This window comes from Ranitomeya variabilis, chromosome 1 (assembly GCF_051348905.1).
Source record: "Ranitomeya variabilis isolate aRanVar5 chromosome 1, aRanVar5.hap1, whole genome shotgun sequence".
In the NCBI taxonomy this organism is placed as follows: Eukaryota; Metazoa; Chordata; class Amphibia; order Anura; family Dendrobatidae; genus Ranitomeya; species Ranitomeya variabilis.
Window position 1 is genome coordinate 494,310,472 of NC_135232.1, and position 144,179 is coordinate 494,454,650.

Here is a 144,179-nt window from a genome sequence, read left to right on the forward strand (position 1 = left end):
TACACAGGAGCTCTGTATATAGTGTTAGTGTGCAGGTAATAATGTGATCACCAGTGACATTATACACAGGACCTCTGAATACAGTGTCAGTGTACAGATAATATATTGATCACTGGTGACATTATACACAGGAGCGCTGTACAGAGTATAAAGTGTATAATGTCAGTGTACAGGTAACACACTTACTCACCAGTGACGTCTCTAGTTGAAGTTCTTCATCTTTACTTTTCTTTTTCATGCAGCGCAGACCATCATCACTTTTTCCAGCCACGATTCGTCTCTACATAAAATAACACATAGTTACCTAGAGCACTGCCTCCAGAGCACATTAACCACTTTTTCCCTTTCTTCTACAATACACATCTGAATACAGACGTGCACTCATCATTAATACATAATTTGTTATTATGCAACCCACCATTCCAAATATAAATTATAATCCACCACTGTGCCCCTTCTAGCTATACATAGCCACTTTCCCCTCCTAATAAATATATAAATTAATTAGCCCCATGTACTCTTTCCCACAATTCATTACCAGTCACTGCATACAACGCCCCCCACTATGTACAGTACCTCCCGCTCCCCAACTCATTACATTTACATGCCCTATCCGCCCCATTTCATTGTCATGTCTTCTCTCTCCCACCCTCTATTCATTATCAACAGCTCTCCCCCCCCTTTCAATACATAATTTCCTCCCCCTCCCTCAAAATTCATTATTATTTGCTCTCTTCCTAGATCATCATTTGCTCTCTCCACCCCCACCTTCTATTCAATTGCTGTCCCCATCCCTCACAATTCATCATTTACAGTCTCCCGTTCCCTCCCCAATTCATCATGTGCAGTCCACTTCCCCCCACTTCATGATGTGCAGCCCCCTTCCCCCACTTCATGTGCAGTCCCCTTCCCTACTATATCATGTTCAATCCCCATTTGCCCCCACTTCATTTGCAGTCCCCCCTCACCTCCCCACTTCATCATTTGCAGTCCCCCTACCCCCACACTTCATCATGTACAACCCCTTTAACCCCCAACTTCATCATGTGCAGTCCCCTTTAACGCCCCACTTCATCATGTGCAGTCCTCTTTTACCCACTTCATCATGTGCAGTCCCGTTTAACCCCCCACTTCATCATGTGCAGTCTCCTTTAACCCCCCACTTCATGATGTGCAGTCCCCTTTAACCCCCCACTTCATCATGTGCAGTCCCCCTTACTCCTTCCCCATGTCATCATTTGCAGTTCCTCCTCCTTCCTCACCCATTTAATTACTTTTGTACCAAAAACAAAAGCGTTTGTATACTTACCTCAGTCGCTCCCCTGCAGCACGGCTCTGCCTCCAGCGTCCGGTACATGTCGGGCGGTGCGTACATAATGGCATCATTGCGTACTCGCCATTACCTGACAGGAACTAGACAGAAGATGGAGGGAGCAGGAGCTGCGTAGCCGTCAGGGTAAGATGGCCTTGCACAATTCCCAGAAAGCTCCCGGACACCAGCACCAACGTGATGGGGCCCGATGGACAGAAGCACATAAGTGGGGCCCAAGACCTGAGGGCCCCTCTGTGAACTGCTGTTCACTAGGCCCCATACAGAAGTGAGGGCAGTAATGCCCTGATGAGTGTGTGTATATACTGCCTGTATGCCATATGTATATATAATGTATGTCTCTATGCAGTGTTTATATGTACTGTATGTCTGTATTCCGTATATGTATATACTGTCTATGTATGCATGCAGTGCTTGAGGGTGGGTGTGAGCCCCTCCACCCATCCAAGGGGCTGATCACTATAGGGTGGAACAATAAGCCCATTGACATACTATCATTCTTCTGGGACCTGTGTGGTGTAAGGAGCTAGGATCTGCTGCTGCGGCCAGATCCTGGTGCCTGTCTATGAACTAGTGTTTTGTTTTCCCTGGAGTCAGATTATCGGGTGTCACCCTGTATTTGTTATTTTGTTGCGGCCTTATTGTAAGTTGAAGAACCTGATCACTGTTTGCCGGAATATTCTCTCAGTTGCAAATAAAGGTCTCTTGGATTATTCATCGGTCTGCTGTCCCTCCTTGCTCTGTCGCACACCCCGTCACAGTGCCTATGGGCATGGAAACAGCCGGACAGTTACAGACCCCAGCGGATCCGTACTTCCGGGCTATGACGCATGAACTGTGCATGCATAGGGACACAGCTTAAATGACACGCACTCTGGGGGGTCTGTCATTACGGATCCTACAGATCCATGAAACATACGCAAATGGATGCTGCTTGCAGCATCTAGTTTGTTTAGTGCGTGGGAATCCGTGGGCATACAGGGTTTTCCTGTATGCCCACGGATTAAAAAATATGCAAGTGTGAAACCAGTCTTAGTTGTTTGAGCTAAAATGTTGGTAAGTATGGGTTGGAAAAGTTACTATAAAAGTACAAATGTGCATAACTACACAGCCTGCTCCACAGAACCAGCACTTGCAATATCTGTTTATAAAGATGGTTTGCTGGAAACTTCTCGGCTTTCTTCTCTGATCCATTCAGAGCACAAAATTGGATAAAATGACCAGTGGGATTCTACTGTAGGGACATTTGGTAATCACACACAAATCAATGGTATACACTGTATACTGCACACACCGCACTGTACGCTACATAGAGCCGTAAGTATGTGAGCTGAAAAGTTACCTGAAGTTGCACTGAGGGCAGGAGCTGGTATTATGCTTGGTCACCATGTTCTGTGAGCAGTCTGTCCCTTCACAAAGCTGCCAGTGCATGGTGTGTGAAGTAACACAACCATGGGGACTCATCACTACAGAGGAGAATAGAAGAGGGAGCATTTATCTTCTGAAGGTCAGGTATGTGATGAACAACAGAGACACAGTCACTTGCTTCAGAGTGGTAGATAGCCGATCACACTTTCGGGGCTGGAGGGGGTGGAGTGGAGGAGGCAGAGCCAACTGAAGTTTACATTAAAAGTAAAAGTAGTCAGGCAGCCTCCTCCCCGTCCTCCCTCCGAAGTCCAGCAGCTCTTCTCTGTTATCTTCTTCTTCTCACACAGTGACTCACACTGACAAACAGGATTGCCAGATCCACATTATCTGACTGCAGGGCGGCTGCCTCCCTCTTTCTCCCTGACGCTTGAGGCCAAATGGTCAACTGGCCTCATTATAGGTGCGCCCTTGAGCTCAACCCTCACTTATTGTATCCTCACCCATCCCTTGTAGACTGTGAGCCCTCGCCGGCAGGGTCCTCTCTCCTCCTGTACCAGTCGTAACTTGTATTGTTTAAGATTATTGTACTTGTTTTTATTATGTATACCCCTCCTCACATGTAAAGCGCCATGAAATAAATGGCGCTATAATAATAAATAATAATAATAATAAAAGTAGGGATGAGTGAGCACTAAATTGCTCTGTTGCTTTTTTGCTCGAACCGAGCAATTACTAATACTCGCATGTGCATTTCATGTAACAAGTTAAATGGGAGTCAATGGGAAAGCCGAGATTTTTTTTCCGACAGATGCTGTAAAGAGGTCGGGGGGAGGGGGGATTTAAAAAATATATAATTTAAGTAAACCAAAACTAATTTATTTTTAAATTAAAAAATAGGAAATTTCAGTTTAGTTTATGATGGAAGAAAGAACTGCCAAAAATTAGGGACTCAGTTACACCCTGTATTAGACATAAAGAACGGCCTCTTACACATTCTGTTCACATTGTCATGTATTGGTCTCCTAGAGTCATAAAGGCTAAGCACTTTTGAGGGTTATGTACCAAGGAAATGTACTCCAGACCATGAAATAGTCTATGGGTGAGCAATATAATTTTGATAAGAGTATCAGTTGAGTAGAATTTCTGCACCATTTCTGCATCTTTTGGTAGGAAAAAAGCAACAGCAAAAACGCACATTTTTGGAGCATTTTTGTCCTGCGTTTTTGAGTGAAGTAAATTGTAAAAAAACACAGTGCAAAAACCCATAGAGATTTAACATCCTGCCGATTATTTTCTGCACCAAATTTTCAAGTCAAAAATACTCAACGCGCACATGACACGTCAGGTATCTCTTTAACTTTGCTGGCATCAGGTTTTGCTTAAGGTTTCGTCACAAATCTGCGCAACAAAAACGCAACAATTCTGCAATGAGTGCACACAGCCAAAATTTTGTAACAATTCTTTTAAGGGTTATATGCAAACAAAATGTACCCACGAATATGTATTACTCTATGGATGAGCAATATAATACCGATACATTTTAAAACAAGTTTTTTGAGTCTTTTATAGCAACAAAACATACTCAAGAAGATGTAATACCCTATGGGTGAGCAATATGATTGCAATAAATTTAGAACAAGTTTTTGAGGGTTATATACCAACTAAATGTACTCCACAACATGGTATGGTCTATAGGTCAGCATTATAATACCGATAAATTTTAAACAATTTTTTGAGGCTTTTGTTGCAACAAAATGTAACAAAGAAATTGTAATACCGTATGGGTGAGCAATAACGAAATGTACTCCAGAGCACGGAACGGTCTATAGGTGAGTGCTATAATAACCGTACATTTTTTAACACTTTTTGAGGCTTTTATAGCAACAAAATGTACCCAACAAGATGTAATAACCTATGGATGAGCAATATAATACCAATACATTTTGAAGACTTTTTGAGGGTTATATGCCAAGGAAATGTACTCTAGACCATGGAATAGTCTATGGGTGATCAATATAGTAACGATAACATTTTGAAGAAGTTTTTTAGGTTTATATACCAACGAAATGTACCCAAGAACACGTAATACTGTATGGCTGAGAAATGTAAATAGGCAACATTTTTAAATGTTTTTTTTAAGAGCTATATATCACTAAAATGTACCCCTGAACATGGAATAGTGCACGGGTAAGAAATGTGAACAAACAAGCAATTTTAAAACGCTTTTTTCTACTGTTATATGCCACCAAAATGTGACATAAAGCACATAATACTGTATGTATGAGTAATCTAATCCTGAACTATTTTTCTATGCTTTTTGTAAGTTTTACATACCATCATAATGCAGAAATAAACTTGTTAAACTGTATTCATGAGTCGTTGAATCCATAAAAAATTTTTGAACGAAAATAATTTGTAAGTGTAGTTGATGTATTTGTAAAGATATAAAGGCTTTGAAGAAAGTGCAAAGGCAGACAGAAATTATGAGGAGGGTCTCCATAGTCCCCTGAAAGGCAATAACTGGCGGGCCTCATTAAAATATTGAATATTATAAACACTTTATGTGCTGCTGTCATCTGGTTGTGTGGAAAAGCGTGGGCTAATTCAGGCTTTGTTGATTTTTAGGAGAGTGAGCCTGTCTGCATTTTCAGTTGACAGACAATATGTGTCAAGTCCCATACAACATCCACCTCCTCATTGTTACCCAATCCCCGTTGAGCAGATGATATGAGGCTGGGATGGCTACAATCTTGCTGTGTTATGTCTTCCTCCATCCCCAGATGATCCATATGCAAAGATTCATGTTTAATTGTGAGAAGCGACTGTTTAAGTAGGCAAAGAAGTGTGATAGTTGCGTTGACTATGATGTCATCAACGCTGCCTTTTCCATGAGATTCATCTTGGCCAAAAAAAGTACTAGATGTCCACCCTGCTAGACCCACGCTACAAGGAGAACTTTGCATTTCTTCTTCCTGAGGTAGATAGGTCTTCTAAAATTCTGCTATACCAGAAGGTCATTGTGGAAAATATGTTAAAAAAATTCCCAACAGACAACACTAGTGGAAGTGGGCAATCTTCTTTGCCCAATCAAGTAGGAGATGCTAGGAAGACACACAGCAGAGGCAGGGGTACATTGATGACCGGGTACTTTTGGCGAGAAGTTTTTAAAGATGGTCAAGCAATATCAGGCTGACCAAACCAGCGTACTCTCTAGTTCCGTTGTGACTTTCAACTACAGGGTCTCAAAGCTGGACACCTGGCATGAGCTGTCCCTCTATGCCTTGGAGATGTTGTACTGTGATGCCGCTATCATCTTGTCTAAGCACGTTTTTAGAGCCACCGGGGGGGGGGGGGTGTCATAACAGACAGGAGCTTTCACCTGTCAGAGAATGCAGTCAGGGTCACTCTCATAAAAATGAATAAAGCATGGATTAGCCCACACTTTTCCACCCACACCACCAGATGACCAGATGACAGCAGCACATAAAGTTTTTGTAATATTCAATATTTTAATGAGGCCTGAAAGTTGTTGCCTTTGAGGGGGTCTAAGGGTGACCCTAATCATATTTTCTGTCTGGCTTTGCACTTTCTGAAAAACCTTTATGACTGTATAATTACATCAACTAAACTTTCAAAACATTTTTGTTAAAAATGATCTTATGGATTCAATGAGTCATCCATACAGTTTAACAAGTTTATTGTTGCATTATGGTGGTATGTAAAACGTACAAAAAGCGTAGAAAAATAGTTCAGGATTAAATTACTCATTCATACAGTATTGCATGCTTTGTGGTTTATAACAGTAGAAAAAGCGGTTGAAAATTTTTGTTGTTTTTTCTTCACGTTTCTTACCCATACACTAATCCATATTCTGTGGCACATTTTTGTGATATATATAAGACTAAAAAAAAAGTTTAAAAATTTACCTAGACTAAATTTCTCAGCAATACGTGTTCTTGAGTATATGTCATTGGTATATAACCCTTCAAAAACGTTTTCAAAATATTATTGTTATTATACTGCTCACCCATAGTCTATTCCTTGGACTAGAGTACATTTTGTTGCTTATAAGCTTCAAAAAACTTGTTCAAAAATTTATCAGTATTATATTGCTCATCCACAGGGTATTACATATTCTTGAGTAAATTTGATTGCTATAAAGGCCTCAAAAAATGTGAGCAAACACTTATCAGTATTACATTGCTCATCCATAGAGTATTAACTCTTCTTGGGTAGATTTCGTTGCCATGAAAGCTTCAAAAAATTGTCCAAAATTTATTGGTGTTATAATGCTCATCTATAGACTATTCTGCGGTCTGGAGTACATTTACTGGCAATATAACCCTCCAAAAACTTGTTCCAAATTTATCGGTATCATATTGCTTACCCGTAGACTATTCTGTGGTCTGGAGTCCATTTCGTTGGTATATAACCCTCAAAAACTTGTTCAAAATGTATTGGTATTATATTACTCATCTATAGACTGTTCCGTGGTCCGTAGTACATTTCGTTGCTATATAAGCCTCCAAAAACTTGTTCAAAATTTTAGACTGTGTGCATACGTTGCGGATTTGGTGTATTTTTGTCATGCTTATTCTGTGTGGATTTGTGATAAAACCAGAAGCCAGCAAAGTGAATGAGAAACCGGAAGTGTTATGCACACGTTAAGTATTTTTGACTGATAGATTTGGTGAAGAAAATAATCTGCTGCATGTCAATTCTCTGTGCGTTTTTGTCCTGCGTTTTTTCACCATTGATTTCACTTAAATAAACCAAAGAGATAAAGAAATATGTCCGGAGCACAACAATTGTATAAATATTAACACTAGGGTGCTACACAATGCATGGAGAATGCAATATTGAACGAGAAAAGAGACACTACATAAATGTGTGCACACCTATATATCAAGTAAATCAAAACTTTATTGTAAGACAAAAACGTACAAAATATAAAAACATTAAAAACATATCCCATAAGGATCAAACAACAAACACACCATTCTATTAGGTATATGACAAATGACAGCCTGAGATGATGGAAAGATATATAAATACAATCCTGTGCATGAATATATGGATATAAACAATATAAATATATTAAGGCCGAGCACTTATAGCTAGTATAATTTTAGCACCACACATACCAATAACCAATGGGCGTACCCACACATTGTCACCCCATAAACAAAGTCCCTAGCATGTGAGGTAATCACTATATCAATAAAATCCTGTGACTAAGGCTACGTTCACATTTGCGGTCCTCGCCGCAGCGTCGGGCGCCGCAGCGGCGCCGCATGCGTCATGCGCCCCTATATTTAACATGGGGGCGCATGGACATGCGGCGCACTTGCGTTTTGCGCCGCATGCGTCGCTGCGGCGCCCGCGTCGGTGCGCAGAGGACGCAGCAAGTTGCATTTTTGCTGCGTCCAAATTCAATGAAAAAAAACGACGCATGCGGCGCAAAACGCAGCGTTGTGCATGCGTTTTGCTGCATTTTTATTTGCGTTGTGCGTTGCGGCGCCGACGCTGCGGCGCACAACGCAAATGTGAACGTAGCATAAGATGTACTATATGTCACTAGGAGAAATGAGGGAACACAAGGTGTGTAGGCTATGCCAGCAATGGGGCACCTGAAGGCAAGTAAATATGGATGTGAACAAAGGTCACAGTTGCGAAGACAAGGTGCTGCAAATGTGGCTGACCAATATCACAGCCAGAGGCACAGCCAACAGCAATTGGCCGGCTCACCACAAAGAAGAAGGAGCCGAAATAGTTACATGTCAAACGGCTGCCATGAAGAGGACCCCAGTGCTGGTGGATCAGTGGGCAATCAAGAGAAGGTGTGGGAGAATCCCACGCGTATCGCTGCACTAAGCAGCTTCGTCAGGGAGAGTGATTCTCCTGCTGAATGTGACCGCTAAATATAGCGGCAATAATGATCCCATACAGTACCGGTGTGTGACGATCCAGGTGGAAGACCGGAAGTGAGGGGAGGTAAGGGCGCAAGCGCAGTAGCCCGTGGAGACCGGGATACAATGCGCATGATCAGGTATAGGAAGAAAACAGCGGCCGAATGGAAAGTGGCCGCCTGACCAAGTAAAGGAAGATAAGAGCGCAAGCGCAGTAGCCCGGTGAAACTGGGATACAATGCGCATGATCAGGTGTATGAGGAAACAAGCGGCAGAATAGAAGATAGCCGCCTGGCCCAGATATGCCAGTAAGTATGTCTATCCAAGTAAGGATGGCTGCGCAGATGTAAAATAAAGAAGCACAGAAAATACATTGTGCAGCCGCACAAAAGGATAAAGAAAGAGTACATAAATGAGGTACCGGCAGAAACCCAGGCAAAAGATAAAGATCAAAGAATTAAAAGAATTTTTTTAGAACATACGAGAGTAAGGGACCAGGGGCCAATATAGTAAGAAATAGAAAGAGCTGAACACCTGAAAGGGGAAAAGTACTATTAGCATGTAACACAATTCTATCTTATACTCATATAGACACGCTATATTTAATTTACATGAAAACATACAGGCAGTAACATCTTTGAACTATAAATCTACACCAAATAAAGAGAATAATCCCAATTATGACAGAATACAAAAAGATAGCAGCTATAGATATGAAAAAACAAAATGTACACAAATACATATAAGGAAATATACGCATATGTATATGTATATAAAGACCATCCAACAAAAAATATATGTATATATTGGAAGTACAAAGCTCAATCATGATGCCCCCAGCATATGGCAACACATCAGCCACTATGCTCCAACCAAAGCGCCTCCGATGGGGACACACACAGGTATCCAGTCGAAGAAAGGTTCCATCAGCCACTATGCTCCATCCAAAGCGCCTCCGATAGGGAAGCACACAGGTACCCAGTCAAATGAAAAGTTCCATAAGAATAATGATCATTCACCATGTCTGATCTATGTGCAGCGCCTCCACTGCCGCAGGGCCGAGGGGTACCCGGTACCGGGCCTCTGGGTCTCTGCTTCTGGGGTTGTCACGGCGGCTAGGCCCCGGCCCGTGACCCTGCCGTGGGGCGCACAGTGAATGATAGGTGTGGATGTTGGTGGTGCAGTTGTGGGGTGCAGGTCGCGGTAAATAACGAGGACACCAGGTTGCAGTCTCTTTACCTCTTTACTGGAGATCTCTGAGTCCTCAGTCCAGAATACGGTTCACCAGGCTGCGCAAGTCCGGCCGGTCCAATGGCACCTCCAGAGTTCACTTCACAGGTGGAAATCGGTGCCTTCCTTCTTAGCGCTATGTGTTGTAGTCCTTCCCTGCTATGCTTACGGAAAGTACCCCACAACCGTTGTGTCTGTTTCTCGTGTTCCCTCACAACTCGATTAACTGATCTTCTGCTAATCTTCTGTCCCTTCCTGATGTTACAGTTAGAACGGCACCCGTTTGTCGGGTAGGCCTGGAGTTCTTCCGGGACCCTAGAGACGCCCCTCTCCCGCAATTGCCTCCCAAGACTTCATAGGTGATTTAGGTGAGACAGCCCGCCTGAGACTGACTGTCCTGCCGCTGTTTAGAGTATTGCTTGAAGCTGTCTAATGAAATACTCCCTCGGCGTTCCGGCCGCCGGTAGTGCGCCTCAGTAGGATGTTGCTCCGGTCTTACAGCACGACCCCTACTGGTATTCTCCTATTGCTTGATCTCGTTTCTCACTCAGCACAATCTATCTCGCTTCTAGTCCTTTCTTGGGTCCCGCCGCTTCCCGGAGCTGGCGCGGACCCGTTACGTTCTTTTCAATGCCAAGCCTCTGTCAGGATCCCACCCCTGACAGAGACCCTACTGTCTCTTCCTCCACAACACCCTCTGCCACTAGGTGTTGCTTCGTCCAATCCAGTCAGCTTTCTCTCCTAACTTCCTGCCTGACCCCCAGTTTACCCACTATGGTGGGGAGTGGCCTAATGAATAGAACCCTTAGCTCCCCCCGGAGGCCCAGCTGTGAAATCTATTGGTGTCTGTGATACCTGATCAGATGAACTCCTTCAGTGCCATCGGACGCACCGTAGCTCCCCATAGTGGCGGAGCCACAGTACTGCAACGACCAGGACTCTGGGGCGCTGCATATGTCCATGGCTCAAGGCTTTTCCCAAATAAAGAAGGACCAAATAAAAGGGGTGTAGGTACCATCAAAGTAATTGGATATCCAAAGAAACAGCAATGAGAACCATCCGAGGAATCAACAGTGCTGACTTAAAAAAAGCCGGGGCCACATGTTGAATGCCAAAATTATAGTTTAACCAGACCCAGTTATCCTAAAAAGCCAGTGTAGAGGAGTTCTTCATTCAGACCGAAGGGCGAGATAGACCTCAAATGAAAAATCCAGCGGGCCTCATGTTGCAGTAACCATCTGTGCCGGTCACCACCTCTCTCATTAAACAGAATCCTCTGCAGACCAAAAAATTGAGTGTTAATAGATTTACCACCATGCACTTTAAGGTAATGGGCTGCAATCGGGGTTAGAACCTTACCCTTCATTAGGTCAGAATGAGCCAAATGAATTGTAGATAGATGTTTTTGAGCTCGTTTTCTTAATTCCTGCGACATCTGACCAATGTATACCTTGTGACATGGGCAAATAATAGCGTAAATCACAAAACTGGTCTTACAATTAATATATTGCCAAAGTCTATGATCAGAGTTGTCTGAGGGATTATGAAAGAGGTCCCTAGTGGGTGGCATGTAGGGGCAGAAGGTACAGTCTCCACAAGGGAAGGAGCCTCTCAGTCGAATACCCCGATTTAGACCAATCACCGGTCGTGAGTAGTGACTTTTGGTAAGTATGCCACATTTTTGTGGTTTTTATTGTTTGGTGTGTCCTATATCCTTGTGGTATGGATTGGGAGAGCAGGGAGGCCGCTTGGCGGACTCAGTCATCTAATTTGTTTTCCAATGCTGATCCCATTTCTAATGACTCTGATTTCACCAAACTTTCATTAGATATTACTTCCGCCCACAAGTCGGCTGTAAAACTGTGGTGGAATATCAGAACTTTGGAAGAATATCTTAGGGTAGGCATTGTTCCACGAGGTCTGCGGGTGCAAATTTTTCCCGCATGGGAACCATCATTGTCATTTCAACAGACATGGGAAAAGGGACTTTTACAATGCTCCAAGATTATTATAAACATGTTGTTAGAACATGATAGACAACTTTTTAATTCTACTAAATCTAACATTAAGGAACTGGAAAGCAGGCTGGTGGCCTTTGATGAGGTATCACTGGTATTACCCTTCAAATCCAAGTTAAAAGAGACACTTGATAAATTTGAAAAGGAAGTTACAGATCGCAAACAAAAAAAGTTTATAAGGGATCCTTCCGACTTCGATAACCAAAGGGCTTTCGCTGCAGACACTCGGGCAATTCACGCCCAAATCTACGATTTTCTAATTGTCAGGCTCCTACCTCCTCAGAGACTACACTTGATGCTACCAGCTCAAGTGATTTTTTATCATCGGGAGGCAGCGACCTCGACGTCAGACTAGACGTGGACGCAAACGTAAGAAGACTCAGAAGACGTCCAACCAATCGGCAGGGCCCTGTGTCGCCATATCGACGCAACTACAGGAACAGACGTCGATGACTTCGGCCTCCCAACCTTATTTGGATATGGGATCCACACAGGTACCTTCTTCCATTTTACAAATAATTAACCTATCTGACTATGTTCTTTCACCAGCAGAGCACTCGGTATTGCAGAGGGGATTGTCTTTTTCTCCTACTCGAACTACGGACAAATTTGATCTTATCAAGAATCTCTACTTGTTTTGTAGAAAATTGGTGCTGCAGGTGATTCATCAATGACCAGAAATTGTCCAAACTCCATCAATCAGGGATCAACAGGTGCTTCAAGATCTCCTGGATCTATTGGAAGATAACACGACGCCAGCAGGTAGGAAACCTTTTCCATTCAGGAATAAGTCCTCTACCGCTCCATCTTTCTCTCTGGTCCCTGCGGTCAAATTCTTTTTTGAATCTACCAAAAGAGATATCCTACAATTACCTGTGTCCATTGGCAATACCCATAATCTTTCCCAAGAGGAAAGAAAGGCACTGGGCTCCTTGAAAAATAATCACTCCTTTATCATCAGGGAGGCGGATAAAGGTGGGAATGTGGTACTCTGGCCCACGCACCTCTATCTTGAAGAGGCCAAAAGGCAGCTTAATAATTCCAACTTCTATGTTAGATTGCCTTCGGATCCGACAGAAATTTTTGCGCAGAGACTCCATAAAGTAATCAATCAGGCTGCAGCCATGGGTACCATCTCCACGAATGAAAAAAAGTTCATGTGGGTTGAGAATCCCATCATTCCCACGTTCTACCTTTTGCCAAAGGTACACAAAAATGCCTGCAAGCCACCTGGCAGGCCTATTGTGTCAAGTATTGGCAGTATTTGCGAACGGGTTTGTACCTATATTGATTTTTTTATACAACCTATAGCGTCTTCTTTGCCATCTTTTATTAAGGACACGGCTGATTTTATTCGTGTTGTCGTGATATTACCCTCACAGGACAGGAATTATTGGTAACATGCGATGTTGAATCGCTTTATTCGAATATTAGCCATGTCCATGGTATAAAAGCTTTGTCCTATTTTCTAGATCGACTCAATGGTACAAATCGCCTTAATGACTCTTTCATTGTGGATTTACTGAGTTTTGTCCTGCACCATAATTATTTTTTATTTGACAGGACATATTACAAACAGGTATCAGGCGTGGCCATGGGCGCACGGTGTGCGCCGGCCTTCGCCAATATTTTTCTTGGCTGGTGGGAGGAAACGATTGTTTTTTGTTCCCAGATGTTTCATGATCATGTCAAACATTGGCATCGTTTTATAGACGATGTCTTTTTCATATGGACTGGTACTGAAAATTCTTGTCTACAATTTATCGGGGAACTCAATGATAACACATTGAACATCTTTCTTACTCATTCTTGTTCCCCTGATTCAGCAGTGTTTCTTGATCTTCGGATTTCTACGGAGGGCAATAGACTGGTGACAGATTTATTTCGCAAGCCTACTGCCACTAACAGCCTACTTCAATATCAGAGCTTCCATCCCCAGCATACCCGGATGGGCATTCCAACAGGACAGTTCCTTCGTGTTCGCCGTAACTGCACTACTGATGAAAGTTTCAGACAACAATCCAGGGATCTGACTTTGAGGTTTCAACAGCGAGGATACCCTCGGAGGGTGATTTCTAAAGCTTTCCAGCGAGCCCGATCATCGGACCAGGCCTCCCTGTTGTTATCACGTCCCCGATTGCAAGACTCCTCAGTCAGGTTCATCACGGAGTACAGTACAAACTGGAATCAGGCGAGGCACATTTTGACAAAAAATTGGGATATTCTGACTTCAGATCCCCAAACTGTTGCCTGTGTTAGCTCCAGACCCTTGATGACTGCTAAGAGAGCACCCAATCTAAGTGACATACTTACCAAAAGTCACTACTCACGACCGGTGATTGGTCTAAATCGGGGTATTCGACTGAGAGGCTCCTTCCCTTGTGGAGACTGTACCTTCTGCCCCTACATGCCACCCACTAGGGACCTCTTTCATAATCCCGCAGACAACTCTGATCATAGACTTTGGCAATATATTAATTGTAAGACCAGTTTTGTGATTTACGCTATTATTTGCCCATGTCACAAGGTATATATTGGTCAGACGTCGCAGGAATTAAGAAAACGAGCTCAAAAACATCTATCTACAATTCATTTGGCTCATTCTGACCTAAAGAAGGGTAAGGTTCTAACCCCGATTGCAGCCCATTACCTTAAAGTGCATGGTGGTAAATCTATTAACACTCAATTTTTTGGTCTGCAGAGGATTCTGTTTAATGGGAGAGGTGGTGACCGGCACAGATGGTTACTGCAACATGAGGCCCGCTGGATTTTTCATTTGAGGTCTATCTCGCCCTTCGGTCTGAATGAAGAACTCCTCTACACTGGCTTTTTAGGATAACTGGGTCTGGTTAAACTATAATTTTGGAATTCAACATGTGGCACCGGCCTTTTTTAAGCCAGCACTGTTGATTCCTCGGATGGTTCTCATTGCTGTTTCTTTGGATATCCAATTACTTTGATGGTACCTACACCCCTTTTATTTGGTCCTTCTTTATTTGGGAAAAGTCTTGAGCCATGGACATAGATCAGACATGGTGAATGATCATTATTCTTATGGAACTTTTCATTGACTGGGTACCTGTGTGCTTCCCTATCGGAGGCGCTTTGGATGGAGCATAGTGGCTGATGGAACCTTTCTTCGACTGGATACCTGTGTGCATCCCCATCGGAGGCGCTTTGGTTGGAGCATAGTGGCTGATGTGTTGCCATATGCTGGGAGCATCATGATTGAGCTTTGTACTTCTAATATATACATATATTTTTTGTTGGATGGTCTTTATATACATATACATATGCGTATATTTCCTTATATGTATTTGTGTACATTTTGTTTTTTCATATCTATAGCTGCTATCTTTTTGTATTCTGTCATAATTGGGATTATTCTCTTTATTTGGTGTAGATTTATAGTTCAAAGATGTTACTGCCTGTATGTTTTCTTGTAAATTAAATATAGCGTGTCTATATGAGTATAAGATAGAATTGTGTTACATGCTAATAGTACTTTTCCCCTTTCAGGTGTTCAGCTCTTTCTATTTCTTACTATATTGGCCCCTGGTCCCTTACTCTCGTATGTTCTAAAAAAATTCTTTTAATTCTTTGATCTTTATCTTTTGCCTGGGTTTCTGCCGGTACCTCATTTATGTACTCTTTCTTTATCCTTTTGTGCGGCTGCACAATGTATTTTCTGTGCTTCTTTATTTTACATCTGCGCAGCCATCCTTACTTGGATAGACATACTTACTGGCATATCTGGGCCAGGCGGCTATCTTCTATTCTGCCGCTTGTTTCCTCATACACCTGATCATGCGCATTGTATCCCAGTTTCACCGGGCTACTGCGCTTGCGCTCTTATCTTCCTTCACTTGGTCAGGCGGCCACTTTCCATTCGGCCGCTGTTTTCTTCCTATACCTGATCATGCGCATTGTATCCCGGTCTCCACGGGCTACTGCGCTTGCGCCCTTACCTCCCCTCACTTCCGGTCTTCCACCTGGATCGTCACACACCGGTACTGTATGGGATCATTATTGCCGCTATATTTAGCGGTCACATTCAGCAGGAGAATCACTCTCCCTGACGAAGCTGCTTAGTGCAGCGATACGCGTGGGATTCTCCCACACCTTCTCTTGATTGCCCACTGATCCACCAGCACTGGGGTCCTCTTCATGGCAGCCGTTTGACATGTAACTATTTCGGCTCCTTCTTCTTTGTGGTGAGCCGGCCAATTGCTGTTGGCTGTGCCTCTGGCTGTGATATTGGTCAGCCACATTTGCAGCACCTTGTCTTCGCAACTGTGACCTTTGTTCACATCCATATTTACTTGCCTTCAGGTGCCCCATTGCTGGCATAGCCTACACACCTTGTGTTCCCTCATTTCTCCTAGTGACATATAGTACATCTTAGTCACAGGATTTTATTGATATAGTGATTACCTCACATGCTAGGGACTTTGTTTATGGGGTGACAATGTGTGGGTACGCCCATTGGTTATTGGTATGTGTGGTGCTAAAATTATACTAGCTATAAGTGCTCGGCCTTAATATATTTATATTGTTTATATCCATATATTCATGCACAGGATTGTATTTATATATCTTTCCATCATCTCAGGCTGTCATTTGTCATATACCTAATAGAATGGTGTGTTTGTTGTTTGATCCTTATGGGATATGTTTTTAATGTTTTTAGATTTTGTACGTTTTTGTCTTACAATAAAGTTGTGATTTACTTGATATATAGGTGTGCACACATTTATGTAGTGTCTCTTCTTTTCTCGTTAAATAAACCAAAAACACAGGGCAAAAAAAGCACCAAAAACGCACAAAAAACCCGCGATTTGCAGCTGCGTTTTTCCTACCAGGAGATGCCAAATGGTGCAGAAATGTTACTCAACATGTGCACATATCCTCATCGGTATTATATTGCTCACCCATAGACTATTCCATGGTCTGGAGTACATTTCCTTGGCACATAACCCTCAAAAGTGCTTAGCCTTTATGAGTCTAGGAGAACCAATGCATGACAATTTGAACAGAATGTGTATGAGGACCTCCAGTATGTCTAATACAGGGTGTATCTCAGTCCCTCTGAGTCTCTGATTTTTGGCAGTTATTGCTTCCTTCATAAATTACACTGAAATGTCCTATTTTTTAATTAAAAAAATCAATTTTGGTTTACTTAAAATATATTTGTTTAAATCCTTTTTAAATTATACAGGAAAAATGTTACTTAACATTGTTATCACTGTAAAATGCAATTTCTCGTTGGTTTGGAATCATTTAGTGTCGGTCCTTAACCCCTTCACGACCAGAGGTGTTTTTGTTTTTGCGTTTTTGTTTTTTGCTCCCCTTCTTCTCAGAGCCATAACTTTTTTTATTTTTCGGTCAATATGACTGTGTGAGAGATTGTTTTTTGCAGGACAAGTTGTACTGGAAAACGGGAAAAAAATTCCAAGTGCAGTGAAATTGCAAAAAAAAGTGCAATTCCACGGTTATTTTTTTTTTACCAAGTTCCCTAAAAAATAAAACTGACCTTCAAATATGATTCTCCAGGTTATTACGAGTTCATAGACACCAAACATGTCAAGGTTCTTTTATCTAAGTGGTGAAAAAAAATCCAAAATAGCGTCGCCATTTTCCGTGATCTGGGGCTGGGTGAGGGCTTATTTTTTGCGCAACAAGCTGACATTTTGATCACCTGTTAGTGCATTTTATTGCAATGTGGAGACCAAAAAAATGCAAATCTGACGTTTTGAATTTTTTTCTTGTAACGCCGTTTAGTGATCGGGTAAATTTTTTTTACATATTTATAGATCAGGCAATTCTGAACGCGGCGATACCAAATATGTGTATACTTTCTTTCATACTGTATTTTGTCGGCAGAGATCGTCAAAACACCAAGAATTAAAACAATATGAGAATCTTGCCAAATCTGATACTTCTGGGAGTCAAATGATGGCATGGCCAGTGGAGGAGCGAAATGGGACCCATGGGTCAGATACAGACAGGTAAAACGACAGAGAGAGACCAAAAGAAGGTGAAGAGGGAAAGAGAAAGAGAAAGAAAGAAAGAAAGAAAGAAAGAAAGAAAGAAAGAAAGAAAGAAAGAAAGAAAGAAAGAAAGAAAGAAAGAAGAAAGGAAAAAGAACGAAAGAAACAAAGAAAGGAAGAAGAATGAAAGAAACAACGAAAGAAGAAAAAGAGAAAGAAAGAAGAAAAAAACGAAAGAAAGAAGAAAAAGAAAGAAACAAGGAAAGAAAGAAAAGAAAGAGAAAGAAGAAAAAGAAAGAAAGAAAGAAAGAAAGGAGAAAAAGAAACAACGAAAGAAGAAAAAGAAACAAAGAGAAAGAAAGAAAGAAAGAAAGAAAGAAAGAAAGAAAGAAAGAAAGAGGAAAAAGAAAGAGAAAGAAAGAAAGAAGAAAAAGAAATAAACAAAGAAAGAAGAAAACGTAAGAAAAAGAAAGATGAAAAAGAAACAAAGAAAGAAACAGAAATAAGAAAAAAAGACAGAAGAAAAAGAAAGAAAGAAAGAAAGAAAGAAAGAAAGAAGAAAGGAAAAAGAACGAAAGAAACAAAGAAAGGAAGAAAAATGAAAGAAACAACGAAAGAAGAAAAAGAGAAAGAAAGAAGAAAAAAACGAAAGAAAGAAGAAAAAGAAAGAAACAAGGAAAGAAAGAAAAGAAATAGAAAGAAGAAAAAGAAAGAAAGAAAGAAAGGAGAAAAAGAAACAACGAAAGAAGAAAAAGAAACAAAGAGAAAGAAAGAAAGAAAGAGGAAAAAGAAAGAGAAAGAAAGAAAGAAAAAAAAGAAATAAACAAAGAAAGAAGAAAACGTAAGAAAAAGAAAGATGAAAAAGAAACAAAGAAAGAAACAGAAATAAGAAAAAAAGACAGAAGAAAAAGAAAGAAAGAAAGAAAGAAAGAAAGAAAGAAAGAAAGAAAGAAAGAAAGAAAGAAAGAGAAAGAAAGAAGAAAAAGAATGAAAGAGGAAGAGAAAGAAAGAACCCCGCACAAGCTGCCGTCCGCCCTGATGCAGAGCAGGGTGTGAGCATTCCACACTGTGGGAAGCCTGCTGCTGCTGCTGCTGCTGCCTAGTTTCCGTGTCTGTGCTGTGGGCAGGACTGAGCCGGTGTCATCAGCAGGCTCCGGTCACAGCCATTACACAGTGATTTCACGGTGTCTGTGTGGATTTCCCACTTCCTAGTCAGCGCCGGGGTGCGGAGGGCGGACAGAGCAGTGAGGGGACCGTCTCCGGTGTGCCCGGCATCACTGAGGGCGAACTTGGTGACTGTTACACTGGGCACATGTGTTACTACGTGGGCGATAGAACCCTAGGAGAGGCATGGCTGAGGCTGACATCCACCATGAGCCGGTGCACAATGCCCATGACGATGCCGGCCAGTTGCCAGTGGCTGAAGAAGATGCCAGCTACGAGCGGTGCCAGGCACTGGGGAAGCTCAGCCAGGTCAGGCTGTACAACAAGAGGTGGTTCGTCCTGGCTGTAGTGTGTTTGCTCAACTCCTCTAACGCCATGGTAAGTGCTTGTGAGGACGTACTCCATGTACACTTGTGGTCACAGCGTTTCATTGATTCCTTATGCCACCTTCTCAAGAGGTTCTGCAGCAGCAAGTCTATCTATATATGAAATTGTGTCCATTAACAAAACTATGTATCTCAGTATAACCATGGCTGCTTTACTACTGCTTTACTTATATGCTATATTTATAAATAAAATAATATAAATGCACCACACAATACACTGATACTTTATATACTATAACAATACACCAACACTGTATATGTTGTAACTATGTATACCACACAATACACCGGCACTGTATGTAGTATAACTATGTATACCACACAATACACCGGTACTGTATATAGTATAACTATGTATACCACACAATACACCGGTACTGTATATAGTATAACTATGTATACCACACAATACACCGGTACTGTATATAGTATAACTATGTATACCACACAATACACCGGTACTGTATATAGTATAACTATGTATACCACACAATACACCGGCACTGTATATATTGTAACTATGTATACCACACAATACACCGGTACTGTATATAGTATAACTATGTATACCACACAATACACCGGTACTGTATATAGTATAACTATGTATACCACACAATACACCGGCACTGTATATAGTATAACTATGTATACCACACAATACACCGGCACTGTATATAGTATAACTATGTATACCACACAATACACCGGTACTGTATATAGTATAACTATGTATACCACACAATACACCGACACTGTATATGTTGTAACTATGTATACCACACAATACACCGGCACTGTATGTAGTATAATTATGTATACCACACAATACACGGGTACTGTATATAGTATAACTATGTATACCACACAATACACCGGTACTGTATATAGTATAACTATGTATACCACACAATACACCGGCACTGTATATATTGTAACTATGTATACCACACAATACACCGGTACTGTATATAGTATAACTATGTATACCACACAATACACCGGTACTGTATATAGTATAACTATGTATACCACACAATACACCGGTATACCACACAATACACCGCCACTGTATATAGTGTAACTATGTATACCACACAATACACCGGTACTGTATATAGTATAACTATGTATACCACACAATACACCGGTACTGTATATAGTATAACTATGTATACCACACAATACACCGGTACTGTATATAGTATAACTATGTATACCACACAATACACCGCCACTGTATATAGTGTAACTATGTATACCACACAATACACCGGCACTGTATATAGTATAACTATGTATACCACACAATACACCGGCACTGTATATAGTATAACTATGTATACCACACAATACACCGGTACTGTATATAGTATAACTATGTATACCACACAATACACCGGTACTGTATATAGTATAACTATGTATACCACACAATACACCGCCACTGTATATAGTGTAACTATGTATACCACACAATACACCGGCACTGTATATAGTATAACTATGTATACCACACAATACACCGGCACTGTATATAGTGTAACTATGTATACCACACAATACACCGCCACTGTATATAGTGTAACTATGTATACCACACAATACACCGGCACTGTATATAGTATAACTATGTATACCACACAATACACCGGCACTGTATATATTGTAACTATGTATACCACACAATACACCGGTACTGTATATAGTATAACTATGTATACCACACAATACACCGGCACTGTATGTAGTGTAACTATGTATACCACACAATACACCGGTACTGTATATAGTATAACTATGTATACCACACAATACACCGGTACTGTATATAGTATAACTATGTATACCACACAATACACCGGTACTGTATATAGTATAACTATGTATACCACACAATACACCGGTACTGTATATAGTATAACTATGTATACCACACAATACACCGGCACTGTATGTAGTGTAACTATGTATACCACACAATACACCGGTACTGTATATAGTATAACTATGTATACCACACAATACACCGGTACTGTATATAGTATAACTATGTATACCACACAATACACCGGCACTGTATATAGTATAACTATGTATACCACACATACACCGGTACTGTATATAGTATAACTATGTATACCACACAATACACCGGTACTGTATATAGTATAACTATGTATACCACACAATACACCGGTACTGTATATAGTATAACTATGTATACCACACAATACACCGGTACTGTATATAGTATAACTATGTATACCACACAATACACCGGTACTGTATATAGTATAACTATGTATACCACACAATACACCGGTACTGTATATAGTATAACTATGTATACCACACAATACACCGGTAATGTATATAGTATAACTATGTATACCACACAATACAGCGGTACTGTATATAGTATAACTATGTATACCACACAATACACCGGTACTGTATATAGTATAACTATGTATACCACACAATACACCGGCACTGTATGTAGTGTAACTATGTATACCACACAATACACCGGTACTGTATATAGTATAACTATGTATACCACACAATACACCGGCACTGTATATAGTATAACTATGTATACCACACAATACACCGGTACTGTATATAGTATAACTATGTATACCACACAATACACCGGTACTGTATATAGTATAACTATGTATACCACACAATACACCGGTAATGTATATAGTATAACTATGTATACCACACAATACAGCGGCACTGTATATAGTATAACTATGTATACCACACAATACACCGGTACTGTATATAGTATAACTATGTATACCACACAATACACCGGCACTGTATATAGTATAACTATGTATACCACACAATACACCGGTAATGTATATAGTATAACTATGTATACCACACAATACAGCGGCACTGTATATAGTATAACTATGTATACCACACAATACACCGGTACTGTGTATAGTGTAACTATATATACCGCACAATACACCGGTCCTGTATATAGCATAACCATGTATACCACACTATACACTGGTACTGTGTATAGTATAATTATGTATACCACACAGTATACTGGTACTGTATATAGTATAACTATGTATACCACACAATGCACCTGTACTGTATACAGTATAACTATATATACCACATAATACACCGGTACTGTATATAGTATATACCGTATTAGTATCTTATTATTAGTAATCCGTATTAGTATTAGTGATTACCCTCTAATAGCGGACCTTTTTATCGTACATGCATTTACAGTATATACTCGTGCATAAGCCGACCCGAGTATGAGCCAAGGCACCTTATTTTGCCATGAAAAACTGGGAAAGCTTATTGATTCGAGTATAAGCCGGGTATGCATTGTCCACTCATCCCTATCCTGGTATGCATAGTTCCTCATCCCCATCCTTGCATGCATGGCTCTTCAGCTCCATCCTTGTCTGCATGGCTTCCCATCCCTGTCTTTGTCTGAATGGCTCCCCATCCTTGTCCTTGTCTGCATGGCATCTTGTTCCCCGTCCTTGTCTGCATGGCTCCCCATCCCTGTCCTTGTCTGCATGGCTCCCCATCCCCGTATTTTTATGCATGGCTCCCCACTTCCGTCCTTGTCTGCATAGCTCCCCATCCCCGTCCTTGTCTGCATGGCTCCCCATCCCCGTCCTTGTCTGCATTGCTCCCCATCCCCGTCCTTGTTTACATAGCTCCCCATCCTTGTCTGCATGGTTCCCCATGCCTTTCCTTGTTTGCATGGCAATCAGTCCCTGTCCTTATATGCATGACTCCCCCAACCTTGTATGCATGGCTCCCCATCCTCGTCCTTGTCTGCATAGCTCACCATCCCAATCCTTGTCTGCATGTCTCCCCACCCCTGTCCTTGTCCACATGGCTCCCCATCCCCGTCCTTGTCTGCATTGCTCCCCATCCCCGTCCTTGTCTACATACTGTAGCTCCCCATCCTTGTCTGCATGGTTCCCCATGCCTTTCCTTGTTTGCATGGCAATCAGTCCCTGTCCTTATATGCATGACTCCCCCAACCTTGTATGCATGGCTCCCCATCCCTGTCCTTATATGCATGGCTCCCCGTCCTTGTATGCATTGCTCCCTGTCCCTATCCTTGTATGCATGGTTCCTTATCCCCGTCCTTGTATGCATGGCTCCCCGTCCCTGTCCTTGTATGTATGACTCCTTATCCCCTATCCTTGTATGAATGGCTCTTCATCCCTATAAAAAAATATCCTACTTACCTTCCCTGCGCGCCCCCACTTCATCTCGTTCCGATGCCAGCAGATCTACCGGCTGAGCGATCACATGTCCCCACAATTAAGGTAATGAATATTCACCTCGCCCACGCGAAAATGGGTCTTCCAAATGGACAAAATAGTAACAAAGTGGCTTAAGGATAACAAAGTCAATGTTTTGGACTGGCCATCACAAAGCCCTGATCTCAATCCTATTGAAACTTTATGGGCAAAGCTGAAAAGGCAGGTGCGAGCAAGGCGACCTACAAACCTGGATCAGTTACATCAATTTTGTCAGAAAGAATGGGCCCAAATTCCATCCAACTATTGTGAGAAGCCTGTTGAAGGAAATCCTAAACGTTTGACCCAAGTCATTCAGTTTAAGAGCAATGGTGCCAAATACTAATGAAATGTTTGTAAACTTTTGACTGCAGTAAGTGATAAAAATGCCTTAAAACATTCTCTCTCTCATTATTCTGGCATTTGGCATAGTGAGTCTGAAAATGACACTACAAGCGTGTTCAGATGAGCATACAATCAGTCTTTGTGCTTTATAAGAAAATAAGAATCTGTCAGAAAAATATTGGCTCAAAGTAGACAAAAGAGGAATCAGTGTAAAATTGCTGTTTCTCCTAAATGCATATCAGTGGGGTTTTCCATAGTTACATTTTTGTATTCTTTGGCTTGGGGCGGTAAAAATGAATGAAAGTAGACATTTTTACATATCACTGTTCTGTCCATGTCTCTTCACTGCTGTTTTCGTTGACAGGCTGCAGCGGTGACCGCATACATGACAGCTACAGACAATCACTTGTGATCTACACATTGACACGACTTCTGAGCCCAGTGGTATCTATTAGATTTCTTATGTGGTCTATGAAGCATGTGTCGTGTACTATGTCCTCTACTTCTTCCTCTTTTTTTTTTTGCCTGGTTAGCATGTTTTCTCATTTGTTGGTTAACTTTTCTGCAAAACTTGATAAAGGAATCCGACTTCTCTTCTACGTAAATGCTTGGTCTCATCTTATTGCAGATCACTGACTTTTTTATGTTCACATTTGCGTTGTGCGCCGCAGCGTCGGCGCCGCAACGCACAACGCAAACAAAAACGCAGCAAAACGCATGTCCAACGCTGCGTTTTGCGCCGCATGCGTCCTTTTTTTTCATTGATTTTGGACGCAGCAAAAATGCAACTTGCTGCGTCCTCTGCGCCCGGACGCGGGCGCCGCAGGGACGCATGCGGCGCAAAACGCAAGTGCGACGCATGTCCATGCGCCCCCATGTTAAATATAGGGGCGCATGACGCATGCGGCGACGCTGCAGCGCCCGACGCTGCGGCGCCGACCGCAAATGTGAACGTAGCCTTACAACTGTATAATTCGGCAGTCTCAATGAGCCCTGGTCTGCGTTGTCCACTTTTCCTGTGTCTTTTCAGTAAGCTATAAGGGATTTATCTCGTCTTCAAAGCTTTTCTTTTGCTATTTTGTTTGTTATTTCAGGAAGAGTTATAAAGTGTAACATTTCTTCTTTGTTTCAGTTGTGGATCAGCTTCGCTCCCGTTGCCGATTTGGCTGCCATTAATTTAAAGTGCTCTCTGGATACAATCAACTACTTGTCCCTTGTGTACCTAATTATATCGATACCAATGGGATTTATTGCATCCTGGCTGCTGGACACATTGGGCCTGAACTATGCTGTAAGTTCTTTTTAAATGTTCTTTTTATATCTGTAAATCACTTTGAGGCCTCATTGCATTTTTTTTTTGCGTCCAACAAAAAATAGAGCTTTTTTCATGAGAGATCCGATTTTCATCCATTATTTTTCTGTGTTCATTTTTATTATCAGTGTGACGATCGTTTTTCTCATATGCAAATAAAAAATGTCCAATCTTCGATCCATCAGGCCTCATTCAGACATCTATTTTTAACAAACGAGTACTATCCATGATTTCAACGAATGACACTCATACGTGTGATAGTGAATGTGCCCGCTCACATGTGCGTGATTTTTCAAATCGCGGCGACATGTCTGATTTTGGCAATACAAGTGAATGGGTCAATTAAGAAGAACAGACAGCGCTCGGATGCCATCAAAGTACTGTGCGTTTTTCACTGGCTGATGTATAAGAAAAGATAGAGAATCCTTTTTTCTACTGTTTAGTTGCTCACTTGATTAAACTTGTACCAAAGTGTGGTGGGAAAAAAACTGACACACTGACCAAACTGGTAAAAACTGATAAAACTCGGAAGTTTTTTATTTGTACAAGAAAAATCACTGACGCTTGAAGGAGCCCTTAAACAGTTAAAAAAAAGCACAGCAAAAATGATGGCATTCGTGTGCTATCCGTTTTTGGTTTGAATGGGTGATTTTGATTCTCAAATTTTATCAAAATCAGACGTTTATAAAATAAAGAAATATTGTTGTTTTTATACTGCTTTGTTCATATAGCAGCAACATATTCCACAGTGCTTTACAGACATTATTGTCACTGTCCCCATTGGGGCTCACAAACTACGTTCCTTATCAGTATGTCTTCTGAGTGTGGGAAACCAGAGAACCTGGAGGAAACCCACGCAAACACGAGGGGAGCATGCAAACTGCTTGCAGATGTTGTCCTTGGTGGGATAGGAAACCAGGACCCCAGGGCTGCGATGCAACAGTGCTGACCACTGAGCCACCATGCCATGTTAATGGGCCCACAGACTATTTTGTATGTCACACAGACATATCACATACTAAAGGGGCATGAATTATGTCCTTTAGTGGGAGATTCAGCTGAATAGTATGCTGCTATTAAAGAAGTGACTGAATACTCACTGTTGGGGAATAAGTACAAACTGCTAACATTTTTGCAATGAAAAGTAAATATAAAAACATTTTGAAAATATATATAGTAAACCAAGCGAGCACTCCAGCTCTATCTACCCATACTGCCTTTTCTTTTCTCCATGGCACAGATCATACGCCTATGCAATAAAGTGAGGCTACGTTCACAGTTGTACATCTGCAGATGTATAACTTATGTGTTAGATGTATGCGTTAAAATAGAAATGTGTGCTATGCATTGACCTACATTTACCTACATGTAGACATATAAATCCATCCACATCTGTACGCATTTTTTACTATGAAAACGTATTTGTTTATTTTTTCCAACTAGTTTTTATTGGATCAAATAGGCCCACACTCAATGATTTTCAGCATCAACCTTGTGGGGAAGAGCAACGGATGTGTTTAGAGGAATAAACCTTCTTTCCTCACCAAATTCATTAAAAACATTTATGACGAACACATATTCAAATGTACTACTATACATTTCAATCCATCTCTTATTGAGGATAATGGAGAAAAAAAGGTACAGTGGGGGAAATAAGTATTTGATCCTTTGCTGATTTGATAAGTTTGCCCACTGACAAAGACATGAACAGTCTATAATTTGAAGGGTAGGTTAATTTTAACATTGAGAGATAGAATATCAAAAATAAAATCCAGAAAATCACATTGTATAAATTATATAAATGCATTTGCATTTTGCAGTGAGAAATAAGTATTTGATTGATCCCTCTGGCAAACAAGACTTAATACTTGTTGGCAAAACCCTACAGCAGTCAGACGTTGTTTGTATTTGATGATGAGTTTTGTGCACATGTCAGGAGGAATTTTGGTCCACTCCTCTTTGCAGATCATCTCTAAATCATTAAGATTTTGAGGCTGTCGCTTGGCAACTCAGAGTTTCAACTCCCTCCATAAGTTTTCTATGGGATTAAGGTCTGGAGACTGGCTAGGCCACTCCATGACCTTAATGTTCTTCTTTTTGAGCCACTCCTTTGTTGCCTTGGCTGTATGTTTTGGGTCATTGTCTTGCTGGAAGACCCAGTCAGGACCCATTTTTAATGTCCTGGTGGAGGGAAGGAGGTTGTCACTCAGGATTTTACAGAACATGGCTCCATCCATTCTCCCATTGATGCGGTGAAGTACTACTGTGCCCTTAGCAGAGAAACACCCTCAAAACATAATGTTTCTGTCATGTCGGACGCTGTTCAGACCAGGTCGTTTGACAGACAGCGGTAATTCCGCTTTTGGCCACTATTTGCTCATTGGCGTCGGCTAGGTTTTGTCCAGCTGTTCCAGGGTTAATTTACCTGATCCTCGGATTGGAAGCTGGGCCATGCCCATGGCCTTTAAATAGTTCTCCGGATCATTGGGCGTCGCCAATTATAGCTTCTGTCTTGCGTTGCTATCTCGGTCTGGAGTGGAGAGCTGGTTGTTGGAGAATCGTTGCTGGTGGTGTATTTTTCCTTTGTCTTATTTACTCCTTCCTATATTTGTGTTTATTTTGCCCTGCACATTTATAGTGTATTCCTGAGTGACTGCGGCGTGGTGTATATTTTCCTTTATCCTTGTCTGTGCTAACTTTGGGTATTGGTGTATTACATTCACTGGGTGGAGGCCGGAGGTTTTCAGCTTAGGGTTGTAACAGGAGGCAGGGTGAGGTTCGAGGCCTGGACATGCACACCATCAGTGTAAACTTCAGATAGAGGGTCAGTCAGCATTCCCTATCCTGAGGTAAATTGCAGGGGCCCGGGTTATTAGCTCTCACCCACCTAGTCTCCCCGTGACATTATAATCGGCCCAACAAAAAAAAAAAAAAAAAAAAGTTTTTTTTTTTTTTTTTTGTGTTTTGTCATGGATCCCATGACTTCCATAACCCGCCAGTTGGCGGCGCTGTCCCTACAGGTCACGGAGTTGAGGGGGGCAGTACAGCAACAGGGAGTAGCAGTATCTAATGTGGAAGCTAGAGCGACAGAAAGAGTTGCTGAGCCTAAATTTCCTTTGCCTGAAAAATTTGCTGGGGAACGCAGTAAATTTGTTTCTTTTCGTGAAGCTTGCAAACTATATTTCCGTATGCGCCTGATCTCCTCGGGTAATGAGGCTCAGCGTGTGGGCCTGGTGTTGTCATTGTTAAGCGGGGATCCCCAAGCATGGGCGTTTTCTTTGCCATCTGATTCTGCTGCATTTGACTCTGTGGAGAGTTTTTTTTCTTCTCTTTGGAAAATCTATGATGAACCTGACAGAATGGCTCTGGCAGAATCTAAGATACGCTCCATTCGCCAGGGGGAGCGAGTAGCAGAGGATTACTGTTCTGAATTCCACCGCTGGGCGATCGATACCCAATAGAATGATCCAGAATTGCGGAGTCAGTTTATTCATGGGGTTTCTGGAAGGGTTTAAAAAGCCCTTCTGATGTACGAGACTCCTGCTTCTCTAGATTCCGCTATGAGTCTGGTTGTCCGCATTGATCGCCGTCTGCGTCAGGGGGAGCATGAGACACCGCCTGTGGGTGAAGGTTTAGGTTCACGTGAGGTTGCTGCAGGTGAGCCCACGGAGCCTATGCAAATCGCAGGGGTGTCACATGTAAAGCGTCAAGCCCCAGAGATCAGGAAGCAGGGAGCCTGTTTTTACTGTGGTAAAATTGGTCATTTTATTAACATCTGTCCTCTGCTGTCTAAGAAAAACGCAACGGCGGAAAACTTCTAAGCTCAGATGGTGTGGAGGAGACCAATCTGAGCTTATGTATATCCTCCATGGTGGTTTCTCAATGCATGCTCCCTGCTAAGGTTTTTATCGCTCGCAGTGAGCTGCCAATTACTGTTTCTGTGGATAGTGGTTCAGCCACAAATCTCATTGATGAGGAGTTTGCCCGCACAGCAGGTTTTAGGATTGAAAAACTGTCTCATCCTATCCGTGTGGTCACCATCAATGCTGCTCCTCTCTCTCAGGGGGAGATTACTGAATTTGTGGCTGAGGTGAAGCTCCACATTGGGGTTCTACATTCCGAGCGGGTTACATGTAAGGTGCTCAGGAATCTTCCTGCTCAGGTGGTTTTGGGTTTTCCTTGGTTGTCCATGCACAACCCGGTAATTGACTGGAAAACTCAGGACATAATTCAGTGGAGCGAGTTCTGCCAGGAGAATTGCCTGGCTACATGTGTGGCTGCGGTGACTTCAAGCGTTCCGGAGTCACTTCTGGATTTTGTGGATGTGTTCTCTGAAAAGGGTTGCTCAGAGTTGCCGCCACATCGTCCCTATGACTGTTCTATCAGGTTTAAACCAGGGCCCAAGTTGCCTAAAGCAAGGATGTTTAACATCTCTGGTCCGGAGAGACAAGCGTTAAAGGATTAGATTATATTGCTGAAAGCTTGAGCAAAGGGCACATCAGGCCGTCATCCTCGCCGGTGGCAGCAAGGTTCTTCTTCGTGAAGAAGAAAGATGGCGGATTACGCCCGTGTTTGGATTTCAGGGAGTTGAACCAGATTACGGTTCGTGATCCATACCCGATGCCACTGATACCAGATTTGTTCAACCAGGTGGCAGGTGCTAAGTGGTTTACCAAGCTTGACCTCAGGGGGGCGTACAACCTCATAAGAGTCCGTCAAGGTGATGAGTGGAAGACGGCTTTTAATACCCCTGAGGGTCATTTTGAAACTTTGGTGATGCCTTTTGGGTTGACTAACGCACCTGCAGTGTTCCAACATTTCATCAATGATGTGTTCTCGCATGTTTTGGGGAAATTCGTTATCGTGTACCTAGATGACATCCTCATATATTCTTGCAACCGTGATGCTCATTTAGATCATGTCAGGCAGGTGTTACAGCTTCTCAGAGAGAATAAGCTGTATGCTAAACTTGAGAAATGTGTATTTTCTGTTCAAGAGTTGCCTTTCTTGGGTTATATTCTGTCTGCTTCTGGTTTTAAAATGGACGCCGCTAAGGTGCAAGCGGTGCTGCATTGGGAACGTCCTGATAACCTGAAAGCACTTCAGCGGTTCCTTGGGTTTTCTAACTACTATAGGAAATTTATCAAGGATTTTTCCATCATTGCTAAACCGCTAACTGACATGACTAAAAAGGGTACCAATTTCTCCGTTTGGCCTGAGGCTGCTGTGCGCGCATTTGAATTTCTTAAGAACAGTTTTGTTTCAGCCCCCATTCTTGTGCAGCCAGACGTATCAAAACCCTTTGTTGTTGAAGTCGATGCGTCTGAGGTTGGTGTGGGTGTGGGGGCGGTACTATCTCAAGGCTCATCTTTGAGTGGTTTGCGTCCGTGCGCCTATTTCTCCAAGAAACTGTCGTCCACCGAACGTAACTACGATATCGGCAACAGGGAGTTGTTGGCAATCAAGTTGGCCTTTGAGGAATGGCGACACTTCTTGGAGGGGTCGGTACATCAGGTTACTGTTATTACCGATCATAAGAATCTGCTGTATTTGGAGTCAGCCAAGCGTCTGTCCCCCAGGCAGGCTCGCTGGGCATTGTTTTTCACGCGGTTCAATTTTGTTGTCACTTACAGACCGGGGTCTAAAAACACTAAGGCGGATGCTCTGTCCAGGTGTTTTCCGGGGGGTGAACCTCGGGAGGATCCAGTACCCATCCTCCAAAAGGGTGTTGTGGTTTCGGCTCTCACTACCGAGGTTGAGGCTGAGATTGCCGAGGCTCGGGAGGAGGTACCATCTGAGCTTCCCATCAACAAATCTTTTGTACCGCTTCATCTCCACCTAAAGGTTTTGGCGGAGCATCATGATGCTGTCCTGGCTGGCCACCCAGGGGTTAGAGGTACCTTGGAGTTGGTGTCACGTCGGTTTTGGTGGCCCAAGATCCGACAGGATGTGGTCTCATACGTGTCAGCTTGTACCACGTGCGCTAGGGCTAAGACGCCCTGCTCCCGTCCTGTTGGCACACTACTTCCTCTTGAAGTACCTAGTAAGCCATGGACGGAAATCTCCATGGATTTCATCACTGATTTGCCCTCATCAGCTGGGAACACGGTCATCTTGGTGATTGTTGATCGGTTTTCAAAAATGTCGCACTTTGTGCCTTTGCCTTCGTTGCCTAACGCTAAGATTTTGGCTCAGGTATTTGTGCAGGAGCTGGTCAGACTTCATGGGGTTCCGTCTGACATCGTGTCTGATAGGGGGTCTCAGTTTGTGGCAAAATTTTGGAGAGCATTTTGCTGGGGATCAAGTTGTCTCATTCTTCGGCATTCCATCCTCAGTCAAATGGTCAGACTGAGTGTATGAACCAAAATTTGGAACAGTACTTACGCTGCTTTGTCTCTGATAACCAGGAGGAGTGGTCTACCTTTCTTCCTTTGGCTGAGTTTGCCATCAATAATCACCGCCAGGAGTCGTCTGGGGAGTCTCCGTTTTTTTGTGTTTATGGGCTACATCCTCAATTTTGTACCTTGAGTCAGAGGGGCTCTTCCGGCGTTCCAGAGGAGGATCATTTAGGAGCACAATTATCATCAGTCTGGAGGAGAGTTAAACAGCGCCTGTTGAGTGTGGGTGCTAGGTACAAACGTGTGGCTGACAGTAGGCGTGTGCCAGGTCCGGACCTGAGTGTGGATGACTGGGTGTGGTTATCCACAAAAAACATAAGACTCAAAATACCATCCCTTAAATTGGGTCCACGGTTTATTGGTCCATTTAGGGTCACCGCCGTCATTAACCCAGTAGCGTACCGATTGGAGCTCCCTACAGTGTATAAGATACACATTGTGTTCCACAGGTCTCTTCTAAAGAAGGTGGTGTGTTCTGTGGACGCGGCGCCTATGCCACCTCCAGTCTTGGTGGATGGTAATTTGGAGATTGAAGTCTCCAAGGTGGTTGAGTCTCGTGTAGTGCGTCGTACTTTACAGTACTTGGTACACTGGCGTGGTTATGGGCCTGAGGAGAGGTCCTGGGTACCAGCCTCGGATATTCATGCGGATCGGCTGGTCAGGTTTTTTCATCGTCGCCATCCAGACAAGCCGGGTCCTATAAGCCGTGAGGGCCCTGGGGTCCCTCGTAGAAGGCGGGGTACTGTCATGTCGGACGCTGTTCAGACCAGGTCGTTCGACAGACAGCGGTAATTCCGCTTTTGGCCACTATTTGCTCATGGGCGTCGGCTAGGTTTTGTCCAGCTGTTCCAGGGTTAATTTACCTGATCCTCGGATTGGAAGCTGGGCCATGCCCATGGCCTTTAAATAGTTCTCCGGATCATTGGGCGTCGCCGATTATAGCTTCTGTCTTGCGTTGCTATCTCGGTCTGGAGTGGAGAGCTGGTTGTTGGAGAATCGTTGCTGGTGGTGTATTTTTCCTTTGTCTTATTTACTCCTTTCTATATTTGTGTTTATTTTGCCCTGCACATTTATAGTGTATTCCTGAGTGACTGCGGCGTGGTGTATATTTTCCTTTATCCTTGTCTGTGCTAACTGTGGGTATTGGTGTATTACATTCACTGGGTGGAGGGCGAAGATTTTCAGCTTAGGGTTGTAACAGGAGGCAGGGTGAGGTTTGAGGCCTGGACATGCACACCATCAGTGTAAACTTCAGGTAGAGGGTCAGTCAGCATTTCCCTAGTCTGAGGGAAATTGCAGGGGCCCGGGTTATTAGCTCTCACCCACCTAGTCTCCCCGTGACAGTTTCCACCTCCATGCTTGACAGTGGGGAGGGGCTTAACTGCAATCAGATCCCTGCTAGCACAGTGAGCGCTCACAGAAGTCACCGCAGCTCAGCCCGGTTGGGAACGGAGCTCAGTGACCCGGAGGTTACCTCTATCACATCACCCCCGGTCACTGAAACTCCGCTCCCAAGCAGCTCATTCACCAGTGGTTTTCAGCCGGGACGGTCGCATCTTAGCACAGTCCAGGTTGAAATCTATATATCCCCAGATATGTATTACGGCGTGGGATAGAACGATGGACAGCTATGGGTATGTTGTTGTTTTTTTATTTTACTTTTATTACAGGAGATTGAGGGCTTCACTTGGATTAGGCATTGCAGTAAGTATGGTTTAATTAAGAATAATAAAAGGAATCTGTTTAATTTTTTTCAAATAAAGACTTTATTCTGGCTGTGTCTTTATTTAACATTGCAACTATAGGATTAGTAATGGATAAGTGTCTTATAGACACTTCTCCATTACTAAGCCGTGGGCTTGATGTCACCAGTGACATCAACCCCACAACTATTACCCCACATGCCACCCCTACAGGGCAAGTGGAAAGTGTCGGGCAAAGCGCCAGAATTGGCGCATCTAATAGATTTGCCTTTTCTGGGTAGCTTGTGGGCTGCTATTTTTAGGCTGGGGGAGTCAATATACATGGCCCCTTACCAGCCTGAGAATACCAGCCCCCAACTGTGAGCTTTAGCAAGGCTGGTTGTCAAAAATGGGGTGCACCACACGCCATTTTTTATTATTTAAATAATTAAAAAATATGGTTTGGGGACCCCGCTATTCTTGATATTCAACCTTGCTGAAGCTGACAGCTGAGGGTTGCAGCCCCCAGCTGTGAGTTTTGTCTGCCTAGTTATCAAGAATAGGGGGGAACCCACAACATTTTTTTTTTTAAATTACCGTATTTATTTACAGCGCAGGAGCAGCAGATGAATACTCCTATCCGCCGCTCCTGCTGTCACTGTTATTAGTAGCAGCGGGGTAGGCTGATGGGAGTAAAAGTCCAATCAGCAGCTGCCTGTTGTCTCTTTTATTACTTAAATGTAACTCTCATCATTCTCCCCTGCTCGCGTCAATCGCCGTCAGAGCAGGGAAGAATGAGGAGAGCCGTGTTTAGCATGGGGAACAGCGCTTACTGTAACGCTTCTTCCTCGGCGCCGATGCGTGTCACATGGATGACATCCATGTGTGTTATCTGTATGCACATGTGCGGGACGTTTTATGGCCTGTGCTGACATTAAAAAATGGATATGTCAGCGTGTTTTGCCCACGGACACACGGTCCGTGGAAACACACTGATGTGCACAGACCCATTCACGTGAATAGGCAAATAATGCTCCGTTCCTCCCGAGTCTCTCCGCATGGCTAAGTAGCAGCCACATATGGGGTATTGCCACATTCAGTAGAAATTGTAGAACAAATTTTCTTGCCATTTTTACCTACTCCGTGTGTTAAAATGTAAAATCTTTGGCTAAAACTAAATTTTGGTGTTAAAAATGTAGTTATTTTGTCCTCACTGCCCAATGGTATAAAATTCTGTGACACACCCATGGTGTCAATATGATCACTGCACCCCTAAATGAATTCATTGAGATGTGTAGTTTGTAAAATAGGGTCACTTATGGGGGGTTCTGCTGTTTTGGCACTTTATGAGCTCTCTCAGTGTGTCACGGCACCTGCAAACCATAACAGTAAAATCTGGCGCTCCTTCCCTTCCAAGCTCTGCCATGCGCCCAAACAGTGGTTTACCCCCATATATGGGGTATCAGCATACTCAGGACAAATTGCGCAATAACTTTTGAGGTCCAATTTTTCCTGCTACCCTTGGTAAAATAAAAAAATGGGGACAAAAATTACACAGAAGATTGGGGGGTTTATCCTTACCCAATTTTATATTATACTATAAGTCGGCCCAACTGGCCCAGCTAATTAATGTCTGTACTGACAGGGATAATCAGCCCAGATGGATTGATCTGGAATCCTCCTTCATGGCTCCCTTCTCCCTACCAGGTCTACACTGGACTATGCAGAAGCTCCCAAAGGGTCTTCATGTAACGGCGCCGTTTTCCTTTCACTCTCTGATCATTTGGCGGAAAGAGAGGTTTAAGCATGACCTACAATCAAGAGCATCCCTATTGACCAGCCTCTTCCATAATCCTGATTTTATACCGGGACTAGATCCCCGTCCCTTCTCCTGGTGGATCTCTAACGGCATAACCACTCTGAGACACCTTAGCACGCCCTTCCACACCCTACTTACCCGGCAAGAGTTCATCCAAAAACTCACACCCCCACCCGAGGAGACACTGCGTACATGTCAAATCTTCCATTTTGCCAGACAGACCTTACAATACAAAGTCCCCCCACGCCCCACAAATTTCGAACATAAATGTTTAAATGACCCCCTGGGCAGAGGATCCATCTCCCTTATTTACGCCTCTCTAAATAACACCCAGGGTGACAAAAAGCTTAAATTTCTGGACCAATGGGAGACAGATTTGAATATATCAATGTCCCTGGAGGAATGGAGGAAAAATTGTAATACACTCTCTAAGGGTAGCTATCAGTCTTCGTTGGTTGAGACATCCATCAAACTCTTGCATAGGACCTACCAAGTCCCGAGCAAATTACATACAATTTACCCGAATGTATCAGACCGTTGCTTCAGAGGATGCGGGGCCCAGGGAAATCTTAAACATATTTGGTGGGAATGCCCGGTGGTTTCAGCTCTGTGGCGAAAGGTACAGTCTGCTGTGATAAAAATGTATGGTAAAGTGGTACCTTTGAACCCGGCCGTATTCTTCTTGGGAGCTAGGGTATCTGGCTTTTCTACTAAACTTCACAACCTAGTCAGCCAACTTTGCATGGCTGCAAAGCTACACATTGCATCGAGGTGGAGGACTGCTTCTCTTTCAATGTCGCTGGTCGTGGACAGGATGAACACCATCTTACTCTACGAAAGAATCCAAGCCACAAGAAACGACACATGGGACATCTTTTATCAGACTTGGCGACCCTGGATGGAACTGGATACTAATGTAAACCTAGGGCAGACTTTAATATTATCCTTGTGATGGCTATGTAACTTGTTCGTGTTCACTCATGTTATTCAGTATGAAATACTTAATTGACCCCCCCTCATGTACTTCTCTCCCCTGTCCTTGTCTTGTCGTTTATGAGTGTTTATTTTGTGTAATCCAGTCGTTGATCGGCTTATGATTACTTCCCGAGACTTAAATTGTATATTACTCCCTTGCACGGGAAACTTGTTGTTAATCTCTTGTTCAGAAAATAAAACTTATTGAAACTAAAATTGGGGGCAAAAATATCACTTTTGTGAAAAAATTATGATTTTTTCTTTTTACGGCTCTACGTTATAAACGTCTGGGGTCTAATTTCTTCTGTTACCCTTGGGAAAATAAAAAATTGGGGGTGAAAAATCATTTTTGTGAAAAAAATATGATTTTTTTATTTTTTTGGCTCTACGTTATAAACCTCTGTGAAGTACTTGGGGGTTCAAAGTGCTCACCACACATCTAGATAAGTTCCTTGGTGGGTCTAGTTTCCAAAATGGTGTCACTTGTGTGGGGTTTCCACTGTTTAGGCACATCAGGGGCTCTCCAAACGCGACATGGCGTCCGATCTCAATTCCAGCCAATTTTGCATTGAAAAGTCAAATGGCGCTCCTTCCCTTCCGAGCTCTGCCATGTGCATAAACAGTGGTTTACCCCTACATATGGGGTATTGGCATACTCAGGACAAATTGCGCAATAACTTTTGAGGTCCAATTTCTTCTGCTACCCTTGGTAAAATAAAAAATTGGGGGCAAAAGTATCACTTTTGTGAAAAAAACTAAGATTTTTTCCTTTTACGGCTCTACGTTATAAACGTCTGTGGTCTAATTTCTCCTGTTACCCTTGGGAAAATGAAAAATTTGGGATGGAAAAATCACAGCAACTTTTGGGGTCCAATTTTCCTGTTACTCTTGGTAAAATAAAAACATTTCTCTAGTCACCTTCCACGACAGCGGTACAGGAGAATGTCTCCCCGCCATAATGGGGGACAGGAAACACAAAGAGGTTAAATACCCTCCCCTTCCTGCAACTAGTGTTTTTCCTGTCCCCTGTGGGGCATGAAGAGGTCCTGCTGTGGTGCTGCCGTGGCTGGCGATCGGAGCACGCAGTTTAACTTACTATTAGCCGGGCAGCTGGGGTCGGGTGCGATGCTCTCCTCTCTGTGCAGCTGCTCCCATCTCCATGTTGCCTCCTGGACTCGGGACCCTTACTCCCGCCCCTCCTGTGCCCCCTCCGGGAACAAAGCGGGGTGGTGACGTGGGGGTCCCCTCGCGGCTCCCTTGCTTCCTCCTCTCCGCGCTGGATTCTGAAGTACACACGTACCGGAAGTGACACGCCCGAACTTCCGGTTCGAGTCCTGTGAGTTCCACGGTGGAACGCACGCGCGCCCATTACCACTGTGGATACACCAGAATCGGCTGCCACGTGGGTCATTCCCGCCCGGGTTCCCCCCCCTGCACCTGCGGACCTGGAAGAGGAGGAGCACGCTATTTCGGACGCTGTAACCTCGGTTATTTAACCCTCGTCAGGGTTCACCACCAGGTAAGGCCCACTGTCTGTGTGTGCTGTGACGGATAGACGGACCATGGACGGTGACAGAACCCCCCTCTCTGCATCTGCTGAGCCCGGCGTCCTCCCTCCTACCGTGAGTAGCGGACTAAGGTCCTTTACTTCTGGGTGGCAATTAGACTTAGTCCCCTTCTCTCTCTTTTTAGGGAGACAAGGCTCCTGCCCCCAAGAAGGACAAAACATCCAGAAAAGCGGAAGACCGCAAGTGTGGTGTGTGTGCATCAAAGCTTCCTTCATAATACAAAAAGAAGCTTTGCCAGTCCTGCACATACGAGGTGCTATGCACTGAACAACCATCTCTCCTCGAAAGCATTAAATCCCTTATTAAACAAGAAGTGCAGTCTTCAGTATCGGCCCTTTCCCAAACCCTATTACCGCAGCCCCCTCCTCCAAAGAAGAGGAAAATATCTGTGGTAGAGTCTGACTCTGACTCCGGTGAATTACGTTCTTCTGATTCGGAAGACATGTGGGAGAATGAGGGCTCCACTTCAAACCCCAAAGAGGATAATAAAAAATATTATTTATCTGAGGACATACAAGAGTTAGTTAGTATGGTCAGGGGGACAATGGGTGTTGAGGAAGAGGAGGTAAAGCAGTCAGTGCAGGACGAAATGTTTTGGGGCTTAAAACCTAGAAAACGAAAGGGATTTCCGGTATATGAAAATGTGCAGAGCCTCATTTTGCATGAATGGGAGTCCCCTGAGAAAGGACTTAGCGTCCCATCCGAGTTAAAAAAACGCTTCCCTTTAGATGGAGACACCACTCTGTGGAATACCCCGAAGGTAGACGTCCAGGTGTCCAGAGTAACAAAAAAGACAGCCCTTCCATTCGAGGACTCATCTCAGCTCAGGGACCCCATGGATCGGAAAATGGAAAGTCTGCTAAGGAGATCTTGGGATACCTCCACGAACCTCCTTAAATCAAACATAGCATCTACCTGTGTGTCTAGATCTCTGTTTCGTTGGCTCCGCACTCTAGAGCATCACCTTACCCAGGGAACATCTAGAGATGTGTTTCTCGATTCTCTTCCCCTTCTCCAGAAGGCTACGGGGTTTGTTGCTGATGCTTCAGCAGAATCTGTTAGAGTAGCAGCCAAATCCGCAGTCCTCTCCAACTCTGCCAGGAGGGCTCTGTGGCTGAAGTCCTGGAGTGGCGACATCACATCCAAAGCGAAACTTTGTGCCATTCCGTTTCAGGGTCGCTATTTGTTCAGTCAGGCCCTTGATGGTATATTAGACAAGGCCACAGAAAAAAAGAAGGCACTTCCCGAACAGAGGAGTCTGAAAAAGATCAGACCTCTCAAAGAGATTTCAAAGGCAAGGGCAAATCAGGCCGCTGGAGCTATCCTAAAGGGGGGAAGGGAAGAAATATCCTTGTTCCCCAAACCCAGCAGACCTCTGATAAACAGTGACTACTCCCAGGGAGTCGGGGTCGGCTCTCGAGCTTTATCGGCCAATGGCGGTCCATCTCCTCAAACCTGTGGGTACTCAATACCATTCAGTACGGGTTAAAGCTGGAGTTCGAGAGCCCCTCCCCCTTGTCTCCTAAGGGTTACTCCTTTACAAAATCTCCATCCCCAGGACGCATTTTTCTCTGGCCTTCAGGAATTACTCAGGACAGGAGTAATTTCCCCAGTACCTCAACAGGAGATAGGCGGGGGTCACTATTCTCGCCTGTTTCTAATCAGTAAGCCTTCAGGGAATCACAGGATAATTATCAATTTGAAACCCCTAAATCGGGTAATTACATACAAATGATTCAAGATGGAATCTATAAGATCTGCAATTCCCAATAGGTCAGGACTGGGTGACGGCTACAGTGGATTTGAGGGACGCATATTATCACGTCCCGATCCATCAAAAATTCAGAAAATTCCTAAGGTTTGCAATTTCCCAGGACCAGCTGATCACACATTATCAGTGCAATGCCCTCCTGTTCTGAATCTCGTCTGCACCTTGCGTGTTCACAAAGATCATGACGGAGGCAGTGATTTTCATATGACTTCAGGGGATTTACATTATACCATATCTAGACGACCTGCTCATTGTCGTTCCATCTACCTACCGTCTAAACACTGATGTGGCAAGGACCCTAAAAATCCTGGAATCCTTGAGGTGGATCCCGAACCGTGAAAAATCAGACCTGCTTCCTTCCACAAAGAAGAAATTCCTAGGGGTCCTTCTGAATTCAGAGTTAAGAAAATCCTTTCTGCCCAGCGAGCAACAGCTAGATCTGGTGCAGAAGATGACAAAATACAGAACCCTGAAGTCTCCCACTCTGAGACATTCCATTTCCATTCTGGGGTCCCTAACATCCTGTATCCAGATGGTATCTTGGGCCCAGGCCCACACAAGAGTCCTTTAGACACATGTATTGTCATCTTGGGACAGACAGCAGAGCTCCCTATCCAAAAAAGTCCTCCTCCCCAACCATGTCAGGATATCTCTGGCATGGTGGCTGTGTCTCCGGAACCTTCAACAGGGGGTCAGCTGGGACCAGATCCCACTGAAGATGCTTACATCAGATGCCAGTCGGAGGGGATGGGGAGCCATAGTAGAGAAATCTCATTTCCAGGGCATATGGTCTCCAGACACCAGAGCCTGCTCATTAAACTTCAGAGAACTGAAGGTGGTGGAAGAGGCCTTAAAAGCCGCATCAACTCTTGTCACGCTACCACGGTAGCGTACCTCCGTCATCAGGGCGGCACGAAGTTCGAAAAATTAAAATCTCTGGCTGCAAGAATTTTTTCCTTGGCAGAAAGAAACCTCTTATCCATCATGGCAGTCCATCTAAAGGGGTCTGCCAATACCCAGGCAGACTTTCTCAGCAGAAGGGGTATACATCCGTGAGAATTTTGCCTGGATCAGGAATTATTCCTCTCCCTAGTTTCTCGATGGGGGATCCCGGATGTAGACTTATTCGCCAACAGCCAGATTACCAAACTGCAAACATTTTTTTCCCTAAACATGACAGACAGAGCGCTGGGCATGGATGCTTTCTCACACCCCTGGGAGTTCAGCCTCACTTATGCTTTCCCTCCAATCCCGGTTTTGTCAAAGACGCTGCAGAAGATCTGATCCGAGCGGGTCAGTACAATTCTGATTGCCCCCATGTGGCCGGGAAGGAGTTGGTACAGCGCACTGTTGGACATGGCCCAGGAGGGTCCAATACGATTACCTCAGAATAGCAACCTTCTTAATCAGGGTCCTTTATTTCATCCGAACCTACACAGGTTGAACCTGGCGGTATGGCTACTGAAGCCGAAATTCTAAGAGCAAGAGGTCTTTCCTATGAAGTAATTCAGACTCTTCAGAGAAGTAGGAAACCTGTAACTAACGCTATCTACGGCAAAATTTGGAAGAAATTCTCTTCTTGGTGTTCTCCGAGTACTCCTGACCCATTCCATCCGGATGTTGCCCAGATCTTAAACTTTCTCCAGAGATGTCTGGAATTAGGGCTTGGACCTAGTACCTTAAAGGTTCAGGTTTCAGCACTTAGTTCAATTTTTGACCAGAACTTAGCCAACCACCGTTGGATAAAACGCTTCATGACTTCAGCCAGTAGAATCCGTCCCAGAGTCCGTAATTGTGTTCCTCCTTGGGACCTAAATCTGGTACTAAATAGTCTAACACAAGGTCCATTCGAGCCTTTATCAGAAACTTGCTTAAGGGTTCTCACACTCAAAACTGTCCTAGTGGCTATTACTTCCGCTAGACGGGTAGGAGAAGTACAAGCACTATCCATGCTAGAGCCTTATTTAAGGGTAACAACGGACAGTATAATCCTTCGTCTAGACACTACATTCTTACCTAAGGTAACATCAGATTTTCATAGAGGTCAGGACATAGTGCTGCCCTCATTCTGCCCAAATCCTTCCAACAGAAAGGAAGAGTCCTTCCACACCCTGGACGTCCGAAGGGCGGTCCTTTATTACCTTCAACAGATGGAGAGTTGGAGAATTGATCGAAGTTTGTTTATCCAGCACTCAGGAAGGAACAAGGGCAAAAAGGCAGCAAAGAACACAATTGCCAATTGGATCAAGCAAGCCATAGCTCTCGCATACTAGTCTCAGAACTTATCTCCTCCTTCATCACTAAAAGCCCACTCTACACGGTCAGTGTCGACATCATGGGCAGAGAGAGCAGATATGCAGAGCCGCAACCTGGTCTTCGGTTCACATGTTCACCAGGCACTACAGACTAGACTTTAACAGGGATTTAACATTTGGCAGAAGAGTTCTGCAGGCTGTTATCTCCCCCCTAAGAAATTATTTGTTGGTACTACTCCTGTTCCGCTGTCGTGGAAGGTGACTAGAGAAAATAGAATTAGTCTTACCGGTAATTCGGTTTCTAGGAATCTTCCACGACAGCACTAATTTCCCTCCCTATCTGATATTCTTATTGGATAATTCTTGCACTTGAGTGGTAACTATACATGCTACTGTGTCCAGAAAAAAATACTGGTGGTTGCAGGAAGGGGAGGGCATTTAACCTCTTTGTGTTTCCTGTCCCCCATTAGGGCGAGGAGACATCCTCTTGTACCGCTGTCGTGGAAGGTTCCTAGAAACCGAATTACCGTTAAGACTAATTCTATTTTTGGTCTGAATGAAATTTTTTGTGAAAAAAAGTTACCGTAAATGTTTATTCGTTTTTTAAACACTCCAAAAATTCCTGTGAAGCACCTGGAGGGTTAATAAACTTCTTGAATGTGGTTTTGAGCACCTTGAGGGATGCAGTTTTTAGAATGGTGTCACTTTGGGGTATTTTCTATCATATAGACCCTTCAAAGTGACTTCAAATGTGAGGTGGTCCCTAAAAAAAATGGTGTTGTAAAAATGAGAAATTGCTGTTTAACTTTTAACCCTTATAACTTCTTAACAAAAAAAAATGTTGGTTCCAAAATTGTGCTGATGTAAAGTAGACACATGGGAAACGTTACTTATTAAGTATTTTGTGTGACATATCTCTGTGATTTAAGGGCATAAAAATTAAAATATGAAAAATTACAAAATTTGCTAAATATTCACAATATTTCTGTTTTTTCACAATTTAACGCAAGTAATATCAAAGAAATCACCGGGATCCATTGAAGCGTTCCAGAGTTACCTCATAATGGTCAGAGTGGTCAGAATTGTAAAAATTGGCCTGGTCATTAACGTTCAAACCACCATCGGGGGTAAAGAGGTTAATGCAGGTAACTAGTTAATTAGGAGCGTCTAAGGCTGTGTGCACACGATGTGGATTTAGTGCGGATCCGCAGCGGATTTTCCCGCGCAGAAACGCTGCAGTTCCGCAAAGTGATTTACAGTACAATGTAAATCAATAGAGAAAAAAAAGGCTGTGCTAATGTTGCGGAAAAATCCTCATGAAATCCACTGCGGGTCAAAAGAAGTAGCATGCTACTTCTTTAGTGCGGAACTGCAGCGTTTCTGACCCCTTCCATTATAGAAATCCGCAGGAGTAAAAAACGCAGAAAATCACCAGAAAATCCGCATCAAAAACGCACAAAATCTGCGGCAAATCCACATCTGCATTTTCTGCCAGGAAATGCAGATTTTGTGGTGCAGAAAATTCGACACCCCAATCCGCAACGTGTGCACATAGCCTAACTGTTGTATAGGAGCCAGAACTCTTAATGGTTGATAGAGGATGAAATACTTATTTCTCACTGCAAAATGCAAATACATTTATATAATTTATACATTGTGATTTTCTGGATGTTATTTTTGATATTCTATCTCTCATTGTTAAAATTAACCTACCCTTAACATTATAGACTGTTCATGTCTTTGTCAGTGGGCAAACTTACAAAATCAGCAAGGGATCAAATACTTATTTTCCCCACTGTATATGTGGTCAACTAGATTTTTTGGTGGAAGTAAATAAACAATCTGATGTAAAGTGGATAAAACGTAATAAGTTCAAGATGAAATAATCTCTAAAAAGCCTAAAGTTATAGATGACACATTTCCTTTGTATTTTAACCCCTTTCTGACATTTGTCGTAATATGTCCCTGTGCCCTGGGCCTCTCTGACAAGGGATGTATTAGTACTGCATGGCGATCGCCCTCGCCCATAGGCTGCGTGCGAGCGATCGCTGCCAGGTGTCAGCTGATTCTGACAGACACCACTCCTGGCACTTTAGCCCCCTAAATGCAGGGATCGAAAGCTGCTGCATCCCCATGCTGTACAAGCAATCAGCCTGCTAAAAATGATAGTCGGGTATTGGGATGAAGTAAAAAAATTTAAAAAAAATTCATTTTTTAAAAATAATTATACACATATCAAAAAATATAAAAAATAATAATAAAAAATCAAAAGATATTGTATCTATAAATAAATATTTGTATGAAAAATATAAACAATACAAGTACATATATTTGGTATCGCTGCTTCCGCAACGACCCAACCTATAAAACTGTCCCACTAGTTCACCCCTTTAGTGAGCACCATAAAAAATAAAATTAAAACAAGGCAAAAAACAATGCTTTATCATTATACCGCTGAACAAAAAGTGGAATAAATCGCGATCAGAAAGACAGATGTAAATAAACCGCTCCAAATGTCATCTTGTCCCACAAAAAGCAAGTTACCATACAGCTCAATCATTGGAAAAATAAAAAAGTTACAGCTCTCAGAATTAGGCAATGGCAAAAATAATCATTTTTTCTATAAACAGTTTTTATTGTTTAAAAGCGCCAAAACATTAAAAAAATATAAATGGGGGTATTGCTGTAATTGTACTGACCCGAAGAATAAACCTGCCTGATCAATTTTCCCACACACGAAGCGGCATAACCCCCTCAATTAAAAGAAATTCCTGAATTGCTGTTTTTTGTTCATTATGCCTTGCAAAAATCAGTACAGAAAGCGATCCAAAAATGTCATGTGCCCGAAAGTAGTACCAGTAAAAACATCAACTCATCCCTCAAAAAACAAGCCTTTACATGATTGTGTGGGCCAAAATATAGAAATATTATGGCTCTCAAAATGTGGTGATGCAAAAACTTTTTTGCAATAAAGTGTCTTTTTGTGTGGTACAGCAGACAAACATAAAAACCCGATATAAATCTGGTATCACTGTAATCGCACCGACCTGAAGAATAAAGTCACCCAATCACTTATATTATGCCTCATGAGGAACAGCGTAAAAAATAAATAAAGCCAATTCTTCAACTGCTGTTGATTTTTTTTTTCCATTTTGCATCCTAAAGATCGCAGTAAGGCTCAACACATTTATCCTGTGCTCTACGCTGAGCGCTTACACCAGAGATTCCATGTAAATCTCTGAAATACGTGATTCAGACGGAACCTCTTTTAGAAGGTTCCCTATAATGAGGCAGATGGAGGCACTGTGGACGCCGTCTGACCTGTGATCTGGCAGTGTCCATGTTTTTAGGATTGCATAAAAGTGCCGTAGGCCAAAATTCTGTGCACTGAACAGAGGCCAGACAGAGTCCAGAATAACTGTGCTGCCTAAATATAGTGAATGAATCTCTCGGAGGTTTCATCTGAATCACGTCACTCAGAGAATTAGATGGAAGCCCCAAAGTAAGTGGTCAGCATAGAGCGCCGGATAAATGTGATCCCAGACATGTAAAATATTCCTAATAAAAGCTGTAACTCAATCCACAAAAAAGCAAGCCTTCACTTAGGACTGTCATCTGTTAATTGAAATATAGGAGGCTTCCTTATTACTGGTAGTTCAAAACAATGGAAAATGGCTCCTCACCTGCCAAAAGAAATTCAGCTAATTTTCCTCTCTCAAATCCAAATGCCACCCCCTTCTGAGCCCCACAGTGTACCTAAACCACACATAGCATCCACATGTTTGACATTTCTGAAAGCCATGAGAGCCCACCTAACTTAGGAGTGCATGCCTTCAGAAGCACGGCCTGGGCATAACATACTGGTCACTACAGCATACTGGTCACTATAGCATACTGGTCACTACAACAGCAGTTTGCAATTTTCACTCGGCAACATTCATTGCTGCTTGTTTCTGGAAAATACCCATAGAGTCAAAATCGTCACTACTCCTGTAGATAGATTCCCCAAGAGTATAGTTTCTAAAATGGGGTTGCTTCTCTAGCAATTAGGGGCTCTGTAGGGTAGTCCTCGACTTACGACGTTGATCCGCTCTTACACGGCGTCGTAAACCGAATTTCGATGTAAGTCGGACCATACGTTCATACAGTACTGTACGATAATAACAGTACAGTACTGCAAACACAGCCTATCCAAATACCTACAGTACCCTACATAATTAGGGTGTTATGGCGTGCAGGAGACTCGTTTTCCTCTTGTAACTGTGTACAGTACTGGACTCTATTCTTCCGCCGCTGCACGTAGTTGCAGTAGTTCGACTTAAGACGCAAAACCGCGTAAGTCGAAATGAGGCGTCGTATAAAGCGTTGTAACCACGAAGCGATGTAACTCGAGACCGTTGTAACCCGAGGACTAACTGTATATGGAGTCCGCAAACTATTCTAGGAACATCTGCGTTCCAGGAGGCAAATAGTGCTCCGTTCCTCCCGAGTGTCTTCTTGTGGCTAAGTAATACTGTAACTGTACAGCCACATATGGGGTATTGCCACGTTCAGTAGAAATTGTGGGACAAATTTTGGTGCCATTTTTACCCACTGAAAATGTAAAATCTGGGGCTAAAACTAAATTCTGTTGGTAAAAATGTAGTTATTTTTTCTTCCCAATGATATAAAATTTTGTGACACACCCGTAATGTCAATATGATCACTACACCCCTAGATGAATTCATTCAGAGGTGTAGTTTGTAAAATGGGGTCACTTATGGGGGGTTCTGCTGTTCTGGCACCTCATAGACTCTTCCAGTGGGTCATGGCACCCACAAACCATAGCAGTAAAATCTGGCACTCCTTGCCTTCTGAGCTTTGCACTGTGTCTGAAAAATGTTTCCCTATTATATGTAGGATATTGGACCTCAGTTTGTTGTGAAAAAAAATTTCCTATTAGAAAAACTTGGGCTAAAACAACATTTCGATGGTAAAAATGTAATTTATTCTTTCTTCACTGCTCAGTTGTATAAAATTCTGTGAGGCACATGTGGTGTTAATATGATCACTGCACCACTAGATGAATTCACTGGTGAGTAGTTTGTAAAATGAGTTCACATATAGGGGATTTCTTCTGTTCTGGCACCTCAGGGGCTCTGTTAATGTGACATGGCACCCCCAAACCATTCTAGCAAAATCTGAACTCCAATATGGTGCCTCTTCCCTTCTGAGCTTTGCACTGTGCCTCAAAAGTTGTATTCCCCCACATACAGGGTATCGGCGTACAAATTGTATGGTGCAATTTTTCCTATTACCCTTATAAAAATGCAAAATTTGGGGCCAAAATAAAATTTTTGTAGGGAAAATTTGCCTTTTTTTTCATGACTCAATGTTATAAACTTTTGTGAAGCACCTGGGGGTTCAAGGTGCTCACCACACATCTAGATCAGTTCCCTGAGGGGGTCTAGTTTACAAAATATTTAGGCATTTCACACGTTGCTTCGTCAGGGAGTGAAGCAACATGTGAAATGCGCGTTGGAGTGCGGGGTGGCGGTGCCAGCATACGCAGCATGAACTCCGGTCAGTATCACCTATCTTTACAATTTATCTAGTGTATCTTTTTGCTACTGACAATGCTCCTTATGATGATAATGATTGCTGACAATACTTTTGGTGTGGGTCTCAGGGATAGCAGTGAAGCAGTAATATAATAAAAATTAAGCAATAATACATGTGCACTGCACTTTATATTTATTCAGAGTATCGTGGATTGGCTTCCCTGCTTTCTTAGTGTCTCACACCATAGGATTAAAATGCTTTGCATTTGCATTTGACAATTACTGGTGGTGTTATGTATGCTGACCTGCCCCCCTTGGTTTTTTATTATATGTTTTTCTTTTCCTTTTTTTACCATGTCTAGTCAAATTGTTTTTAAAACATAAAACATCTGTCCTTGATTGGTGTCTATATCTAATAAAATAAAATGTAATATATGAAATGATCTCTTGCTATTATTACTTTTTTTTCAAGTAGTTCTTACCTGCAGAAATATAGCCTTCACGGAAGAGTCATCAGAAGAAAACCTCTCCTATGTCCTTACCATAAAATTCAGCTAAGACTCTGAAGAACACGACCCCGATCACGTATTCAATGAATAATAGCGATCACGTAAAAAGAAACTCTGCCGTCTATTAAAATTTATCTCTCTTCTGACATGTTATACATGTCAGAAGAGAGAGAAATGATGTCCGCAAGCCCCCCCCCCCCACCGTACCTCCATCATATTCGGGTCTCTCCTGCTCCATCCCCCAGCCCTCTGCCCTCTGCCTCTTCTTCTGGTCGGCGCCCGACAACAGCAGGAACATTGGTTCCTTTTGAAAAGAAAACAAAACCAATAAATAGTATGTCTTCCACCCCCGTGTCATCCCCTTAGTCAGATTATTTTTTTTACTTTACCATTTTCATTTCTTTCATTCTTTGCCATTAGGATTAGGGTTGGACTTAGGGTTAGAGTTGGACTAAGGATTAGGGTTCGGTTTTTCTAAAGTTAAGAAAGGAAATGATGACAATATGATGACTATTGTTGCACACAAGTGCATGCTACTCAAGTTTGCATCGGGGTGCTCGGGTATGCACAGAGTATTGCGGGTGCTCGAGTGACATGCTCGAATCTCCACTCCACATGTTTCCTGGCTTTTAGACAGCCAAAAAAAATGCAGCGATTGCCTGCCATACACGAGCATGTTTATTTGGGTGTCTTAACAGCTGCGAAACATGCAGGGCGGAGACTCTAGCAAGTTGCTAGCTGTTAAAAATGTAATTATTCTTTCTTCACAGCCCAATAGGATAAATTTCTGTGAAGCACATGTGGTGTCAACATACTCACTGCCCCCCTAGATGAATTAATTGAGAGGTGTTGTCACGGGGCAAACATGATAGAGAGGAGCCAGAAGGTCACAGCATCTGATTGCTCTTACACCTGCGCTGAGAAGAAGCACTTCACCTTCTTTTTAAACGGTGTAAATTTATTTTGGTAGTACAGTTAATCTGCCATTTTGAGAGCTCTGTGAGCTAGGGCTCTAAGCTAAGCATGGTTAGTCATTCCTATCCCCTATGCCTTGACTGACACACATCGTCAGAGCTAGCTTATGCTGCATGGCTGGGAGGATAGTAGTTGGTGGTTTTTGGAGGAGGCGTTTAGTGGATTTATCTGGGACTGTTGCTTGGTTTAGTGAGTGTGATAATTCCCTTTCTTCTCCTACTTTGGTTTTACCCCATCCTCCACTCCAGATGCATTCCTCTGTTATATGTGAGTGTATGCCTGGTATTTTCTGTTCCACTGTTCGTGTTACCTTGTTCCTCTGATTGGTGTACTATGGTGCACAACTACTCCCCTTCCCTGGATGGGGGAAGGGTACAGAAGGAAGGCGAATTCAGGAGATAAAGCAAGGTTCGTGGCCCCGGCATCTTCACCTTCAGAAGTAACCTGGGCAACAGGACTAGCTAGGGCGCTCCTAGCGTTAGGGACAGGGAAGGAGACCCTGGTCCTGGGTCACCCAACAGCAGAGTTGGGACAGGTGTAGTTTGTAAAATGATGTCACTTATGGGGGATTTCTGCTGTGACACCTCAGGGTCTCTGCCAATGTAACATGGCACCCTCAAACTATTCCAACAAAATCTGAACTCCACTATGACCCTTCTTCCCTTCTGAGCTCTGCACTGTGCCTCAAAAGTAGTTTTCGACAACATGTGGGGTATCAGTATACTCATGAGAAATTGCATAAAAATTGTATGGTCCATCATGCTCCATTACCCTTGTGAAAATGACAAATTTGGGGCAAAACCAACAAAAAACAAAATCACACAAGCGCTACCCGACCATGCAGCAGAAAAACACCCTTATAGAAAAATAGACAAGTGTTAAATAAACTGTCCGCATTCCAGGAGAGAATAGCACAGAGCAAACTAAGTGGGTCCAATGAGCAAAGAATATATAGAGACTGGTAGCCATCCAATAAAACAAATACTAGCCCCAGATGGCACTCCAAGAGAGAATAGCAAAAGAACAAGCTAAATAGATTCAACCAAATGTATTTTTTCATTTTCACCGTTCAACGTTAAAACTTCTGTGAATCACCTGTGAGTATCTTCATTCCTTGAGGGGTCTAGGTTCCAAAATAGGGTCATTTGTGGAGGTTGTCACTGTTTAGGCATATCAGGCGCTCTCCAAACATAACATGGCATCCGCTAATGGTTTCAGCAAAGTTTGTGTTCAAAAAGTCAAATGGCACTCCTTCCCTTCCGAGCCCTGCCATGCACCTAAACAGTAGTTTTCTCCTACATATTGGTTATCATCGTACTCAGGAGAAATTGCACAACAAACTTCAGGGGTTAATTTTCTCTTGTTACCCTTATGAAACTAAAAAAATTGGGTCTAAAGTACAGTTTTTGTGAAAAAAAATAAAATGTTTTTTTTTTCCTTCCACACTCCATTAATTCCGGTGAAGCACTTTAAGGGTTAATAAATATATTGAATGTGGTTTTGAGGACTTTGAGGGATGCAGTTTTTAGAATGCTGTCACTTTTGGACATTTTCAGATTTTCTGTCATATTGGCTCGCATCCAAAGTCACTCCAAATTTGATGTGGTCCCCCATAAAAGATGTGATGTGGAGAAATGGGGAAGTCAGCGGGCGCCCAGGTCCGCTAGCTGAAACCGCATGGACCATAGATTGTCCTGCCGAAAGCCCGCTCTCCCTTTAATGGGGGAATAACGCTACTCAGACAACACAGGGTGATGGTAATACAGTGTGGCAATGCTTTATTGAACCATAAAACAGGCAGGTAACACATAGAACAGTCCCAGCAAAATACCCCAAGATGGTGCATATTACAGAGACTCACTCTTCCGCTGACTTGTCGGGATAGTTTCAGCTGTTACTTTAGAGCACCCAGGGTCAACTACCCCACCTGTGGCAAGCACACAAAGTGTAGGTAACAACAAGAGTAGGAATATGACAGTCCATTCAGGTACAAGGCCAGTTGACCAATGGGTCACAACCTGGCTTCATTTTCCAGGGTCGACTACCCCTCCTCTGGCACACACACAGAGAAGAGGTAACTTCAAGCTTAGGAAGATGACAGTCCATTGAGGTACAAGGCCAGTTGACCCAAGTGTCACAACTGGCGTCTCCGAATATCTCCATGGAGCCAGGTGACCGGCAGTTCCCAATCCTGGCTTTCTCCATACCTATCCATGATTCAGCGATGGTCAAGGGAGTAGATCTGTATTCTTCCACCCGGGGTCGAGGTCCCCTAGGATGTTTCCTGCACAATGATAGATCCGTGTCCCTCATGATGGAGCCATGATATATTGGCAGCAGTCCTGTAGCGTCCCCTGGATGTTTGGATGTCTTGGCAGAATCTCTGGCTGTCTCTCTATACAGAGGCATGTAACCTCTTATTATACTTAACAAGTGTCCTTCATTCAGTATTGACATAAAGGGTAAGATGAGAGATGAGCTCAAGTAGCATTACTTTATTATTTAATCTATTTGCATAGTTTTTCCTCCTCTGTTTTCAATGTCACCAAACTATCTAGCTTACACAATGCATAATTAGCATATCAGTAACATCACTAGTCATCAAGGATAAGAGGATATTTATGCTGAATACTAGGTTTCCATCTGGTCTTAATGTCAGACAGGACCTGATTTTACAATATTCATAACAAGTCCCTAATAATAGGTTTCTTTAATTTACAATATGTGATCTTTTTTTTCTCATTCACTGGGAAATGCCCAGGTTTCCTAGAAAGAGGAGCATATGATCCGCATGCAGGGATATCTTAATTTCTAGAGATCCACATTGAAAGCCAATAATGTCAGAGGATGCATGTACCAGACAGGCCAATGGTTCTATCGCTATCGCAAAGAGAAAAGATGACAGGGGGCAGCCCTGCCTTGTTCCCCTTTCCAACACAAATGATTTGGAAATGTGACCATTTACCCTGAGTTTTCCTGTGGGAGATTCATATAACTTAACCATTTTTCACCAAATCCCGTTCCTGCCAATACAGCCCAGATACATTTCCGCTAGACGCTATCCAATGGTTTAGCTGTGTCAAGTGAAAGAATAGCCCTAGTCTGAGTGGCGCCCGAACTTAGCTGTAACCTCATACAGTATATAGCCATCTCAAATTAACTGATGAAACCAGTTTGAATGTCATGTATTATTTTAGTGATTTTTTTTTAGATAGCCTATTAGCTAGAATCTTGACGAATAGTTTAAAGGGGTATTCCAATCTCCAAGATCCTATCCCAATATGTCATAGGTGTAATAATAATGTTAGCAAATACCTCTAATTAGAAATGAGGTATAGTTTTTCTAATTCGCTATACAGTTGTGCTCAAAAGTTTACATACCCTGGCAGAATTTTTGCTTTCTTGGCCTTTTTTCAGAGAATATGACTGATAACACCAAAACTTTTTCTCTACTCATGGTTAGTGGTTGGGTGAAGCCATTTATTGTCAAACTACTGTGTTTTCTTTTTTTAACTCATAATGACAATCCAAAACATCCAAATCACCCTGATCAAAAGTTCACATATCCTGGTGATTTTGGACTGATAACATGCACAGAAGTTGACATAAATGTGTTTGAATGGCTACTAATGGTAACATTCTCACCTATGACCCGTTTGCTTGTAATCACTGTGTGTGCATAAAAGCTGAGTCAGTTTCTGGGATCCAGACAGACTCTTGCATCTATCATCCAGCCACTGACATTTCTGGATTGTGAGTCATGGGGAAAGCAAAAGAATTGTCAACGGATTTACCGGAAAAGGTAGTTGAACTGTATAAAACAGGAAAGGGATACAAAAAGATATCCAAGGAATTGATAATGCCAGTCAGCAGAGTTCCAAATCAGGGGCTCTGTAAAAACAAAACCACGGTCAGGTAGACCAACAAAAATGTCATCCACAACTGCCAGGAAAATTGTTCGCTATGCAAAGAAAAACCCACAAATAACATTAGCTGAAATACAGGACTATTTGAAAACTAGTGATGTGGCTGTTTCAAGATGCACAATAAGGAGGCACTTAAAGAAAAATGGGCTGCAAGGTCGAGTCGCCAGAAGAAAGCTATTACTGCGCAAATGCCACACATTATCTCACCTACAATACGCAAAACAGCACAGAGACAAACCTCAAAACTTCTGGAACAAAGTAATTTGGAGTGATGAGACCAAAATTGAACTTTTTAGCCACCACCATAAACATTACATTTGGAGAGAGGTCAACAAGGCCTATGATGAAAGGAACACCATTCCTACTGTAAAGGATGGAGATTGATCGGGGTTGTGTGAGCTACAAAGGCACAGGAAACTTGGTCAAAGTTGAAGGAAAGATGAATGCAGCACGTTATCAGCAAATACTGGAGGCAAATTTGCACTCATCAGCCCGGAAGCTGCCCATGGGACATACTTGAACGTTCCAACATGACAACAATCCAAAACACAAGGCCAAGTCAACCTGTCATTGGCTACAGCAGAGCAAAGTGAAGGTTCTGGAGTGGCCATCTCAGGCTCCTGACCTCAATATCATTGAGCTGTTCTGGGGAGATCTCAAGCGTTCAGTTCATGCTAGACAGCCCAGGAATTTACAGGAACTGGAGGCTTTTTGCCAAGAAGAGTGGGCAGCTTTATCATCTGGGAAAATAAAGAACCTCATCCACAACTATAATGAAAGACTTCAAGCTGTCATTGATGTTAGAGGGAGCAATACACGGTATTAAGACATGGGGTATGTGAACTTTTGATCTTAGCTTGCCGACTAAGCAGGAACCCAATAAAATTCTCTCATCTCTAATTATGACACTTATAGCTTACCTATACATCGCATTAATCAACGTTATTACACATTGAATTGGGAAAATAAAATTGATCATGACCTTTAATTATAATTTATAAATTATAATCATATAAATGCAACATTTATATTCAACTATTCTAGACTTTTCTAGACTTTCCATATCCAACAGCTTACCACCAATAACTGCAAAAGCTAAAGCCCGTTAACCAAAAAACTTTCTATCCATTCAGATACCGGAATGACTAAGCCTACCTGGCTTAACCAGGCAAGCATGGCCCTACCTCACCAAGAGCTATTTCTACCATTGCTTGCAAGTCTAGGTTTAAAATATCGTTACCAATCTCCGATAAATGTACCAAGTCATATCTATAAAGGTCTAGTAACTTACCTTCCAAGTCAACATGAGTAAATGAAAAACCTCCAATTAATGGCAAAAACTTATAAATTGACCTATTCAAATATTTCCGTATCTTTTCACAGTATCTAAGATCCAATGACTTAACCAAGATTAACCTAGGAATAATTTCAGAAAATACTATTTTAACCCTTGGAAACCAACTTCTGATTTCTGACAACCCTCTTTTTATTTGAAATAACTCTACTATCCCCATTTTTCCAATGTCGTTTCCTCCAAGGTATACAATAATATCAGGGGTTGGAAATCTGTCACTCATCATCATTACCTGGTCAATCAGGCCATCCGATCTTTGCCCTCTGATCCCTAGCCAACATACTTTCACTCGATCAGGAGACAACGACAGGTTGGGCCTGTAGCACTGATGTTGCACTTTTTTCTCCTCCCAATGGATGAACGAGTGCCCCAGAATCCAGACTATATAACCTGTATAAACTATATTTAAACAAAATTAGCACAAAATTACTTTCTAATGTACAGCTGATAACAGACTCCCACCTCCCCAATCTTTTTATTACCTTTTTACTCAGTGCTATCCTAGTGACCTCCGATGCTTCCCCAATAAGAAACAAGTGGGTTGAGAAATATTTATCCCTTAATCCCAAATTTGACAGACATTTCCTTAGCATACTTCTAAATTGATACTGCGTTAAAGGCATTCCAGACTGGTGCAGCTGGCTGCACACCTAAGTATTCTCTTGTTAAACAAACTGGACACATAACTTCAGGGAAACTCATTAGTCTTAGACTACTGCACTTCCCGAAAGGATCAGTTTTAGCTCTAGCTATGTGAATCAATAACTAACCTGTTTTAGCCTATACATATTTTAAAATCAACCCGTTCATCCTCGCTTGTTTGTAGGCAACAGCTCCCCAATTCACAGCATGCCAAAAAATAGCAGCGAGGCAGCGCCTGAAAAAAGTAATGATTCATGTGTGCCAAAAGTACCAATACCTGGTTTAAAAACAACAGTATCACTGTGCTTGATTGGCTGGCAAACTCGCCTGACCTTAACACCATAGAGAATCTATGGGGTATTATCAAGAGGAAGGTGAGAGATCTGTTCTGTCTTCATACACGTTGATACGGTGTGTGATCCGACATACGGCATAAACCACTTCTGTCTCCCAAATAAGCGGACTGTTCTCTGTAGTCTAACTTTGTTTATTGGTAAACATGAGCGTGGTAAAACTAGAAGAATACAAATGATATGTATAAGTATTGGGCTAAACGATAACACAACTGCAACTAACAGGGAAACATACAGTATGGTGCAACCTCTACATAACTACATACAGCAGATTTCTGGTAACCACATTTCCTGTGTACTGGCTGCTATACAGTAATCACATTCTATAGAACAATATATTACCAGAACAAGGATCGCAATCTTACCGGATAAACTAACCAGGGTGGCAGGTAAATGAAGTAGTTCCAACACAGCTGAATAACACGAGTGAACAGGAAATACAAGAGAAAAGGCTGGGGAATTCCCCAATCCCATGATGCTTTGCTGAAACCCACAATGCAACACTCTATTATTCATGGAAAACATAGGTTATAAATTTATCCACCACTGGGTGGTGCTATAACACAACAAAACCAGAACTATAATAATAGTTAACCTTTTAATGCTTGAAACGAACCCCTGTCCTTCATTAGGAAGGGCAGAACACTCCCCGCTTGGCATCAACCGATGCCACCTACAGGTTCTTTTGGCGAAAACAGTAAGACGAGTTCCGCCACTGGTCTGAGGAATAGTTTGCTTTCCCCGGACTTGCCTACTTTGACCTCGACCTTACGGATCTTCCCATCTTTGCTTGGGAATACTTTAGTGATGAGGCCTAGTGGCCACTCATTACGGTGTGACTGGCTGTCTTTCATGAGAATGACATCACCGGTTTTGATGTTTGGTTTGTCGGTCTGCCACTTCTTCCTTGGTTGTAAGGTGGAGAGGTACTGCTTCCTCCATCTGTCCCAGAAGGTATTGGAGAGACTTTAGACTTGTCTCCACTGTCGTCTGTAGAGGTCCTTGTTGCTAAATTCTCCAGGTGGAGCGCTGAGAACGCTGGCTTTCTGAGTAAGTAACATGGCAGGAGTAAGAATGGTCGGATCCTCAGAGTCACTAGAAAGTGAAGTCAATGGTCTGGCATTAATGATGGCTGAAACTTCTGCTAGGAATGTGGTCAAACTTTCATGTGTGAGTCTTGCACTACCTGCTTGCAAGAAAATGGAGTCGAGGATTCTGCGTGCTATTCCTATCATCCTCTCCCAGGCACCTCCCATGTGAGAAGAGTGTGGTAGATTGAAAGTCCAGGTACATCCCTGCTCACTCAGGTATCTTTCCACACCGGTGGTGTCTAGGTTGGAAGGGATTTGAAGTTCTTTCACTGCTCCTACAAAGTTGGTACCTCTATCGGAGCGTATGTGCTTCACGGGACCTCTGATGGCGATGAAACGTCGGAGTGCATTTATAAACCCTGAAGTGTCCATGGACTCAATTACTTCAATGTGGACTGCTCTAATGGACATACAGGTGAACATAACAGCCCAGCGTTTGGCATTGGCCTGGACTCTTCTAGTGTTCCGTGCAACCACAGACCATGGCCCGAATACGTCCAGTCCGACGTTGGTAAATGGAGGTTCTGTACTAAGTCTGTCTGGTGGGAGATTGGCCATCTTCGGCTTTTGAGTCCCGCCACGGAGTTTGCGACAAATCACACAATTGTAAATGACTTTACTCACGCATCGCTTTTGCTCCGACTATCCATAGTCCAGCAGTTCGTAGATTTCCTTCAGTAAACAGTCGTCCCTGATGTTTCACCAAGACGTGGTGGTGTTGCACAAGCAGGGTCGTGACATGATGTCCAGGAATTATTATAGGGTGTTTCTCCCCAAATTCCACTTCAGCTTCTAGAAGACGACCTCCAATTCTTAACAGCCCATCCTGGTCAATGATTGGATCAAGCTTCTTCAAGACACTATCTCTAGAAACAGGTTGGCCTTTATCGAGGTTATCTATTTCTTTGGCGTAGCATTCACGTTGTATGGTACGGATTATAAAGTTCTTGGCATTTTCCATGCTTGGAACGGTAAAAGCAAGCTTGCAGTGGTGCCAACCTTTGCAAGGTTTCTGGATGGCGGGTGACGTTGACTTGTAGGATCGAGCCACATGAATTAAACAAACGAGGGCACGAACAAGTGAGTCCCAAGTTGAGAACCTGTTGAAGCGGTGGGATTTGAGGTGATTGTCTTTAGTCACAGTACGTAGAACGGATACCTGAGGGCGGATTTCCTCATCTGCCTCTGGATCCACCAATTCAAAGATGTTTGACTCGTCCACATATGGCGTCGAACGGTATAAGAATGTAGGGCCGGTGAACCAGGTTGTGTCCTTAAGTTGTCTTGCTTCAACGGATCTGGTTGCGTGGTCCGCCGGATTGTGGTGCGTGGACACATAGTGCCACTGTTTAGGTTCGGTGGATCTCCTGATCCTTAGCACCCGATTGCTGACATAGACATAGAAGCGACGAGTTTCATTGCAAATGTACCCCAGCACTACCTTGCTGTCAGTGTAGAACTCGACTTCCTTGATTTCCAGGTCCATTTCTGTCGAGATAAGCTCAGCTAACTCTACTGCCAGCACAGCTGCACAGAGTTCCAGTCTGGGTACTGTGTGTTCACGGAGTGGGGCCAATTTTGTCCGGCTCATAACAAGCCTTACGTGGCATTGTTCATTGATGTCAGTTGTTTTCGAATATGCCACTGCTGCAATTGCCTTGGTTGAAGCATCGCAGAAGATACAAAGCCTTTGCACCTTGATTTCTGATGAAGGCACAGAAGCATATGGTCGTGCCACGTAGAGACTTGACAGGGTTTCTAAAGAATTTTTCCATCTTTCCCACAAGTCTTTTTTATCGCTGGGAAGCGGATCATCCCAATCGGATGTCTCTTGGGTGAAGTCTCTCAACATCATTTTACCTTGGATAGTTACAGGGGTTACAAATCCCAGAGGATCGTACAAGCTGTTCACAACGGACAGGACGCCTCTACGCGTGAAGGGTTTCTCTTCTTCGCTGATCTGGAAGGTGAATGCATCCTTTTTCAAATCCCAGAGTAGACCCAGGCTCCGCTGCATGGGAAGGGAGTCTGTGCTTAAATCCAAGTCTTTTAAATCGGTTGAGTAATCTTGAGAGGGAAAGGCTGCCATTAGTTTCTGGCTGTTGGAAGCAATTTTGTGCAACCTCAAATTGGATGAAGCGAGCATTTCTTGTGCCCTTTTCAGGAGACTGACTGCCGACTCCTCTGAGGGTGTGGATTTCAGGCAGTTATCTACGTAGAAATCCTTTTCCACAAAAGATCTTACATCCGATCCATACTTTGCTTCACCCTCTCTGGCCGAATGTCTAAGGCCATAGATAGCGACAGCAGGGGAAGGGCTGTTCCCGAAGATGTGAACCTTCATACGATATTCCACGATGTCCTTGTATGGGTCATTATTGCGGTACCAGAAGAACCTCAAGTAGTTTCTGTGTTCTTCTTTAACAAGGAAGCAGTGAAACATCTGTTGTATGTCGGCCATAAATGCTACTGCGTCTTTGCGGAAACGAAGAAGTACTCCCAGAAGTCTGTTGTTGAGGTCTGGACAAGACAGGAAGACGTCGTTTAAAGAAACACCTTCGTATCTGGCACTTGAGTCAAATACCACTCTTATCTGACCTGGTTTCTTCGGATGATACACCCCGAAAATAGGTAAGTACCAACATTCCTCGGAATCTTGAAGTACAGGTGCAATTTCCGCGTGGCCACTCTGGAATATTCTCTCCATGAAGGTAAAGAAGTGTTGTTTTGTTTCTGGTGCCTTCTGCAGTTTGCGTGTAAGGGAGACAAATCGACTGTAGACAAGTTCTCTGTTGTTGGGTAAGCGTTGCCTCTGTGGTTTGAATGGTAAAGGTGCGACCCAACTCTTTGATTCATCTCTTACTATCTCTCGCTCCATGATGTCCAAGAACAGTCTGTCCTCTATGGACATTGCTACCTGGTTGTCTTCTCTTTTCCTGTGGAAAACTGTGCACCCTATATGATCTTGCTCACCGTCGCATGCATGGTCTTCACAGGAAGGATCAGCTAACGGACAAGGTGGAGGGGTGTGGTGTGGCAATTCTTTAACCAGGAAACTGCTCTCGCATGGCTGGAAGAGAGACGGGCGTCCATTCTCGAGGGTATTGGTGAGCATGCTGTTGACTGATGTCGGCCTGTGTGCTCCACCCAAACAGACATCTCCCACAATGACCCATCCTAGGTCAAGTCTCTGAGCATATGGGGCGTTTTGTGGGCTGTTGATCTGTCCTCTAGCCTTGTGGACCCGTAGTATGTCTCTTCTGAGAAGTAAGACAATAGGAGCTCCTTGGTCAAGCTCTGGTATCAGGTGAGCTATACATCTCAAGTGGGTGTGATGAGCTGCTACCTCTGGTGTAGGTATCTCAGACCTGTTGTCTGGAATCTGGTTGCACTCCAGTATTGATGGCAAGGATAAGCAGGTTTGACCGTCTATAGACTCTACTTTGAATCCAGTTGCTCTCCTCCCCGCCGTCTCGACAGTACCTGCACATGTCTTCAAGGAGTACGGAGAGCCGGGACCAGCAATGTTGAAGGTGTCGAAGAGAAAGGATTTAGCTAGAGACCTGTTGCTCTGATCATCCAAGATTGCATATACCTTGATCGCCTTATCCCGTTGGCTCGCTGGGAATACTCTGACAAGACAGATCTTTGAGCAGGATCTTCCTGCTACGAGTTCCTTGCAGATTTCTGTGCACCGAGAAGTGACCACTGGGGTGTCCACGTCGGGGTCCGTCTGTTTTTCGGCAGACTCTTCTACTCGTGACGATACCCCTGAGGGTGGTCCAGGATGTAAGGCCGTGTTGTGCTCCACACTACTACATTCTGTGCATTTCACACTGGTTTCACAGTTCTTGGCGAAGTGTGAGGTTGTCGCGCAGCATCTGAAGCATATCTTGTTTTCCTTTAGGAAACTCTTACGGTCTTCTAGAGACTTCTCCCTGAAGGCTCTACATGTTAGGAGAGGATGAGGTTTCTTGTGTAGGGGGCAGTGTTTGCTGAGATCCTGCGGTTTGTCCTCTTCTGGAGAAGACTTACTTGCCCTGTAAGGAAAACCTGTGGAGGTAACATTAGTTTTGTGGACTGCCACTGGTGTTTTACTGGGTTTTACACCAGAGGCAGCGGTACATGACATAGTGAAATCGAAACTAGGGTCATTTCTAACTTTAGCCTGCTGAGCAACAAAGTCTACAAACACCCTGAAAGGAGGAAATGGTACCTTATGAGCCTGTTTGTAACGGGACCCGTGACTGACCCACTTTTCTTGTAAGTTGTAAGGGAGCTTTTGGACAATCGGGTTGACACCTCTGGCAGTGTCCAGAAATGCCAACCCTGGTAGATCACCTTCTGCCTGAGCAGCATGTACCTCCATTAACAAGTCGCTCAGTTCCCTGAGCTTTTGATAACCCTTATTTGCTATCTTGGGGAAATCATCAATTCTTTTATACAAAGCATTTTCTATAGCTTCTATTGACCCATAACATTCTTCGAGTCTCTCCCACACCATACGAAGTCCTGTGTGTGGGTACTTTATGTTAATGTTCCTGATTCTTTTGGCGTGTTCAGCTGACTCGCTCCCAAGCCACTTAACCAGAAGATCTAACTCTTCACTACTGGAAAGATGCAAGTCTCTGATGGCATTCTGAAAAGAGGCTCGCCATGCTCTGTAGCTTTCAGCTCGATCAGTGAACTTTACAAGTCCCTTGGTCACCAGCTCCCGGCGGGTAAAGAACCTTGCAAAGTTCATAGTGGCTGAGTCTGTGCCGACGTGAGCTGGTGTGCTGTTGTTATGCGGTGTTTGTGGTGCATCCTCATACCTGGTAGGAGCTTCTGGCATAGGAAAGTGTGTATAAACCCGTTCAGTGGCGAAGGGTGTCCCTGTCAGTCTGGGTGGAGGCCGTACCTTCTGTTCCGTAGGACGGTAGTGGTGATCAATGTCGTTTCGCAGTATACTTTCCTGCTTCCAGTACGGTGTTTGGAGGAAGGATCTCTGGTAATCTGTATAGGCTGGTTGGTGTAACGGATCAGAGTTGTCTTCCACTTTGAAATGTTGGCGGACATATTCTGTGACGCGTTGAGCAGGGTCCTGATGATCAAGGTCTGGTCCGCGTATGTCGCTGCCTCGCTCGGATTCAGGAAACTCCACGGCTTCTAAAAACTCAGCTTTGGCTATTGCGGCTGCTGCTTCTTTTTCAGCGGAAAGCCTTTCTAAGGTCGCTTGCAGGCGGGCTCTTTCTGCTTCTTGTTCTGCTCGCAGGCGGGCTCTTTCTGCTTCTTGGCGGGCTCTTTCTGCTTCTTGGTCTGCTTGTCTTAACTTTAACTGCATCTCTTGTGCAGCGAAGGAGGATCTCACTTTCGCCGCCTCAGCTTCTGCTCGGGCGAGGGTGGCAGACCTTTTCGAGGAAGACTTGCTAGAGCGGCTTGTTTGGGACCTCGTCCTGAGTGAAGATGTTTGACTTGCAGACATTTTATGTCCGTTTGCAGGCTGTAGGACGTCTCGGAGCGGGTAGGGGTGACTTCAGCGTGGACTGAGACGTGTGGTGCTTGGTGGGCTGCACTCTCGGTACTTGTGACTGTATGGCGGCCGCTGTGGTATCTGCAGGCAGTGCGGTGTGGTACAAGCGGCTGCGTAGGTGGTATTTGCTATCGCTGGCGTCTAGCCTCCCTTTACTGTAATCCCGGCGCCTAGCTCCCGTTTTACTGGCCTCCGCTGGTATTAAGTCTCCGTTTTACTGTTCTGTCTTCATACACGTTGATACGGTGTGTGATCCGACATACGGCATAAACCACTTCTGTCTCCCAAATAAGTGGACTGTTCTCTGTAGTCTAACTTTGTTTATTGGTAAACATGAGCGTGGTAAAACTAGAAGAATACAAATGATATGTATAAGTATTGGGCTAAACGATAACACAACTGCAACTAACAGGGAAACATACAGTATGGTGCAACCTCTACATAACTACATACAGCAGATTTCTGGTAACCGCATTTCCTGTGTACTGGCTGCTATACAGTAATCACATTCTATAGAACAATATATTACCAGAACAAGGATCGCAATCTTACCGGATAAACTAACCAGGGTGGCAGGTAAATGAAGTAGTTCCAACACAGCTGAATAACACGAGTGAACAGGAAATACAAGAGAAAAGGCTGGGGAATTCCCCAATCCCATGATGCTTTGCTGAAACCCACAATGCAACACTCTATTATTCATGGAAAACATAGGTTATAAATTTATCCACCACTGGGTGGTGCTATAACACAACAAAACCAGAACTATAATAATAGTTAACCTTTTAATGCTTGAAACGAACCCCTGTCCTTCATTAGGAAGGGCAGAACAAGATCCCAGACCCAACAATGCCAATGAGCAGAAGTCTGCAATCAAAGCAACCTGGGCTTCCATAACACCTCAGCAGTGCCACAGGCTGATCGCCTACATGCTGCGCCGCATTGATGCAGTAATTGATGCAAAAGGAGCCGCAACCAAGTATTGAGTGCATTTACAGAACACACATTTCAGTAGGCCAACATTTCAGATTTTGAAATAATTTTTCAAGCTGGTGTTATAAAGCATTCTAATTTACTGAGATAATGGGTTTTCGGGTTTTCATTGGCTGTAAGCCATAATCATCAACATTAACAGAAATAAACACTTGAAATAGATCACTCTATGTGAAATGACTCTATATAATATATATGTTTCACTTTTTGTATTGAAGAACTGGAACAAATTAACATTTTGAACATATTCTGATTTTGTGAGAAGCACCTGTATATTGATAGAAGCAATATAACTGTTGTTATATAATTGTAGGTGTTGTAATATAAATGACTATAGTTCAAAATTTCCCATACATAAATTCTATGTAACGGACAGCACTGTCAGGCACATAAAAAATGAAGAAAAATGGGTGTATACTGTACACTGGAACATGCAAATAGACAGATAAGGATTGTACACCACAGAATACATACAACGTAGCTGGAGCGCTCTTGTGCAAGTGGAGCCCATTCTATAGTGCAGGATTTGCACTAACTCTATACCTGCCCTCCATGTGCAGTGTGGATTCTGTCACTCTATACCTGCCCTGCATGTGTACTGTGGGTTCTGTCACCTTATACCTGCCCTGCATGTGTAGTGTGGGTTCTGTCACTTTATACCTGCCCTGCATGTGTAGTGTGGGTTCTGTCACCTTATACCTGCCGTGCATGTGTAGCGTGGGTTCTGTCACCTTATACCTGCCCTGCATGTGTAGTGTGGGTTCTGTCACCTTATACCTGCCCTGCATGTGTAGTGTGGGTTCTGTCACTTTATACCTGCCCTGCATGTGTAGTGTGGGTTCTGTCACTTTATACCTGCCCTGCATGTGTAGTGTGGGTTCTGTCACTTTATTCCTGCCCTGCATGTGTAGTGTGGGTTCTGTCACCTTATACCTGCCCTGCATGTGTAATGTGGGTTCTGTCACTTTATTCCTGCCCTGCATGTGTAGTGTGGGTTCTGTCACTTTATACCTGCCCTGCATGTGTAGTGTGGGTTCTGTCACCTTATACCTGCCCTGCATGTGTAGTGTGGGTTCTGTCACCTTATACCTGCCGTGCATGTGTAGTGTGGGTTCTGTCACTTTATTCCTGCCCTGCATGTGTAGTGTGGGTTCTGTCACTTTATACCTGCCCTGCATGTGTAGTGTGGGTTCTGTCACCTTATACCTGCCCTGCATGTGTAGTGTGGGTTCTGTCACTTTATACCTGCCCTGCATGTGTAGTGTGGGTTCTGTCACCTTATACCTGCCCTGCATGTGTAGTGTGGGTTCTGTCACTTTATACCTGCCCTGCATGTGTAGTGTGGGTTCTGTCACCTTATACCTGCCCTGCATGTGTAGTGTGGGTTCTGTCACCTTATACCTGCCCTGCATGTGTAGTGTGGGTTCTGTCACTTTATACCTGCCCTGCATGTGTAGTGTGGGTTCTGTCACTTTATACCTGCCCTGCATGTGTAGTGTGGGTTCTGTCACCTTATACCTGCCCTGCATGTGTAGTGTGGGTTCTGTCACCTTATACCTGCCCTGCATGTGTAGTGTGGGTTCTGTCACCTTATACCTGCCCTGCATGTGTAGTGTGGGTTCTGTCACTTTATACCTGCCTTGCATGTGTAGTGTGGGTTCTGTCACCTTATACCTGCCGTGCATGTGTAGTGTGGGTTCTGTCACTTTATACCTGCCCTGCATGTGTACTGTGGGTTCTGTCACCTTATACCTGCACTGCATGTGTAGTGTGGGTTCTGTCACCTTATACCTGCCCTGCATGTGTAGTGTGGGTTCTGTCACTTTATACCTGCCCTGCATGTGTAGTGTGGGTTCTGTCACCTTATACCTGCCCTGCATGTGTAGTGTGGGTTCTGTCACCTTATACCTGCCCTGCATGTGTACTGTGGGTTCTGTCACTTTATACCTGCCCTGCATGTGTACTGTGGGTTCTGTCACCTTATACCTGCCCTGCATGTGTAGTGTGGGTTCTGTCACTTTATACCTGCCCTGCATGTGTAGTGTGGGTTCTGTCACTTTATACCTGCCCTGCATGTGTAGTGTGGGTTCTGTCACCTTATACCTGCCCTGCATGTGTAGTGTGGGTTCTGTCACTTTATACCTGCCCTGCATGTGTAGTGTGGATTCTGTCACCTTATACCTGCCCTGCATGTGTAGTGTGGGTTCTGTCACTTTATTACCTGCCTTGCATGTGTAGTGTGGGTTCTGTCACTTTATACCTGCCCTGCATGTGTAGTGTGGGTTCTGTCACCTTATACCTGCCCTGCATGTGTAGTGTGGGTTCTGTCACTTTATACCTGCCCTGCATGTGTAGTGTGGGTTCTGTCACCTTATACCTGCCCTGCATGTGTAGTGTGGGTTCTGTCACCTTATACCTGCCCTGCATGTGTAGTGTGGGTTCTGTCACTTTATACCTGCCCTGCATGTGTAGTGTGGGTTCTGTCACCTTATACCTGCCCTGCATGTGTAGTGTGGATTCTGTCACCTTATACCTGCCCTGCATGTGTAGTGTGGGTTCTGTCACTTTATTACCTGCCTTGCATGTGTAGTGTGGGTTCTGTCACTTTATACCTGCCCTGCATGTGTAGTGTGGGTTCTGTCACCTTATACCTGCCCTGCATGTGTAGTGTGGGTTCTGTCACTTTATACCTGCCCTGCATGTGTAGTGTGGGTTCTGTCACCTTATACCTGCCCTGCATGTGTAGTGTGGGTTCTGTCACTTTATACCTGCCCTGCATGTGTAGTGTGGGTTCTGTCACTTTATACCTGCCCTGCATGTGTAGTGTGGGTTCTGTCACCTTATACCTGCCCTGCATGTGTAGTGTGGGTTCTGTCACTTTATACCTGCCCTGCATGTGTAGTGTGGGTTCTGTCACCTTATACCTGCCCTGCATGTGTAGTGTGGGGTCTGTCACCTTATACCTGCCCTGCATGTGTACTGTGGGTTCTGTCACCTTATACCTGCCCTGCATGTGTAGTGTGGGTTCTGTCACCTTATACCTGCCCTGCATGTGTAGTGTGGATTCTGTCACCTTATACCTGCCCTGCATGTGTAGTGTGGGTTCTGTCACTTTATTACCTGCCTTGCATGTGTAGTGTGGGTTCTGTCACCTTATACCTGCCCTGCATGTGTAGTGTGGGTTCTGTCACCTTATACCTGCCCTGCATGTGTAGTGTGGGTTCTGTCACCTTATACCTGCCCTGCATGTGTACTGTGGGTTCTGTCACCTTATACCTGCCCTGCATGTGTAGTGTGGGTTCTGTCACTTTATACCTGCCCTGCATGTGTACTGTGGGTTCTGTCACCTTATACCTGCCCTGCATGTGTAGTGTGGGTTCTGTCACCTTATACCTGCCCTGCATGTGTAGTGTGGGTTCTGTCACTTTATACCTGCCCTGCATGTGTACTGTGGGTTCTGTCACCTTATACCTGCCCTGCATGTGTAGTGTGGGTTCTGTCACTTTATACCTGCCCTGCATGTGTAGTGTGGGTTCTGTCACTTTATACCTGCCCTGCATGTGTAGTGTGGGTTCTGTCACCTTATACCTGCCCTGCATGTGTAGTGTGGGTTCTGTCACCTTATACCTGCCCTGCATGTGTACTGTGGGTTCTGTCACCTTATACCTGCCCTGCATGTGTAGTGTGGGTTCTGTCACCTTATACCTGCCCTGCATGTGTAGTGTGGATTCTGTCACCTTATACCTGCCCTGCATGTGTAGTGTGGGTTCTGTCACTCTATACCTGCCCTGCATGTGTAGTGTGGGTTCTGTCACCTTATACCTGCCCTGCATGTGTAGTGTGGGGTCTGTCACCTTATACCTGCCCTGCATGTGTACTGTGGGTTCTGTCACCTTATACCTGCCCTGCATGTGTAGTGTGGGTTCTGTCACCTTATACCTGCCCTGCATGTGTAGTGTGGGTTCTGTCACTTTATACCTGCCCTGCATGTGTAGTGTGGGTTCTGTCACTCTATACCTGCCCTGCATGTGTAGTGTGGGTTCTGTCACCTTATACCTGCCCTGCATGTGTAGTGTGGGTTCTGTCACCTTATACCTGCCCTGCATGTGTAGTGTGGGTTCTGTCACCTTATACCTGCCCTGCATGTGTACTGTGGGTTCTGTCACCTTATACCTGCCCTGCATGTGTAGTGTGGGTTCTGTCACCTTATACCTGCCCTGCATGTGTAGTGTGGGTTCTGTCACTTTATACCTGCCCTGCATGTGTAGTGTGGGTTCTGTCACTTTATACCTGCCCTGCATGTGTAGTGTGGGTTCTGTCACTTTATACCTGCCCTGCATGTGTAGTGTGGGTTCTGTCACTTTATACCTGCCCTGCATGTGTAGTGTGGGTTCTGTCACCTTATACCTGCCCTGCATGTGTACTGTGGGTTCTGTCACCTTATACCTGCCCTGCATGTGTAGTGTGGGTTCTGTCACCTTATACCTGCCCTGCATGTGTAGTGTGGGTTCTGTCACCTTATACCTGCCCTGCATGTGTAGTGTGGGTTCTGTCACCTTATACCTGCCCTGCATGTGTAGCCCAAGATCTGTCATACTTGACCTGCCTTCTATGTTTAATGCAGGTCTGTCACTCTTTACCTGCCGCCAATGTGCAGTGCAGGTCTGTTGCTCTCTACATCCCCTCCATGTGTAGTGTGGGGTCTGTCACTCTAGCTGCCATCCAAGTATAGTGCAGGGTCTGTAATACTGTGCCTGTGCTTCATGTGTAGTGCGGGGTCTGTCACTCTGTACCTGCCCTCCATATGTAGTGCGGGGTCTATCACTGTCTACCTGCCCTCCATATGTAGTGCGGGGTCTGTCACTCTCTACATGCCCTCCATATGTTCGATATGGGGACCTCTTTATCCTTATAGGAGAATGTATTCGGACATTGGAGAATATAAAAGGAGGAGAAGAGTGAAAGGAAATAAGGAGGAAGACACCTATAAAGACTAATTTTATAGTGTGGATTTATGGTCTAGTTTTATGGAGATGTAATTCATTGATTATTTATGTTTTATTGCAAGTGATGTAGGGTATTTGTGACTTTATTATTATATGTGGGATTTCACACGGGAGTATTATTTACATAACAATGTGGAATGTATTTTATGTATAACATTAAGTGGGTTTAAGTAATTAATTTTTTTATGTCATTTTGGTCTGTTACTCTCTACCTGCCCTCCATGTGTAGTGTGTGGTCTGTTACTCTCTACCTGCCATCCATGTTTAGTGTGTGGTCTGTTACTCTCTACCTGCCCTCCATGTGTAGTGTGTGGTCTGTTACTCTCTACCTGCCATCCATGTTTAGTGTGTGGTCTGTCACTCTCTACCTGCCCTCCATGTGTAGTGTGTGGTCTGTTACTCTCTACCTGCCCTCCATGTGTAGTACAGGTCTGTCACTCTATACCTGCCCTTGATGTATAGTATACTCTCAAGCAGCCCTCCATGTGCAGTGCGGAATCTGTTACTTTTCATGTACCCTCCTGGTTATCAAGCTGAAAACAAAGTTCATTAGTTATGAAGAATTGTTTCTCCACTGACTGCTAATATTTTCTGTGGGACCCCAGAGACAGGGTGATAGCTATGGCTCAAATGGTGACCAGGCGAGTGAGGGTGAAAACAGAGGGACTCCCTGTAACACTTGATGAGTTGACATGTGTGTGATTACACTTACAATGGCCACATTTTTACATGTCTGGAAATAGCCACCTTACAAAAGTATCCCCCCCGGACCCTTAGTACTGCATGATTGGATAAAAAGCACAAGTGTTTCTCTTAGGTCCACTGGGCACATATTCATGTTTTTCTACTGTTACCACTTGGCAATCACCCTTGCAAGAATGTAAAGTGTACTTGAATGGGCACAAGTAAAAAATTTCGATATAATCTAATGAGCCACATCACTGTATGTGTTGTGTTACTGGGACACACACAACAAATTGTTTTAACATTGTAGACCAATAAAAATGTTTTATGTACTGACAGCAAACATTTTTATTAAAGAAGCATCAACATTTGTATCCTCTTAATATATTGCAGTCATAATATTATATAGCACCTTATACTTACAATTGCTCATTTTGCATTTCCACCAGCTATTTCTTCTCTTTTCTCTGCTCTACATAGAAACAGGAAGTCTCTTGTCCTTGCATCTATCATCCCCCTCTTCAGCTCCTGATGTAGCTGCTAACTCCCTTCCCCCACTATAGACTTTTGCACTGACTCATAACTTCTGCTGAGAAAACAGACCTCCTGATTTTACATAGAGCTTAGAAGGAGTCAGCTAGTCAGTTTTTAATCACGTGATGTCATAAACCCAATGGAAAACAGATTAGTTAGCTGGTAGAAAGTCAAAATGAGCAATTGTCAGTGCACAGTGCTATACAATATGATGACTGCAATGTATTAAAAGGATAAAAACTTTGATGGGAGGAGGAGTGCTTCTTTAGTGATTAATCTTTACTCGAATAAAAATTTCCAAGCACCAAGTTGTGCGGTCTTCTACTTTTATACATACTGATTGTTTATGGATGAGAAAACCAAATATAAGAAAATTGTAGGCTGAAAAATCCTGTGCAATCAACACATAATTATATCCCTAGCCTGAAAGCATCTTCTTAACAAGAATGTTTCCAGTCTCTAACAGCAAGCAGAAATCTATAGATTGAATAAAAAGTTATGCAGTTTTCTCAAAGAATAAACTTTCTTCTACATTCAATTGGACAGACTGTTAATTAAACACAATTGACCTGTCATGACGAGTTTCTGCTCCAAAAACACAGTAAAAAAGACTCGGGGCCCCGATTCATCAAGACCAGTGATTTTTTTTGCCAGCCTTGATGAAAGGATTTGTTTGAGTCATAGGCTCTTGATTCATTAGGAGGCCCAATTCTCTTAATGAATCTAGATCATCTGACAAGTAGCCTGTGCCACACTAGAAATCTTACTCCAGTCCTAAGGAGCGCCACAGCTCACTTTGCCCATTTTGGCTGAGTTAGGAGAAACTGGCATGAAAAGAGCAAATTTCACCAGATTTTTGCTCAACTCTGAGTTGCGAAAAAAGTTCCAACTTTTCAAAGCAATTTATGGCAGAATTCTGGTGAGTTTGCTTTGATGAATCAGGACCTGCAGTGCACACATACCCTTGCATTGCATCTATATTGGTATTTACTTGATATAATTGATATAGTGTGCTTTTGCATTCTGTATATGCCCTGGGCAGGGCCGGTTTTAGGCAAAATTTTTAAATGGGGCCCCAAATGCTAACATATTGCACATTACACAGAAGCATTTCTGTTGTATTTACATGCCCTGAGTTCAGGCCGCTAAACGAGTGTGATCGACAATATTGAAGTCGTTCGCTTGTTTCCCGGCCTCTTTACACCAACTGAGAAAGAATGATGGGAACAGAACAATCATTATTAGATTAATCTGTTCCTACACAGAATCATGTTATCAGCAGCACATCTACAGCTTACACCAGTGACGTGCTGCTGAGAACACTGATTTCTGTTCCGGCATAAACATTCCAATCACTTGATGAATATGCAGCTTTTTGCTTGTTTAGTATAATACACCTCATAGTCCTCCATATATTATAATGTGCACCACAGTCCTCTATATTGTAAAATGCACACCTCATAGTCCTCCATATAATATATTGTGCCCCATAGTCCTCCATATAGTATAATACATCCCCATAGTCCTCCATATAGTATAATACACTCCCTATAGTCCTCCATATAGCATAATACATTCCCTATAGTACTCCATATATTAAAATACACTCCTCAGTCCTCCATATAGTATTATATACTTCACATAGTCCTCCATATAATATAATACACTCCTCATAGTCCCCAATATATTAAAATACACTCCTCAGTCCTACATATAGTGTAATACACTCCTCATAGTCCTCCATATATTAAAATACACTGCTCAGTCCTCCCTATAGTATAATACATTCCTCATAGTGCTCCATATAGTATAATACACTCTTCAGTCCTCCATATAGTATACTACACTCCTCATAGTGCAGATAATGCACCGCCATAGTCATCCATGTAGTACAATTCACTTTCCATAGTATAATGCACCCCATAGTTCTTCATATAATATAATGTATTCTCCATAGTCCTCGATACAGTATAATGCAGCCACCCCATAGAGCATAGTGCAGCCACCCCAGAGAGTATAATGCAGCCACCCCACAGAGTATAATGCAGCCACCCCACAGAATTTAATGGAGCCTCTTCAACAGTATAATGCAGCCCCACCATACAATATAATGTAACCCCCATAGAATATAATGCAGCCCCCTCATATAGTATAATGCAGCCCCTCCATAGAATATATGGTAGCCTCCTCATAGAGTATAATGCATCCCCATAGAACATAATGCAGCCCCCCCTAGAATATAATGCATCCCCTCTATAGAATATAATGCAGCCCCCTTATATAGTATAATGTAGCCCCTCCATAGAATACATTGTAGCCCTGCTCATATAGCAGGGGTGGTGAACTTCAGGCCCAAGGGCCATTTACGGCCCTCGATGACCTTTTATCCAGCCCCCGGGCAGATTCTCAGGGACCGCATTCTTGGGTAGGGAGGTGTATTTTGATTGCCACCAGCTCATTAATTTCTTCTTGCTCTGTTAGCACACACACACATTATTTACTACTGAACACTGAAGGGCATGCAATGAAAGATTATGACCTGACACCAGTGCCAGAGTCAGGATGTACTTTGTGGGCGGAGTTTGTACGGCCCCCGAAGGATGATTTAAATATCCAAATGGCCCTTGGTAGAAAAAAGATTCCCCACCCATGTCATATAGTATAATGCAGCCCCTCATAGAATATAATGTAGTCCAATCATAGAGTATAATGAAGCCCCCCATACACTATAATCTAGCCCCCCATAGAATATAATGCAGCCCCCCCCATAGAATACAATGTAGCCCCCTCATATAGTATAATGTAGCCCCCTCATAGAGTATGATACAATCCTCCCTCACAGAATGTAATGCAGCCCCCCATAGAATATAATATAGCCCCCCATAGAAAATAATACAGCCCACCTCCCCATAGAATATAGCGTAGCCCCATCAAAGAGTATGATGCAATCCTCCCTCATAGAATATAATACAGCCCCGCATAGAATAATACAGCCCACTTTCCCATAGAATATAATGTAGCCCCATTAAAGAGTATGATGCAATCCTCCCTCATAGAATATAATGTAGCCCCCATAGAATATAATACAGTCCACCTCCCCATAGAATATAATGTAGCCACCCATAGAATATAATGAAGCCCACCTCCTCATATAATATAATGTAGCCCCATCAAAGAATATGACGCAATCCAACCCCATAGAATATAATGTAGCCACCCATAGAATATAATACAGCACCCCCATAGAATATAATGTAGCCACCCATAGAATTAATACAGATCCCCCTTTCCACCGAGAATGCCCCCACAGTCCAGTACTCACTCACTGATATATTTTAAAAAAACACAATCCTCACCTCTCCTCTTGCCCTTCACTGCTCCAAGCTCAGCTCCGGTCTCAGCGGCAGCACACAGTGGGTGCGCAATGAAGTGATGTCATCACGCACCCGCAGTGTCAGAGGCCTAGGGGAATGATGGGAGAGGGAGCATCATCTGACGCTCTCCTCCATCATTGCTTTGAACTGAGTTGAAATGGCATAGTTGAATGAGGTGGCGGGGGGAGTCGGCGCTGGCGGCAGGTGGGCCACTTGACTCACGGGCCCCTGGGCGGCACGCCATTGGCTGAGGGCCCCTGGGGGAGTGGGGGCCCTAGGCAGCTGCCTGGTCTGCCTGCCGCTAATGCCAGCCCTGACCCTGGGAAATGCTGTAGCACATATGGCAGATATGTTTATATTCCATAAGGGTCAGCTCTCAACAATTGTCCCTTTCGCATTTGGCACTTTGGTGTATGCCAGTATAAGAAAACACAATCTTCCACTGATAAGATTATATACCCTATAAAAGAAATCATCCCTAGTCCTTCTTATAGAGAATCACAGTAACAGCTTTTAAAGAGTAACCGTTGTTTTAATTTTTATTTCATAAATCAATAATGCACATGAAAATAAGCAACTTTGTAATATATCTTATCAGAAAGATCTGCTTCTTTCTCTGCAAAAATTGATGAGTCATTATGAAGATTCTCAATTCATGGGTAAAATCTGTATTCAGTGACAACCAACTTTCCCATTACTGAGATAGGTGATGGCAGCTGCTACTGATAAGATTCTATGTATATAGGAAGGGGAGGAGCTATGTCAAATAGGTAATTATAATACCAGATTTAAAGGGCATTCTAAAGCTGCCTGGCCTTCACACTGAAAACACAGCTACCATGAGGAAATTATCCCTCCCGGCAACCTCCAGCTTTCAGTCATAAAGGAACGGGCGCAGTGGCTTCCATCACCGCTCAGTATACTGTGAGCAGCAGCAGTAAGCACACCCTGGCACTGACTGACAAATGTCTCTGCAGCATAGAAGAGCAGTGACAGCTGTCAGTCAAGGTGCCAGAGTGCATACCTCCCAACTTTTGAAGATGGGAAAGAGGGACAAAGTTTGACAAAGCTTGGACAAAGCGCGCCGCGGCAAATTTTAGGCCACGCCTCTGACCACACCCATTCATAATTAGTCACACCCATATCCACGTCCCAACCACACCCATTTAGCACTGCTGATCACACTGTTTCATATACAATAGTTATAAACAAAAAAATATGGCCACACAGTGCTCCATACCGTATAATGACCACACATGATGCCCCATACTGTATAATGGCCACACATGACGCTCCATGCTGTATAATGGCCACACATGATGCTCCATACTGTATAATGGACACACATGACGCTCCATACTGTATAATGGCCACACATGATGCCCCATACTGTATAATGGCCACACATGATGCTCCATACTGTATAATGACCGCACATGATGCTCCATATTGTATAATGACCGCACATGATGCTCCATATTGTATACTGGCTGCACATGATGCTCCATATTGTATAATGACTGCACATGATGCTCCATACTGTATAATGGCCGCACATGATGCTCCATACTGTATAATGACAGCACATGATGCTCCATACTGTATAATGACCGCACATGATGCCCCATACTGTATAATGGGCACACATGACGCTCCATACTGTATAATGAACACACATGACGCTCCATACTGTATAATGACGGCATGCATACCGTATAATGGCCGCACATGATGCTCCATACTGTATAATGACTGCACATGATGCTCCATACTGTATAATGGCCGCACATGATGCTCCATACTGTATAATGACAGCATGCATACCGTATAATGGCCGCACATGATGCTCCATACTGTATAATGACTGCACATGATGCTCCATACCGTATAATGACCACACATGATGCCTCATACTGTATAATGGCCGCACATGATGCCCCATACCGTATAATGACTGCACATGATGCCCCATACCGTATAATGACTGCACATGATGCCCCATACCGTATAATGACTGCACATGATGCCCCATACCGTATAATGACTGCACATGATGCCCCATACCGTATAATGACCGCACATGATGCTCCATACTGTATAATGACCGCACATGATGCTCCATACTGTATAATGACCGCACATGATGCCCCATACTGTATAATGGCCACACATGACGCTCCATACTGTATAATGAACACACATGACGCTCCATACTGTATAATGACGGCACATGATGCTCCATACTGTATAATGACCGCACATGATGCTCCATACTGTATGATGACCACACATGATGCTCCATACTGTATGCTGGCTGCACATGATGCTTCATACTGTATAATGACCGCACATGATGCTCCATACTGTATAATGGCCACAGTTCTCCATACTGTATAATGACATACAGGCACGCAGCTCACACACAGCTCACACACATGCACACGCACACAGCTCACACACACGCAGCACACACACAGCTCACACACGCACGCAGCTCACACACATGCAGCATCACACACACAGTATCACAGTATCACACATACACACGCAGCATCACAAACGCAGCTCACAAACACATGCAGCTTTGACACAAGTGCATCACATACGCAGCCATCACACACACACACACAGCCATCACACACACACACGCAGTCATCACACACACACACGCAGCCATCACACACACACACGCAGCCATCACACACACACACACACACACACACACGCAGCCATCACACACACACACACCCAGCCATCACACACACACACAGCCATCACACACACACACAGCCATCACACACACACACACACAGCCATCACACACACACACACCCAGCCATCACACACACACACCCAGCCATCACACACACACACACACACGCAGCCATCACACACACACGCAGCCATCACACACACACGCAGCCATCACACACACACACGCAGCCATCACACACACACACGCAGCCATCACACACACACACGCAGCCATCACACACACACACACACACACGCAGCCATCACACACACACACACACCCAGCCATCACACACACACACACAGCCATCACACACACACACAGCCATCACACACACACACACACAGCCATCACACACACACACACACCCAGCCATCACACACACACACCCAGCCATCACACACACCAGATACCTCATACACACATGACACACACACAAATGCAGCATCACACACACACAATGACACACACATGCAGCATCAGACACACACACACATCTCACACACACACACATCACACACACACATCACACACACACATCACACACACACATCATCTCCTCTGTGTTGCAGGGGCGGCTGATCTGTCCATGTGCAGCTCTTCAGTTTCTCCGGCTGCTCATAGCTCTGCACTGTCCCGGCACCTCCCCCATCTCTCCTTCTCTGTCGGGATAGCAGCTAAGAGCAGGAGAAGCCGGAGCTCCGTGCACACACAGGAGGAAGTGAGTCGCTGACCTCTCATCTTGATCGCTGCTGGCTCTCTGCCTCAGCTTGGCAGCGCCGCACACACAGGGGGCAGGGGGGGGCGGGTTCGGTCGGGAGGAGACCCAGCATGTATAAGAAAAAAAAAACAGCCACAAACCTAAGCTACTCAGGTGCCGCCCCCTGCATTGTCCCCGCCCTAGGCATGTAGTGCAGGACATTAGTGTCCCGCCCGGGATCCCGGGGCTGACTGTCAAAATCAGGGCAGTCCCGCGGGATCCGGGACGGTTGGGAGGTATGCCAGAGTGTGCTTACCGCTGCTGCTCACAGTATACTGCGCGTATACTGCATGCGGTTATGACTGTAAGCTGAAGGTTGCCTGGAGGAATGAAGTTTATTTACTCCCATTATTTGCACTTTCAGTCGGCCAAGCAGCTTTGGAATGCTATTACTTGCAGATTAACCTCATAATAGCGTTTAGGAACATGAAAGGTTCCCTTTAAAAGGAATCTGTCACCAGGTTATTGACACATAATCTGAGAGAGCAGCATAATATGGACACACAGACTCTGATCCCAGCGATGTGTCACTTGCTGGGCTGCTTGCTGTAGATTTGATAAAATGATTTAGTGATAATCTCCTGCTGATAACTCGACGACTACTAGACCTGCTGACATGAAGTCCTCCATATTCATGAGCTCTGCATAGCCCCACCCACACAACTATGCATAGTGTACACAAAAGCTACCAATCAGAGGTGTGGGCGGAGTTAAACGGAGCTCAGCATTAGAGAACTGCTAGATCTGCAATAGAGAAACAGTGATTTTATCAAAATGACAGCCAGCAGCTGTATGTATTAAATTTTTATCTTTTTTAAGCCTTATGATCTCTGTTGTGATCAGTGATATTGCAACTGATAGTTTTTTGTTGTTAATCCAGAAACTAGAGATATCATGCTGTGGCACCCCAGAGTCCGGTTGCCATGGTGACATTGCCTCCCTGTAAGGGGTGATGTCATGCCTGGAGGCAAGAAGGAAGGTCCCCATGCCAGGTAACACAGTGTACATGTCAATTCCTGCTCCAGGCCAGGAAGGAGAGCTTCCTTATAAATTCTGGCCAGCAGGTGGGGTTAGTGAGTCAGAAAGAAGTCAGCTGAGAGAGCCAGGTGGAGCTGGTGACAAGACAGTGAGAGAGGAGAGTTGGCAGTTGGTCTGTGGAGAGGGAAGGGACAGGAGCAGAGACAAGAGCTCAGGGGAATAAAAACTGCGTATAGCTAACCCCAGAGCAGAGCCCGGACCCCAGGGTCGTGGGGTACTCAGAGAGTTCTATGGGGGAGGTCACGGGGCCGTGATCTGTTTCCGTGGCCCTGGCCGTGTCATAAAATGTTCGGCAATGGGTGGCCGATGCTGCGGTTTAGATCCACTGGGGCTGATGGTGACGCAGCAAAGATGGTTCAGCTCCCCACGGGTAGAGTGGGGCCCCAGGGCAAGTATATTTGATTGTTCAGATGGTGGTGAACGTTGGGGTGCAGAGAATAAGTGAAGGACACAGAGAGGAGCAGTTTTCTTTATCCTTTTACTTGAAAGTAGATGAATCCGGGGCACCAATTACAGATGTCAGCCCCGTGCTCTTGGTCTGCTACCATGCTTTCAGATGTGCGGTGTGGCCAGGGACCTTGCAGTCCCCACCCTCCAGATTCGGCTGTCATGGCGTACAGCACCCGCCCAGCCATGGACTCTGGCGTTCCTTTTTATCAGCGCTCCGCTCCGGGGTCAGCTATACGCAGTTTTTATTCCCCTGAGCTCTTGTCTCTGCTCCTGTCCCTTCCCTCTCCACAGACCAACTGCCAACTCTCCTCTCTCACTGTCCAGCTCCCTCCTGTTTCCATGACAAACTCCCGTTTACTCTCTCAGCTGACTTCTTTCTGACTCACTAACCCCACCTGCTGGCCAGAATTTATAAGGAAGCTCCCCTTTCTGGCCTGGAGCAGGAATTGACATGTACACTGTATTACCTGGCATGGGGACCTTCCTTCTTGCCTCCAGGCATGACATCAACCCTTAGAGGGAGGCAATGTTACCGTGGCAACCGGACTCTGGGGTGCCACAATACTATTCCCTCTTTCCTTATATTTGAGCAGTTTAATTACCCTGCAGTCCTGTAACTGAACATGTATTCTTGTCCGTGCAGATAATTATCAGTTCCTGGTTGAACATGACGGGCAGTATAGTACGTTCCGTGAGTGCGGTCACATTTCTGATGAATACCGGGACGAGTAGCTTGGTGTGCCTGTTTGTGGGACAGAGTATTTGTGCGGTGGCCCAGCCTCTTGTGCTCTTTGTTCCTGCTAAGCTTGCTGCGGTGTGGTTTCCAGAACATCAGCGTGCCACAGCAAACATGATCGCCTCTATGTGTAAGTAATGTTTCACTGCTAGCATTCATTGTGTAGGATGTCATCTACAGAAATATACCTTGTTTATCTAGAATCATTTTGTTCTTCTTTATTCAGCGAATCCATTTGGCATATTTCTGGCAAACATATTGTCTCCGGTAATTGTATCTAGAGCTGAAGACCTTCCAATATTGGTAAGTAAAATCAGATCTTTACATATTAATCATACCAAATACGTAGCAGCCACATAAAAGTGAACTTCTCTATGTTTTTGATTTCAAGCATTGTGTCTATGGCATTCCTGCTGTACTCGCCTGCATTTTAGCAACAGCAGGAGTTCATGAAAAAGCCCCTCCGACCCCACCTTCAGTCAGCGCTGTCAATTCTGCCTCTGAGCCTTTCTTTGCTGGTTTAAAACAGGTAAGCTTTGTAGTCATGTGCCATTTGTTTGTCTTTGATGCCTTAAAGGGCAGTTCAGCAGGTTTAAGCTGTGGAATCTGAGAGCAGCATCATGTACAGACAGAGACCCTGATTCCAGTGTTGTATCATGTACTAGACCACTTGGTGCAATGTTGGTAAAATCTCTGGTTTCTCTGCTATAGATGTTTTAAGAATGCTGAGCTCTGTGTCACCCAACCCCTCACCACTGATTGGCAGGTTCCTGTCAACAAGCTGCTAAGCCATCAGTGGTAGAGGCGGGGTTACACAGATTAGCTGGACTGCCTGGCACAAGACATCTAGTCCCGCAGTGATAATCTCTTGCTGATAAAATACTGATTGGATTGAAACTACAACAAGCTGCTGAACAAGTGATGCATCCCTAGAATCCGGGTCTCTGTCCCTACATTACATTTTTATAATGGGCAGCAAGTAAATGGCCAATAAGCACAAAACAAGTAAACCTACATAAATAGAGTGCAAGGCACAATATCTATAGAAAGTGTATTTATTAAATTTAATTCAATACTAATTAAAATTGTATATACAATGTTAAGACATTAAAATACTACAGACCAATGAGCATTGACATTATCCACTCACAAGTAGGTAGAAAAAAGGATAAACTAAAGGACATGAAAAGTGCATATATAGTCAACAATATTGAAAACGGATACTTCAATAGAAAAAATAGTCAATGATAAACACATAGTAAGTAAAAGCAGAAAATAAACAGGAATGGAGAAAGATGTCAAATCTAAAGAAATATAAATAAGGATGCACAGTGGCATATAAGAGACCTGCACCCGACACGCTTCACTCCTAGCTTTGTCATTCTCGCGTTTTCATTTATTTCTCCTTACTGTACAGGGAATTCAATTTTATATTTTCACAGATCCAACTTTTACAAATGCGGCGATGCCAGATATGTCTATTTTTTTTTTCTTTTTTAAATTGCTTTATTCTTAATGGGGAAAAAGTGGATGATTTGAATGTTTTTATAGATTATATTTTTTGAAAAACTATTTATCCATTTTTTTACTCTCATTAGTTTTTTAGGTTTTTTTAAAGGTCAGCGTATGGCGGGAAGGACCAAGATGATAGAGATAGGTGCCTTCTAAAGGCTCTCGGCTACCATAGAAACTCATTGATGCCCTTCGGTCACGTCATAGGAAGCTGATGGAAACCAATCCATGCAAGCACCAGCATGTGTTCATTTTAAATGTTTATTAGCCACTTTCAGAAGTCAACTTTGACTGCAGCTGTCACATGTTGGAATAAGTGCAATGTATGGGTGCACATTCACACTGTGGCCATTAACAAACATAGCCTAGAATAAAAATAAAATAAGCAAATGCCCTGCAATAAGGTAAATAATAATGGTATATGCAAATAATATAAGGTACTTGTTAGACACAGATGCTAGCTTATGCCGCGGGCTCAGCTCCTGAGTCTGCTCCACACCCTCCAACCTGCTCCATGAAATCCATGATGCATATATCCATCATTAAGGGGGGACCTCTCTCCTTGTCTGGAAGCAGCATTCTTCTCTCTCCCGGTTTAAAAATCAGTGAGCACTTGTCTGTACTGAGCGCTCATTTGTAAGGGGATTGGAAATTGGAAGGGAACAAACATTTCTCCGACACCTATCTCTTGTGCATGGCCAGCTTTACTTACCATAAGCTTGTGTCATGAATACAACCCATTTTTAAACAGAAGTCGGCCTGGCAGTCAGTGAGAGGAGATGCATACGGCTGTATATTTTCACTAGTGTCAAGTAGAATTGCATGTCAGCCAATGGCAGGGCATTACCAAGATTGGACCTCTTCTTTAGCTGAGAGCCAGATTAGCGAACATGATCCAGAATGTTCTATTTCACTTTAGCACACTATTATCAAACCTGCTAATATTGTTTTTATCGAAGTATTTCACAAATACAAGAATAATACATACGGTAGTTGAATCACTGCACTTGGAAACACATTTAACCCTGTCACATTGAAGCCATATTTTATAATGTTGCACAGAATTGTTAAAAAAGGTACAAGAAAGGGCAAATGAATGCACATGAACAGTAAATTTTAGATTTGCAATTGTCTCCTTATCTCTTACAGCTCATAAAAAATAAAGCTTACATTATCCTAATGATTTGCTTTGGAAGTGGTCTCGGCATTTTCACTGCCTTCTCTGCATTCCTGGAACAGATATTATGCTTCAATGGCTATTCAAATGTAAGTCTAACATTTATTTTCTTATTCTTAAAGCACCACTCCAGCATTTTTTTATTTTACAGCTGAAGTGGTGCTTCTAATACACAGTAATAAGTTCCCTCTTCACCTTCTATCCTCGCCAGTCTTGTCAGTCTCCAACAGTGTGGTGTCATCCCAGTGGTTGCTGGGTGAGCCAGAGGTCACTTTACAATATAAGTCTATGAGAGCCTCCTTCTAGCTCTCGTAGACTTGCATTGAGAGCTTATGATCATTACTTTTGGCCAGTGAGAAGTTGCAGTCAGAAGATGACAACACTTAACTGGAGTGACGCTTAGAAAAGGTGAAGACAGCAGCGGCAGGTATGTATAAGACTAGTCGGGAACCTTAGTTTGGAAGCACCACTCCAGCGCTGGAAAAAACAACAAATGCTGGAGTGGTGCTTTAAATTTAATCTCAGATGTATAATAGTGTGAAAAGTCAATAACCCCTGCATAATATCACCTGTTATAAAATATTTGTCACATTTAAGCTATGCATACATGTGCTTTGGCCCTGATTTATTAAGACTGGCGTTTTGTCTTTATGAACTGTGTACTGCAGTAAGATGCATCAAATTCAGTAACATGTGTGACTCTTAATAAATGTAACCCATGTTTCATCTGCTGTGTGTCACCTCAAGAAATGTATGCCAGTCAGTGAATGGAGTACATTTTTGTCTTAATTTACCACACTTTTGTGGCTTAATGGGAACATGTCAGGCAATTCATGCTGCCTAAACCATGAATCGCAGACTGGCTGCCCTATTGTAGCGAGGAATATTATTCTCTAAAATGCTCCGGTGTTTCAGAGTAATTATATGTTGAAGATCCAGTCTGGGACCATTGCCAGAGTCTGGAGCTGAAGCCAGCTTCTCCCAATGCTGCTCCAGGTGATTGACCGGTTTGGACCAAAAAGACCAAAAGTTTGGACACACCTTCTCATTTAAAGATTTTTCTGTATTTTCATGACTATGAAAATTGTAAATTCACACTGAAGGCAACAAAACTATGAATTAACACATGTGGAATTATATACTTAACAAAAAAGTGTGAAACAACGGAAATTATGTCTTATATTCTAGGTTCTTCAAAGTAGCCACCTTTTGCTTTGATGACTGCTTTGCACACTCTTGGCATTCTCTTGATGAGCTTCAAGACGTAGTCACCGGGAATGGTTTTCACTTCACAGGTGTGCCCTGTCAGGTTTAATAAGTGGGATTTCATGCCTTATAAATGGTGTTGGGACCATCAGTTGTGTTGTGCAGAAGTCTGGTGGATACACAGCTGATAGTCCTACTGAATAGACTGTTAGGATTTGTATTATGGCAAGAAAAAAGCAGCTAACAGTCTATTCAGTAGGACTATCAGCTGTGTATCCACCAGACTTCTGCACAACACAACTGATGGTCCCAACACCATTTATAAGGCATGAAATCCCACTTATTAAACCTGACAGGGCACACCTGTGAAGTGAAAACCATTCCCGGTGACTACCTCTTGAAGCTCATCAAGAGAATGCCAAGAGTGTGCAAAGCAGTCATCAAAGCAAAAGGTGGCTACCTTGAAGAACCTAGAAGATAAGACATAATTTCAGTTGTTTCACACTTTTTTGTTAAGTATATGATTCCACATGTGTCAATTCATAGTTTTGATGCCTTCAGTGTGAATTTACAATTTTCATAGTCATGAAATACAGAAAAATCTTTAAGTGAGAAGGTGTGTCCAAACTTTTGGTCTGTACTGTATGTATAGTATTTGTGAGGGAAATACAGGTGCTTCTCACAAAGTTAGAATATCCTAAAAAGTTAATTTATTTCAGTTCTTCAATACAAAAAGTGAAACTCATATATTATGTAGAGTCATTACAAACAGGGTGATCTATTTCAAGTGTTTATTTCTGTTAATGTTGATGATTATTGCTTACAGCCAATGAAAACCCAAAAGATAAAATATGTTATAACACCAGCTTGAAAAATCCGAAATGTTGGCCTACTGAAATGTATGTTCAGTAAATGCACTTATTACTTGGTCAGGGCTTCTTTTGCATCAATTACCGCATTAGTGTGGTGTGACATGTAGGCAATCAGCCTGTGGCACTGCTGAGATGTTATGGAAACCCAGGTTGCTTTGATAGCAGCCTTCAGCTCGTCTACATTGTTTGGTCTGGTGTCTCTCATCTTCCTCTTGACAATACCTCATAGTTTGCTGGCCAATCAAGCACAGTGATATTGTTGTTTTTAAACCAGGTATTGGTACTTTTGGCAGTGTGGACAGGTGCCAATTCCTGCTGGAGAATGAGATTTCCATCTCCAAAAAGCTTGTCAGCAGAGGGAAGCATGAAGTGATTTAAAATTTTCTTGTAGACAGCAGCACTGACTTTGGTGTTGATAAAACACAGTGGACATACACCCACAGATGGAAACGTCACATTAGACCTCAAGCAGCTTGGATTGTGGCCTCTCCCCTCCTCCTCCAGAGTCTGGGACCTTGATTTCCAAATGAAATGCAAAATTTACTTTCATCTGAAAACAACACCTTGGACCACTGAGCACCAGCCCAGTTCTTTTTTTATCCTTAGCCTAGGTAAGACGCTTCTGGCATTGTCTATTGGTCATGAGTGGCTTGCCACAAGGAATGCTTGTAGCCCATGTCCTGGATATGTCTGTGTGTGGTGGCTCTTGAAGCAATGACTCCAGCAGCAGTCCACTCCTTGTGAATCTCCCCCAACTTTTTGAATGGCCTTTTCTTAACAATCCTTTCAAGTCTGCGGTTACCCAGTTGCTTGTGCACCTTTTTCTACCACACTTTTTGCTTCCACTCAGCTTTCCATTAATATGCTTGGATACAACACTCTGTGAACAGCCAGCTTCTAACAATGACCTTTTGTGGCTTACCCTCCTTGTGGAGTGTGTCAATGACTGCCTTCTGGACATCTGTCAAGTCAGCAGTCTTTCCCATGATTGTGGAGCCTACTGAAACAGACTAAGAGAACTTTTTAAATGCTTAGGAAACCTTTGTAGGTGTTTTTTGTTAATTATTCTAATTTACTGAGATAATGACTTTTGGGTTTTCATTGGATGTAAGCCAGAATCATCAACATTAACAGAAATAAACACTTGAAATAGATCACTCTGTTTCACTTTTTGTATTGAAGCATTGAAATAAATTAACTTTTTGATAACATAATTTTGTGAGAAGCACCTGTACTTGTCAATCACCAGCAGCAGTGCTGGGAAGAGCCGGCAAAGGGAAAACCTGGACTAGTCTGGTCTTCAGGTATGGTCCCTGGCCCAACCTTCAAAATATATGTTCTCTGAAACGCCAGCGCTATCAAGCAATCAGGCTACGAAACCGTAGGTTCTCTTTAGATTAAATTGAGTTTGTCAGGTGTGCTCGGACACTTTTCAAAAAGTTGGTGGAACTTGCCAGGACTTGCATAAAAATGACAAAAGTCGCAAAAATTTTGCACTATTTCGACCACTTTTACTCCAGATATTAGCATGAATTGCTAGGTGAATTGGCTCTTTTGAAGATTTTTTAAAACAATATATTTTTAAGGTTGTCATAGAAAAATTTTAACTCATAAGATTTAACACTAACAACTGGTGTTTTCCCCTCATGCTTTAAACATGCTTTGATCACACCCATCCTCAAAAAGCCCTCCCTTTTTTGACCATTCCTTTCTGTCTAGCTATCGCCCCATATCACTTCTCCTCTATGCCTCAAAACTACTGGAACAACACATCCATCTTGAACTGTCCTCCCACTTCTCTTTCTGCTCCCTCTTTGACCAATTACACATAACTATGTACAACTATCTATAAATAACAAGACTTAATACTACGTATAAAGGGATAGCACTGTACATAACAGCAGAGAAAGCTATACACTCAATGATGGCACCATATATAACTAGAGAGGATGGTACATAATAAGGGACAGTGTTATACATAATAAAAGACGAAACTATGTAACTAAGTACATCACTATACATAATAAGTGAGTACACTATTTACTATGGGTCTGTGCTATACAAAATAAGTGAGTACACTATTTAGTATGGGTCTGTGCTATACATATATAAGTCTACATTTCTGTGTCCGCGTGCAGTGTCGGTGTGCTGCCTGCTTTTACAGATGCATTGAACATGTCCTATTCTGATCCTCAAAATCGAAACAGAACAGGACATTCTCTGAGCATCACGGATCTCATTCTCAGAGCCGTGATTTTCATGTATGTGTGACTGGACCTATAAAATTCTACGAGTATGAGTGCTGTCCGATAAAAAAATCTGGCATCACACAGACATATCACACAAAGGTGAGAATGCAGCCTTAGGGTACCGTCTTACAAAACGATTTACCAACGATCACGACCAGCGATACGACCTGGCCGTGATCGTTGGTAAGTCGTTGTGTGGTCACTGGGGAGCTGTCACACAGACAGCTCTCCAGCGACCAACGATGCCGAGGTCCCGGGTAACCAGGGTAAACATCGGGTTACTAAGCGCAGGGCCGCGCTTAGTAACCCGATGTTTACCCTGGTTACCGTCGTAAATGTAAAAAAAAACAAACAGTACATACTCACATTCCGGTGTCCGTCAGGTCCCTTGCTGTCTGCTTCCCGCACTGACTGACTGCCGGCCGTAAAGTGAAAGCACAGCACAGCGGTGACGTCACCGCTGTGATCTGCTTTCACTTTCCGGCCGGCAGTCAGTCAGTGCGGGAAGCAGACGGCAAGGGACCTGACGGACAACGGAATGTGAGTATGTACTGTTTTTTTTTTTTTACATTTACGACGGTAACCAGGGTAAACATCGGGTTACTAAGCGCGGCCCTGCGCTTAGTAACCCGATGTTTACCCTGGTTACAAGCGAACGCATCGTTGGATCGGTGTCACACACACCGATCCAACGATGACAGCGGGAGATCCAGCGACGAAAGAAAGTTCCAAACGACCTGCTACGACGTACGATTCTCAGCAGGGTCCCTGATCGCTGCTGCGTGTCAGACACAGCGATATCGTATGGGTATAGCTGGAACGTCACAGATCGTGCCGTCGTAGCGACAAAAGTGCCACTGTGAGACGGTACCCTTAGGGATTTTACAGATAACTTTATCACTCCAAGTCACACAGTGCAGATACAGGATAATATTTACATACAGGAATTTACCGCTGACGTCTCATCTGATTAGAGTCAATTTCTGCTGTTTCTTCTCCATCTGGTCAGACCTTCTTGTCGACATCCCCCAGCCATGACTTGTCTTGTCACGATGATCGTCACAGCCCTGAATATAACAAGGTCACATATATTTTATATATATACATGTCTCCCCCCTGAATACAGATATGTACTCCACCATTATTATACTATTGGTCACGCACCAATCAAAATATATATTGATAAGCAGCACTGTGCTCCTCATTAACTATAATCTCTGCCACCCAATAACACTGGTCAACGCAATTTTTCTGGCAAAAGGTTTTAAAACATATTTTAAGTCAATTTTGGCTGCTGATTACGAGTATAAACTCCGTTTTTGGCTATCACATGAGGATTTCGAGATATTTTCAATTTTTGATGAAACTTACTCCTAATGTTTTATGATAAAAACACATGATTTTAGGTACTACAGTCATGGCCAAAAGTTTTGAGAATGACACGAAAATTATATTTTCACATGATCTGCTGCCCTCTGGTTTTTATTAGTGTTTGTCTGATGTTTATATCACATACTGAAATATAATTGCAATCATATTATGAGTACCAATAGGTTATATTGACAGTTAGAATGAGTTAATGCAGCAAGTCAATATTTGCAGTGTTGACCCTTCTCCTTCAAGACCTCTGCAATTCTCCCTGGCATGCTCTCAATTAACTTCTGGACCAAATCCTGACTGATAGCAGTCCATTCTTGCATAATCAATGCTTGCATTTTGCCAGAATTTGTTGGTTTTTGTTTGTCCACCCGTCTCTTGATGATTGACCACAAGTTCTCAATGGGATTAAGATCTGGGGAGTTTCCAGGCCATGGACCCAAAATCTCTATGTTTTGTTCCATGAGCCATTTAGTTATCACCTTTGCTTTATGGCAAGGTGCTCCATCATGCTGGAAAAGGCATTGTTGGTCGCCAAATTGCTCTTGGACGGTTGGGAAAAGTTGCTCTTGGAGGACATTCTGGTACCATTCTTTATTCATGGCTGTGTTTTTAGGCAAGACTGTGAGTGAGCCGATTCCCTTGGCTGAGAAGCAACCCCACACATGAATGGTTTCAGGATGCTTTACAGTTGGCATGAGACAAGACTGGTGGTAGCTCTCACCTCTTCTTCTCCGAATAAGCTGTTTTCCAGATGTCCCAAACAATCGAAAAGGGGATTCATCAGAGAAAATGACTTTGCCCCAGTCCTCAGCAGTCCACTCCCTGTACCTTTTGCAGAATATCAGTCGGTCCCTGATGTTTTTTCTGGAGAGAAGTGGCTTTTTTGCTGCCCTCCTTGAAACCAGGCCTTGCTCAAAGTGTCTCTGCCTCACAGTATGTGCAGAAGCACTCACACCAGCCTGCTGCCATTCCTGAGCAAGCTCGGCACTGCTGGTAGTCCGATCCCGCAGCTGAAACAGTTTTAAGATACGGTCCTGGCGCTAGCTGGTCTTTCTTGGGCACCCTGGAGCCTTTTTGACAACAATGGAAGCTCTCTCCTTGAAGTTCTTGATGATGCGATAGATTGTTGACTGAGGTGCAATCTTTGTAGCTTCGATACTCTTCCCTGTTAGGACATTTTTGTGCAGTGCAATGATGGCTGCACGTGTTTCTTTAGAGATAACCATGGTTAACTGAAGAGAAACAATGATACCAAGCACCAGCCTCCTTTTAAAGTGTCCAGTGATGTCATTCTTACTTAATCATGACTGATTGATCGCCAGCCCTGTCCTCATCAACACCCACACCTGTGTTAATGGATCAATCACTAAAACGATGTTACCTGCTCCTTTTAAGGCAGGACTGCAATGATGTTGAAATGTGTTTTGGGGGTTAAAGTTCATTTTCTGGGCAAATATTGACTTAGCAAGTACAGTAATTGCTGTTAAGCTGATCACTCTGACATTCAGGAGTATATGCAAATTGCCATTAGAAAAAATGAAGCAGTAGACTTTGGAAAAATTAATATTTGTCTCATTCTCAAAATTTTTGTCCGTGACTGTACATTATGTATACTTTTAATCAAGGAATAACAAAGATTACAAAGTCTATGTACAGCAAATCAAATATACTTACAGAATTAAACTACAAAATATAAAAACACATATATATGGCACACAGATGAATGACAAATGGCAGTTATTTGAACTTTCTTTTCTTGGCTGATCTGTGATGTACAGCTTCTGGGTTGTCTCTCATCAAGCTCCAGCAATAGTCAGCCATCATATGTGAGTCCCACCGGCCTTGATACCGTTCTTCCATTGTTTTAATGTCCTGATGAAAACGCTCCCCTTGTTCCTCGCTTACATCCCAAAGGTTCTCTAGAAAAAAGTCCAAATGGCTATGTAAATAGTGAATCTTGATACTCATTCTACATCCAAGATTTCGCAGACTCAGTAGCTCTTCCACAATCTCTTCATAGTTGTCTGCTTTCTTATTCCCTAGAAAATTCTTCACCACATTACAAAATGCATTCCAAGCTCTTTCTTCTGTCTCATTTATTGATGTGATAAAATTTGGGTCTCTCATAAGTGTTCTTATTTGAGGTCCATCAAATATTCCAGCCTTTTTCTTCTCTTCACTAAGACCAGGAAAAGTTGAACATATATAGTTAAAGTATTCTCCACTGTGATTGAGAGCTTTGACGAACTGCTTCATCAATCCAAGTTTTATGTGTAAGGGAGGAAAGACAATGTTCTTCCTATCCACTAGAGGATCATGGATGACATTCTTATCGCCAGATGCCAAACTGTCGCTGAGGCCATTCAGTTTTCACCCAATGCTCTGCTGTAGCTCTACTGTCCCAGTAGCACAGAAAACAAGGGTGTTTTGTGTACCCTCCTTGCAGACCCAAAAGAAAGTTAACCATTTTCAAATCAACACAAATTAACCACCCAAATTAAACTTAATTTACCTTAGTGAACCGTATAAACCGGCACTTTTCATACACTACTTATATTTATCATGGAATTCATGAAAATGGGCTATATACCTATAGCGCAAAAACGTGATGTGATAGAGAAATTATAAGATCAGATTTCAATTCAGCACCCTCAAATTAGTCTAAAACTGTTCTTAAAATCCATGCCGGAAATTTTTTTTTTGTAGACCAGTGTTATATAAACTATTCAGTCTCTAACTCTCCCCAATCTAATATATAATTGCCTAGAATACTACTTCCTGCAATTTGTGCCAACTTCCGTGGCTTTGTCCGGAGCTAATGTCCGGAGCTAATGTCCGGAGCTAATGTCCGGAGATAAGTGACGTCACCAGTGTCCTACACCCAGGCAGAGCACAGGGGCCCCAGGCAGCATATGGGGCCCCAGGCAGAGCACAGTGGCCCCAGGCAGAGCACAGGGGCCCCAGGCAGCATATGGGGCCCCAGGCAGAGCACAGTGGTCCCAGGCAGAGCACAGGGGCCCCAGGCAGCCTATGGGGCCCCAGGCAGAGCACAGGGGCCCCAGGCAGCATATGGGGCCCCAGGCAGAGCACAGTGGCCCCAGGCAGCATATGGGGCCCCAGGCAGAGCACAGTGGCCCCAGGCAGAGCACAGGGGCCCCAGGCAGCATATGGGGCCCCAGGCAGAGCACAGTGGTCCCAGGCAGAGCACAGGGGCCCCAGGCAGCTTATGGGGCCCCAGGCAGAGCACAGTGGCCCCAGGCAGAACATGGGGCCCCAGGCAGAACATGGGGCCCCAGGCAGAGCACAGTGGCCCCAGGCAGAGCACAGGGGCCCCAGGCAGAACATGGGGCCCCAGGCAGAGCACAGGGGCCCCAGGCAGAGCACAGGGGCCCCAGGCAGCATATGGGGCCCCAGGCAGAGCACAGGGGCCCCAGGCAGCATATGGGGCCCTAGGCAGAGCACAGTGGCCCCAGGCAGAGCACACACCAAATCGGAGGCCGAGGGTCCCCGCCCACCAAATCGGAGGCCGAGGGTCCCCGCCCACCAAATCGGAGGCCGAGGGTCCCCGCCCACCAAATCGGAGGCCGAGGGTCCCCGCCCACCAAATCGGAGGCCGAGGGGCCCCACCAACCAAATCGGAGGCCGAGGGGCCCCGCCCACCAAATCGGAGGCCGAGGGTCCCCGCCCACCAAATCGGAGGCCGAGGGTCCCCGCCAACCAAATCGGAGGCCGAGGGGCCCCGCCCACCAAATCGGAGGCCGAGGGTCCCAGCCCACCAAATCGGAGGCCGAGAGTCCCCGCCCACCAAATCGGAGGATAAGGGGCCCCGCCAACCAAATCGGAGGCCGAGGGGCCCCGCCAACCAAATCAGAGGCCGAGGGGCCCCGCCAACCAAATCGGAGGCCGAGGAGCCCCGCCCAACAAATCGAAGGCCGAGTGGCCCCGCCCACCAAATCGGAGGCCGAGGGTCCACACCAACCAAATCGGAGGCCGAGGGGCCCCGCCCACCAAATCGAAGGCTGAGGGGCCCCGCCCACCAAATCGAAGGCCGAGGGGCCCCGCCCACCAAAGCGGAGGCCGAGGGTCCCCGCACACCAAATCGGAGGCAGAGGGACCCCGCCCACCAAATCGGAGGCCGAGGGGCCCCGCCCACCAAAGCGGAGGCCGAGGGTCCCCGACCACCAAATCGGAGGCCGAGGGTCCCTGCCCACCAAATCGGAGGCCGAGGGTCCCCGCCCACCAAATCGGAGGCCGAGGGTCCCCGCCCACCAAATCGGAGGCCGAGGGTCCCCGCACACCAAATCGGAGGCAGAGGGACCCCGCCCACCAAATCGGAGGCCGAGGGGCCCCGCCCACCAAAGCGGTAGCCGAGGGTCCCCGCCCACCAAATCGGAGGCCGAGGGTCCCCGCCCACCAAATCGGAGGCCGAGAGTCCCCGCCCACCAAATCGGAGGCCGAGGGGCCCCGCCAACCAAATCGGAGGCCGAGGGGCCCAGCCAACCAAATGGGAGGCCGAGGAGCCCCGCCCACCAAATCGAAGGCCGAGCGGCCCCGCCCACCAAAGCGGAGGCCGAGGGGCCCGGCCCCGCCCACCAAAGCGGAGGCCGAGGGGCCCCGCCCACCACATCGGAGGCCGAGGGGCCCCACCCACCAAATCGGAGGCCGAGGGTCCCCACCCACCAAATTGGAGGCCGAGGGTCCCCGCCCACCAAATCGGAGGCCGAGGGTCCCCGCCCACCAAATTGGAGGCTGAGGGTCCCCGCCCACCAAATCGGAGGCCGAGGGTCCCCGCCCACCAAATCGGAGGACGAGGGGCCCCACCTGTGAAAATTTTACTGTGAAAATACCTGATGGGCACACAAGTATGCGCCAGTATGGGTACTAAGAGCTTTTCCACATAATAATGAAATATTTTAAAATGTCATAGAACATACCAATATACATAGTTATTGATACATATTATTTATTATTTACATTATTGTTCTTAAGCAAAGAACCGTTGTTGTGGCATTTGCCACAACACGCAAAGTTGTTGTCTGATGTCTTTCATCACTCCCCTCATAAGCATGTTCATGGATCCTGTGTAACTGTACCTTAAATAACAAGAATTGTCAAGAGCTGGTGAGTGCAGCCATTTTTTGTTCTTTCTTACTATTATTTATTAATTGTATTATTCTTACATTTGAATAAATAAAGTATATATGGATTCTAGACTCCCGATTCTTTAGAATCGGGCTGCCATCTAGTTAACTATAAGGTTATGTGCACAAGGAAAATATGGAAGGTTTTACAATACAAGCAAAGTGAATGAGATCACTGAAGTCTCATGCACACATTGCTTATTTTTTCTTTGCGGATTTGCAGCAGATTAAAATCTACATCATTTCGATTCTTGCAGCATATTTAACCCATGCTAATGAGTGGTGAAAATATGCAAAAGGATGTAAAAAATGTGACAGAAAAGTATTTTACACCGCTTTTTTCCTGCCAACACATTAGGATATGCAGCAGAATTTTCTCCTGCAAATACTGAATGTGTGCACATAGCCTTAGGGTACCGTCACACATTGAAATTTTCATCGCTGCGACGGCACGATTCGTGACGTCGCAGCGTCGTATAACCATCGCTCCAGCGTCGTAGACTGCGGTCACACGTTGCAATCACGGCGCTGGAGCGATGCCGAAGTCCCCGGGTAACCAGGGTAAACATCGGGTAACTAAGCGCAGGGCCGCGCTTAGTAACCCGATGTTTACCCTGGTTACAAGCGTAAACGTAAAAAAACAAACAGTACATACTCACCCGTCGGTGTCCTTCAGGTCCCTTGCCGTCTGCTTCCTGCTCTGAGTGCAGCCTTACAGTGAGAGCAGAGCGCAGCACCGCTGCGCTCTGCTCTCACTTTCCGGCCGGCACTCAGAGCAGGAAGCAGACGGCAAGGGACCTGAAGGACACCGACGGGTGAGTATGTACTGTTTGTTTTTTTACGTTTACGCTTGTAACCAGGGTAAACATCGGGTTACTAAGCGCGGCCCTGCGCTTAGTTACCCGATGTTTACCCTGGTTACAAGCGAAGACATCGCTGGATCGCTGTCACACACAACGATCCAGCGATGTCAGCGGGTGATCAAGCGACGAAAGAAAGTTCCAAACGATCTGCTACGACGTACGATTCTCAGCAGGGTGTCTGATCGCAGTAGCGTGTCAGACACAGCGATATCGTAACGATATCGCTAGAACGTCACGAATCGTAACGTCGTAGCGATGGAAATTTCAATGTGTGACGGTACCCTTAGTCCCTGTCCTGTGCCCCTCAATTCATTATAAGTACTTGAGAGCATCATAATAAATTTGGGGGTGGGAAAAGATATTATCTGGTACTGAGCATCCTCTGCCACCTACCAATTCATTACAGGTCCCTGACAGCATCTTCTCCCACCTTTCAATTCATTATAAAGGGTCCTATGCACTTTACCCCCTACGTTCCCACTCCCCAATAAATTTTAAGTCCCTGATAGAGTCCTCCCCATCTCACAATTCATTGTGATGCTATCAGAGGCTAAGCACCCTCATCCACACGGGCGCTGCAGCTTGCTGACATCATTCAGTCGCGCCTGTGTCAGACATAAAGCATTGGGCATGAAGTAGAGGACAGATCCCTGAAGCTCCGCTCTGCTGCCATTTTCTCCTGTAGGCAGCGGAGCTGCAGGGATCGCTCCTTGCCCGCCGTGTATGATGAGGGCAATCTGGCCATGGACCCCATGGAGTCTCGGGTTCTGATAAACAGGTCAGATTGCCCTCAGTATTAGCCACCCTTCAAGGGCCCCATGCACCTCTGGATCTATCCATGATAGTAAATGGCTGCTCTCGCTCACCAGTCTCGCAAGCTTGCTGCCTTGGGGTAACCCTGGACTCATTCCCTCATCATCTCCTTCTTTGACTACTGCAACCTCCTGCTAACACTCTCACACCCCTCCAATCTATCCTCCGCTCTGATGCTCGACTAGTCTACCTGTCCCCCTGCTATTCTCTAGTCTCTTTGTCAATCCCTTCACTGGCTCCCTATTGCCCAGAGACTCCAGTTCAAAACCTTAATCATGGCAAACAAAGCCATCCACAACCTGTCTCCTCCATACATCTGTAACCTAGTGTCTGGGTACTTACCTGTACACAACCTCTGATTCTTACAAGATCTCCCTCTCTTATCTCCTCTTCCCACAATCCTTCCTACTCTGAAACTCTCTACCACAACATGTCAGACTCTCGCCTACTGTGGAAACCTTCAAAAGGAAACTGAAGACCTACTTTTTCTGACAAGCCTACAACCTGCAGTAATCCTTGTTCCATAATCACCAATCGTTTATACAGGCTGATTAGTCATTCCAGATGGTTCTTGTTGATGTAAGCACCGCAATCGTGCCGCTGACATCACTGAGAAAACATGGTATAAAAAACTACACATTCACCTATTCCCCACACAGAAAAAAAAACCCAGGAAGAAGCTAACGTGAAACGCGCGTCGGGGCTCCATGTTGCATCCCCAGGTCATGTATAATTTATCTCTATGAGTTTTCCTTCCCCCTTCTTTACTACCTATATGGTTGCACATTTGCATTATTACTTAGTCCCTAATTATGTTATCTGACTTACATTAAGCACTTTACTATGTCTGGGATAACTAATGAGTTACTGAATTAGCTAAGTGTGATTATGCAAATATTAACTCTTTACATGAAGGCAACTGTGATGCACTGGGACTCCTATGGTATCTATTCTAGTAATTATTAATTGGTAACTAGGCTGGACCAGCCTGTCTATTTCTCCCTTAGGACTCTCAGTTCATCTACTGTTGTGATCCGCTTTTTGGGCTCCCCTAGTGGTGGCTGGTGGTACTGGAGACTTGTGTGTTCTTTTCTGCCTCAGCTCACCTGCTTCCATCAGTTTTGGGAGTTCCCTATTTAGCCTTACTCTCCAGTCACTTCCTTGCCGGTCATCATTGTAACCTGAGTCTTTCAGTTGCATGTTCCTGCTACCAGTCTTCTGATCAGCTAAGTGGACTCTTGTCCTTTTTGTTTTGTATTTTTTGTCCAGTTTACAGTTTGTCATTTCCTGTTACTGGAAGCTCTTGTGGACTGAAATTGCCACTCCTGTGTCATGAGTTGACACAGGAGTCTTAAAGTAATTTCAGGATGGGTTTTTGAAAGGGTTTTTCAGCTGACCGTGAAGTCCTCTTTTGTATCCTTCCTCTATCTAGTAAGTGGACCTCGCTTTGCTAAATCTACCTTCATACTGTGTATGTCTTTTCCTCTGAACTCACCGTTAATATATGTGGGGGCTACTATCATCTTTGGGGAATTTCACTAGAGGTAAGCCAGGTCTGTTCCTTCCTCTTCCAGGCGTAGTTAGTTCTCCGGCTGGCGCATGGCATCTAGGCAGCCGTAGGAATGCTTCCTGGCTACTGTTAGTTGTGTGGTAGATTTAGGTCACGGTCAGCTTGAGTTTCCATCACCCGAGGGCTAGTCTGTTATTTTGTGTTTCTGATGTTCCCATGCCATTGGGGAATCATGACAATCTACATTTTTATGACCTTTTATATTTTTTGTGACCCTTGTATCATTACTTTTTATTACCGTATATACTCGAGTATAAGCCGACCCGAGTATAAGCCGACCCCCCTAATTTTGCCACAAAAAACTGGGAAAAAGTTAATGATTCAAGTATAAGCCTAGGGTGGAAAATGCAGCAGCTACTGGTAAATTTCAAAAATAAAAATAGATACCAATAAAAGTAAAATTAATTGAGACATCAGTAGGTTAAGTGTTTTTGAATATCCATATTGAATCAGGAGCCCTATATAATGCTCCATACAGTTTATAATGGCCCCATAAGATGCTCCATATTAAAAGATGCCCTATATAATTCTGCACAAATGTTGATTATGACCCCATAAGATGCTCCATACAGACATGTGCCCCGTATAATGCTCCACAAATGTGGATTATGGCCCCATAAGATGCTCCATACAGATATTTGCCCCCATATCATGCTGCACATGGCCCCATACAGATATTTGCCCCCATATCATGCTGCTCATGGCCCCATACAGATGCCCCATACAGATATTTGCCCCATATCATGCTGCACATGGCCACATACAGATGCCCCATACAGATATTTGCCCCCATATCATGTTGCACATGGCCACATAAGATGCCCCATACAGATATTTGCCCCCATATCATGCTGCTCATGGCCCCATAAGATGCCCCATACAGATATATGCCCCATATAAAGCTGCACATAGCCCCATAACAGATGCCCCATACAGATATTTGCCCCATATGCTGTTGCTGCGATTAAAAAAATTGCGGTTTTGTTCTTCAGAAATCTTCTTTTAATCCTTTATATTATTGCATTCGTCCTCCTGTCTTCATTTCCGTGCCTCTCGCCTCCCATCAGCATCACAGGGCCCTGTGACGTCTAGTGGTTGTACCACGCCTGCACCCTACAATTGTGAGATTCTGTTTTTCTATGGGCATTGGCTTCTTGTTTCTTCTGTGCAGAAATAGCTTAGGTACGTCAAAGGGGATGACAGATTCCCTTTAAATGAACTGTATGTCTATATTCTAGACACTTTTATCAACCAAAATGATTGTCAGTAGTTCTATTGAGCGAAAAGAGAATACAAATCGCACTAAGCAGCGGTGGACATAACTAGGTACAATCTGGTGTGGTTCATGGAGCGTACAGAATATTTCCCACTACCTGTTAGTATTAGTGGATGGGCACAGTCGCATATACCGGTATAACAATGTGATGTTGATGGTTCCTATGTTTATTCTTCTATTATTATTCTTCTGCTCCATATGTAATTTTCGAAGAAAGGTTAATTCTGTCTCCCTTTTCCCAGTTTATTTCAGGTTTATGTGGAGCCCTGTTCATTGTATTTGGGGCTATTGGTGCCTTATTATGTGGACTTTATGTTGACCGGACAAAGAAGTTTACAGAAGTTGTAAAAATTAGTTTTGCTTTGACAGCTTTCACTGTTATAGTCTTTGCTGTGGTAAGTATGCAGATCATCAGAAAATGAGCCCACGTATAGCACATCCTTGTGTTCCTGTGTCTGATCCCCCACTGTGTAAAGCTTTTGTTTCATGTGACTTCCTCTCAGATCATATTCAAACACTAAAGTCCAGGAGAGGAAGCCATGAAGAGCAATACGTCATCCATAAAGATTCCTATCAGCGGACCATTATTCCAACTCAGAATGACCAAGCAGCTATGTTAGTTTTTTATGCACAGGAGAATAGGCTGCAGCCAGATATCACTGGTTTTGATTGTCTCCAAGATGAAAAATTACCCACCAGGAATTGCTGAGATGGCATATCAGATTAAAGAAAGCTCCCCGATCTTTTGCTAAGACCCAGTCTTCCTTTAAGACTTACTGATTTTGTTAAAATATCACATGCAAAGGGTCTTAAAGTTAGCAACATTTATAGTCAAATGGTTCTGGGAAAAAAAGAAGCAAAAACCCCCCCAGGAAACTGTCTACCCACCTGGAAGGTTTTTACTTTGCATGGTGCGGAGATGTTCCATCATCTGGTGAAGCCCAAAAGTCTAACTGCACTCTGGAGTCTGCCACACCGCAGTCAAAGAAGGTGGCAAGTATGACGCCAGTTGGCATCTGAAAGCAATGCCTGTCCATGCAGGTACTTGAATAGGCACTCTGTCCGAGCACCTCTGGTCAAACTAATTAACAGGGATGCTAAACTGGTGACTTTTCCATTTACTTAAAGGGAAAACGCTACCTATATTATTTTGAAATATTTAAAGGGAATCTGTTAGTATGATTTCACCCCCAAACTATTTATATGTGCATGATGCTCTTTTAAAGACAAGTCTAGCAATATGTTTACATGCCTAGTCTGTTCCCCTGTTCCCACCTACAAAGAATTGGAGAGGTCTGTAATTTTTATTGTAGGTACACTTCAACTGTGAGAGGCAGAATCTAAAAATAATAACCAGAAAATCATATTGTATGATTTTTACATAATTAGATTGCATTTTATTGCATGAAATAAGTACCGAAACCTTTGTTTGCAATTACAGAGGTCAGACATTTCCTCTAGTTCATGACTAAGTTTGCACACACTGCAGCAGGGATCTTGGCCTACTCATCCATACAGATCTTCTCCAGATCTTTCAGGTTTCTGGCCTGTTGCTGGGCAACATTGAGTTTCAGTTCCCTCCAAAGATTTTCTGTTGGGTTCAGGTCTGGAGACTAGCTAGGTCACTCCAGGACCTTGAAATACTTCTTGCGGAGCCACTCCTTCATTTTCCTGGCTGTGTGTTTCAGGTCATTGTCATGCTGGAAGACCCAGTCATGACCCATCTTCAGTGCTCTAACTGAGGGAAGGAGGTTGATGGCCAAAATCTCACGATACATGACCCCATCCATCCACCCTTCAATACGGTGCAGTCATCCTGTCCTCTTTGCAGAAAAGCACTCCCAAAGTATGATGTTTTCCCTGTAATAAGATGCAGGTACTGAGTATGTCACCACGGAACAGACAGACCAACAGTTGAGGGGTTTAAAAACAGGGATAAGGTTCTCCTCGCAGGGAGGAAGCAATGCAAAATAACTAACAATAAAACAATGCAAAAATACGGGAGTTAAACAATATAACAGAATTAAGCAGGATTCCTTGAGAAAAGAACACTTATCAGTCTGAAGATGACTTGCTTGGAGGGTCGTCTTCTCCAACGTAGGCGCCGAGAAACAGTGGCACTTGTCGTCCCTCTGTTGTCCGTGGGCAGAGTAGTCTCTGAGAGCCTGCTGCCTGGGGTTTCGGGAGTTAATGTGGTATGCACAGGCTCTGAGTCTTTAACTTTTACAGCACAACCTGGAAATCGGGGCTCCGCACTGTTGTCTCTATACCAGGAAAACAGGGGCTTTGCAATGTTAAGTCTCTGTACCTGGAGTCAGGGTTTCTGTACTGTTAAGTCTCTGTACTGATACCGCGGGGACCAGGGTGTCATAGTCTCTAAAACGGGTCTCAAAGTGCCCCTCTCCAGTCACAGCAGAGTCCGCTTTATGTACTCACGAGATACAGTCTTTCTGGGCAGTCTCTCTCTATTTGTCCTCAGACCGGGAGCTCTCTCTCTCTCTCTTCTGAAGCGCAGCTGCACCCTGTTCTGCACGCTGCTCTGTCTCCTGCGCGCGTGCCTTTCCCGCCCTCTGGCTGCTTCCTTTCTGTCCCAGTCTATCAGTCTCTCCCTAGGGAACCCGCAGCACAGCTCAATGGTTCCGGGCACAGAGCCAAGAAGGTAACCGCCCCCAGACTCTTCTTGTGCTTTTAACTCCTTACATTCCCCCCCTCTTTCTGCTCGCCATTCCACGGGCGAGATCTTCAGGAGTTCCTGTTGGCAATCTTCCAGTCCTTGCACAATCTGCTGCCAGATGAACTCGTCCTGATTGTAGCGAACAGGGGGTATACCAGCCGTTGAACGTTCAGAGCGTCTCAAACCAGCAGGGGTGGTGGTGTCAGCTGCTGTGGGAGGAGTCGAGGCTTCCTCCGATACGTTGGTAGAATCTGGCACCAGCCCTGTCCCTGGGTTCACTGGAAGAGATTCGGAGTCTTCCTCGTCTTCCACATCTACATTGATCACTGGCGCCGCCGGTGGCGGTGCTGGAGTCAATTGGACTGATTCAGGATCTCGAGACAAACATGGGCGCAACATATTCCTGTGCAGCGTGCGGGTGGGAGTCCCTTCTTCCGTTTCGGGCTGGACCTCATAAACGGGGCCCCCGTTGCCGAGCCGCTGCTTCACTCGGTACGGCCTTTTCTCCCACCGGTACTCTAGTTTGTTGTGTGGGCGCTTTTCCCTCACTAAGACTCGGTCTCCAGGCCGCAGGGCTGTCCCCTTTTGAGGAGCTACCTGGGGATGCTCCAATTCTTGCAGCCGGTCCTGCACTAGACGTTGAATTGTCCGCAGCCGACGACGATGTTCTTGAACCCAGGAGTACACCCCCGTCCGTGGGTAGTCCTCCTCGGGTTCCTGCGCCAGCTCTGCCAGTCCCTTCCCGGGTCGGCCAAACAACAGAGTAGGGGGTGAATCCGGTGGTGCTGTGTTTACGATTGTTATACGCCCACACCAATTCAGGGACGGACTCAGTCCACTTCGCCTTCTGGTCCTCCTCCAGGGTCCTCAGCATTTGAATCAGAGTGCGGTTAAATCTTTCACAAGCCCCATTCCCCTGTGGATGATAAGGGGTGGTCCGGGACTTATCGATTTTGTACAGCAGCTGGTGCAGCTCCTCCATCACTCTTCCGAGGAAGCAGGCCCCTTGATCAGAATGAATGCGCTTGGGACACCCGTACACCTGGATGAAGTGTTTGCAGATTGCGTGAGCCGCAGACTCGGCAGTCTGGTCCCGCGTGGGCGTCACTACGGCAAATTTAGTAAAGTGGTCGATCATCACTAAACAATGCTCATAACCTTGGTGTGCTGGTCCAATTGTCAAGTAATCTATTGCCAGTAGGTCCATGGGGCCAGAAGACCTCACCGTCTCTGTGGGAGCCCGTTGTTCTGGTGGTTTGACCAGCTCACAACTTCTGCATTGCCGACATACTTTATCCACAGTGTTCCTTAAGTGGGGGTGATAAAATAGGCGCTGTAACCACTGGATAGTCTTTTCTGGCCCAAAGTGTGCTCCTTTCTCATGTGCTTCCTTAGCCACCTGGTCTATCATGGACGAGGGAATCACTGTCTGCCATACAAGACTGAGTTCTGTTTGCAGGAATACCTTCCGGTACAGGATACCATCCCGCAACTCGAGCCTCTCCCACTGGCGTAGCATCTTCAGTACTTCAGGTGACATGGACCTCCTCTCATGTCGATTGGGCATTTGTTCAGACACGACCCACCTTCTCAACTGAGCTAGCTCCGGATCCTCCTGCTGTACTCGGACCCACTCATCGCGAGGCTGCTCCAGCAAGTTCACACAGGCCTCTTCCTGTTCAATTTCCCGCGCCGCTGCCACCGTCCTGGCAGTCTCTCCAAAACCTGGAACCTCTACATCTTCCAGTTCTTCATCCTGGCTGGGTGCTGGTTTGCGATAGTTTACTCGGAAGAGGGCATCCGCATGTACATTCTCAGCTCCTCTTTTATACGAAATTCTGTATCGGAACTTGGCCATTCGGGCTACCCAACGTTGTTCTAGGGCGCCTAACTTGGCATTCTCGAGATGGGCCAACGGATTGTTATCGGTGCGTACATGAACTTCTGAGCCAGCCAGATATTCCGCGAACTTCTCAGTCATTGCCCACACCAGCGCCAACAACTCCAACTTAAATGAACTGTAGTTTTCTGGATTCCTTTCTGAGTCATGCAGAGACCGACTGGCGTATGCGATGACGCGCTCTTTCCCGTCCTGCATCTGCGACAGTACAGCCCCGAGGCCCTGCAGGCTCCCATCAGTGTGCAAGATGAACGGTTGTGTGAAGTGAGCGTAGGCCAGCACGGGGGCCTCCGTCAAAGCCTTCTTCAAAGCCAAGAATGCCTCCTCCTGATGCTTCCCCCACTGTATGTTCCTGTTTTTGGTGCAAGAGGGCACTCCCCTCAACAACTCCTGGAGTGGATTAGCAAGGCGGGTAAAGTCTTTTACAAAGCGTCTGAAATATCCCAGGAACGCACGCCCATCTTTCACCGTTTTTGGAGTTGGCCACTCTTGTACCGCAGCGATCTTCTCCTGGGAAGGCTTCACACCCTCAGCGGAGACAACATGTCCCAAGTATTCAATCTCGGTACGGAAGAGGTGGCATTTCTGGGGTTTCACTTTCAAGCCATACTTCTGTAGCCGACTCAGAACTTGCTCTAGCCTCTGCAGATGCTCCTCAAAGGTGGGGGCAAAGACAATGATATCATCCAAGTAGATCAAAGTGGCTTCAAAGTTCAGGTCTCCCAGACATCTCTCCATGAGTCGCTGAAATGTTCCTGGGGCGTTTGCTAGGCCGAAGGGCATCCGGTCAAACTCATACAGTCCCATCGGAAGGATGAAAGCCGTCTTGGCGCGGTCTTGCTCAGACATGGGCACCTGCCAGTAGCCGCTGGCCAAGTCTAACGTGGAGAAATATCTGGCATTCCCTAGTGCCGTCAGGGACTCCTCTATCCTGGGCAGTGGGTACGAGTCCCGCACTGTGCAAGCGTTGAGCCGCCGATAGTCCACACAGAACCGCAGGGACCCGTCTTTCTTTCTCACCAAGACGATAGGGGCAGCCCACGGGCTCTGACTCTCTCACGTATAACTCCCTTCTTCAGCATGTGTGACAGCATTCCCTTCACCTCCTGGTACATCTGTGGGGGTATTTGGCGGTACCGTTCCCGGATTGGTGCCGCATCCCCGGTGGGTATCTCGTGGGTGATGGCCGTGGTACGTCCAAAGTCATCTTCATCTTTGGCGAACGCATCCTGAAATTTCCCCAATACAGCTTCTACCTGAGGTACCTGCTGCGGAGTAAGTTCCGAGAGCTCCGCCCTCATGCGTTCCAGTATCTGGCGCCCTTCTTGCATTAATCTGGGGTCCGGAGCTGCCTCCGCCTTGACGGTCACCAGCCACGGGTCCTCTGGCCTTGCTGTCAGCTGTACCGCCTCAGTGGGGACCAACTCGTCTGGAAGGCCCAGGACTTGAGCGACATCGCTTCTAGGGGGCAAAGTTGTATCTGTCTCCCCCAAATTGATACAGCGCACAAGGACAGTTCCATCCCGCACGGTAGCCAGGGACCGTGCGACCAATATTCCTGACGGCAGCTGGTCGGCTCTGCTGGGCTCAATTTGGACTTCGACCCCCTCCAGCGGGATGCCAGCTCGTACAGGCAGGGGAAGCACGGTCTGCCCAGGGGGCAACACTCGATTGATGGAGGCGGGGACGACGACTTTGCCGAGTTCCTTTCCGTCGCTGTATGCTTCCCGGACCTGGGCGGTCCGTATCAGTTGTTGGAAGACACTTCTCTGGGGGGTTTGGTCGCTCCATTGTTGTAGGAACTGTTCCGGGCACTCGTTGAAAACGAGGCTTCCGAGGTCTTTTAACACATTCATGCCCAGGGTCCCGGTATGGTCTTTAGCTACCTCTCCATCCACCAGTACCACTCCTCTCCTCCCGAGGTCTTTTCCGCAGACTTCTATGTTCATCCATACCACCCCTGCGACCGGGATGGGCAAGTGATTGGCCGCCATAAGTTTGATCACAGGACCCCATTCGGGCCGTAGCGCCTCTGTGAAGTGATGGCGGAAATATCTCTCAGGCATGGTGGTCACTTGTGAGCCGGTGTCCATCAAGCATCGCACTGCTCTTCCATTAATTTCTGCCCAGACCAGAGGGCACATGGAAACAAGGCTGTGGGGACTTTTACTCCTCCTCCTCTGTTCTTCACGCTCTGAGCGGTGCCCCTCAAGCCCAGAGCCACCTAGTTTAAAGGAGGATGTGGGGATGGTCGGCTCCGCCGGGGACACCATCGAGCAATGTGGCCGGACTCTCCACAAGTATAGCATGTAAGAGGGCTTCTCCTCCTGGTAGTTTCACCCTCCCTTCGGGGGGCAGCTTCTCTGTCTCGCACCAGAGGGCCAGGCCCCTCTGCCAGAGTTCTTCTGGTGGCCGCCATTTCTTCACGGACCTGTCTAATCTCCATTCTCAGGTCCTCCACCCACTGGGGAATATTGCCTGCGGTGGTGGTACTTCCCCACTCTGCACCCTTCCCACCAGCCCCATCACTCCCTGTTCTTGTTCTCGCACACGCGCCTCACTGCCAACCTCAGAGAAAGTCATGTCTGGCTTTACTCGCATGCGCTCTCGCAGTGCCTGTTTCATCATTGCGTCACGCAGCCCTGTCACTAGCTGATCTCTGAGCACCACATCAACTGACCCTACTCCTACACCGTCCTTTCGTCTGATAGCAGTGTGAAGCTCTTGTAGGGCGTTCATGAATTGGGTCACGGTCTCCCCCTCCCGTTGTACCCGGTGAAACAGTCGCATGCGAAGTTCCCCTACGTCAGTGGAGTCCCCATGCGTTTCCTCAAGTATGCGCAGCACTTTGTCCAGGGTATCCCTCTCCCGGGGGAACCTATGCATGACAGAATCCCGCACCTCCCCCTCCAGGGCCATCAATGCAATTTCTGCCTCCAGGGCTGGTGTCATGGGGTGCATACGCATCATTCCCCGGATACGCTCTGTCCAACTCCACAACATTACATTGTTCCCAGTGAACCTTGGCAAATTATTCAACATGGCTCCCAGGGAAATGCTAGACCTGGGAACTTCCCCAGCTGCTTGGTCTGCCCTGTCCGCGCTACCGTGTGACATCCTGCCGACTACGCCAAATGTAATAAGATGCAGGTACTGAGTATGTCACCACGGAACAGACAGACCAACAGTTGAGGGGTTTAATAACAGGGATAAGGTTCTCCTCGCAGCGAGGAAGCAATGCAAAATAACTAACAATAAAACAATGCAAAAATACGGGAGTTAAACAATATAACAGAATTAAGCAGGATTCCTTGAGAAAAGAACACTTATCAGTCTGAAGATGACTTGCTTGGAGGGTCGTCTTCTCCAACGTAGGCGCCGAGAAACAGTGGCACTTGTCGTCCCTCTGTTGTCCGTGGGCAGAGTAGTCTCTGAGAGCCTGCTGCCTGGGGTTTCGGGAGTTAATGTGGTATGCACAGGCTCTGAGTCTTTAACTTTTACAGCACAACCTGGAAATCGGGGCTCCGCACTGTTGTCTCTATACCAGGAAAACAGGGGCTTTGCAATGTTAAGTCTCTGTACCAGGAGTCAGGGGCTCTGTACTGTTAAGTCTCTGTACTGATACCGCGGGGACCAGGGTGTCATAGTCTCTAAAACGGGTCTCAAAGTGCCCCTCTCCAGTCACAGCAGAGTCCGCTTTATGTACTCACGAGATACAGTCTTTCTGGGCAGTCTCTCTCTATTTGTCCTCAGACCGGGAGCTCTCTCTCTCTCTCTTCTGAAGCGCAGCTGCACCCTGTTCTGCACGCTGCTCTGTCTCCTGCGCGCGTGCCTTTTCCGCCCTCTGGCTGCTTCCTTTCTGTCCCAGTCTATCAGTCTCTCCCTAGGGAACCCGCAGCACAACTCAATGGTTCCGGGCACAGAGCCAAGAAGGTAACCGCCCCCAGACTCTTCTTGTGCTTTTAACTCCTTACATCCCCACCATACTTCACAGCTGGGATGGTGTTCTTGGGGTTGTACTCATCCTTCTTCTTCCTCCAAACACAGCGAGTGAAGTTGATACCAAAAAGTTCTATTTCTTCTCATCTGACTACATGACCGTCTCCCATGTCTTCTCTGGATCAACCAGATGTTCATTCGTGAACTTCAAATGGGCCTGGACATGTGCTGGCGTGATCAGGAGACGTTGCGTGCCCTGAAGGATTTTAATCCGTGACGGCGTAGTGTGTTTCTAACAGTAATGTTTGAGACTGTGGTCCCAGCTCCCTTCAAGTCATTGACCAGACCCTTTTGTTAAGTTCTGGGCTGATTTCTGTCCTTTCTCAGAATCATCCTTACCCCACAAGGCATGAACTTGCATGGAGTCCTAGATTGAGGAAGATTGACAGTCATCTTGTGTTTCTTCTATTTTCTAATAATTGGAGAAAATAAGTATTTGATACTCTCAAAGTTGCCCAGTGACAGCCCTGTAATCTCGAAGATCTGGAGAAGATCTGTATGGAGGAATGGGCCAAAATCCCTGCTGCAGTGTGCAAACTTGGTCAAGAACTACAGGAAACCTCTGGAATTGCAGACAACAGCTTCGATACCAAATATTAAGTTCTGGTTTTCTATTGTATCAAATAATTATTTCAGGCAATAAAATGCAATCTAATTATGTAAAAATCATACAATGTGATTTTTTGGTTATTATTTTTAGATTCCATCACAGGTGAAGTGTGCCTACAATAAAAATTACAGACCACTCCATTCTTTGTAGGTGGGAAAACTTGCAAAATCGTCAGTGTATCAAATACATATCTTCCCCACTGTATGTTTTCTGTGTATACATGTGGGTGTGTGTATGCGCTATGTGTATACACATAGGTGAGTGTAACATACAGTGTGTGTCACATATTGTCTGTAGCATCCATTTTTATGAATAATATCAGCACAGATGAGAGTTCATAGGTGTAAACATGTCGACAATTGCTCAACAAATGAGTAAAATTCTGCTCATTCATTGGGTGATTGGGTTGTTTAAGGCATGACAAAAATCTGTTTTTCAGCCGTACAGGTAGTTGAGCTCTGTAAATTTGTGCAGAGTAGCTCTATCTTTGGTTAGTTTTGGTTAGTTATCTTGTGGTCCGGCATGTGTAATAATCTTGTCGATCTGTTTGCTTCATCCTCAGGTGTCTAATTTGAAGAAAGTAGCACCTCTCTTGGTGGTTATTTGTTCTTTGCTGGGATTTTTTGGGTTTGCAATTTATCCAATTTCTATGGAACTGGCTGTGGAGTGCTCCTACCCAGTTGGTGAAGGCAGCTCGACAGGATTGGCTTTTATATCTGGGTAAGTGGATTTGTCCACGCTTGCTGAGCCTATGTGCCAACTGCTACTGGTGTAACATGTTTTACAGGGACCCGAGGGATTGGCAGCATAAACTGGGGTAACTGCTGGTCTGATCATCAGCTCTGAACACAATTCATACCAATATTTAATATTCCTAACTATTCACTAAGAAAAACTCCCAGAAAACTATTTTTCCTGGAGTTGACCAATTAGCTGTAGAGACGGAAAATGGCCTAGTTAGATGCAAACGGTGACAAGAAGACATGACAGTGACAGACTGACCCTCTCTCTATTCTCTCCCTTTTTATAGATTCACAGGAAGCTAAATATTCATTCTGTCCCAGCTTCAAAGTAAGGCCCCACACATACTTTCCAATATTTAAATAGCCAAAATCAGGATATTTAAAGGGATTATCCAGGACTTTTTCTTTTTTTACTATGGTTCTAAAAGCTAACAGTCAAGTCGTTGCTAACAGAGGCAACTGTTGTACCTGGCGCCAGCGATAGAGCTGTTCCATGTCTAGAGGTCAGCTCTTCTTCTGGACTGCTCTGTTGATAGGGAGTGACTTATTTTATCATGCTGATTGACAGCTCAGGGACGCTAGAGATCGGTGCTGGGTACAACAGGCAGGTAGTTAGCAATAAAAAATAATAGTCCCGGATAACCTCTTTAAGTCCCGCTTCAATAGCGGCCAATCAAAACTGTCCCTTGTACATTCAAGTTTGCAGCAATGTAGGCAATTGTGCCTAGATATTGTGCCTTACAGCTTTGATACTGGTTTTATTGAAATCCTTGGAATATATCATTCCTAAAAACAAAGAAAATCTGTGTTTTCAATGGCCCACGTCATTCTTTTTTCTCTGTATCCCATATTTCTTTCCAGCATGCATTTGTTAGGTTACCAAGAAGTAGGGGGCAGATGTAAGAACTGCAGGATCAAATGAAACAATGTGTTGCCTGTTGTCATGTTGAATGTTTTCTCTAAAGTGTCACAGCCAGTGTCTGGCTCATTCTGCCTGTCATTGGGGCTTTATGAATCAGCTAACAGGTTCTCTTGTACCCAAGTGGACACTTCCAACTGAATGGTAAAAATAGCACTGTACACTAAGGGGCCTATTCAGCAAACAGTTTCCACCGTAAAACTGTCATATACCAGTTTGACACGTGTCCATATTTTTGCACCACTTATTGAACAGTGGGTGGTGCTTAGCTGGTGGAGGTGTGGCCCAACAAATTAATTTTAATTCATAAAAGTAGAGTTAATGTATGCCAGGAATGAGGTAGAGGCCATGAGTGGCTACAGCATATATATCTTACACTACCGCATGGCAGCTTAAAGATGGACCAAGTCCATTAAGAGCTACGCACGTTTTGATGAATTTGGCACTCCTTAGTCCAGCACACCCGGCATCAGTACTGGTGAACAAAATGCTATACCAGCTTACATAATGCTAGGATCTTCTGAAAGCGAATGACGTAACTTTGAAACGATATTTCAAACATGTTTACGACACAGTTTTTGACCTGCCTGAATTATTACACTTACTGAATGTATCGGTTATCCTCTGATATGTGTAACATATAGCTCATTAAAAAAAACCTGTTTTAATGTCCCATGTTTTTTCTACTTTCTAGTCAGGTGCAGGGATTAATATACATGGTGCTATTCCAGTCACTTACCAAACCTTATGCTGCTTCTCCACTATCCTCATGTGGCAAGAATCAGACCGAAATTTACGACTGGTCAAGTAAGTAGCTTTCTATTTCTGAAGGGCCTGTTCAGATGCCGTATTTTCAGTCAGTGTGCTTAAAGGGAACTTGTCACCCCCCCAGGGCCTATTAAAGTAAAATAGCCACCTTCAGCAGCACTAAGGCTGCATTCTGTGAAGGTGGCTCTTATGTTTCTGATCCCTAGGAAAACTGAAATAATGACTTTTATAAATTTCCTGCCATACCTCTATTGAGTCAGGGAGGTATGTTTTCTCCCCCTGACTCAACCGCCTCGCAGCCGTCCATCATCCCCTCTGACCTCCGGGTGCCGCCTCCTCTCTTGCTCGTGACGTCATCGGCGCCTGCGCTCTGCAATCAGTTCTCGGGCATGCGCCGTGCGTGCTGCCCATGAACTTACATCAGGCGCCTGGGTGTAGCGGAGGCCCCAGATCCCGCTCCACAGTGTTATGATGTATTCACACTGTGGGGCTGGGAATCTGGCGCCTGCACAGTGGAACGGGTCACAGTGCTCCAGTCAAGATAGTGCCGATGTCTCGCGAGACTTCCCCCATTTTAATAGCCAGTAAAGGCTAAGTATACAGTTGTGAGCTAACATTAATAGTTTGGGAAGCTCCATGGGTATTACCCCCTTCCCAGGCTATAAACATCTGCCATTGGCTTTCCCTCTGCTGGTTACGAAAATTACGTGGGAGCCCATGCTATTTTTTTCAGAAAAATATTTTATTAATTAAATACATGTACAGTAAGCTGCACACGCACTGTACTAATTGTATTTGTCACTGACATCTTTATATCTACCTATTCTATTTGTATTTACTGTATGTAATCCATCTATTCTGTGCTGTTGGCTCCTGCTGCGACTTTACGCTATGTGGCTGCCGAATTGCCGACTTTTCTTCTATCTATGTAATATATAGACATATATATATATATATATATATATATATATATATATATATATATATATATATATATTTGTCACTGACATCTATATATATCTATGTTTTCTATGTGTATACATCTATTCTATTCTAACCTGTCACTGTAATTTTACTGTACGCTGCAGATGAATTGCCGGCTTTTCAAAGGATGTAGAGGTATGGTTCTACATGAAGTACAGTGGGTACGAAAAATAATCAGACACCTTTAAATTTCACTCTTTGTTTCATTGCAGCCATTTGGTAAATTCAAAAAAGTTCATTTTTTCTCATTAAAGGGCCACTGTCACCCCCTCCAGCCGTTATAAACTAAAAGAGCCACCTTGTGCAGCAGTAATGCTGCAGTCTAACAAGGTGGTTCTTTTAGTTTTTGATTCATTTATTACCTCAATAAAGCGTTTTAAAAATTGGCCACACATACCAGATATTGTACCAGGAGGCGGTCCGAAGCGTCCTGTATGAATCCCCCAACTGCCGTCACTCTTCTCTTCAGGGCCGATGGTACCCGCCCCCTTCGAGTTGTTGCTTCTTAAATCCGGCACCTGCGCTGTGCGTGCCTGCCTGGGGTCTGCGCAGTGTTCTTTGTCAGTCACCTCTCAGATGCCGGGTGCCTGACTGCGCCTGTGCGGGCAGTGCGGCCGCCCTGTTACTGAATCCCCGCCCCGCACTGTGTTATTCATTATGCACAGTGCGGGGCTGGCATTCCTGGGCATGCGCACTGCGCTGTTCAGGCGCTCCCCCATCTCGGACTCTCTCCCATCTCTGACGCTCCCCCGCCTTCCCAGGAACCCCAGCCCCGCACTGTGCATAATGAATAACACAGTGCGGGGCGGGGATTCAGTAACAGGGCGCAGTCAGGCACCCGGCATCTGAGATGTGACTGACAAAGAACACTGCGCAGGCCCCAGGCAGGCACGCACAGCGCAGGCGCCAGATTTAAGAAGCAACAACGCGAAGGGGGCGGGTACCATCGGCCCTGAAGAGAAGAGTGACGGCAGTTGGGGGATTCATACAGGACGCTTCGGACCGCCTCCTGGTACAATATCTGGTATGTGTGGCCAATTTTTAAAACGCTTTATTAAGGTAATAAATGAATCAAAAACTAAAAGAGCCACCTTGTTAGACTGCAGCATTACTGCTGCACAAGGTGGCTCTTTTAGTTTATAACGGCTGGAGGGGGTGACAGTGGCCCTTTAATGTACACTCTGCACCCCATTTTGACTTAAAAAAACAGAAATGTAGACATTTTTGCAAATGTATTAAAAAAGAAAAACTGAAATATCACATGGTCAGAAGTATTCAGACCCTTTGCTCGGACACTCATATTTAAGACACATGCTGTTCATTTCCTTGTGATCCTCCTTGAGATGGTTCTACTCCTTCACTGGAGTCCAGCTGTGTTTAATTAAACTGATAGGACTTGATTTGGAAAGGCATATACCTGTCTATATAAGACCTCATAGCTCACAGTGCATGTAAGACCAAATGAGAATCATGAGGTCAAAGGAACTGGCCAAGGAGCTCAGAGACAGAATTGTGGCAAGACACAGATCTGGCCAAGGTTACAAAAGAATTTCTGCAGTACTCAAGATTCCTAAGAGCACAGTGGCCTCCATAATCCTTAAATGGAAGAAGATTGGGACCACCAGAAGTTTTCTTAGACCTGGTCGTCCAGCCAAATTGGGCAATCATGAGAGAAGAGCCTTGGTGAGAGAGAGGTAAAAAAGAACTCCAAGATCACTGTGGCTGAGCTCCAGAGATGCAAAAGGGAGATGGGAGAAAGTTCCACAAAGTCAACTATCACTGCAGCCCTCTACCAGTTGGGCCTTTATGGCAGATTGGCCCGACGGAAGTCTCTCCTCAGTGCAAGACATATGAAAGCCTGCATAGGGTTTGCTAAAAAAAAAAAACACATGAAGGACTCCCAGATTATGAGAAATAAGATTCTCTGGTCTGATGAGATGAAGATAGACCTTTTTGGTGATAATTCTAAGCAGTGTGTGTGGAGAAAACCAAGCACTGCTCATCACCTGCCCAATACAATCCCAATAGTGGAACATGGTGGTAGCAGCATCATGCTATAGGGGTGTTTTTCAGCTGCAAGGACAGGACGACTGATTGTCACTGAAGGAAACATGAATGCAGACAAGTACAGAGATATCCTGGATGAAAATCATCTTCCAGAGTGCTCTGGACCTCAGGCTTTGACGAAGGTTCACCTTCCAACAAGACAATGACCCCAAGCACACAGCTAAAATAACAAAGGAGTGTCTTCAGAACAACTCTGTGACCATTCTTGACTGGCCCAGCCAGAGCCCTGGCCTAAACCCAATTGAGCATCTCTGGAGAGACCTGAAAATGGCTGTCCACCAATGTTCACCATCCAACCTGATAAAACTGGAAAGGATCTGCAAGGAAGAATGGCAGAGGATCCCCAAATCCAGGTGTGAAAAACTTGTTGCATCATTCCCAAGAAGACCCATGGCTGTACTAGCTCAAAAGGGTGCTTCTGCTCAGTACTGAGCAAATGGTCTGAATACTTATGACCATGTGATATGTAAATTTTTCTTTTTAATAAATTAGTAAAAATTTCTACATTTCTGGGGGGTTTCGGTCAAGATGGGGTGGAGAGTGTACATTAATGAGAAAAAAAAGAACTTTTTTGAATTTACCAAATGACTGCAATGAAACAAAGAGTGAAACATTTCAAGGGGTCTGAATGCTTTTGCCCCTACTCCGGTGTCTGTTGTCTGCAGCACTAACATCACAACGACAGCACTGCCCCCAATCAGTGAGCACAGCAGCTCTGCCCATTTTGCTGGCATGAGGTAACGAGCTCATCGATTGGCTGCAGCACTACCAAAGTGATGACAGCACTGCACACAACAGACATTGGAGCAGTGGTAGAGACTTATAGCTGGCCCTGTGGAATAAGTAGCATTTTTTCCAAGTTGTTTTTTTTTTTTTTACAATTAACTGCAACTGGGGACACAACTTTTCTGAAAACAAAAAAATCCTTTAAGCTTTCCATATAGCTTTCTCCCCTGACATCCACATACTCAGAAACATTCAGCCTAGCCAAGCACTCCTTTGTTATCTAGGATAGATCAGCTGCCAATAGAGCACATTTAACTCCCTCCTCCGCCCACCACTGCCACCTCCAACTCCCTTCATGTCTTCCGAGGACTTTGCCACCTACTTCAAAAACAAGATCGACCGAACAAGGCAAACCTTTACTTGTCCACGACCCCAACCACTCCATATACCAGACCTCTGCCCTTCCCTAATAACCTCCCTCTCCAACATCACTGAAGGAGAGCTTACTCGCCTCTTTTCCAAATCACACCACCACCTGTGCACTTGACCCCATGCCTTCCCACCTGCTCCCCAACCTCACTAACACGCTTATTCCAGCCCTAACCCATCTCTTCAACCTATCGCTCTCTTCTGGTACCTTCCCCTCTGCCTTCAAACATGCCACCATCACACCCATCCTGAAAAAACTAACCTTGACCCAACTGCTATGCCCAGATATCGCCCCATATCACTGCTCCCGTTTGCTTCAAAACTCCTTGAGCAGCATGTCCATGGTCAACTTTCCTCTCACCTCTCATCTAACTCTCTCCTTGACAACCTCCAATCTGGCTTCCGCCCCCACCACTCCACCGAAACTGCCCTGACAAAAATTACTAATGACCTAGTCACACCCAAAGCTAACAGACAGTTCTCCATCCTCCTCCTTCTTGACCTGTCCTCTGCTTTCGACACAGTCGATCACTGCCTACTGCTACAGATTCTTTCTTCCCTTGGCATCAAAGACCTCGCCCTGTCCTGGATTGCCTCATACCTATCCAACCGCACATTTAGCGTTTCCCACTCCCACACTACCTCCTCATCCCGCCCTCTCTCTGTTGGAGTCCCTCAAGGCTCTGTCCTAGGACCCCTACTTTTTTCCATCTATACCCTTGGCCTAGGACAACTCATAAAGTCCCATGGCTTCCAGTACCACCTGTATGCAGACGACACTCAGATCTACCTCTCTGGCCCAGATGTCACCTCCCTGCTGTCCAGAATCCCGAAGTGTCTGTCAGCCATATCCTCCTTCTTCACCTCTCGCTTCCTAAAACTCAATGTAGACAAAACCGAATTCATCATCTTTCCCTCACCTCACGTATCCCCCCTACCCAATCTATCTATTATGGTAAATGGCATCACGGTCTCTTCCCGCTCCTGAAACCCGCTGCCTCAGGGTAACTTTTGACTCTGCCCTGTCCTTCAAACCTCACGTCCAAGCTCTTGCCACCTCCTGTCGCCTACAACTCAAAAATATTGCCAGAATCCGTTCCTTCCTCAGCCCACAATCTACCAAAACTCTTGTGCATGCTCTCATCATCTCCCGCCTCGATTACTGCAACACCCTCCTCTGTGGCCTTCCCGCTAACTCTCTTGCACCACTCCAGTCTGTCCTCAACTCTGCTGCCCGCCTAATCCACCTCTCTCCTCGCTACTCCCCTGCTTCTCCCCTCTTCAAATCCCTCCACTGGCTCCCAATCCCCCAATGAATCCAGTTCAAACTACTAACACTGATCTACAAAGCCATCCACAACCTGTCCCCTCCCTATATCTCTGAACTAATCTCCCACTATCTTCCCTCACGTAATATTCGTTCATCCCAAGACCTCCTACTCTCCTCCACACTTATTCGTTCCTCACACAATCGCCTCCAAGATTTCTCCCGAATATCCCACATCCTCTGGAATTCCATGCCTCAACACGTCCGATTATCCACCATCCTCGGATCCTTCAGACGGAACCTGAAAACCCATCTCTTCAGGAAAGCCTACAGCCTACAATAACCGAGCCGCCGCCTCACCACCGCCAGAGCCGCCGCCTCACCCCTACCTTCTGTCTCTTCCCCACTATACCATAGAATATAAGTCCGCAAGGACAGGGTCCTCTCCCCTCTGTACCAGTGTGTCACTGTAAACCTGTTTACTGTAAATGATATCTATAACCCTGTATGTAACCCCTTTCTCATGTACAGCACCATGGAATTAATGGTGCTATATAAATAAATAATAATAATAATAACCACCATCAGTACATAAATACATCACCAAAATCACCATCAGTATGTGACTACGTCACCAGAACCACAATAAGTACATGCATACATCACCAGAACTAGCATCAGTGCATGACTACATCACCAGAACCACCATCAGTACATGCATATATCACCAGAGCCACTATCAATATATGACTACATCACCACAACCAGCATCAGTATAGAACACTATAGAACACTAGTACAGGAGTACATCACCAAAATGATCATCAGTATAGAAAAAAAGTGTTAATTAATGAAAAGAGTGTTAATTTAATTCAATTAAGGGGCATGTCATCTTACAACAATGGATATATGCGATTTATACTGCTATGTGGCACCTATCTGTGATTCATACATACAACTCCCCTTCCAGTAAAATGAAGCCCATCAACTCCAGGAACATGCTCCCCCTGAAATAAAATATGCCTCTGTCCCCATTGCAAGCAAATGCAGTTATTTTCTCCTTAGTAACAACTGCACAAATATATTTGTACAGTATGTTACTTGGGCAGTAATGTAGCCCCCTCCATATACCCCATCACGTTACTCATCCTCTCCCACCAGTGCCCCTGCTGAGTGACCTTACACACTATTTGGCAGTGTGGTGCACCCTGCTACTCACATCATAGCCTGCCTGTCACTAATAACAGAATGTCACAGGCTGAACCTGGAGCTGGACAGCAGGGGCCCATCAAATAAGTGAGGATGCTGTTCCCGCCCCACACTCCTCTCCGCCAGGCAAAGTAACAGAGTGGGAAGCGTGGCAGATGCTCATTGAAGGCGCACCCTCTGGTGTCTGTCGGTTGGCGCCCTGATCTCACTGGCCGCACATAGGTAAGGACAGCCATGATACCAGGCAGCTCCTGCACTCAGAGCCAGTCATGTTGGCAATTTGTTACGGTGACTGGCCCTAGTTTTAGAATGGCCATCTGAACTCAGTCTTAGGACTCGTGCACACGACTAATTATATCAGTTGAGTGCTATCCTTGATTTTCATGGATAGCACTCGTAACCATGTTGTTTTATAGGGCTGTGCACATGTCTGACTTTTTCCTCGGACTGGGGTCATCAGAGGAAGAAATCGGTTGCATGTCTGATTTTGATCCGAGTGTCGGAGCTAAATCGGCAATAAAAGTCTATGGGTCCATGAAGAACATTTGACCGCACTCAGATGACATCCAAGTGTGGTCCAATTTTCATGGACTGACATAATGGAGAAGGTGGAGAAACTTTTTTTTTATCAACCTAAAAGAAAAATTTATCCCACTCTGATCAATCTCTGATCAGAAAAATTGGACCGGCATTCTCAGATGGAGAGAGAACGGCCGTGTGCACCTGCCCTTAAGGTGCCTGCAGACAAGTATAAGAAAAATCTTCTGAGTTTCATCCAGAAAACTTGGACAATTTTTTTCTAATTTTCATCAGTTTTTCATCACTGTGCCATCCATTTGTCCCTTTTTTACGTCTGTTTGATGTCAGTGTGCCTTCCATTTTCATACAACTACATTAAAACATGCATACCTTCACAGACAGTATCCTAGGAATAATATGAATCTATCTGTAAAAATCCGCTACCACTCTGATCTTTTTTATACTATATTATCTCATGGGGCTATTAAAAAAAATAACACATACTAATCTGCTGGGGTGCATCGCACATTGGCTTCAGCCTACACAATCTTTCCAAACAGCGGGAGTATATGGTCTTCTTTGCTCTAGTGCCATCATGGACCTATTTCGGACATGAAGGATGCAGTGGGCAATGCCTATAGTGGCATGTCAATTCGAATGTCATAATAGGAAGATCCCTTTTCGATCTGATACTGCAATGTTTTATCACCATTAAATATCGACTTGCTTTTTAATTACTTGCATTTTTTTTCAACAGTTGCAACATTAGTAATGGCGGGGATTTGCAGCATTGGAACCTGCATATTTATCATCTTTTTTCATACGGACTATAAGAGATTAAAAGCAGAATTGGCAGCTGAAAAAGAAAAACATGAAGATCAACTTGTTCATGAATAGCCTGCTAGATGGTTTTTTATATATACTACTGATCAAATGTAGTCAGAGAGGAGCACGACGTTTCTGACTTTAGTGCCATTTCATTTATTGGAAAGATATCCATAAATAGGTAAACCACTCACTTAGGCAACTTTCACAAAAAGATGTACCAGTATGGAATTACTTCTTGATGGCGTTAAAAAGAATATTGTTCTCAAGTGGCTGAGATTCTATGTACGCCGCCAGCCATTGTTGGTGTTGTCTAGATTGCGCACTGTAGCTCTGGTTTCAGGTGAGCACATTTTTTTACAGATAGCGTGTAGTGAGACTTGTGCTTCAAACATGAACTGGACGTTTAGCAGAAAGCAATGTAGCGAGGGTAAGGGTACACTCCTAAGCGGCACATTGTTGCAGCACTCTTTAAGGAAATTCATGCACAAGGTGCGCAAACAACAAATTCAGATGTATAAAGACGAATTTTCATGTTGCAGATTTTCTGGAAGAAATTTCTGCATTTGAAAATTGGTATCATTCATCTGAATATGATCTCTTCAGATTAATCAGACAGTTGCAGAACTTGTGTATGAAAGCTACAGAACGGCACCAATGTAACCAGATATGCAACAAATGACACCGACCACTCTGCAAAGATGACGACAGATGATGCTCAGCATGAAAAGACAGTCCGGTAAAATAAGGAAGAAAAAACATTGGCATTCACCATTAGTATGTTGTATATCTATTTTGTATAAAAAATGTGTCAGCTGGGATACAGCAGGAGGAAGCTGGTGCATGTAGGCGACGGCCGTTTCGCTCTGGTCTGTGTGTCTTCTGGCCAATGCATATTTGTGCATACAATTTATCATAGCAGACATCACCCTCTAAGGCTAGGGCGACACGTGTCACATGACAGTAATTTTCAGTCATGCGACTATTTTAAACAAGTTTTATTTACAAGCAAAATCACAGCCAAGCTGAATGTATGTCATGTGTGACTTGTGACCAGAGACAGAAAATCCAACACCAGCGGGTCGCAACGGAACACCAGTGGGAATCGGTACTTCCAATGTTGTGGTTTCAGTGTCGCGTGGCACATGTTGCTACGTAGGACAAACCTTAGAGGGCCACTATATGGAAAGTGCACACAGCATCTTTTAGATTTTGGCGTACCCACAAGGTTTTGCTAAAAGAAGATATTTCAGAAACACACCAACAGTGGTTTTCCTGAAGCCTCTTTTTGTGCCTGCCTATTTTTTTTTCTCTTAATTATATATACCATAGTGAGTGGCTTTGAAGCCGCCTGAAGAATGGTCAAGTCTTTTCTTTTAGCCACTGCACATCTTTGCATGAAGTGGTTAAAAGAAGCTCAAAAATACTAAGCATAAGGCCAGGGTCACACTTGCGAGTGCAATGCGAGAAACTCACGCATCGATACCCAGCACTGCCGCTGGCACTCGGGACCGGAGCGTCCAGCTGCATAGAAATACATGCAGCCGCACAGTCCGATCATAAGTGTTGGCGGCAGTGCTGGGTATCGATGCGTGAGTTTCTCGCATTGCACTCGCAAGTGTGACCCTGGCCTAACAGTAGCATGTAGTTTTGACATTGCAGTGCATATGTTAATTTTTTGATAATTTCTTTGGTGCTTTTTAGGCAAGTTATTGTGCGGATCTGCCTGAAAAAAACATATGCACATACCCTAAAGCAGACAAGTAAAAAACCCACTATTACAAGCAGTATGGATTCACGGGGTGGACAAATGTCATATCATCTGTTCAGACTGTTACCATTGTTGGAGTATACCTCATGAGCTGTTAAGACTGACTTACCAACTTCAACTTTGAAATTTATTTTATAACATTTAGTGATAATGGGAAAAAAGGTCAATTTTGTAAACCACTATTTTAATCAATAATCATTTCTAAACAATTTTTTAAAAAATGAATGCAATTACACTGGTATAAAGAGATTTTGGTGCCAAAGATGTCTGAACGATTTTATATTAAAGTTATGGTGCTGATTAAGCATATGACTTTGGTTTTGCCAAATTGGCTCTGGTTTCTGAGATATTTAATAGTTAATTACTGCAGAATTCTGGCTTCAAAAAGTCACTTTTATAGCATTGCACTCCTACAAATGGAAATACAAAATAATTATATGGTATATTTCATTACCTTAGATAATGATAAAGAGACAAAAGACCAAAAGCTATTACATTGTTATCCTACACAAGTCGCATTGGGAGAATGCATTATTTTCATGGATGAAGTATCTCAAAAACTAGAACAAATTCAGCAAAGGTAATGGGATCTCTGAATTCAGTACCATCAAAATACTCCGGATCCATTCAAGAAACCTTGGCACCTGAACAAAAAAAACTTTTTGTAGACCTGTGCAATTAGTCAAAGAAATTATTGCAAACTGACACATGAACATGTAATAATAAAAACAGATCAGCATTGCCCAGGTTGTGGTATTTTCTGTGGTCCTTTATGTATCGGTGTAAGGACTCAGTCAGACTAGCGTATTGCATGTACGTGGGCTGCTCATGTGCGCCATGTACCACACACGGATGCATTATAGCCAGTATACATGGACGACTTTCCACATGGACCAATGGTCTATATGGGAAAAAATCACGGTATACTAATTTATGAACCAGACTCAGTAAAGAACAGGCAGCTCTTGCACTTGTCCAGTAAAATGCATTGTTTTCTTCTAAAGTACATTTTTAGTTTTACCTACAAGAATAACACTGCACACAGCTATACAAATTAGTCAACACATTCCGTGTCCATGAAAAAGAATGTCCCCAGTTTTTTGTTGCCCCATCTGAAAGAAGCATACAGTAGGGGTAAAGACCCTAATTCCTGCGCTGTCACTTACTTGTTGTAGACCTCCTGGTAAAGCAGAGTTTTACCTGTTACAGCTCTAGTCCTTTCAGTGATGAGCTCCTCCTATGTTGTCCTCAATATTCATGAGTTCTGGCCATCGTTGCCCATGCTATTGATTGACAGCTTTCTGTCTACACTGAGCATAGGCAGAAAGCTGCAGATGATAATCAGCACAGCGTATAATTGAGAGGACAAGAAGAAATGCAGCATACAAAACAGTGTTTTTCTCAAAGCTACTGTATGAAGCCCAGCTACTGGAATCTGTGTCTCAGTCCCTGTTTCATGTTGCCATCAGATTGGTAACATAAGTGTCAGGGATCCATCAACTAATATTATCAGCAAGAATAGGACAGACTAAAACTAATGGAAATCTGATTGACCCAATTATAAGAAAAAGAGATCTGACAAGATACCTTGGGATCTATTCTAAATATACGGTAATGTGTCATAGTGCTCATGGTTGTGTTTGAACAAATATGGATGCAAACAGCCTAAAGAAACCCTCAAATTACTACAGACATTTCATGGAGACTCCTACCATTCTCTGGGAGACCTTGGTATGCCATAGGCTCTGTTTACACTGTGTTTATGCAGTTTGTCTATGCCTCCTGGATGTTCTATCTGAATTCCTGAAAAACAGGATTCAGAGCAAATCCCCATTGGAGTCTTAGGCTATGTGCACATGTTGCAGATTGGTGTGCGGATTTGTCCGCACTGTTTTTGCAAAATCCGCAGGTAAACTGCACTGCGGATTACCCGCGGATTTACCGTGGTTTTTGTGCTGTTTTTGTGCGGATTCCATCTGCGGTTTTACACCTGCAGATTCCTATTGAGGAGCAGGTGTAAACCGCTGCGGAATCCACACAAAGAATTGACATGCTGTGGAATAAACAACGCTACGTTTCCGCGCGTTTTTTTCCGCAACATGTGCACTGCAGATTTTGTTTTCCATAGGTTTACATGGTACTGCACAATGCATGGAAAACAGCTGCGAATCCACAACGTCAAATCCGCAACGTGTGCACATACCCTTATACTGCAATGACAAAGTTCAAATTAACTCAGTTCGTGCTCCACGCCCCAATAGTGTCAGCCTTTTCAGATGGGCACAAAATACGGACATAGTCTGTTACATTTTTTTACTCCTCTATGAAGACACATTGCCCAAAACAATTACAAAAGTCTATTTTAATTATGTATCATTGTAATCCATGACTTTGTAGAGAGCTCCATCTGAATTCCTTTTTTTCAGGAACTCAAATCTAGCCGCAAGCAGAGTCTTTGATAAACTATATCTGTCTGAAAGTATTCAGACCCCTTTAAATTTTTCACTCTTTCCCTTTTCTTTCATTCTTTCATTTATTAAAAAGAAAAACTGAAATATCACATGATCATTAGTATTCAGACCCTTTGCTCAGTATTGAGGAGAAGCACCCTTTTGAGCTAGTAAAGCCATGAGTCTTCGTGGGAATGATGCAACAAGTTTTTCACCCCTGGATTTGGGGATCCTCTGCCATTCTTCCTTGCAGATCCTCTCCAGTTCCATCAGGTGGATGGTGAACGATGGTGGACAGCCATTTTATTTTCAGGTCTCTCCAGAGATGCTCAATTGGGTTTAGGTCAGGGCTCTGGCTGGGCCAGTCAAGAATGGTCACAGAGTTCTGAAGCCACTCTTTTGTTATTTTAGCTGTGTGCTTAGGGCCATTGTCTTGTTGGAAGGTGAACCTTCGGCCAAGTCTGAGGTCCACAGCACTCTGGGAGAGGTTTTCATCCAGGGTATATCTGTACTTGGCCACATTCATGTTTTCTTCAGTGACAAACAGTCGTCCTGTCCTTGTAGCTGAAAAACACCCCCATAGCATGATGCTGCCACCACGTTTCACAGGTGGGATTGTATTGGGCAGGTGATGAGCAGTGCCTGGTTTTCTCCACACATGCCGCTTAGAATTGTCACCAAAAAGGTCTAACTTCTTCTCACCAGACCAGAGAATCTTATTTTTCATTGTCTGGGAGTCCTTTCATGTGTTTTTTTTTTTAGCAAACTCTATGCAGGCTTTCATATGTCTTGCGCTGAGGAGAGGCTTCTGTCTGGCCACTCTGCCATAAAGGCCTGACTGGTGGAGGGCTGCAGTGATACTTGACTTTGTGGAACTTTCTCCCATCTCCCTATTGCATATTTGGAGCTCAGCCACAGTGATCTTGGGTTTCTTCTTTACCTCTCTCACCAAGGCTCTTCTCCCATGATTGCTCAGTTTGGCTGGATGACCAGGTCTAAGAAGATTTCTGATGGTCCCAAACTTCTTCCATTTAAGTATTATGGAAGCCACTGTGCTCTTAGAGACCTTGAGTACTGCAGAAATTCTTTTGTAACCTTGGCCAGATCTGTGCCTTGCCTCAATTCTGTCTCTGAGCTCCTTAGCCAGTTCCTTTGACCTCATGATTCTCATTTGGTCTGACATACACTGTGAGATCTTATATACACAGGTGTATGCCTTTCCAAATCAAGTCCTATCAGTTTAATTAAACACAGCTGGACTCCAATGAAGGAGTAGAACTATCTCAAGGAGGATCACAAGGAAATGGACAGCATGTGATTTAAATATGTCTGAGCAAAATGTCTGAATACTTATGACCATGTGTCTAGGGGGTATCGTTTCTCCTTATGGAGAGTGACATACCATCTCTGGCTTGTCAAGGTAAGGAGGCTTATTTGCCATACAACGCTCCTCTGGGAAATTAAATATGCAAATTGCCTCTTCTGAGAAAAAGAGGACTTAACTCTATAGCGCCACCTTTTGGAAGTAGCGATCCTACAAGTCACAATCAACCCTCTAACGAGTCATGCAATATGACTTAGGATAAAAGCCAAATCAGTATCTCAATTCGCAGAAACGGTGTTTCGGGCTGTTGGCCCTCGTCAGTGCGAAGCATAAGAACTGATTTGGCTAGGTGAGAGGCTCTGGACTGGGGTCTAAGTCATATTGCACGACTCGTTAGAGGGTTGATTGTGACTTGTAGGATCGCTACTTCCAAAAGGTGGCTCTATAGAGTTAAGTCCTTTTTTTCTCAGAAGAGGCAATTTGCATATTTAATTTCCCAGAGGAGCGTTGTACGGCAAATAAGCCTCCTTACCTTGACAAGCCAGAGCCGGTATGTCACTCTCCATAAGGAGAAACGATACCCCCTAGACCCCAGTCCAGAGCCTCTCACCTAGCCAAATCAGTTCTCATGCTTCGCACTGACGAGGGCCAACAGCCCGAAACACCGTGTCTGCGAATTGAGATACTGATTTGGCTCTTATCCTAAGTCATATTGCACGACTCGTTAGAGGGTTGATTGTGACTTGTAGGATCGCTACTTCCAAAAGGTGGCGCTATAAAGTTAAGTCCTCTTTTTCTCAGAAGAGGCAATTTGCATATGACCATGTGATATTTCAGTTTTTCTTTTTTTTTTAAATTTGTGAAAATTTCTACATTTCTGTTTGTTTTCAGTAATGATGGGGTGCAGAGTGTACATTAATGTGAAAAAAATTAACTTTTTTGAATTCACTAAATGGCTGCAATGAAACAAAGAGTGAAAAATGTAAAGGGGTCTGAATACTTTTGAATACTTTCTGTACCCACTAATATATATATATATATATATATATATATATATATATATATATATATATATATATATATATATATATATATATACATATATGCAACAGTTGACAGGGCTTTGACCCCTTTGACGTATATTTATGTCAAAGGTCGTGTTCCTGCCTTCTTTGATGTGGGCTCCTATGACATCTTTCCCCTGTACTTTATGGCTGATTTAATCAGCCATCATATGCCTTTAACATCTGTGGGTGGAGCGGTGCGCCGCCTGCAGCTGTTAACCTGTTAAATCTCACTGTCTATCACTGACAGCGGGATTTAACAAGCTCCAACCAGAAGCGTGTCATTAATTCCACCCATCGGCACCCCGTCACATAATCGCAGGGTTATCATTACAGATGGGGGTCTGCTGATGACCCCCGTGCCTGTCATTATGAATGTCCCATGGCTGGTGTTGATACAAAATCTTAATTTCTGCTATACATAGCAGTGCGTTACAGTGGCTTGCAAACTTATTCAACGCCCTTTTGCTTTTTACCTGTTTTGTTATATTACAATCTGTGTTTAAGTATTTTTGTAATCCGATTTGTGTGTGATGGGTCAGCAATAAATAGTTGGTGACTTGGACTGAGAAAAATCTAGGCAAAAATTACATTTATGGGATCAAATAACTAAAAATTGTCATGTGCATACAGTATGTCTTCACCCCTTTTGCTATTAAGCCCCTAAACATTTCTGGTGCAAGCAATGACCTAAATGAGTCACATGCTTAGTGAAAGGAAGTCCACTTATGTGCAATCTAAGTGTCACATACAGAGCCACCATCAGGGCATTACATAAGGGGCCTGGTGAGCATAGGGGGACCCGGACCAAGTCCCCCCTCTTCTGCTCACCGGGCCCCAGCGAGAGGATTCCGCAGGTTCAGTAACTGAATGTGCATCTGAGTTGAAATCTATTGTTGTGTGGGAGTCTTCCCGCACGGTAATAGTGAACAGCCACCAGCCAATCACATGTGAGCAGCTTTCATCGAAACACTTGTCGCCGGCGTATGACGTCACTGTCATGCGCTGGGGTGTCCGTGCCTCAGATAGATGCAGGAGGAGGATGCCACTGGACCGCGGCCAGGTAAGGAGAAACTTTTTTTTTTACTTTTTTTTGCATAGCCCCACTATGAAGGTAGGACAGGAGATCATGTGGGGCAGAACGGAGAGACATGAGGGCAAAATGGAGACATATGGGGGCAGAATGGAGACACATGGGGGCAGAATGGAGACACATGGGGGCAGAATGGAGACACATGTTGCAGAATGGAGACAACATGGGAACATATGGGGGCAGCACAGAGTCACATGGAACCAGGATGGGAGAACATATGGGGCAGAATGGAGAACAACATGGAGGCAGCATGGAGAACATATGGGGACAAAATGGAGATGACATGAGGGCAGAATGGAGACAGGGGGCAGAATGAAGACAACATGGCAACATATGGGGGCAGCACAGAGTCACATGGGATCAGGATGGGAGAACATATAGTGGCAGAATGGAGATATGGGGGCAGAATGGAGGACAACATGGAGGCAGCATGGAGAACATATGGGGACAAAATGGAGATAACATGAGGGCAGAATGGAGACATGGGGCAGAATGAAGACAACATGGGAACATATGGGGCAGCACAGAGTCACATGGGATCAGGATGGGAGAACATATAGTGGCAGAATGGAGATATGGGGGCAGAATGGAGGACAACATAGAGGCAGCATGGAGAACATATGGGGACAAAATGGAGATGACATGAGGGCAGAATGGAGATGACGGGGGCAGCATGGAGACATATGGGGCCAGGATAGGAGAACAAATGGGGCAGAATGGAGACATGGGGGCAGGATGCAGACAAAGGGCCAGGAATGAGACAACACAAGGATGCAGGAATGAGACATGGAGGGTACAGAATGGAAACACATGGGGGCAGAATGGAAACACATGGGGGCAGAATGGAGACAGAATGGAGCCACATGGGGACAGCAGGGACCAGGATGGGAGAACATATAGGGGCAGAAAGGAGAATGACATGGGGCAGCATGGAGAAAATATGGGGACAGAATGGAGGCAACATGCGGGCAGAATGGAGACACTTGGCAAAATGGAGACACGTGGGACCAGGATGGGAGAACATATAGTGGCAGAATGGAGATATGGGGGAAGAATGGAGAACAACATGGAGGCAGAATGGAGAACATATGGGGACAAAATTGAGATGACATGGGGCAGAATGGAGATGACGGGGGCAGCATGTAGACATATGGGGCCTGGATGGGAGAACATATGGGGCAGAATGGAGACATGGGGGCAGGATGCAAACAAAGGGCCAGGAATGGGACATGTGGAGTACAGAATGGAGTACATATGGGAGCACTATGTGGCACATTATTACTGTAGGGGCTAATTGTTTGTTTTTTTTACTTTTTTTTGTTAAGCCGCACATTGAGGGCAGGATAGGAGATCATGTGGGGCAGGATGGAGAGACATGGGGGCAAAATGGAGATATATGGGGGCAGAATGGAGACATGGGAGCAGAATGGAAACACATGGGGGCAGAATGGAAACACATGGGGGCAGAATGGAGACGACATGGGGCAGAATGGAGATGACATGGGAGCAAAATGGAGACAAAATGGGAACAGAATGGAGCCACATGGGGGCAGCAGGGAGACACATGGGACCAGGATGGGAGAACATATAGGGGCAAAAAGGAGAACGACATGGGGTCAGAATGGAGAAAATATGGGGACAGAATGGAGACGACAGGGGCAGCATATGGAGACAACATGCGGGCAGAATGGAGACATGGGGCCAGGATGGGAGAACATGTGGGGCAGAATGGATACAGTACAGACCAAAAGTTTGGACACACCTTTTAAAGATTTTTCCATATTTTCATGACTATGAAAATTGTACATTCACACTGAAGGCATCAAAACTATGAATTAACACGTGGAATTATATACTTAACAAAAAAGTGTGAAACAACTGAAATTATGTCGTATATTCTAGGTTCTTCAAAGTAGCCACCTTTTGCTTTGATGACTGCTTTGCACACTCTTGGCATTCTCTTGATGAGCTTCAAGAGGTAGTTACCGAGAATGGTTTTCACTTCACCGGTGTGCCCTGTCAGGTTTAATAAGTGGGATTTCTTGCCTTATAAATGGGGTCGGGACCATCAGTTGTGTTGTGCAGAAGTCTGGTGGATACACAGCTGATAGTCCTACTGAATAGACTGTTAGAATTTGTATTATGGCAAGAAAAAAGCAGCTAAGTAAAGAAAAACGAGTGGCCATCATTACCTTAAGAAATGAAGGTCAGTCAGTCCGAAAAATTGGGAAAACTTTGAAAGTGTCCCCAAGTGCAGTGGCAAAAACCATCAAACGCTACAAAGAAACTGACTCACATGAGGACTGCCCCAGGAAAGGAAGACCAAGAGTCACCTCTGCTTCTGAGGATAAGTTTATCCGAGTTACCAGCCTCAGAAATCGCAGGTTAACAACAGCTCAGATTAGAGACCAGGTCAATGTCACACAGAGTTCTAGCAGCAGACACATCTCTACAACAACTGTTAAGAGGAGACTTTGTGCATCAGGCCTTCATGGTAAAATAGCTGCTAGGGAACTACTGCTAAGGACAGGGAACTACTGCTAAGGATAGGCAACAAGCAGAAGAGACTTATTTGGGCTAAAGAACACAAGGAATGGACATTAGACCAGTGGAAATCTGTGCTTCGGTCTGATGAGTCCAAATGTGAGATCTTTGGTTCCAACCACCGTGTCTTTGTGCGATGCACATGTCTGGTTCCCACCGTGAAGCATGATGGAGGAGGTGTGATGGTGTGGGGGTGCTTTGCTGGTGACACTGTTGGGGATTTATTCAAAATCGAAGGCATACTACCAGAGCATCTTGCAGCGGCATGCTATTCCATCCAGTTTGCGTTTAGTTGGACCATCATATATTTTTCAACAGGACAATGACCCCAAACACACCTCCAGGCTGTGTAAGGGCTATTTGACCGCAGAGTGAAGGCAAAAGGGCCAACAAGTGCTAAGCATCTCTGGGAACTCCTTCAAGATTGTTGGAAGACCATTCCCGGTGACTACCTCTTGAAGCTCATCAAAAGAATGCCAAGAGTGTGCAAAGCTGTCATCAAAGCAAAAGGTGACAACTTTGAAGAACCTAGAACATAAGACATAATTTCAGTTGTTTCACACTTTTTTGTTAAGTATATAATTCCACATGTGTTAATTCATAGTTTTGATCTCTTCAGTGTGAATGTACAATTTTCATAGTCATGAAAATACCGAAAAATCTTTAAATGAGGTGTGTCCAAACTTTTGGTCTGTACTGTACATAGGTGCAGGATGCAGACAAGGGGCCAGGAATGAGACGTGGGGTGCAGAATGAGGTATATATGGGAGCACTATGTGGCACATTATTACTGTAGTAAGGGCTAGTTATTTTTTTTTACTTTTTTTTGTAAGGCCGCGCTATGAGGGCAGGATAGGATATCATATGGGGCAGAAACGAGAGACATGGGGCAGAATGGAGACATATGGGGTCAGAATGGAGACCTTGGGGGCAGATGAAGACAACATGGGGGCAGAATGGAGACACATGGGGCAGCATGGAGTCACATGGGACCATGATAGGAGAACATGGGGGCAGAATGGAGACAACATGGGGGCAGAATGGAGACGACGGGGCAGTATGGAGACACATGGCAGAATGGAGATGACATGGGGGCAGAATGGAGACAAAATGGGAACAGAATGGAGCCACATGGGGGCAGCAGGGAGTCACATGGGACCAGGATGGGAGAACATATGGGGACAGAATGGAGATGACATGGGGCAGAATGAAGACAACATGGGGCAGAATGGAGCCATAGGAACAGAATGGAGATACATGGGGGCAGCATGGAGTCACATGGGACCAGGATGGGAGTGTCACGTATCCTCCCACCACTGCCACCTATATGTCACGATTCACAACGTGACCGTCACCCCTATGTCGCGGATTGGGGTGGCTTTAGGCCAACAGATGGCTATCACATGTGCAGGGGGCTTATCCTAGTTATCCCTCCACTGCTACAATGTGCTGAAAAAACACACACACGGCTATTGACCTCTTAGTTTACAGCAGGGGCTTATTTTAGGTATCCCACTGCTCTTCCATATACCACGAACTTCAGGGATTTATGTATATCCTGCTTACAGTTCCACTTAAAACTTGCAGCTCTCTGGCGCCCCCCTTTCTGTCAGGTCAGATTAGGTACTGCACCTAGGGTAATTAGTCACCAGAAAGGCTGCCTGCTATGTACTGGCTATTGGGCACGCTGCAGTGACACGATAAACTACTCCCACTCAGGCAGGAACAATAATTATCAACGCCGCAGTCGCTACAACGACACCCAAAGGCCTGCACACGGTAAGCTGCCACCAGCTTCGATTAAACGAGTCCGAAGCTAACCCAAAACAGTAGCGTAATTCCCTTCAGGAGATGGTACGTTTTAGAACAGGAAGAACGAATCTAGTATATTAAATATTATACTCCATAAATGATTTTAAGGCAGTGTTTATAAAAGTTATATAAAGATGTTACAATATGAGACAATTGCAAATATGTACAAGGTAATTATAAAAAACAGGGATTACATGAGAAATAACACTTACATGTGTTCAGATCATGTGAGGCAACCAGGCTAGTGGTGGAGTTTCCATCTGTCCCAGTGCATTAGGACGCTGGTTAGGAACAGCTCTTCTTGTCAGGCTCACATAGGCTCCAGCAGACAGACTCTCCCAGGCTGGAGTGCCTGGCAGACTTATAGCTCAGGTTGGTGACATCACTAAAAAGCGGTTGGTTTACCCAGTCCGTCCTACCTCTTCAGTTTTACTAGATTTAACACAAGTTTGTCTAATGCCTGTATCTCCGCTACAGAACATGTCATAGTCATAACAAACCCAGCGTTCATCTCGTATTAACATTGGCATTCTAATGAGATCAAATATGTCCTATTTGTGATGGATAAATACAGAGAAATCCCTACTTTTTACCTGATGGAGTTAGAAGCTCATTCTTACAGTGATGGATAGATGCGCCGATGGACTTTAGCAATATCTATTTTTCCTTTTTCGTTTGCTTAATATCTTACAATAATGGAACAAAGGACTTCCATGGATTTTGGAGCCATTTTTACCAGTTCCAGCTAGTGCAGTTGGGAGGGGGCGAGTAACTTTCGTCGAGCAATAAAACCCCCTTCTACCATACATTCAGAAACTCACAATGAAGCAAAGAGAGACAGAGAGAGAAGGGGGGGGGGGGTTTAGCCCACAGCATGGGCTAACAGGAGAAACTAAACTTATATGATATTTCATAAAATATCGTGACAGGGAGAACATATGGGGGCAGAATAGAGACAACATGGGGCAGAATGGAGATTACATGGGGGCAGAATGGTGATGACAGGGGCAGTATGGAGACACATAGATGGAAGAATGGAGACACATGGGGCCAGGATGGGAGAACATATGGGGCAGAATGGAGACGACATAGGGGTAAGATGGAGACGCATAGGGCCAGGATAGAGTCACATGGGGCCAGGAATGGGAGAACACAAGGGGCCAGGAATCAGAGAACACAAAGAGGCAGGAATGAGACATCTGGGGTGTTGAATGGAGTGCATATGGAATCACTATATGGCACATTATTACTGTAGGAACTCAGTTATTTTTTTTAACTTTTTTTGTAAAGCCGCACTGAGGGCAGAAAGGAGAGACATGTGGGCAAAATGGAGACGACATGGGCCAAAATGGAGACACATGGGAGCAGAATGGAGACAACATGGGAACAGATGGGAGACATATGGGGCAGCATGAAGTTACAAGGGACCAGGATGGTGATATGGGGGCAGGATGGAGAACATATCGTGACAGAATGGACATGGGATGGGGGCAGAATAGAGATGACAGGTGCAGCATTGAGACAACATGAGGGCAGAATGGAGACACTTGGCAGAATGGAAACACATGAGGCCAGGATGGGAGAACATGGGGCAGAATAGAAATGACGTGGGGGCAGAATGGAGACATGGGGGCAGGAAGGGGAAAACACAAGGGGCCATGAATGCAAGAACACAAGGGGCCAAAAAATCAAGAACACAAAGAGACAGGAATGAGACAACACAAGGAGGCAGGAATGAGACATGTGGGGTGTTGAATGGAGTACATTTGGGAGCACTGTGTGGCACATTATTACTGTAGGAGCTAATTAATTTTAAAACATTTTTTGTTAAGCCACACTATGTGGGCAGAATAGGAGATTGTATTGGACAGAAAAGAGAGATATGGGGGCAAAATGGAGATGACATGGGCAGAATTGAGACACATGGGGCCAGAATCCAGACCTGGGGTCAGAATAGAGATGACATAGGGGCAAAATGAAGACAACATGGGGCAGCATGGAGAACATATGGGGGTAGAATGGAGACGACATAGGGGCAGAATGGAGAAAATATGGGGTCAGAATAGAGATGACATGGGGTCAGAATGAAGACACACGAGGCTAGAATGGGAGAACATATGGGGCAGAATGGAGACGTGGGGGCAGAATGGAGACATGGGGGCAGAATGGAGACATGGGAGCAGGATGGAGACACATGGGGCCAGGATGGAGACACATGGGGCCAGGATGGAGACACATGGGGCCAGGATGGAGACACATGGGGCCAGGATGGCGTCACATGGGACCAGGAATGTGAGAACACAAGGAGACAGGAATGAGACAACACAAGGAGGCAAGAATGAGACAAGAATGAGACATGGGGGCCAGAAGGGAGTACATATGGGAGCAGGATGTGGCACATTATTACTGTAGGGCTAAATAAGGGATATTATTACTAGAGATGAGCAAATTTGATCCGGTCAGGGTTCATTTGGCAAGCTATAGTGCTTACCGAATAAGCTGCCGAGGGAACCCGGATACCTGGATCGCTCCGGCTGATCAGCTGTTCGGCTCACGACACATTCATGGAGAGCCTGTTTGTAGGGCTTTCCATGCATGTGTTGTGACTGTCACACAGCTGCGACACATGCAGCTGTGGAGCTGAACAGCTGATCAGCCGACACGCTCCAGGAAGCTGGGTTCCCTCTGCAGCTTATTCGTTAAGCGCTAAAGCTTGCTGAATAAGCCCTGACCCGATCAAATTCACTCATCTCTAATTATTACTGCTGTGATGTATTTTATTTTTAAGGATACTGTTTTCAGTGTGTGTGTGTGAGGGTGTTACTGTGCAGGGTGATACTGTTGCATTTTTTCTTCATCTGGCAAAGTGTAGAAGTTGGGGAAAAATTGGGGAATGTGCTCTAGATTTTCTTATTTTCTGCAGAGATGAATCCTGGCTGAAACGTGATGGCGGTCATTACTGGATGAAGCAGAAAAGCAAAGACTGCTGAAGGACTTCAACTAGAGACGTCATCGGTGTGTGGGTGTGTTATCTGTACACTGACACTATACACGATATACTTTGTACAGAGCTCATGTATTTAATGTCACTTGTCACCGGTGATCCCTGTATTCCCTATACACTGACACTACATACAGAGATCCTGTGTATAATGTAACCGGTGATCCCTGTATTACCTGTATACTGACTCTATACACTGTATACTATGTATAGAGCTCCTGTGTATAATGGCATTTATGGTGATATCGGTATTGTGGGGTTTTTTTCTTATTAATGATTAGTATTGTAGCATGTTGTCACTATATGGTGGTAATAAGTGGTCTGGTCATGGTGTGAAGGAATTTGTTCCTTGTATGTGGTATTATTCGATCACTATATGGGGGTAATATGTGGTCTGGTCATGATGTGGTGGCATTTGTCTCTTGAATGTGGTATTATTCCGCCACTATGTGGTAGGGATATGTGGTCTAATTAGTCTGGTTTTGGTGTGGCGGTATTTATCCCTTGTGTTATTGCTCTGTGTGTAATCTGGTGTTCAATGTGAACTTTTAATATATGATTGGTGAGGATGTAGTGCAGAAGTGGAGTTTTTCCAGGAGTGGGTGATGGGATGGGACTGTGTTAGGTTCAAGCGGTGGAGGTGGAGCTCCGGTGGAGGCGGAGCTGAGGTGGAGCCTGGGTAGAGTTTCAAGGGGGTGTGGAAATTTTGCCAGAATGGGGCCCTGAAATTCCTGGTGGCAGTCACATGGTCTGTCAGTATGTAGAGTAGTGTTCAAAATAATAGCAGTGTGTTCAAAAACATGAGTTAATCACAAAATCTTCATACTAGTTTTTATTTCTATGCATTGGGAACATTGCACACTGTTTCCTAATTCAAAACATGAAAAGAAATATATATAATTTTTGACTGCTTTGCAGAAAATAACAAAATTAACTACTATTTTTATGAGAATTAACCCCTTAACAACCGCCGATACGCCTTTTAACGGCGGCCGCTAAGGGTACTTAAACCACAGTGTCGTTAATTAACGGCGCTGTGGAAAAAGTGAATAGCGCCCCCCAGAGTCGGATTTTCTCTGGGGTCTCGGTTACCGGGGGTAGCCTAGACCCCAGAGAACATGATTCGGGGTTTTTTTACCGACCCCCGAGTTGCGATCGCCGGTAATTAACCGTTTACCGGCGGTCGCAAAAACCCCCCCAAAAAAACGCGATTTCCCATTTAATTTCTTTGTCCTCCGATGTGATCGCACATCAGAGGACAGAGAAATGGGGTCCTCGATCGCCCCCCGATACTCACCTGTCTCCCCCGGTGCTCCTCGTGGCTCCCGATGGGCGCCGCCATCTTCTTCCGGCAAAAAAATGGCGGGCGCATGCGCAGTGCGCCCGCCGGCGGCCACCCGGGAGATCTTTGGGGTCTCGGCTGCTGGGGGTAGCCGAGACCCCAAAGAACATGATCGGGTCAGTTTTTACCGACCCCTGTTTGCGATCGCCGTAATTAACTGTTTACCGGCGACCGCAAAAAAAAAAGCGATGTGTAATTCTCTGTCCTCTGATGTGATGGCACATCAGAGGACAGAGAAATAGGGGGATTCGGGGACCCTATCATACTTACCGGTGTCCCTGGGTTCTCCTGCGTCCCCTCCTGCCCGCCGGCTTCTTCCTATGGAAAGAAAATGGTGGGCGCATGCGTAGTGCGCCCGATCTCTGCTGCCATCTGCCGGCCGGCAGGAGAGAGGAGTTGGGGCTAAAATTAGGGTTAAGGCTAGGGTTAGGGCTACGGTTAGTGCTAGGGTTAGTGCTAGGGTTAGGGCTAGGGTTGGGGATAAATTTAGGGTTAGGGTTGGGGCTAAATTTAGGGTTAGGGCTGGGGCTAAATTTAGGGTTAGGGCTAGGGTTGGGGCTAAAGTTAGCATTAGAGTTGGGATTAGGGTTTGGATTAGGGTTGGCATTAGGGTTACGTTTGGGATTAGGGTTAAGTTTGGGATTAGGGTTAAGGTTAGGGTTGGGATTAGGGGTGTATTGGGATTAGGGTTAGGTTTGAGGTTAGGGTTGAGATAAGGATTAGGGGTGTGTTGGATTTAGGGTTCTGATTAGGGTTATGGTTGTTTTGGGGTTAGGGTTGCGATTATCCTTAGGGTTGTGATTAGGATTATGGATCGGGTTGGCATTAGGGTTAGGCCTCTTTCACACTTCAGTCTTTTGGCGTCAGTCTGAAACCGCCATTTTCGTCAAATAGCGGATCCGCCATTTTTTTTGGCGGATCCGCTATTTTCCCATAGACATGCATTAGCGACGGATTGTGGCGGATGGTCGTCCGTTCCATCCGCCATGCGACGGATCTGTCGAGATTTGGCGGACGTCATCTAGACATTGATGGCCATTGTAACGTCTTTTGTCTGCGCCGAAATGGCGGTTTGCGACGGATCCGTCGCGTTCGTCATTCCATAGAATGGCCGCCTATGGGCGACGGATCCGTCGTTACCGTCATTTCGGCAGATCCGTTGCCCCAATCTGCTTGTTCAATTGCGCATGCTCCAAAAAGTACTTTTCCCAGACAACCCCCAAGTAACGGATCCGTCAAAAAAACGGATCCGTTAGAACAGTTTTCTCAACAATTGTGACAGATCCGTCACTATGTCGGAGCTGACTGACGCCAAACAACTGAAGTGTGAAAGAAGCCTTAGGGGTGTGTTGGGGTTAGGGTTGGAGTTAGATTTGGGGGGTTTCCACTGTTTAGGTACATCAGTAGGTCTCTAAACGCCCCAGCCAATTTTGCGCTCAAAAAGTCAAATGGTGCTCCCTCCCGAGCTCTGCCGTGCACCCAAACAGTGGTTTACCCCCACATATGGGGCATCAGCGTACTCGGGATAAATTGGACAACAACTTTTGGGGTCCAATTTCTCCTGTTACCCTTGTGAAAATAAAAACTTGGGGGCTAAAAAATCTTTTTTGTGGGAAAAAAAAATCTTTTTTATTTTCACAACTCTGCATTATAAACGTCTGTGAAGCACTTGGGCATTCAAAGTTCTCACCACACATCTAGATAAGTTCCTTGGGGGCTCTAGTTTCCAAAATGGGGTCACTTGTGGGGGGTTTCTACTGTTTAGGTACATCAGGGTCTCTGCAAACGCAACATAATGCCCGCAGACCATTCTATCAAAGTTTGCATTCCAAAATGGCATTTCTACCCTTCCGAGCTCTGCCATGTGCTCAAAAAGTGGTCCCCCCCCACACATGGGGTATCAGTGTACTCAGGACAAATTGGACAACAACATTTGGGGTCCAATTTCTCTTGTTACCCTTGTCAAAATAAAAATTTTGGGGCTTAAAAATCTTTTTTGTGGAAAAAAATAGTATTTTTATTTTCACGACTCTGCATTATAAACTTCTGTGAAGCACTTGGGCATTTAAAGTTCTCACCACACATCTAGATAAGTTCCTTGGGGGGTCTAGTTTCCAAAATGGGGTCACTTGTGGGGGGTTTCTACTGATTAGGTACATCGGGGGCTCTGCAAACGCAACATAACGCCCGCAGACCATTCTATCAAAGTCTGCATTCCAAAACGGCGCTCCTTCCCTTCCGAGCTCTGCCGTGCACGCAAACAGTGGTCCCCCCCCCACACATGGGGTATCAGTGTACTCAGGACAAATTGGACAACAATTCTTGTGGTCCAATTTATCTTGTACCCTTGTGAAAATAAAAACTTGGGGGCTAAAAAATCTTTTTTGTGGAAAAAAAATATATTTTTTATTTTCACGACTCTGCATTATAAACTTCTGTGAAGCAGTTGGGCATTCAAAGTTCTCACCACACATCTAGATAAGTTCCTTGGGGGGTCTAGTTTCCAAAATGGGGTCACTTGTGGGGGGTTTCTACTGTTTAGGTACATCGGGGACTCTGCAAACGCAACATAACGCCCGCAGACCATTCTATCAAAGTCTGCATTCCAAAACGGCGCTCCTTCCCTTCCGAGCTCTGCCATGCGCCCAAACAGTGGTTTACCCCAACATATGGGGTATCAGCCTACTCAGCATAAATTGCACAATAAATTTTGGGGTCCAATTTCTCCTGTTACCCTTGAGAAAATAAAAAATTGCAGGCTAAAAAATCATTTTTGAGGAAAAAAAGGATTTTTTATTTTCACGGCTCTACTTTATAAATTTCTGTGAAGCACTTATGGGTTTAAAGTGCTCACCACACATCTAGATAAGTTCCTTAAGTGGTCTAGTTTCCAAAATGGGGTCACTTGTGGGGGGTTTCTACTGTTTAGGCAAATCAGGGGCTCTCCAAACGCGACATGGGGTCCGATCTCAATTCCAGCCAATTCTACATCGAAAAAGTAAAACGGCACTCCTTCTCTTCCAAGCTCTGCGGTGCGCCCAAACAGTGGTTTACCCGCACATATTGGGTATCGATGTACTCAGGAGAAATTGCACAACAACTTTTATGGTGTAATTTCTCCTGTTACCCTTGTGAAAATAAAAATTTTGGGGCAAAAAGATCATTTTTGTGTAATCAAATGCGATTTTTTATTTTCACGGCTCTACTTTATAAACTTCTGTGAAGCACTTGGGGGCTCAAAGTGCTCACCACTCATCTGGTTAAGTTCCTTAAGGGGTCTAGTTTCCAAAATGGTGTTACTTGTGGGGGGTTTCCACTTTTTAGGCACATCAGGGGCTCTCTAAATGTGACATTGCATCCGATCTCAATTCCAGCCAATTCTGCATTGAAAAAGTCAAACGGTGCTCCTTCTCTTCCAAGCTCTACGGTGCGCCCAAACAGTGGTTTACCCCCACATATGGGGTATCGGCGTATTCAGGAGAAATTGCACAAATTTATGGTTAAATTTCATGTTTTTACAATTGTGAAAATAAAAAAAAATGGTTCTGAAGTAAAATGTTTGCAAAAAAAGTTAAATGTTCATTTTTGCCTTCCACATTGTTTCAGTTCCTGTGAAGCACGTAAAGGGTTAATAAACTTCTTGAATGTGGTTTTGAGCACCTTCAGGGGTGCAGTTTTTAGAATGGTGTCACACTTGGTTATTTTCTATCATATAGACCCCTCAAAATGACTTCAAATGTGATGTGGTCCCTAAAAAAAATGGTGTTGTAAAAATGAGAAATTGCTGGTCAACTTTTAACCCTTATAACTCCCTAACAAAAAAAAATGTTGTTTCCAAAATTGTGCTGATGTAAAGTAGACATGTGGGAAATGTTATTTATTAACTATTTTTTCTGACATATCTCTCTAATTTAAGGGCATAAAAATACAAATTTTGAAAATTGCTAAATCTTATTTTTTTTTGCCATATTTCAATTTTTTTCATAAATAATCGCAAGTAATATCGAAGAAATGTTACCACTAACATGAAGTACAATATGTCATGAAAAAACAATCTCAGAATCAGCAGGATCCGTTGAAGTGTTCCAGAGTTATAACCTCATAAAGTGACAGTGGTCAGAATTGTAAAAATTGGTCATTAAGTACCAAATTGGCTCTGTCACTAAGGGGTTAAGCATTCTTGTGAATGACGAAGGCGGTATGCCGAAATGCGCGTTGGGGAGGGCGCCATCCAGGAAACCGGGACTATAAGATCACTGTGAGTATGTTATTATTATGATTGCATTATGTTTCTACATTATTGTCAGTCTCTTTTCCCGTGTGCTAACACTTGCGGTCATTAACACTGACACCTAGCGGTATCTTTGTATATTTTACATTGTTATTTATGGCTATTTGAACTCTTTTGCATATGCATTTTGCTCTGCACATTTTTTTGCACTTTAGCATTTTTCTTATGAGATTACTTTCTCGGCAGAGTCTAGAGATTTTTTTGGCACTTTATGTGTGGCATTTATTGTAATCCTGGTTAGGTGCGCCCTTTATTTATTTATTTTTTATCTATTTACATTTTAATTATTAATTCTTTTGCATTGTTCTTCATTTCTGTTATATACCTGATGTATTAATAAAATTTATATAATTTTATATTGACTACCTTGGATTCTTGGTCGGGTTTTTTTCTGTTTGGCAATTTTCCCGATTGTCCTCTATTTTAGTCCTGTTTCCCTAATAGATATACACAATTATATTTTATAATATTATTATTATTACCATCACATTTTTATAGCCTTATTTATATTTGTCAGTTTTATTTTGTCTATCTAGGGCAGCCCCCTTGTTTTGGTATTTTTATGATTTACAGCGAGTAGCCAGCCTAAGTACATGGGGGGTTGCCTGATTGCTAGGGAACCCCCACATGTAATCAGGCTGGCTAATAGCTGTAAATCATTCAGCTGCCGGGATGAAAACTAAATCTCCGAGCAGTCATAAATACTCGGAGAACCCCCGAGCATGCTCGAGAAAACCCGAGCAACGAGTATATTCGCTCATCACTACTGTGAGTCACTAACCTAATATATACCGTAGTTGTACACCCACAGTTTTTTAGAACTGCTTCACATCTATGTTATGTAGGGTCAACCAACTTCTGGCACCTGTCAATGGTTATTCCAGCCCAGGATGCTTTGACTACATCCCACAATTTTTTGGCATTTATTGACTTTGCCTCAGAAACATTTTTAACCCCTTAACCCCCGGAGCTTTTTTTGGTTTTGCGTTTTTGTATTCGCTCCCCTTCTTCCCAGAGCCATAATTTTTTTATTTTTCCGTCACTATGGCCATGTGAGGGTTTGTTTTTTGCAGGACGAGTTGTACTTTTGAACGACATTATTGGTTTTACAATTTTGTGTACTAGAAAATTCCAAGTGCTGTGAAATTGCCAAAAAAGTGAAATCCCACAAATGTTTTTTGTTTGGCTTTTTTACTAGGTTCACTAAATGCTAAAACGGACCAGCCATTATGATTCTCCAGGTCACTACGAGTTCATAAACACCACAAATGTCTAGGTTCTTTTTTATCTAATTGGTGAAAAAACTGCCAAACTTTGTTAAAAAAAAAAAATTGCGCCATTTTCCGATACTCGTAGCGTCTCCATTTTTCGTGATCTGGGATTTGGTGAGGCCTTATTTTTTGCATGCCAAGCTGACATTTTTAATGATACCATTTTGGTGCAGATATGTTCTTTTGATTGCCCCTTATTGCATTTTAATGCAATGTCACTGAGACAAAAAAAACCATAATTCTGAGGTTTCGACTTTTTTTATCGCTACGTTTAGCGATCAGGTTAATCCTTTTTTATTGATAGGTTGGGCAATTCTGAATGCGGCGATACCAAATATGTGTATGTTTGATTTTATTTTCATTTATTTTGAATGGGGCGAAAGGGGGGTGATTTGAACTTTTATATTATTGTTATTATTATTATTATTATTATTATTATTATTATTTATTGTTATAGCGCCATTTATTCCATGGCGCTTTACATGTGAGGAGGGGTATACATAATAAAAACAAGTACAATAATCTTAAACAATACAAGTAATAACTGGTACAGGAGGAGTGAGGACCCTGCCCGCAAAGGCTCACAATCTACAAGGGATAGGTGAGAATACAGTAGGCGAGGATAGAGCTGGTCATGCAGCGGTTTGGTCGATCAGTGGTTACTGCAGGTTGTAGGATTGTCGGAAGAGGTGGGTCTTCAGGTTCTTTTTGAAGATTTCGATGGTAGGCGAGAGTCTGATGTGTTGTGGTAGAGGGTTCCAGAGTAGGGGTGATATGCGAGAGAAATCTTGTATGCGATTGTGGGAAGAGGAGGTAAGAGGGGAGTAGAGAAGGAGATCTTGTGAGGATCGGAGGTTGCGTGCAGGTAAGTACCGGGAGACGAGGTCACAGATGTATGGAGAAGACAGGTTGTGGATGGCTTTGTATGTCATGGTTAGGGTTTTGTACTGGAGTCTCTGGGCAATGGGGAGTGTTGTGAATTCTGTTGTGGGTTCTGCTCTTGGGCTCCCTCCAGTGGTTATAAGTGGTAGTGCTGCTGTTTGTCCTTCACAGCAGTTATCAGGTGCGTCCACTTCAGACGGGACTATTTAGTCTGGCTTCACCCTTTAGTGAGTGCCAGTTGTCCTTTGTTTTCTGAGGATTCACATCTCTGCTTGGTTTCTCCTTCTGGATTGTCCAAATCATCAAAGATAAGTCCTGGCTTTGTTTTTAAAGTCCATGCGGTGGACTTTATAGTTCAGTGAATTGCTATGTTTTTTCTTGTCCAGCTTTGTCTGTGTAAGGATTTATTCAGCCAAGCTGGAAGCTCTGGAGTTGCAGAGTTACCCTCCATGCCTTTAGTTAGGTGTGGAGATTTTTGTATTCTCTGTGGTGGATTTTTGTAGTATTTTAAATACTGACCGCACAGTACTCTGTCCTGTCTTTTCTTTCTAGGTAGCGTGGCCTCCTTTGCTAAATTCTGTTTTCAGTCTGCGTTTGTAATTTCCCTCTCCTCTCACAGTCAATATTTGTGGGGGGCTGTCTTTCCTTTGGGGATTTTCTCTGAGGCAAGATAGTTTTCCTGTTTCTTTCTTTAGGGGTAATTAGTCCTCCGGCTGTGACGAGGTGTCTAGGGAGTGACAGGAACATCCTACGGCTACTTATAGTTGCAGTGTTAAGTTCAGGGTCTGCGGTCAGTATAGAGGCCACCTACTCCAGAGCTCGTCCATGCTGCTCCTAGGCCACCAGATCATAACAGTACAACTGGCCAACAATGAGTTAACCGCATCTCAAAAGAAGGGAAAGAAAGTGCTGAGCCATTTTTTTTTCTCTACTCTGTTGTGTTTTTTTTCCCCTCTTCACCTCTGGGTGGCTCAGGAGTTAGGCGCTGACATGGATGTTCAGGGACTTGCTTCTCGGGTGGATCAACTTGCTGCTAGAGTACAGGGTATTTCTGATTATATCATGGAGACTCCTGTTTTAGAGCCTAGAATTCCTACCCCCGATCTGTTTTTTGGGGACAGGTCCAAATTTTTGAGCTTTAAAAATAACTGTAAACTGTTTTTTGCTCTGAAGCCCCGTTCCTCTGGTGATCCCATCCAGCAGGTAAAAATTGTCATTTCTCTGTTGCGTGGCGACCCGCAGGATTGGGCATTTTCCCTGGAATCTGGGAATCCGGCCTTGCTTAATGTAGACACCTTTTTTCAGGCGCTTGGGTTATTGTATGATGAACCTAATTCTGTGGATCATGCTGAGAAAACCTTTTAGCCCTGTGTCAGGGTCAAGAAGCGGCAGAATCATATTGCCAGAAATTTAGAAAATGGTCTGTGCTTACTAAGTGGAATGAGGATGCTTTGGCGGCAATTTTCAGAAAGGGTCTTTCTGAATCTGTTAAAGATGTTATGGTGGGGTTCCCCACGCCTGCAGGTCTGAGTGATTCTATGTCTCTGGCCATTCAAATTGATCGGCGCTTGCGTGAGCGCAGAGTTGTGCACACTATGGCGTTGTCTTCCGAGCAGAGTCCTGAGCCTATGCAGTGTGATAGGATTGTGTCTAGAGCTGAACGCCAGGGATTCAGACGTCAGAATAGGTTGCGCTTTTACTGCGGCGATTCTGCTCATGTTATTTCTGATTGCCCTAAGCGTGCCAAGAGAATCGCTAATTCCGTTACCATCAGTACTGTACAACCCAAATTTCTGTTATCTGTGACCCTGATCTGCTCATTATCGTCATTCTATGTCATGGCATTCAGGCGCCGCTTTAAATTTGATGGACTTAGAATTTGCCAGACGTTGTGGTTTTCCCTTACAGCCTTTGCGGAGTCCTATCCCTTTGAGGGGTATTGATGCTACACCATTGGCTAAAAATAAACCTGTTTTGGACACAGTTAACCATGTGCATGGCACCAGCCCATCAGGAAGATTGTCGTTTCCTTGTGTTGCATAATTTGCATGATGCTATTGTGCTGGGGTTTCCATGGTTACAGGTACATAATCCGGTGTTGGATTGGAAATCTATGTCTGTGATTAGTTGGGGTTGTCAGGGGGTTCATGATGACGTTCCTCTGATGTCAATTTCCTCCTCCCCCTCTTCTGAAATTCCTGAGTTTCTGTCAGATTTCCAGGATGTTTTCGATGAGCCCAAGTCCAGTTCCCATCCACCGCATAGGGGCTGTGATTGTGCTATTGACTTGATTTCAGGCTGTAAGTTTCCTAAGGGCCGACTTTTCAACCTGTCTGTGCCTGAACATGCCGCCATGCGGAGCTATGTAAAGGAGGTCTTTGGAGAAAGGGCATATTCGGCCATCTTCTTCTCCATTGGGAGCAGGTTTTTTTTTTGTTGCCAAGAAGGATGGCTCCTTGAGACCCTGTATTGATTATCGCCTCTTGAATAAGATCACGGTCAAATTCCAATACCCTTTGCCTTTGCTTTCTGATTTGTTTGCCAGGATTAAGGGGGCTAGTTGGTTTACTGAGATTGACCTTCGAGGGGCATATAATCTTGTTCGTATTAAGCAGGGTCACGAATGGAAAACTGCGTTTAATACGCCTGAGGGCTATTTTGAATATCTTGTGATGCCATTCGGACTCTCTAATGCCCCATCTGTGTTTCAGTCCTTCATGCATGATATTTTTCGGAATTATCTTGATAAATTCATGATTGTATATTTGGATGATATTTTGATTTTTTCAGATGATTGGGAGTCTCATGTGACACAAGTCAGGATGGTATTTCAGGTCCTTCGTGATAATGCCTTGTTTGTGAAGGGGTCTAAGTGCCTCTTTGGAGTACAGAAGGTTTCTTTTTTGGGCTTCATTTTTTCTCCATCATCTATAGAAATGGATCCGGTTAAGGTTCAGGCCATTCATGATTGGATCCAGCCCACATCCGTAAAGAGCCTTCAGAAATTTTTGGGTTTTGCTAATTTTTATCGCCGTTTCATTGCCAACTTCTCCAGTGTGGTTAAACCCCTGACCGATTTGACGAGGAAGGGCGCTGATGTAGCAAATTGGTCCTCTGAGGCTGTTTCTGCCATTCAGGAGCTTAAGCGCCGATTTACTTCTGCCCCTGTGTTGTGTCAGCCGGATGTTTCTCTTCCTTTTCAAGTTGAGGTTGACGCTTCTGAGATTGGGGCAGGGGCTGTTTTGTCTCAGAGGAATTCTGATGGTTCCTTGATGAAACCATGTGCCTTCTTTTCTCGAAAGTTTTCGCCTGCGGAACGCAATTATGATGTCGGCAATCGTGAGTTGTTGGCTATGAAGTGGGCATTTGAGGAGTGGCGACATTGGCTTGAGGGGGCCAAGCACCGTATTGTGGTCTTGACCGATCATAAGAATCTGATTTACCTCGAGTCTGCCAAACGGCTGAATCCTAGACAGGCCCGATGGTCCCTGTTTTTCTCCCGTTTTGATTTCGTTGTCTCGTATCTTCCAGGTTCTAAGAATGTTAAGGCTGATGCCCTCTCTAGGAGTTTTTTGGCTGATTCCCATGGGATTCTTGAGCCGGTTGGTAATCTGAAGGAGGGGGTGATTCTTTCTGCCATCTCCCCTGATTTGCGACGGGTTCTTCAGGAGTTTCAGGCTGATAAACCTGATCGCTGTCCAGCAGGGAAACTGTTTGTTCCTGACAGATGGACTAGTAAAGTGATTTCTGAGGTTCACTGTTCTGTGTTGGCTGGCCATCCTGGGATTTTTGGTACCAGAGATTTGGTTAGTTGGTCCTTTTGGTGGCCTTCTTTGTCACGGGATGTGCGTTCTTTTGTGCAGTCCTGTGGGACTTGTGCGCGGGCCAAACCTTGCTGCTCCCGTGCCAGTGGGTTGCTTTTGCCTTTGCTAGTCCCGGAGAGGCCTTGGACGCATATTTCTATGGATTTTATTTTGGATCTTCCTGTTTCCCAGAGGATGTCTGTTATCTGGGTGGTCTGTGACCGGTTTTCTAAGATGGTTCATTTGGTACCTTTGCCTAAATTGCCTTCCTCTTCTGAGTTGGTTCCGTTGTTTTTTCAGCATGTGGTTCGTTTGCATGGCATTCCGGAGAATATTGTGTCTGATAGAGGTTCCCAGTTTGTTTCTAGGTTTTGGCAGTCCTTTTGTGCTAAGCTGGGCATTGATTTGTCTTTTTCTTCCGCATTTCATCCTCAGACAAACGGCCAAACCGAGCGAACTAACCAGACTTTGGAAACTTATTTGAGATGCTTTGTGTCTGCCGATCAGGATGATTGGCTGGCTTTCTTGCCATTGGCCGAGTTTGCCCTTAATAATCGGGCTAGTTCTGCTACCTTGGTTTCACCATTCTTTTGTAATTCAGGGTTTCATCCTCGTTTTTCTTCAGGGCAGGTTGAGTCTTCTGATTGTCCTGGGGGTGGACTCTGTGGTTGACAGGTTGCAGCAGATTTGGGCTCATGTTGTGGACAATTTGGTGTTGTCTCAGGAGGAGGCTCAGCGTTTTGCCAACCGTCGTCGGCGTGTGGGTTCCCGGCTTCGGGTTGGGGATTTGGTCTGGTTGTCTTCTCGTCATGTTCCTATGAAGGTTTCTTCCCCGAAGTTCAAGCCTCGGTTCATTGGTCCTTATAGGATTTCTGAGATTATCAATCCAGTGTCTTTTCGTTTGGCCCTTCCAGCCTCTTTTTCCATCCATAATGTTTTTCATAGATCTTTGTTGCGGAAATATGTGGTGCCCGTGGTTCCCTCTGTTGATCCTCCTGCCCCGGTGTTGATTGATGGGGAGTTGGAGTATGTTGTGGAGAAGATCTTGGATTCTCATTTTTCAAGACGGAGGCTTCAGTATCTTGTCAAGTGGAAGGGTTATGGCCAGGAGGATAATTATTGGGTTGTTGCCTCCGATGTTCATGCTGACGATTTGGTTCGTGCCTTCCATTTGGCTCGTCCGGATCGGCCTGGGGGCTCTGGTGAGGGTTCGGTGACCCCTCCTCAAGGGGCGAGTACTGTTGTGAATTCTGTTGTGGGTTCTGCTCTTGGGCTCCCTCCGGTGGTTATAAGTGGTAGTGCTGCTGTTTGTCCTTCACAGCAGTTATCAGGTGCGTCCACTTCGGACGGGACTATTTAGTCTGGCTTCACCCTTTAGTGAGTGCCAGTTGTCCTTTGTTTTCTGAGGATTCACATCTCTGCTTGGTTTCTCCTGCTGGATTGTCCAAATCATCAAAGATAAGTCCTGGCTTTGTTTTTGCAGTCCACATGCGGTGGACTTTATAGTTCAGTGAATTGCTGTTTTTTCTTGTCCAGCTTTGTCTGTGTAAGGATTTATTCAGCCAAGCTGGAAGCTCTGGAGTTGCAGAGTTACCCTCCATGCCTTTAGTTAGGTGTGGAGATTTTTGTATTCTCTGTGGTGGATTTTTGTAGTATTTTAATACTGACCGCACAGTACTCTGTCCTGTCTTTTCTTTCTAGGTAGCGTGGCCTCCTTTGCTAAATTCTGTTTTCAGTCTGCGTTTGTAATTTCCCTCTCCTCTCACAG

General features: G+C 44.4%; 1 protein-coding gene across 1 annotated transcript; it reads left to right on the plus strand.

The window, feature by feature from the left end:
* The first annotated feature begins 18,954 nt into the window (after nucleotides 1-18,954).
* Nucleotides 18,955-117,253, plus strand: SLC49A3 (solute carrier family 49 member 3). The gene is made up of 10 exons (XM_077251949.1): nucleotides 18,955-19,387; nucleotides 25,186-25,344; nucleotides 77,973-78,195; nucleotides 78,292-78,368; nucleotides 78,457-78,594; nucleotides 80,727-80,843; nucleotides 96,367-96,519; nucleotides 105,870-106,027; nucleotides 107,664-107,776; nucleotides 115,696-117,253. The coding sequence occupies exons 1-10, from the start codon at nucleotides 19,196-19,198 to the stop codon at nucleotides 115,833-115,835; spliced, it is 1,470 nt and encodes a 489-aa protein (XP_077108064.1). The 5' UTR covers nucleotides 18,955-19,195; the 3' UTR covers nucleotides 115,836-117,253.
* Nucleotides 117,254-144,179: the final 26,926 nt, after the last annotated feature.

Excerpts from the sequence above, each read along its gene's own strand:
- SLC49A3 (XM_077251949.1), top strand. The coding sequence starts at position 19,196 with ATGGCTGAGGCTGACATCCACCATGAGCCGGTGCACAATGCCCATGAC. Across the intron at positions 80,844-96,366 it reads GCTTCAATGGCTATTCAAAT|TTTATTTCAGGTTTATGTGG; the intron begins GTAAGTCTAACA and ends CCCTTTTCCCAG. Across the intron at positions 107,777-115,695 it reads CGAAATTTACGACTGGTCAA|TTGCAACATTAGTAATGGCG; the intron begins GTAAGTAGCTTT and ends TTTTTTCAACAG.